This window comes from Schistocerca americana, chromosome 10 (assembly GCF_021461395.2).
Source record: "Schistocerca americana isolate TAMUIC-IGC-003095 chromosome 10, iqSchAmer2.1, whole genome shotgun sequence".
NCBI classification, from domain to species: Eukaryota; Metazoa; Arthropoda; class Insecta; order Orthoptera; family Acrididae; genus Schistocerca; species Schistocerca americana.
Window position 1 is genome coordinate 175,687,415 of NC_060128.1, and position 139,913 is coordinate 175,827,327.

General features: G+C 40.6%; 1 protein-coding gene across 1 annotated transcript; it reads left to right on the forward strand.

Moving 5' to 3' along the window:
• The first annotated feature begins 60,016 nt into the window (after positions 1-60,016).
• LOC124552358 (cytoplasmic polyadenylation element-binding protein 1) lies at positions 60,017-114,572 on the forward strand. The gene is made up of 12 exons (XM_047126625.1): positions 60,017-60,068; positions 61,131-61,264; positions 61,464-61,555; positions 64,688-64,823; positions 67,378-67,482; positions 77,963-78,287; positions 80,872-80,948; positions 84,155-84,310; positions 89,212-89,304; positions 94,386-94,551; positions 95,902-96,029; positions 114,297-114,572. Exons 1-12 carry the CDS (start codon positions 60,017-60,019, stop codon positions 114,570-114,572), a joined length of 1,740 nt encoding a protein of 579 aa, XP_046982581.1.
• Positions 114,573-139,913: the final 25,341 nt, after the last annotated feature.

A 139,913-nucleotide genomic window follows, 5' to 3' on the forward strand; every position in this document is an offset into this window, starting at 1 on the left:
TTTTGGTCTTGCATAGATTTTTGGTCTTGCATAGATTTTTGGTCTTGCATAGATTTTTGGTCTTGCATAGATTTTTGGTCTTGCATAGATTTTTGGTCTTGCATAGATTTTTGGTCTTGCATAGATTTTTGGTCTTGCATAGATTTTTGGTCTTGCATAGATTTTTGGTCTTGCATAGATTTTTGGTCTTGCATAGATTTTTGGTCTTGCATAGATTTTTGGTCTTGCATAGATTTTTGGTCTTGCATAGATTTTTGGTCTTGCATAGATTTTTGGTCTTGCATAGATTTTTGGTCTTGCATAGATTTTTGGTCTTGCATAGATTTTTGGTCTTGCATAGATTTTTGGTCTTGCATAGATTTTTGGTCTTGCATAGATTTTTGGTCTTGCATAGATTTTTGGTCTTGCATAGATTTTTGGTCTTGCATAGATTTTTGGTCTTGCATAGATTTTTGGTCTTGCATAGATTTTTGGTCTTGCATAGATTTTTGGTCTTGCATAGATTTTTGGTCTTGCATAGATTTTTGGTCTTGCATAGATTTTTGGTCTTGCATAGATTTTTGGTCTTGCATAGATTTTTGGTCTTGCATAGATTTTTGGTCTTGCATAGATTTTTGGTCTTGCATAGATTTTTGGTCTTGCATAGATTTTTGGTCTTGCATAGATTTTTGGTCTTGCATAGATTTTTGGTCTTGCATAGATTTTTGGTCTTGCATAGATTTTTGGTCTTGCATAGATTTTTGGTCTTGCATAGATTTTTGGTCTTGCATAGATTTTTGGTCTTGCATAGATTTTTGGTCTTGCATAGATTTTTGGTCTTGCATAGATTTTTGGTCTTGCATAGATTTTTGGTCTTGCATAGATTTTTGGTCTTGCATAGATTTTTGGTCTTGCATAGATTTTTGGTCTTGCATAGATTTTTGGTCTTGCATAGATTTTTGGTCTTGCATAGATTTTTGGTCTTGCATAGATTTTTGGTCTTGCATAGATTTTTGGTCTTGCATAGATTTTTGGTCTTGCATAGATTTTTGGTCTTGCATAGATTTTTGGTCTTGCATAGATTTTTGGTCTTGCATAGATTTTTGGTCTTGCATAGATTTTTGGTCTTGCATAGATTTTTGGTCTTGCATAGATTTTTGGTCTTGCATAGATTTTTGGTCTTGCATAGATTTTTGGTCTTGCATAGATTTTTGGTCTTGCATAGATTTTTGGTCTTGCATAGATTTTTGGTCTTGCATAGATTTTTGGTCTTGCATAGATTTTTGGTCTTGCATAGATTTTTGGTCTTGCATAGATTTTTGGTCTTGCATAGATTTTTGGTCTTGCATAGATTTTTGGTCTTGCATAGATTTTTGGTCTTGCATAGATTTTTGGTCTTGCATAGATTTTTGGTCTTGCATAGATTTTTGGTCTTGCATAGATTTTTGGTCTTGCATAGATTTTTGGTCTTGCATAGATTTTTGGTCTCCAGAAATGTCTTAATACATGAACATAGAACATGTTCCAAAATTTTGCATCAGACGGACGTCAGATGCACTGATAAACCAATACATAATGACCACTGCCCTCCGCGACGTTGGATGCCGCCTGGTGGCGTTGTGGGCACGTGGGACGGTAGCAAAAGTATGTAAGCGGAACTGACGCGGACAGGAGATCACCCTAGCGAAGATATAGACGGGAAATGGGGAGATCCATTCGTATAAGGGATTTTGACAAAGGGCATGTAGTTATTATGCAGAGCTTGTGAACGAGTGTTTCGAAAACGCCAAAGCTGGTAGACATTCCACGTGCCACTGTCGTTAGTATCCACGGAAAGAGATAAGACAGTGATACTACCACTAGGCGCTAAATGGTTGGACGTCCACGACTGTTATCTGTGGCATTTCTGCGGAAAGAGCAGAGTGCTGGTGCACACACAAGTGTTTCGCACAGTTCATTGTTGAACATGGAGCCCCGCAGTAAGTGTTCGCATGTCGACGCAACCAAATCAATTAACACAGCAGTGGGCACGGGGCCATCGGGGTAAGATTGTCGATCAATGGTAACGTTTTGGCTTCGGCTGAACCCCATTTTTGCTTCACTAGGTCGATGGTCGTCTCCACAAACGCCGTCATAGAGGTGAACGGCGGCTCGAAACGTGCAGCGCGCTGTACGAGGTGCATTCAAGTTCTAAGGCCCCCGATTTTTTTTTTTTTTTTTTTTTTTTTTTTTTTTTTTTTTTTTTTTTAATAATTAGCTGCTCACCTGAAATCGATGAAACTGGCGTTACCTCTCGACGTAATCGCCCTGCAGACGTACACATTCTTCACAACGCTGACGCCATGATTCCATGGCAGCGGCGTCTGTTTTGACCACTGGAAAATCGCTGAGGCAATAGCAGCACGGCTGGTGAATGTACGGCCACGGAGAGTGTCTTTCATTGTTGGAAAAGGCCAAAAGTCACTAGGAGCCAGGTCAGGTGAGTAGGGAGCAGGAGGAATCATTTCGAAGTTATCACGAAGAAACTGTTGCGTAACGTTAGCTCGATGTGCGGGTGCATTGTCTTGGTGAAACAGCACACGCGCAGCCCTTCCCGGACGTTTTCGATGCAGTGCAGGAAGGAATTTGTTCTTCAAAACATTTTCGTAGGATGCACCTGTTACTGTAGTGCCCTTTGGAACGAAATGGGTAAGGATTACGCCCTTGCTGTCCCAGAACATGGACACCATCATTTTTTTAGCACTGGCGGTCACCTTAAATTTTTTTGGTGGCGGTGAATCTGTGTGCTTCCATTGAGCTGACTGGCGCCTTGTTTGTGGATTGAAAAATGGCATCCACATCTCATCCATTGTCACAACCGACGAAAAGAAAGTCCCATTTATGCAGCCATTGCGCGTCAACATTGCTTGGCAACATGCCACACGGGCAGCCATGTGGTCGTCCGTCAGCATTCGTGGCACACACCTGGATGACACTTTTCGCATTTTCAGGTCGTCATGCAGGATTGTGTGCACAGAACCCACAGAAATGCCAACTCCGGAGGCGATCTGTTCAACAGTCATTCGGCGATCCCCCAAAACAATTCTCTCCACCTTCTCGATCATGTCATCAGACCAGCTTGTGCGAGACCGAGTTTGTTTCGGTTTGTTGTCACACGATGTTCTGCCTTCATTAAACTGTCGCACCCACGAACGCACTTTCGACACATCCATAACTCCATAACCACATGTCTCCTTCAACTGTAGATGAATTTCAATTCGTTTCACACCACGCAGATTCAGAAAACGAATGATTGCACGCTGTTCAAGTAAGGAAAACGTCGCCATTTTAAGTATTTAAAACAGTTCTCATTCTCGCCGCTGGCGGTAAAATTCCATCTGCCGTATGGTGCTGCCATCTCTGGCACGTATTGACAATGAACGCGGCCTCATTTTAAAACAATGCGCATGTTTCTATCTCCTTTCAGCCCGGAGAAAAAAAATCGGAGGCCTTAGAACTTGAATGCACCTCGTAGTGACACAATCCGACGCAGAGAGAGATACAATACTTTAAAGTCCACGCCAAAGATAAAATTGAGAGGAATGTAGAACATAATCTCTGCGATGTTCATATTGGATTCTCTTTTGTTTCATACTCCAAGGAGGAGTTAAGATACACTTCAGATTGTTACCTTGTATGGGATGGACTTAATTTTTGGTATGTGCTGAAAGGCAGCCATCTTGAAACTTCCTCGCAGATTAAAATTGTGTGTGAGACCGAGATTCGAACTCGGGACCTTTGCCTTTCGTGGGCAAGTGATCTACCGACTGAGCTACCCAAGCACGACTCACGCCCCGTCCTCACAGCTTTACTTCTGCCAGTACCTCGTCGCTTGCCTCCCAAACTTTACAGAAGCTCTCCTGCGAACCATGCAGGACTAGCACTCCTGGAAGAAAGGATATTGCGGAGACATAGCTTAGCCATAAATTCATGTTCCAGAAATTGCCTGTATTTCTGTTCTATGACAGATTCCTCAGCAAAAATAGCTTCTGTAACGGACTGCACACTGAATGCCCGCCAATGGCGTTTTGTTCAAGAAGTGAAGCACTACCTTAAACATGTGGATTCACAGTACCTCTGTTCCAGTGTTGTTCTCGCTATCGTCTTCAGTCCGAAGACGGCTCAGCTGTAGCTCTCCATGCTACTCTATCGTGTGCGATCCTCTTCAGTCTTCGAATACTTCTGCAACTTGTATCTTTCTGAATCTGCTTATTGTATTCACCTCTTGGACTTCGAGTGCTATTACAACAGACTCTTCCCTCCAGTACTAAACTTGTGATCCCTTAATGACTCAGAATGTCGTATCAACCGATCACTTCTTTTGATCAAGTTGTGTTAGTGCTTCCGTTATGAAATGAAGAGTCGGTGAGTCTTAAAGTTTTCAGAGGCACAATACAATATCATCACAAGGAAAATCGTCCACAGTAGAAAAATACTTTCTAGCAAGTATTTTGCGCCACATACTACAATGGAGAGGTTCACTGCACAACACTCTTTCGTTGTGAAGACTTTCTTTAAAAATTTATTTTATTTCATTAACAGTACGGAGAAACCCACCGCCTTGAAATGTAAGGTGGGTCGTATGCTTCTGAATCTAATAGCAAAGACTTCTCATTGTTACAATCTTATTGGTATACAGTTTTTAATGCTTTTTCAATAATACAAAGAACATAATATATAAAGATTTCTCTGAGGTTACAGCGAATTGAATGTTTAATAATTGTTAAAATGGTTCCATAGAATTTGTTACTACCTAGTTGATGAGAATGTTATATAACACAAATGTCAAAGGAAAATAAAAAAGAAAATGTAACTCAATGATCATGGTGAAAATAATTTGTAGTATGTAGAGGGAATTGATATGCTGTATTTGGCTGTGTAATAGTCTAAGTAGCATGTTGGTTAATACTGGCCTATTTCAGATAAGGTCTCAGTACAACCTCTAGGTATTTATTACACAGATTGAGAACTTCATACATGGAATACATGAATTTTAGCTTTACATGAGAAATATGTACGTTTGTAACTTGTTCGTAAAAATAGAATATAGTTCATTGCTACTTGAATGCATTATTCCTTAAATGACTTAATACATTTCTGATACAGAAAATTCATTGATTGTAGCTTTGAACAGAGAAGAAAATATACTTCTGTGTGCACACAGTAAGATGTATTGTCTAATTTTAGAATTGGCTTCCTCTGTAGTGTCTCTCTGAGCGGTAAATACACGGTTTTGTTGGGAGCTGTTTTTAATTTATTTTCTTTGCACCAACTGTTAATTCTCTGAAGCAGTTTCGTGCCTCTTGTCTCCAGTGTTGCTTTCGAATTGGCTGACACCACTACGAGCAGGTAATCTCCGTAAGCCACCACACCTCTTACCCTCTCGTCACCATCCAGGGCGTTCAGCAAGGGCTAGATTGCGATATCACAGAATATTGGTCCGCAGATAGAGCCCTGTGGACATCCCTTTGTTCTCTTGACAGCCTTCCGTGTTCTAGCCCTCCACTCCGCCACTCTGCCTCTGCAGTAGTCGTGGAGGCTGTTGTAGAGGGAAGCTATGTCGATTAGAATGGCGGCCGCGTATTTGTCGCTGATGCTATTTGTAACTGTCAGTGCTTGGTTGACGGCGTCTTCTATTGATCTGCCTTCTCTGAAGCCGAATTGATAGGGCGTTAGGCCGACGAAGCGTCGGTGCGTTTGTAAACGGTCACACAGGAGCCGTTCCTGTACCTTGCGGAGAGTGTTTAAGGGGAGCCGGAGGTGGTCAAATCCAAAAAATTAAGATTTTTTTTTTGCTAGCGAAAATTAATTGGAACATTCCTCTTTAATGTAAACTTTGAATTATTGCTCTACTCGGCCTAGAAGTGGAGTTATTACCATTTTCCCCCATGCCTGCAGAGGAAATGGGCGGCCGCTGAATGCATCTAACACCCTCTCCTCTCGTGACTTCCTGGCGAACTGCTTGGGATTTTCTCGGCCTGTTACGCATACAGCGCCTTACGTTACGCATACAGCGAGTGTGCAAGGGTTGGCTACATTGTTTTCTGTGACAAATGAAGCGCTAAGAGCGCGGAACATCGTCTCTTTGCTGTTTACCGTTTCGAATTAGTTCAGTGTTGCGCCTGTTGTTGGTAGTATTATACTTCTTGTGTAAAGCGTTGTTCTGGTTACGATGCCACGTTCAAGTAACCGTGTATATAAGAAGAGGAAGAACGTAGGGAAAAGAAAATTAACGCTAATACCAAGTTGCGATACTACAATTACTGAAACAGTGCGTTCTTCTGCTAAGCAACACATGGCCGGCCATAGCCCTGTGACATCTTCTAGCAAGAAGCTGACTGGTGGAAGTGACAGATTACGTGAATATGTTAGTGACAGTGATGATATTAACGAAGTACTGAATATTGGATTATTATCTTCTGTGCTGAAAGAAAGTGTTCTGTGCAAAATGTGTTCAAGTGTAGGAGTGAGACTAGAGATAACAAAGCACTTTGGTTTAGCTTGTGAGATAAAGATAATCTGTGCATGTTGCAAGTATCAAGTGACTTTCTACAATTCACATGCCAGTCTCTTTGGTGAAAATGGACGATCTAGAGTGTTTGATCTGAATGTTCGACTTGTGGATGGTCTTCGATCCATTGGAAAAGGGTCTGCTGCTGGTAAACTGTTTTGTGGTATTATGAACTTGCCATCGCCTCCAAGCAAATTTGGGTACTACTGTGAACTGGTAGGATCATCTGTTGAAGATGTGGCTTTGAAAACCATGAAGGAAGCAGTGGAGGAATCTGTAGAAATGAACAGTGGTTCTAGGGATTTGGTAGTGGCATTAGATGGTTCCTGGCAAAAGAGGGGTCATCAATCCCTGAATGGGGTTGTAACTGCTACTTGTGGTGATAGTGCAAAAGTGATAGATGTTGCAATATTATCAAAACATTGTAGCAGCAAAAATAAAATCAAAGGAGAGCACAGTGGAACCTGTGAGGCAAATTTTAGTGGATCAAGTGGAGCAATGGAAGTGGATGGAGTGAAACAAATTTTTTAATGTTCAGTTTCCAGATACAACGTTAGGTACAAATACTACCTTGGGGATGGTGACTCCAAAGGTTTCAAGACAATAGAGGAACTGAAACCATATGGAAATGAATTTGTAGTTGAAAAGTTGGACTGCATTGGGCATGTGCAAAAGCGTATGGGTGCACGGCTTCGAAGGCTCAAACTAACTTTGGGTTCAAGTAAGCTCAGTGATGGAAAGACAATAGGAGGGAGAGGCAGGCTTACTGATGAGGTGATTGAACGTCTACAGAGATACTATGGGTATGCTATAAGGCAAAATACTAGTAATGTTAGTGACATGCGAAAAGCAGTGTGGGCATTGTTCCTTCATACTGCCTCTTCCAATGAATACCTTCAACGCAGCCTGTGCCCAAAATATTCCTGGTGCACATATAATGCAAAAAAGGACTATGATCACAGACATGGTTTGCCAGCAGCTGTGATAAATGCAATAAAACCAATTTTTCATGACAGCACAGCCAGAATTGTTACACAAATGTCTACACTGAAAGACGCAGAATCCTAATGAGAGCGTAAACAATTTGATTTGGAAAGTGATTCCTAAAAGGGTGTTTGTAAGCATAAAAACACTCCACTTTGGCATTTATGATGCAATAGCAACCTATAACCAAGGGAACAGTGTGAAGTGTGAAGTTCTGAAGGCATTAGGATTTACAGCTGGGGTGAACACTGTACGAGCACCAAGAAATATTGACAGAGAAAGGATAAGAGGAGCAGAAAGAGGAGAAAGGCATATTAAGTATGATGGAACAACAGGCCAGAAAAGAGGACAGTAGAGGAAGCTTTTGGAGGATGAAGACCCATATAATCCATCCTATAGTGCAGGAATGTATTGAGAAACTTTGATAGCCATTTCCCGTAAATTAGAATTTTTCGAATATAAGGAACATTTTCTCAAAATCCACTCACGCTAGAGAGATGAAATTTTTATACGGCACTCCTAGTGGTCAAACTTACATTGTAACACAGCCATTTGGCAATATGTTCAGTAGTTTCATTTCAGTTTAATTATAAAGCAATTATTTGTAAAAAAAAAAATTGGGTCATTAATAAAAAAATAATTGGATGGAAACTAGAAAAGATATTCCAAAATCCTTCTGTTATAACTGCAATACCAAACCAATCTATATGTAAAAAAATTCAAATTTTTCTATTTAGTAGTTCATTCATAAATGTTCCTCAAACTTAGTGATTTTAACATGGGCAGCATAGGCACCTCCGGCTCCCCTTAAGAGACAGATCGTTCTGTACGTTTTGGGGTCTGTTGGCTCTTTGTTTTGTGATTTCCTGATTTATTTATACAGGTCCAGAACATAACATATTAAATACGAGTATAAGTTGTTATACGTGGTGTATCATACATATATATTACAAGTATTACCGAGAATATGTGCATATTATATATATTCCATGTGCTGCCCAAAATTTCGCTGCACAGACTGCCTTATCATTGGCGATCATCAGGTCGTCCATGGACACAGGTTCTGACAATTTCCTGCAGTTGAGTAGGTGCTGTTGGTCTTGAGGTTCACCATACATAGTTCGTCCCCTGAGATGTATCCCCATTCCTTCATGTTCTCCTTACGCAGAGATACTCCAGTTCTTAGTCTATTGCGTACCTTCCGTGTCTTGTAGGGGAGATGATGACCTGTAGCAAGTCCTTCCTCGGGGTTGTCCCAACATTTCTCTGATCAGCTTCGCCAGAGTTGTATCCTATGGTCTGCAGGTGATGCCTGGATTGGTTGCGTTGTCGAGAGAGAACCTTTTGTCGACTTGAGTCTCGGTGTGTAATGTTCGCTTCCAAACAGGTGGTGTCTCTGATCTGTCTCCCGCTTCTTTCTTTCCACTTCATCTGTTGTTCTCCTTCAGATGTCTGGAGGTGCTACACCCATGAGATAGTAGATTTTGTCAACAGGGGTTGCCCGCAAGCAGCTGGTTACTGTTAGTCCTGTTTCATTTTGAGCAATATTTACCTGTTTGGCATGGCTGGAGTTCTGCCATACAGGTGCTGCATATTAAGCAGCGGAGAAGCACAAAGCGAGGGCAGCTGTGCGGAGGCCCTGTGGGCGTGCTCCCCAGTTCGGCCACTTTCCTAATAATGTTGTTCCTCGCACTGATTTTCATTTTTGTATCAATACAGTGCGTTTCGGTTTTTAAGCCTGCTGATTGCGGTCGCGACCTCTTGCGCGAATTGCATGGTTACACCGTCACTGATGTACGGCTGCCTCGTGCTCTTAGGTCGGCGTGGTGTCGTTCGTCTTGTGTGGGGTCGTCATCTGGGAGGAGCCTGTTCAGAAGATATTCTGCTGTGCTTCTCCATCCTCTGGTCATTGTGCCGTCAGCTTGTTTTAATGTTGACAGGACTGTCGTCGTCTTAACTCGTTTCTATCTTGAATGGTTGTCCCCATATGTCGTTCTGTAGCTGGGTTTGTACAAAATTGGTCCAGTAGTCTTGCCTTGTTGTCTTTAGTTGTTTCTGGTATTTGTGTTCAGCGTTACGATACAGATCAAGTCTTACCTCTCTTTCAGGGGCTGTCTTTGCTTGTTGGTTTTTGTCCCGTGAATCCTTCCTTAGTCTTGCCAGTTCTGTCGACCACGGTTGTTTGTGTCCCCACCCAGAATCCCTCCACATGCAGAATCTTTGACCGCCACTCAGAGGAATTTCCGTCTCTAGCTCAACTTTTTCGCGTAATGTTGGTGCTCCAACAACCTGCAAAGCCATTACGCTATACGCTAAGAACTTCCGTGAGACAGATTCTACATTCAGGAAAAAACCTGGCCGCGTCACCTGAAAACGTTGAAGTTGTACGTCATGCAATTCGACATACCCCAACCTATCTGCGAGACGACACGCACAGTCTGTCCGATTATCATATTCGTCTCTTCGACGCACTTTTGCACCGTCTGAAATTTCATCCCTAGAAAATTGCGATTGTCCGGAAGTTGAAACTTAGATTTTGTGAGGAGGAAGCGTTTTGCTTAACTAATAAGAGATGTTTGAACAAGAACCAGGAATTGTGATTATAATGACGGATGAGGCTCATTTTCACCCAAACGGCAGTGTTAAGAAACAAAACTGTCCTTATTGGTCTTCAAAGAACCTTCAGCTACTGCCTTGTGACAGGGTCACAGTGCTGGCTGGATTATGGAAATTTGGTGTCGTAGGGCCTTATTTCTAGCCAACGGCCTTGCCGCAGTGGTAACACCGGTTCCCGTCAGATCATCGCATTTAAGCGCTGCCGGGCTGGCTAGCGGTTGGATGGGTGACCATCCGGCCTGCCGAGCGCTGTTGGCAAGCGGGGTGCACTCAGCCCTTGTGAGGCAAACTGAGGAGCTACTTGATAGAGAAGTAGCGGCTCCGGTCTCGGGAACTGACATACGGCCGGGAGAGCGGTGTGCTGACCAATGCCCCTCCATATCCGCATCCGGTGACGCCTGTGGTCTGAGAATGACAGGGCGGCCGGTCCATACCGTTGGACCTCCACGACCTGTCCGGGCAGAGTTTAGTTTTTAGGGCCTTAATTTTTTCAAAGGAAATGGGAGAGCCGTCACCGTAAACTCGGAGCGTTATTTGACCGCGTTGCGTGAATTTCTCGTCCCGAAACTTCGCCGCCGCGGAATAAATAGACGTAATGTTTACTTTCAGCAAGACGGCGTCACAGCTCGCACTTACGCTTTATGTACGTCTGAAGTAAGGAGAAACTGTTTCCAGGGAACTTCATACCAAGAAGAGGTTGACTGACCATCCTGCTCTCCAGATCTGACTCTCTGTGTGACTTTTGTGGGTCTTCCACAAGAACGAAGTGTAAATCAGTAAGCCGCGTAATGTGCTTCAATTAAAGAATGCCATTGAGCGAGAGATTTGTGGTGTACCACGTGTTGGAGAGAGTGACGACAAACTTCACGCAGAGGATCGACGAGTGTGCCGAAAGAGAGGGACAGTACTGAAAGAACATTCCTTCGCAAATATTTTGTCAAAATTAACATATAAGCTGTAAACGGTTGTTGATTGTGTATCTTTTGAAATAAATCTCTGCATCTTAAAATTTCACTGCGTACTATAAATTCAAATACCATTGGACAACACTCTCACTGTATTACGACCAGTGGCTGTGTCCTATCTTTTAAGTCTCGGTGACGCTGTCTTTTAACAAGATAACACAAGACCGCATATTATCCTTGCCGTCTTGACCTACCTTCTGATACAGAGGGTCTTTGATGTCTGCACTGGCTAGAAAGACCTTCGGATCGGTCCAACTGAAAACATCTGTTCATGCGTTGTCGAGAGACTGGTATGCGAACACTTGGTAGCCATTAAGACTCCTTCGCTCTTGCATATGGGTGAAGCAGCATGGAATGGCGTACCCGTATCTGTCATCGAAGATAAGTTATACTTGGTGGCTAGCTGGGTTGGAGCTGATGTTGCTGCCAGAGATGGCGCCGCCGAGTGCAAAATTTCTAACCCTATCTATACCTTCGTGCAACCTGTACATTTAAGCACGTTCCTACTATTCCGTATATTCGTCGCAGTGGTGCTTTAGTGCAATGGTCCCCAACCTGGGGCTAATAACCCCACTGGGAGGGGGTAAAGTGAAATATCATGAGGGATAAAAATAAAATTTTTCATCGACTTTTGGTCACGAAAGTGAGTTATTTTTAAAAGATCGTTACTATTTGTCAGTATTTCAGGAGGATGTAATATACGTAAGTTACGAATAGTTATTTCTTTTTAAAAAATACTAAGATTAACACGTGAGATGATATAGAGGTTACAGCTTGTGAAAGAAATGTTTGATCATCTTTCTCACAGTCGAGCCACTACAGACATACTTTGTACCATGCATCTACCTCAGCGAAATTCAGGCGTCTACGAGAGTTATTTAAGCACTTGAAAATGCCTCCTGTGAGTTACAGGCAGTTCCTGCAGTGGACCAAACATTACTTCTTTACTCTCTTCAGGAAGGGTAAGCGAACTAACTAACAGTACAGCACAGCACAACAGTAACTATGTCTTGCCGAAGTCTTCAGATTCGTGTCAGTTCAGAAATGAGTCTAGCAATCGAATGATTTACAAACCAGAACTATAGTGCCAATATTTTAACATGGTTGATACTAAATGGCGTTGCTGCATATGGCAGAAGCAAGTGTCGATAGAGAGAGGAGTGATGCATAGGAAGTAGTGAAAGACGTGTCTACTCTGAATGTGGAGGTTACCTTCCTTTCCTGAGAGGCAGACGTAGTATTCCTTTTTTATTCTGTGAAACAAGCGTTTTAGAGATGAGCAGTACCCATTGTGTCATTAATTCGTGGTTTAATAAAACGTCTGCAAGGGGAAAATATCATCTTTCGTTTCCAGAATAAGATTTTCACTCTGCAGCGGAGTGTGCGCGGATATGAAACTTCCTGGCAGATTAAAACAGTGTGCCGGACCGAGACTCGAACTCGGGACCTTTGCCTTTCGCGGGCAAGTGCTCTACCAACTGAGCTACCCAAGCACGACGAGGTACTGGCGGAAGTAAAACTGTGAGGACGGGGCGTGAGTCGTGCTTGGGTAGCTCAGATGGTAGAGCACTTGCCCGCGAGAGGCAAATGTCCCGAGTTCGAGTCTCGGTCAGGCACAGTTTCAATCTAGCAGGAAGTTTCCTCACCTTTTTTGTTTTAAAAAAGGTTGCTAAAGTAAAATTGTATTCATACTGAAGATTAGTTAGGAGCTAAGAATGACGATCGCAAAGGGATTGGTGGAGGGGGTGTACTGGATATTATCTGATTCCATTTGGGAGGTAATAGTCTTGGAAAGGTTAGAAACTACTCGTCTGTTGGATAGAGCACAATATTCTGACCCTGTGGCCCTTGATGTCCTGTGTTCACTTCTGAATGGTGGCGGGGACTTTCCCTCGCTCCAGTCCCTCCAGGAAGGCCCCAGGTCCTCTCAGCCTGCTATGAAATTGGTTCCGGAGATCTTTCCAGGGGTGGAACGCGACCGGCCGCCTCGTCACCCACCACCCCCCTCCCCCCTCCCCCCTCCCCTTAGCTGTCCTACCCCCTCCCGTTACTGCCACGGCGAAGACAGGAAGATAGGCTATATTCCACCTACACTCGGGCCAACAGCTCGTTCACGAGATTAACAAGCTTTGTCATTTATGCTCTGTATAGTGGAAAACCTGTCCTAAGCAAAGAAGGAAAAGTAGAAAGGTGGAAGGAATATTTAAATTGTCTATACAAGGGAGATGTACTTCAAGGTAATATTATGGAAATGAAATAGGACGTAGGTGAAAAGGAGATGTGAGAGAAAATACTGCGTGAAGTATTCGACAGGGCTCTGAAAGACCTAAGTCGAAACAAGCGCCTGGGAGTAGACGACATTCCGTCATAACTATTCATAGCCTTGGGAAAGCTAGTCATGACAAAACTCTTTAACCTGGTCTGTAAGATATGAGACAGGCGAAATACCCTCAGACTGTAATTCCAATTCCAAAGAAAGCGGGTGCTGACTGGTGTGATACTTACCACTGATAGTTTGGTAAGTACTAATACAAATTGTTTACAGAAAAATGGAAAAACTGGTAGAAGCCGACCTCGGTGAAGATAAGTTAGGATTCGTGAGAAATTAGAAAAACGTCAGGCAATACTGGCCCTACGACTTACCATAGAAGAGAGGTTAAGCAGAGGCAAATGATACGTGTATAGTATTTTTGAACGTAGAGAAAGCGTTTGACAATGTTGACTGGGATATTCTTTGAAATTCTGAAAGTAGCTGGGGTAAAATACATGGACGAAAAGACTATTTACAACTTATACATAAATGGCAGTTAAGAGTCAAAGGGCATGAAGGGAACCAGTGGTTGAGAAGCGAGTAACGCAGGATTGTAGTCTATCACATGTTTCAATCTGTATACTGAACAAGCAGTAAATTAAACCAAGAAAAAATTGGAGAAGGAATTAAAGATTAAGGAGAAGAAGAATTTTAGGCTTGACGTGACATTGTAGTTCTGTCACAACAAAAGAATTGCAGGAGTAGTTCATTGGAATGGTCGATGCCTTGAAAGGATGCAAGAACAACATGAACAAAAATAAAATGATGAGGGAATGTAGTCGAATTAAATCAGGTGATTCTAAGCTAATTAGGTTTGGAAACGAGACCTTAAAGCAGTAGACGTGTTTTGCTATTCGAGCAGCAAAATAACTGATGATGGCCAAAGTAGAGAGGATATAAAATGTAGACTGGCAGTGGCAAGAAAAGCATTTCTGAAGAAGACATTTGTGAACGTCGAATATAGATCTAAGTGTTAGGAAGTGTTTCATAAGATACTTGCCTGGAGTATGTAACGGAACATGGTCATCTAACATTACTTTTCCTCAACAGTTGTTGTCGATAACAGTATCTTAAAATTTTGGACAGGTCAGTATTATCTCAGCTGCTTTTCTGGAAACTTTCATATAATTTTGTACACAATACATTTCAATGTAATATTTATGGAAAGGAATTACTTTCTTTTCTATGTTACAATCAATTAGTACTAGCTCTGAATGTAAAGTTCCAATTATTTTTTTAGAAACATATCAAATTACGAATAATTTGGCAGATTTAAAATTTCTATTATTAATTACGCAGTCTAGTACTGTTTATTTTGTTTATTTCTGGATATATTTATGAGATAATAATCGAACTTAATAGAAATTGATTTTTCAAGAATGATTGTAAACACTTCGGAGTACTATCATTACAGCAAAGTGGAGGGAGTAGTAAGCATGCCTCTAATGTGATCGGAAGTACTTTTGTATCTTGTGCGAAGTGTAATTTCGGCTTCGTTAATGCGAAAATTCAAAAGACCGTATGATATAATAAAATGTGACATAATATATTAACGTAGGAACAAAAATTCTGCAACAAGAAGTCCATGAGTACCTAAAATGTGCGAATTTCAGCTTCAGGAATCACACCCCTAGACAAGAAAAACAGGAGCCAACTGTACACGAAATGCTAAGTAAATTAGAAAGTTCATTGTAATCTCCACTCCTCTCAAATTTTTCATACAATACTTCGCTTATTGTGAACAATAACTGGAATTAGGAAGGAGGGAGATTGAAAGTGGAGCCATATATGGAAGCGAAACGTGGGCGATAAACAGTTACGAAGAAATGAACCGCTTTCGAAACGTGGTACTACAGAAGAATGCTGAAGATTAGATGGGTAGATCACGTAGCAAATGAGGAGACACGAATAGAAATGGGGATCAGAGAAATTTGTGGTACAACCTGACAAGAAGGGATAGTGTCGGAAGTTCGATGCGGCTTTTCGCGGATGATGCTGTAGTATACAGACTTGTTGCGGTATTAAAAAATTGCAGCGAAATGCTGGAAAGTCTGCAGCGGATAGGCACTTGGTGCAGGTAGTGGCAACTGACCGTTAACATAGACAAATGGAATGTATTGCGAATACATAGAAAGAAGGATCCTTTATTGTATGTTTTTCTGATAGCGGATCAAACACTGGTAGCAGTTACTTCCGTAAAATATCTGGGAGTATGTGTACGGAACGATTTGAAGTGGAATGATCATATAAAATTGATTGTTGGTAAGGCGGGTGCCAGGTTGAGACTCATTGGGAGAGTCCTTAGAAAATGTAGTCCATCAACAAAGGAGGTGGCTTAAACACTCGTTCTACCTACACTTGAGTATTGCTCATCAGTGTGGGATCCGTACCAGGTCGGGTTGACGGAGGAGATAGAGAAGATCCAAAGAAGAGCGGCGCGTTTCGTCACAGGGTTATTTGGTAAGCTTGATAGCGTTACGGAGATGTTTAGCAAACTCAAGTGGCAGATTCTACAAGAGAGGCGCTCTGCATCGCGGTGTAGCTTGCTGTGCAGGTTTCGAGAGGGTGCGTTTCTGGATGATGTATCGAATATATTGCTTCCCCCTGCTTATACCTCCCGAGGAGATCACGAATGTAAAATCAGAGAGATTAGACAGCGCACGGAGGCTTTCCGGCAGTTGTTCTTCCCGCGAACCATAGGCGACTGGAACAGGAAAGGGAGGTAATGACAATGGCACGTAAGGTGCCCTCCGCCACACACCGTTGGGTGGCTTCCGGAGTATAAAAGTAGATGTAGGTTGATATGACGCAGTCTGAGACATGAAGGGATCACAAATTTAGTAGTAGAGGTAAGTGTGGGGGTAAAAATAGTAGAGGAAGACCAAAAGTTAAATACAGTAAACAAATTCAGAAGGATGTGGGTTGCAGTAGTTATTCGAAGACGCACAGGTTGATACAGGATAGAGTAACATAGAGAGCTGGATCGAACCAGTTTTCGGACTGAAGATCACAACAAGATGTCTTTTTTTTTCAAAGCTGTTTCACAGAGGAAGACTGCACTGTAGTTCCTTCTCTAGATTGTCGCACAGATAACAAAATGGTAGATATCGAAATACACGACAGAGGGATAGAAAAACAATTAAAATTCCTCAAAACAGGAAAGGCCGCTGGACCTGATGGATACCAGTTCGATTTTATACAGAGTACGCGAACGAACTTGCCCCCGTAGGTCCCTAGAAGAGCGTAGCTTTCCAAAGGATTGGAAAAGGGCACAGGTCATCCCCGTTTTCAAGAAGGGACGTCAAACAGAACTGCAGAACTAGAGACCTATATCTCTAACGTCGATCAGTTGTAGAATTTTGGAACACGTATTGTGTTCGAGTATAATGACTTTTCTGGAGACTAGAAATATACTCTGTAGGAGTCGGCATGGGTTTCGAAAAAGACGATCGTGTGAAACCCAGCTCGCGCTATTCGTCCACGAGACTCGGAGAGCCATAGACAAGGGTTCCCAGGTAGATGGCGTGTTTCTTGACTTCCGCAAGGCGTTCGATACAGTTCCCCACAGTCGTTTAATGAACAAAGTAAGAGCATATGGACTAACAGACCAATTGTGATTGGATTGAAGAGTTCCTAGATAACAGAACGCAGCATGTCATTCTCAGTGGAGAGAAGTCGTCCGAAGTAAGAGTGATTTCAGGTGTGCCACAGGGGAGTGTCGTAGGACCGTTGCTATTCACAATATACATAAATGACCTTGTGGATGACATCGGAAGTTCACTGAGGCTTTTTGCGGACGATGGGAAAATTGTACTGAAATCCAGGAGGATCTGCAACGAATTGACGCATGGTGCAGGGAATGGCAAATGAATCTCAATGTAGAGAAGTGTAATGTGCTGCGAATAAATAGAAAGAAAGATACTTTATCATTTAGCTACAATATAGCAGGTCAGAAACTGGAAGCAGTTAAATCCATAAACTACCTGGGAGTAGGCATTAGGAGTGATTTAAAATGGAATGACCATATAAAATTATTCGTCGGTAAAGCAGATGCCAGACTGAGATTCATTGGAAGAATCCTAAGGAAATGCAATCCGAAAACAAAGGAAGTAGGTTACAGTACGCTTGTTCGCCCACTGCTTGAATACTGCTCCGCAGTGTGGGATCCGTACCAGATAGGGTTGATGGAAGAGATGGAGAAGATCCAACGGAGAGCAGCGCGCTCCGTTACAGGAGCATGTGGTAATCGCGAACGCGCTACAGAGATGACAGATGAACTCGAGTGGAAGACTCTGCAGGAGAGACGCTCAGTAGCTCGGTACGGGCTTTTGTTGAAGTTTCGAGAACATACCTTCACCGAAGAGTCAAGCAGTATATTGCTCCCCCTACGTATATCTCGCGACGAGACCGTGAGGACTAAATCAGAATGATTAGAGCCCACACAGAGGCATACCGACAAGCATTCTTTCGACGAACAATAAGAGACTGGAATAGAAGGTAGAACCGATAGCGGTACTCTAGGTACCCTCCGCCACACACCGTCAGGTGGCTTTGCTTGTTTTCCTGTCGCAGTTTGAATAGGTCGGGTGTATGGGTTGCAGTAGTAATGCGGATATAAAGAGGCAGGCGCAAGACACTGGCAGAAAGAGCTACAGGACAAGTATTTGGCCTGAAGACTGCTCCAAACAGCCGAGTCTCTCTCCGGATGTGTCTGCAACATGTCGGTCTTGTAGGGAGAGCTGATTTTTCCACCCTGGTTTGCCGAAGGCGTCCGCTGCGGCGCTCAACGCAGCTGGGTGGCCTCTGCAGTAGTTTTGCCGCTGTGACGCCCGGCTGGCGCGAGCGCGTGTGTGATGAATAGGGGAACCCCCTGACTGGTAGGAGCGGCCTGCCCCCACCACCGCGCCGCGCCGTTGGCCGGCGGCCACGCGCCAAGGCAGTGTGGCTCCGAGCGCGTCTGCGGATCCCCTCGCAGTGTTGGAGGCGTAGGCGGAGGGCCCCACGCCAGCGCAGGCGACGCGGCCGTAGACTGCCCGTCCGTCAGCAGCAGGTAGGCCGCGCCGCACCAGGTGCGCCAACCCTACCCTACCCTACCCTACCCTACCCTATCATACCCTGACCCACCCCACTCAGATCCCTCATTCCCACCCCATTCCAAATCTGCCCTCCCTCCTAATTAACAAATCGTCGTAACTTTCCCACACTTTCAAAGAAGCTGGATATTGGGGGACTGAAGCTGTAGTCCGTTCTGGCGTGCACACAGGCGGCTTTCTCACTAATTTTCCACTTGGCTGTGTTTGTTTACTTTATTTGCAATCAATTTCGAAGGCTTTTACGGCTTTTACGGCTTTTACTACTATCCTACATCTTGAGATCGCTCTCCAACCTTCTGGTGGACATCCCTTTCACGCTTCGATTATTTCGCCTTTTCTCACCGTGTACCTTTTAGTCGGAATAGGGACTGCTTACTGTAAAGATGGGATGCCGATTGCACTATTTGACCTTCACTAAATCCACAGTAAAGTCGCCTCTACCATGTCCACGCAACCATTCTATACAGCCAGTTATTCTCAATGAGTTCGTAAATTAAATGAGCCAAACTTCGAAATGCATTTGGAAGTAATTTTTAACTTCTGGACGCCAGTGATACTTATCTAGATTGCAAGATAGAAAATTGTGGCGATACGTGTTTAAAACCGCAAACGGGTGTGTGGTGCTGATGGAACGGAGAACAAACAGGTAAAGATCGAAGTAAAAAATGCCATATAGCTATGATTTATACTTTCATGATGGGGGGGGGAGAAACTAATTCAAACGGAGAAAACCACGAACTATTGTCAGAACAAGACTACGTAACAATATGTTGCAGATTCCTGGTCTGCGAATTAAAGCTGATTCCTAGGGTAACAGCAGAGACAGTGAAAAATTGTGCGGTACACGTTTTACTCATTACGTTATAGAGGAGATTTATATTAAAAATGAAGAAATTCCTCCAGCTGTATTTAAGGTGTTGATTTTATTTTGGCAAAATGAAATATACACCTTAAATACAGCTGGAGGAATTCCTTCATTTTTAATATAAATTTATAGCAGCTGACGTCCCACTGTCCTACACCTCAGCTATGGATGTACGAAGATTATAGAGAAGATTCTGTGGTGGTCGAAGAATAAAATCGATGAAAAAACTACTCTCGAAAGAAAGTTTCCTACATCGTATTCTTGTTCCTGAACTGAAAGTTTTTATACACTCACTAATATTCACAGCAACTTCCAAATCTCGCGATGAATCCACAGATAATCTTTTCTCAATGGGCGGAATAGGACATACTGTTTTTCACATCGCTACAACAAAGTTTTTGTTCAAATCGCCAGCTCTTCTGTTTCAGATGGTTCAAATGGCTATGAGCACTATGGGACCTAACTTCTGAGGTCATCAGTCCCCTAGAACTGAGAACTACTTAAACCTGACTAACCTAAGGACATCACACACATCCATGTCCGAGGCAGGATTCGAACCTGCGACATTAGCGGTCACGCGGTTCCAGACTGAAGCGCCTAGAACCGCACGGCCACACTAGCCGGCTCTAGTCAAAAATAACAAGTTGTAAAGAAGTTGTTATACAAAGATACAATTTGGCTCAACAATAACTTAATATATGTAGGTAATATAATTATTAGAGTCCATTCTTATATGGAAGTTGTTTTGATCTTCTGTCTGCCCAATATTTCTTCATTCTTTCAGATATTTCCTTTCTTTCTTCATCTGAGACCACTCTTCCTGTACTCCTTTTATTGATTTTCATTTGTGGTCTGGTTTGTGGGTCTCGCAGTTTCTGGTTTTCTCTGTCTAGTTTTTTAGGTCATCTACTGTAATTTGGAGTTCTTTTATATCTTCCTTAATTTCTGTAATCCATTTAATGTCGCTCTTGCTATTCCACAATTTTTGTATTTTTTTTTTACTAATGCTGTTTTGTGGGGGTTCTCATCTGGTGTCAGAGAGAGATGCGTTCTTCCTGATCGTGCTCATGACTGGTTCTATTTTCTTATATACTGTTTAATTTGATGCTATTCTCCAATGTCCATTAATTTTATCTTGTTTATTTATACATGTCCTAATTGTTATTCTTTCTACTTTTAGTATTCTGTCAATTTTTTCTGTATTTATCGACATTTCTTATTCATTGCGGTGATTCCGGTGCAGTACAGTACGGTTATAATTGACAGTGTTTCGTAATTAATTCGCACAGTATGGAGCCTCTACCACGTCCACCCAACCGTTCTGATCAGCCGGTTATTCTCAACGACATCTTAGAATAAATGAGCCAAACTCCGAAATGCATTTGGAAGTGATGTTTAAGTTTTGGACGTCAGTGATATTTATCCACATTACAAGATAGAAAATTCTGTTCAAAAATATTCCGATGTGAGGACAACACACACACACACACACACACACACACACACACACACACACACACACACACACAGGACTCGAACCTCCGCCGGGATCAGCCGCACAGTCCATGGCTGCAGCGCCTTAGACCGTTCGGCTAGAAAATTATGCACATACGTGTTTAAAACAGCAAATGGGCGAGTGTGTGGTGGTGATGGAACAGAGGATATACAAACAGGTCAAGATCTGAGTAAAAATGCCATATCGCTGTGATTTATACTTTCATGATGGGGTAATCTAATTCAAATGGAGAAAAGCACAACCACGACCTCTTGTCAGAACAAGACGACGTAACAATGTGTTGCAGATTCCTGGTCTGCGATTTAAAGCTGATCCCTAGGGTAATAGTAAAGATAGTGAAGAATTATGGCGTACACCTGTTACTGATAACATCATACAGGAGATTCTGTGGTGGTCGAAGAATGAAATCGGTAAAAAAAAAAAAACACACGTTTCCTACATTCTATTGATGTTCCTGAACTGAAAGTTTTTGTAGACTTACTAATATTCACAGCAATTTCCAAATCTGGCAATGAATCTATAGATAATCTTTCCTCAATGGGTGAAACAGGACATATTGTTTTTCACATAGGTACAACAAAGTTTTTGTTCAAATCGCCAGCTCTTATGTTTCAGATGCCAGATGACAGGGCAGAAACGAAAATAGAAGGTGCTCCAACACACTATCAAACATTAACAGATTTATTGTGAGCTGTTAATAGGGTTGTATTCATGGAGTCCAGACTAAAATTTTCGCTCTGCAGCGGAGAGTGCGCTATGAAACTTCCTGGCAGACTAAAACTGTGTGCCGGGCTGAGACTCGAACACGAGACCTTTGCCTTTCGCTGGCAAGTGCTCTACCGTCTGATCTACCGAAGCACTACTCACGCCACGTCCTGACAGCTTTAATTCCGCAAGTAGCTCGTCTCCACCTACTAACGCTTCTGTAACGTTTGGCAGGTAGGAGATGAGATACTGGAGGAATCAAAGCTGTGAGGATGGGTCGTGAGTCGTGCTTGGGTAGTTATATGGTACAGCACCTGCCCGCGAGAGACAAGGGTCCCGAGTTCGAGTCTTGGTCCGGCACGCAGTTTTAATCTGACAGGTACTAACGAAATGCTTGCGCCTTTCCACGTTCGAGACAGATTTCGGATGTATCTGCCTAGAAAACTGACAAAATATTTGTTAGAGATTGTAAGTGTGTGTGTGTGTGTGTGTGTGTGTGTGTGTGTGTGTCTCACTAGAATCCAGTACTTACATATGCCTCCACGGTGGCTTCAAAGTTTGAAACTTAGCACCAAAATATGCATTTGAGAAACGTATGCGATTACACTTTTTCGGAGCAGCACTTACATAGTTTCTGTATTTTCTTCTTGATTATTAATAATCTTTGTCATATTTCGCTTGCATGTGTTGGAAAACACATGTTGAGGTCAATAAACGATAAGTTTAAAGAATACTGTATAAAGCTGGCATTCATATGCTGTATGACATAATTCCAACAATAGTACCCCATAAAATACTTTTGCTTGCACAAGCCTGCACATTGCTGGTGCGCACACGCAAACATGTATCCGTTCGTATGCTTCAATAACCTTGCATGACTGAAAATCAATAAAAGAAGGGCGGAATAAAAATCAGCAAGAAGAAAACAAACTTAATGACATTAGGAGATAAAAGTATAAAAAAAATGCTGAAATGAGAAATATTTGTAACATATGCAAAACTTTAGATACCTAGGAAGCGGGCTACAAATTGACTAGAAGAGCAGCACAATTAAATCCAGGGTAGCGAGAGTAAATTTCTGGAGTCTGACAGACACCATGATACCAGTTACGTAAGAAAATAGTGTGATACCAGTTGAGGGTTAAGACTCTGTGGCACAGGTATGGAAGCATTGTACACCTGCAAGTGTATATAATACACATTGTGTGTTCACCATCAGTTTCTTCTTGTATTAGATTATTGTCTTAATTTTCATCAGTCAGCTGCTTTGTTCTTAATACTGCTTTATGTGCTGCGCTCCATCTCATCATCCAGGAAGTGAATCTTCCTCCTTCGCCTTCGCCTCCGCTTTCCTTCGAAGGCAGTTTCTTAAAGCCCCTCCGGCTTTCTTAATATATTTCCTAGCCAGTGTCGTTCCCTTATTTTTATTACATCCTGTAATTGTCTTTGCTGTCCCGATGTTCTCAGTAAGTCTCCATTTTCCACTCTCTCCATCCAGCTTAGTCATCACATCCTCCGCCTTATCCGTATTTCAAAAGCCTCCGGCCCTGCCCTAGCTTTATTTCTTACCGTCCACGTTTCACCACCATACATGACACCATTCCACACCCAACTTTTTTAGTATTTTCCTCAAAACTTTGTCCATTTTGCTGCAGAAAGCACTCCTCTTTTAAAGTGGCTCTGTCACCATTGTGTAACGTATCTTTCCTTGCTAGCAGATAAGAGAGAGAATTACTTAATAAGAATATGCTGTGCATGAGTAAGAGTTCGCCTCGCGAAAGACAGATTACAAATGCGATGGCACGATGTGGTTAGAAATTTTACACGTCTCCTTATACAATTACTCCTTTCAGAATATTGACACATAATTACTTTTAAACCTTTATCCCATTGATGTTACACTCTTTCGATGTACCAGGCCCTAGTGGTTCATGAGCGTCATTACTGTTTGAAGGCTCACTGACCGTAAAAATAATGTTGTGACTTGAACGTAAAAGGTGGTAATAAATATTCGATTGTGCTTCGTATCTGCAGGTTCGACTTTTGGAGAACAGAGTATTTAAAAGGTACAACGCGATAAGCAGTCTGGTCGGGTCGCTTTGCCTTCAGACGTTGTGAAGTTTCCTGATCCATCTGAAAAATATAAAACCATTAAGAGTTAAATCTGGTGATATTAAAAGGTTTACTACAGCAACTGCAGACACCTGTACCTATAATGATGATGATGATGATGATGATATGATGATGATGATGATGATATGATGATGATGATGATGATGATATGATGATGATGATGATGATGATGATGATAATAATAATATTGTTATTGTTATTATTTCTTTCCTTTCTCAGACGCTATGTCTGGTTAAAAATGAAAAGTGACGCGGACCTTGATCAAGCGTGACTTCCTTTTAACTGTACGGTATATGTTACATTGCATTTAGGAACTTTCGGGTAATTGAGCATGTATCAATAATTACAGATTTCTGTAGCTGTATTGCGTTGACGTACTGGTGGATATTGTGTGGTATGACTCCTGTAGTTGATAGTGTAATTGGTATAATGTCAACTTTATCCTGATGCCACATGTCCTTGACTTCCTTAGCCAGTTGGATGTATTTTTCAATTTTTTCTCCTGTTTTCTTTTGTATATTTGTTGTATTGGGTATGGATATTTCGATTAGTTGTGTTAATTTCTTCTTTCTATTGGTGAGTATGATGTCAGGTTTGTTATGTGGTGTTGTTTTATCTGTTATAATGGTTCTGTTCCAGTATAATTTGTATTCATCATTCTCCAGTACATTTTGTGGTGCATACTTGTATGTGGGAACGTGTTGTTTTATTAGTTTATGTTGTATGGCAAGTTGTTGATGTATTATTTTTGCTACATTGACATGCCTTCTGGTGTATTCTGTATTTGCTAGTATTGTATATCCGCTTGTGATGTGATCTACTGTTTCTATTTGTTGTTTGCAAAGTCTGCATTTATCTGTTGTGCTATTTGGATCTTTAATAATATGCTTGCTTGCTGTAATATCTGGTGTTTATTGTTTGATCCTGTATTGCAATCACGAATCCTTCCGTCTCACTGTATATATTGCCTTGTCTTAGCCATGTGTTGGATGCGTCTTGATCGATGTGTGGCTGTGTTCTAATACGGGTGCTTGCCATATGGTGTTTTCTTTTTCCAATTTACTTTCTTCGTATCTGTTCATGTTATGTGATCTAGGGTTGTAGAAATGGTTATGAAATTGCAATGGTGTAGCCGATGTATTTGAGAGATTGCTTTGTGTATTTTGCTAGTTTCTGCTCGTTCTAGAAAGAATTTTCTTAAATTGTCTACCTGTCCATAATGTAGGTTTTTTATGTCGATAAATCCCCTTCCTCCTTCCTTTCTGCTTAATGTGAATCTTTGTTGCTGAATGTATGTGATGTATTTTTATTATTATAAATATACAACATAGGAATCTTGATAATACACCTCTTACACATTCAATGCTAAAGAGAAAAGAAACATTAGAAGAAGAAGTCTCTTCACATATCACTTGTTTCGTTCGGAAAATGTAGCTGTGTTTCTTACAGAAGTTTTCTTTTTTGCTTTTCATTTATGCAGTCTATGAATTCTCCGAAACATTTCTTAGTCAAGCACTAATACTTTATACATTACTCGTGACAAGTTTTTTTACAAGTTCAAAAATTTCTTCCTAAAAATGAAAGTGCAACATTCTTTTCTAAGATAAAGTTTAATGGTTCGCCTGGATAAAATTAATGTGCTGCTGTTAACACTCAATTTCTAGCCCGCTCCCTAGCTATTTAAAGCTTTGCATATGTTATAATACCTCTCATTTCAGCATTATGTTTCTCCTTTCCTCTCCTCCTAGTGTAATTACTTTTGTTTCCTTTGTATTGATTTTCATTCCATCAATTTTTCCTTTAGCCTCGACGGTACTCTCGCTACCTTAACAGTACTCGCTATATTATAAATTTCCTCTGTTGCTGGAAGAACCATGTCTGGAAACCTCAAACACCATATCATTTTTCCTCCAGTTTTTGTCGCCTAAAGACAGTGATCAATGTGTTGTTTGAAAATACCGATTGAAAAAGATTAGTGACAGCAGCATTGTATATCTCATTTTCCTAGTTCCGTCCAATTGATACTTTTTCATATTGCTTCCACTGACGCTTTTTGATTGAAATATAACCAGTTTATAAGCGTTCTGGTTTGCCACCCTACTCCTTTCCTTCTAGGTGCAAGTTTATCTTGAACATTATAAATAAAACCTCGTGTTCTATTACATTTCGAGGATTGTCTGAACATGAAGCCATGTCAGGCTGCGGCATCTGTTGCAAATAAACGACAAACACAGTAGTATGAAAAATTAGTATGAAAAATTAGTATGAAAAATTAGTATGAAAAATTAGTATGAAAAATTAGTATGAAAAATTAGTATGAAAAATTAGTATGAAAAATTAGTATGAAAAATTAGTATGAAAAATTAGTATGAAAAATTAGTATGAAAATAGTTTCTCTACTCTAAAACTTAAGTTCCAAGCTGCCTCTCCCGCGTCTGTTCCCGTACAGAGGTGGCTGTAATAAGGGAGGGCCTCAGCGATCTGTGGAATGAGCAGTAAACGGCAAATTGGCGTTGTCGGGCAAGCTTGCAGATACACCTTACTCATGTAAAGCGGTCCGTAGACGGCAAGTATTACTGTCCGATAGTAGTATGCAATTGTGTGTTACTCATGAACATCTCCCTCAGGTGCCTGCTAAAAACATGCAACAATATTGTGCAGTATTTTTTAGTGAAATGTTGGACGACCAGGACGCTGCGATGTGGCAATTGCTCCGGTTGCTTCCGGGCGAAAAAAAATCAGATGGAGCAAAAATTGATCATAAAATTCTATAATGCTCCGTTCCTTGTCTGCACCTAGTGGGTAGTGTCACTGCCTCTAGACTGCGGATCCCGGGTTCGATTCCCCGTCGGGTCTTAGGTTTTCTTCGCTCGCGGACCGTGTCTTTGTGCTGTCGCTATCGTCTCGTCTCATCCACACCACAAAGACGTGGAAGTCGCCGAAGTGGTGGCCATTACAGAGACTTGCTGCACCAGGAACCCCCAAACGGTTTCTTACGTCCAATGAAGCTTTACGGGTGTCGTGTTGTCCTCATAAACATTTCATCCACATCACCGGCACGCAAGTCGCCCATAGTGGCATCGACTGAAATAAGGCTAGTAGCACTCGGCGACCGAACCTCCCCGAATGGAGCCTTCCGGCCAACGATGCCACACGCTCATTTCATTTCATCTTTTGTCTCCAGCTGTGGTATCGACATTTTGAAAAATCGATACGATGATACAGGTTTAGGTGCAAGGAATTGCACTTTGCAGCCAATCACCCTGGTCCACCCTTGTTTGCCTATAACCAACGAAAAAAAAAATTCCGGAATTTCACGTGCTGCAGCATAGCTTGAAAAATTGTAGTTATTTAGTAGTGGTTTAAGCGCCCAACTGACATCCAAACGGTTGTCTGTTCGAATCTCGTCAGCTAGGTTGAATTTTTTTATTTTTAAATCTTTATCGAAATGACTCTGATCATTACTTCTATTCAGGTAATTGGTTTACACGCAATTTATTTTATTTGCATTTATTTGTTACATTTTAATCAAAGTTTTAACTACTTCTAACGAAATACAAGACAAGTCACCCTATCGCACATAAACCTCGTCATTATAAAGATTAATTGCCGGAGCATTTACTACAGAATCGGAAAAATGTCTAATTTTAATAAATAATCTGTGGGAGAAGAGGTGCATTACACAAATTATACCCATATTTCGTGGGTCATGTACCTCTGCTGTATGCCTAGGTTTGCCAATGACCCACTTCTCTCATAGACGGCAAAACACTTGAAATAGTAGTACAGTATTGTACTGTATGAACCTCGTGACCTAGAAACGATGGAGAGGCTTCGTCCCCGCCGCAGCCCTCAGTGGTTCAGAACGCCCCACAAGAAGCTGCAGCAGCCCCCCCCCCCCAGCCGCCCCCCCCCCTCCCACCACACACAGAACCCAGGGTTATTGTGCGGTTCAGCACCCAGTGGTCCCCCCCCCCCCCCCCCCCCCCCCCTCCCCGGGAACGTCACACACCAGACGAGTGTAACCCCAAAATGTTTGCGTGGTAATTATGGTGTACGCGTAACTGAGGCGGAATTAAGGGGAACCAGCCCGCATTCGCCGAAGCAGATGAAAAACCACCTTAAAAACCATGCACGGAGTGGCCGGCCCACCGGACCTCGACACCAATCCGCCGGGAAGCAGTGCGTTAGACCGAACGGCTAACCGGTACCGGTAGTAGAGCTTATGATCATCATCAAAAAAAAGTAAAAATGTAGTCGAATTAAATCAGGCGAGCCGAGGGAATTAGATCAGGAAGCGAGAAATTGAAAGTAACAGACAAATATTGCTATTTAGTTAGAAAAGGTATAAAATGCAATCAAAGTTGAACAATCGAATAAACTTTTCATATTAATTCCTCGGCTAGTCAGTTCACTTTAAATAAAAAAAATCTGTAGTTATTAGTTACAATTGTCGCCCACACACGCACGAGAATATTTTTTCTTACCTCCGTTAGCCATCGTATAGTAGTCGGAGTCCTGGCTCTGGCTCTCGGCTATAGTACTGAAAATAACCTTAAAGTTACGTATTTTCTGCAACGTCGGGCGGCTATGGAGAAAAATGTATATTTTGTTAATAGCGGCCGAGTTTTTCGCTTCCGCTAATTTTTATAAGTTAAAATCGCCACGTAATGGCGTCGTTGGTTGCATCGGCCGCAGCGATTGTTGCAGTGTAAATCACTCGAATGCAGGTTAAGTCAAGGAAGGCAGCCATGAAATCGGGATCACCTCTTACAAATTAAAAGTGAACGATATTAAATCAATATATTATCTGCTTAATTGGTACATGTATGCTTACATTTGCCAGTACTCGCAAGAAGTCCGTCTACAAGCAACAAAGACGATGCCCTCTAAATTTACACACAGAAATTACAGGGTGGCGCAGGGAACGGGAAATTGTGAACGTTACGGTTGGCAGCACTGTAGCGCCGGCAGATGTTTGAAACTTTGCACAATTGATGTGAACACATTGTCATTTAGTAATCGTGGAGAACTGGACTGGTGCGGAACGTGCAGTAGCTGTGAGAGCGTTTTACAAAAATGGTGACAGTGCGACTGCCGCGCAGAGAACATTTCGACAGAATTACCAGCTTGGACGTCATGGACGTGTCCCATCTGCGCATGCGATTACAACGTGGGTGCGTAATTTTGAAGAAACAGGATCTGCCTTGAAAAAGAAACCTCCAGGTGGCATTCCATCGGTACGTACCCCAGAGAACATTGCAGCTGCTAGAGCTGCAATCGAGAGAAGTCCTCGTCGCTCCGTTCGACAGCATGCATCTTCGCTAGGCATTAAGCGACGAAGCTTACAAAGAATACTGCACGAATTAGACTTCCATCCCTATAAGTTGCAGATTGTGCAACACTTACATGAACGAGACCCAGCGTCACGTATGGAGTTTAGTAGCCAGATATTGGCTAAAATCAACGAGGACGCGAATTTCCTTGGTAACTTATGGATATCAGACGAAGCCCATTTTCACCTGAACGGATTCGTGAACAAACAGAATTTTCGTTATTGGGCACAGGACAATCCTTGAGTTGCACCAGCGACCACTACATAGCGCCAAGGTCACAATATGGTGTGCTGTATCACGTCATGGTGTTATCGGCCCTTATTCTTTTGAACGTGTGGATGGTAGTGCAGTGACAGTAACATCCGCTCGATATGTTGAAATGCTTCAAACATTCTTTACATCGAGACTGTACGAGCTTAATCTTAACGTCGAAAACATGTGGTTTCAGCAGGACGGAGCCACGTCACACACTACTCGACAATCGATGGCAGCAGTTCAGTTGTTTGGAAGACGCATTATTTCACGTAACGGTGGCATTGCATGGCATGGGAGATCCCCTGATCTTAGTGTATGCGACTACTTCCTCTGGGGATTATCTTAAAGGCAAGGTGTACCGTACACGTCCTGCAACAATCCATGAACTGAAGGAGAACATTGAAAACGAAATCACTGCCATTCCCCAAGATTTGCTACACCGCGCATTCCAGAGTTTTCATAACAGGCTGTTACAGTGTGAACGCCGAATGGGAGCAAATCTTTCCGATGTCATCTTTAAAAAGTAAAGACACTTTTGGACATTTTGATTGTAAAGACATACTGAATAATGGCATACTGAATACATTCACTTTCGTTAATAAGTTACTAGTTCTATGAATTTATTCATGTAAATGACGTTATTTCGAAATTTCCCGTTTCCCTGCGCGACCCTGTATTAGAATACGGATGGATGAGAAAAATGTATATTCGCCTGAGCGGCTGGTGTCCACTTACTATTCAGTTTTTAAATGTCTCTTTGTAAAGACTGCTTTTTCAAGTCTTTCCTTATTATTTCACTGGGGACGCTATACCGTTCTTCCTCAGTTTACGAAACCAGAGAACGTAGTGCTAGAGTATGCAGCGGAGTCGACGTCCTAACTCAACGCAAAGGTAATCCACTGCGTTCACGTCGGGACTTTGGACAGGCCAGTACATTTCAGCAACTTTATTGTCGACGGACCGTTGGCTCATAGATGCTGCTGTGTCACGGGACGTTGTCACGCTGATACACTCGTAGACTCTGAACGTTTTCTCAACTGTGCGCGGTACACAGTGCGGGAAAATACATTCGTATCCTTCCGCACTTATCGGTTTTCTGAAGTGCAAAAAGGGTAGCACATCCTATCAACGAAAATCAGCCGCATACCGTAACACCAGCTCGTGCGTACTTCTGTTGATACTGATACGCCCGCTAAACCCGCTGGGCAGAACAGGTAATAGGATTGTGGAAATGGCCAAGGGTTGAGGTCAGTTTGCGCTTCTAATTGTCATTTATTGTAATTTAATAACCTTCACAACCAAAACGGCACATAGCCGAATCTTTACGGAATGCAACTCTTTCACGGCTGAAGCCTCCAACAAGAAATCTTAACACGATAAAAATAAAATTAAGATAACTATAAAATAATTCAAAAAACATACGCAAAGTGCAATATAAATGGCTGAGGCCCATAATTCCAAAATTTTAGAATATATTACTACAGACCTTTAAAGGCAGAAGGGCAATAAGAAATCTTTAAAAAATTCAAAATTCAATTAAGCAATAAAATAAAATATAAAACCCAAAAAAGAAACATATGCAAGATGCAGCAGAAATGGCTGATGGCCGCAATTAAATTTCGAAACTTTAGAATATATTACCATAGACCCTTAAAGGCACAAGGCCAGCATGTTTAACAAGAAATCTTAAAAATCAACAAGATAAAAATCCAATTACGATAGAAATACAATAATTTAAAGAAGCAACATATACAATGTGCAATACCAATGGCTGAGGGCCACAATTAAACTTCAAAATTTTTAAAATGTATTACCATCATCTTTAAAGGCAGAAGGCTGCCGTGTAAAAGCTTCAAAGATAGATTTAGAAATTAATTTTACAAAATTTTAAGAAAACAAACAAATAACCATAAGCCTAAAATTTAAAATAGCTGACAACAGATAATTAAACACCGGTGGCACTCAGAAGGCCTCCAGGGAGGTCGGTCTGCCCTCGTTCACTTAGGTGGGACGGGTGGTCAGCCCAACTACACTTGATCCGTCAGAACCCAACCAAGGGACAGCCACGGACCGACTGACACAACGATTTGCTTCCCGTCAATCAGTACATGAGAACTCAAACCGGCAATGTTACAAACGTGATAATCCACAATGGAGCACGTATGAGCTGTCAAAATTACACACCATGTTGGACAGTGACAACAGGTGAGGAAAGGACGCTGCCTGAAATGACGTCAGTGCCCAGGGCAGGTAACCAGAACACTAACGGCCACAAGACAGAAAAGTCCGCTGGTCCACCCAAATCGTAGTGGACCATAATAGTAAATTACCCCGCATGGCGGCTAAATTTCAGCAATAGAAACACTCGGTGTTGCCCACAGGAAAACCTCCCCAACAGTGAACCACCGAAACGAACTACCACAACATGAATGGACGTGGCTTGGGTACTTAAGACACCACTCGACTTTTACGTCCTGGGTCGGTGAGCCACGAAGCTCGTAGCGATCGGACAGCTCAACACACGCTCCGACACTGCGCAGGGACCGCCAGCGGACCCAGCCGACTGCACCGCGCGGAGATATCCTCCCTGGTCCGCAACAATCGACCGACCGACTCCAACCCCCTTGCCGGAAACTATATGCACCAAACCAAAGATGGTACACGGCACAAATATGGATACAAATCACTGCTGCCACACGTCGCGGTTAGCTCGGGGTTCTTCTTCCTTCTACAAGGGAGGGAAACCAAACACAGACAGACCGCGAAGTTCACGAAAACGCATAGTTGGGAGTGACCACGGCTCAGGTACTACACGTGATAGCTGCTAACATTCTTCAGGCAGTCGCCAAACGCAAAGCCTTCGGTCGGACTACCACAGCGTACAGCGTGATTCATCAGTGCAGCTCACTGGTTCCGTCATGCACTGCCCAATGGCGCCAGTCTTTGAAGCACCTCGGGCGCCTCTTTGCACTGGCTGAAGTAATGTGTGGGTTCTGAGGAGCTCCTCGACCACCCTACCGCATTCTCTTTAGATCACTACAGATTACTGAACATTAGATCGGTCGCACTGGATAAAATGATTCAGCCTTACGTTACTGGCCTCAAAGGTCACTGGACATGACAGTATCTGATTATTTCTTGTGGCTGTTTATAAAAGACTGTTTATATGCATTTGGGAACTGAGACATCGCATAATAGCTGTGGAACCTGTAACTCAAGACATGCTCCCTGCAGTTTGGGAACAATTTGAATACCGCATTGACATACGCCGCACATCTAAACGGGGGGCATATTGAACACCTATTAAAAGGGATGAAAAAAATTGTTTCCATTCATCAAAAACAAAAATTCGTTGCATATGTTAATTTGAGAAATATAAACATACCAAATCGGATCATTGTTTTTGACACACCTGTTTTCCTTAAAACCAATAAATAGGTTGTACCACACAGCTTGAAAAGTAGCCTATTTTCTGCATCAAGGTAAAAGCTTTCTCAAACCAAATTACAAGTATAATATTAGTTGAGAAGTCTGGATTGGGATGGATTAAACACGTTCAGGATTGTATAGGCATTGTATTCTAGCTGTTACCCACTTCTCTGGCCACATATTAATAAAATTCAATGAAACATGCATATGGCTTTATTGGCTGGGAGACCCCGGTTGGGATGTCCGGGAGCTGGGTGCAGTTCTTTTTATTTCAGGCCATTTCCCTGACTTGCACGTCGATGACGAAGACAACTCGCACATCCAGATGTAAGCAGAAAAAAAAAAGATTGACACGGTCGGGAATTGAACCTAAGAATCTGTGGTTGTTACATATTAACGTTAACGGCATGTCCACAAACTGCTCACGCAAATTCCTGTCCAACAAAGAAGTTAGCCCAGTATAAAAACTACTCCATCGCTATACACTCTCGTAGATGTTGATGTGAACTGACAGACACCAACTATAATAGTGACATAGCTAGTCACTGAGACTGAGCCATCCAGTCAGCGGCGGCGATCTAAATACTTGCGGTCGAGAGGGCGTTGGCGGCGTGTTGCTAGCGAGTGACTGCTCGGCCTCTCTCCTGACAGGCACGCTTTCTCCAGCACCTACTATCGATCTTCTTGCTACATCTTTGCCGACTAGTGCGCTGCCGACAGTTCACACCAGAACAATATCCGTTACTGTTACTTTACGCTATAGACATTAAATCTTGGATGGAATTTTCTCATTTTGAGAGAAGTGAAGGGTGATCTGTTTCACTGATGGGAACCATTCGACACCCAAGATCGTACAAAATATTGTTTTCTATTTTAGACAACCGGTTTCAGCAGACTGTGCTTCCATCTCCAAGTCTCAGTCTTTTGTTGTAAAGCATGTTCATCTTACATGAACCTCACGCACTTGCCTCCTGTGCACGAGGTCGGTGTAAAATGAACATGTTTTACGACAAAAGACTGAGACTTAAAGATAACAGCACAGTTTGCTCAAACCGGTTGTCTGAAATAAAAACAATATTTTATGCGATTTTAGGTAGTGAATTGTTTTTAACAGTTAAATCATTAGAAACGACGACAACTTGAAAATTCCTATGAGTAACTATCCCAGGCTGTCTAAACTGGAGTGACCATCACAACTAATTGCATGAAAAGTGGATCCCAGTCAGAGATCGAGTGGAAGAAGCTCAAGAAAATGTTATTTATCCACGAAACATGCGACCTCCAGACCGCTGTTCTACCGATTATTAATCTTTTCTCGTGAGGCTACAACCATTACCATGTAAGGTAGAAAAGATGCAGAGGAGAGCAGCTTGTGGTTAGTTTCCTAGATGCAGATTCATCAGAGATGCCAGACGAACTCCAGTGACACACACTACAACAGAGGCGTAATGCACTACGGGGGTGTTAACTGTTCTCGGGAGGGAATAGAAAAAAGTACGTATATCACTAAAAGTTTTTTTTTCCAATGTAGTCTCCTTGTAGATTAATACATCTTGTCCAGCCATGTTCCAGTGCCTTGATTCTATCTCGAAAAATGAGTCTCCTCCAGGTCGCAAAATAGTTGTCAACTCCGGCTATCAATTCTTCATTTGAAGTGAATCATCCACCAAGAAAAGTTCTCAGTTTTGGGAAGAGATGGAAATCTGACGGCGCCATATCACGTGTACATGGCGGGTGTGGCAACAACTCGTATCTTTGTTCGTGTAATTTTGCCATGGCGACGGCTCATATGTGCGGGCGCACATCAAGAATAGCGGCACCTATCTTGCAGGTGATTTTTTTTTTTTTTTTTTTTTCATTTCTAATTCTTCAGTTAAAATGTGATGCACCGTTTGAGATTACATCTGGCAAGCGTGAGCAATTTCACGCTCTTTCAATCGGCGATCCTCCATGACCATTTTGTGCACTTTTGCAATCATTTCTGGAGTAGTGACAATTCTTGGCCGACCACTGCGCGGATCATCATCTAAGCTCTCCCGACCAAATTTATGTGCTTGGCAGCAGTTGAATATGAAGGAGCAGAGGCCTCCATTGTATTCTGGAAATCGGCGTGAATGACCGTATTTTTCATACCTATCTTTACGAAGTAGTTAATCACTGCTCGAATCTCGATTTTGTCCATCAACAACAACCGCGTCACCTCCACAGCTGTCTTCAAAGAGCACTGACGTGACACTTGTCCAATGAATATCACGTGACAACTCATTGCGCTAGGGCTGACCTCTCATGCTGAATCCGAGAACTTTCGAACCACCCTCGTACTTCGAAAAAGCCTTTCACCCCCTATTTCGACCCCGCCCCCCCCCCTCTTCAGGAGTGGAATTTCTGACAAGCACTTTCTAAACGATGCCCACCGTAGAAAGTCCGCACCCTATCCAAACTTCATATTTCTATCCTTAGGGGTTTGGCCTGAGTGAGTGAGTCAGAACATTAACTTTTATATATATATATATATATATATATATATATATATATATATCCCCATGAACCATGGACCTTGCCGTTGGTGGGGAGGCTTGCGTGCCTCAGCGATACAGATAGCCGTACCGTAGGTGCAACCACAACGGAGGGGTATCTGTTGAGAGGCCAGACAAACGTGTGGTTCCTGAAGAGGGGCAGCAGCCTTTTCAGTAGTTGCAGGGGCAACAGTCTGGATGATTGACTGATCTGGCCTTGTAACAATAACCAAAACGGCCTTGCTGTGCTGGTACTGCGAACGGCTGAAAGCAAGGGGAAACTACAGCCGTAATTTTTCCCGAGGGCATGCAGCTTTACTGTATGATTACATGATGATGGCGTCCTCTTGGGTAAAATATTCCGGAGGTAAAATAGTCCCCCATTCGGATCTCCGGGCGGGGACTACTCAAGAGGATGTCGTTATCAGGAGAAAGAAAACAGGCGTTCTGCGGATCGGAGCGTGGAATGTCAGATCCCTTAATCGGGCAGGTAGGTTAGAAAATTTAAAAAGGGAAATGGATAGGTTGAAGTTAGATATAGTGGGAATTAGTGAAGTTCGGTGGCAGGAGGAACAAGACTTCTGGTCAGGTGACTACAGGGTTATAAACACAAAATCAAATAGGGGTAATGCAGGAGTAGGTTTAATAATGAATAGGAAAATAGGAATGCGGGTAAGCTACTACAAACAGCATAGTGAACGCATTATTGTGGCCAAGATAGATACGAAGCCCACACCTACTACAGTAGTACAAGTTTATATGCCAACTAGCTCTGCAGATGACGAAGAAATTGAAGAAATGTATGATGAAATAAAAGAAATTATTCAGATTGTGAAGGGAGACGAAAATTTAATAGTCATGGGTGACTGGAATTCGAGTGTAGGAAAAGGGAGAGAAGGAAACATAGTAGGTGAATATGGATTGGGGGACAGAAATGAAAGAGGAAGCCGCCTGGTAGAATTTTGCACAGAGCACAACATAATCATAACTAACACTTGGTTTAAGAATCATGAAAGAAGGTTGTATACATGGAAGAACCCTGGAGATACTAAAAGGTATCAGATAGATTATATAATGGTAAGACAGAGATTTAGGAACCAGGTTTTAAATTGTAAGACATTTCCAGGGGCAGATGTGGACTCTGACCACAATCTATTGGTTATGACCTGTAGACTAAAACTGAAGAAACTGCAAAAAGGTGGGAATTTAAGGAGATGGGACCTGGATAAACTAAAAGAACCAGAGGTTGTACAGAGATTCAGGGAGAGCATAAGGGAGCAATTGACAGGAATGGGGGAAATAAATACAGTAGAAGAAGAATGGGTAGCTTTGAGGGATGAAGTAGTGAAGGCAGCAGAGGATCAAGTAGGTAAAAGGACGAGGGCTAGTAGAAATCCTTGGGTAACAGAAGAAATATTGAATTTAATTGATGAAAGGAGAAAATATAAAAATGCAGTAAGTGAAACAGGCAAAAAGGAATACAAACGTCTCAAAAATGATATCGACAGGAAGTGCAAAATGGCTAAGCAGGGATGGCTAGAGGACAAATGTAAGGATGTAGAGGCTTATCTCACTAGGGGTAAGATAGATACCGCCTACAGGAAAATTAAAGAGACCTTTGGAGATAAGAGAACGACTTGTATGAATATCAAGAGCTCAGATGGAAACCCAGTTCTAAGCAAAGAAGGGAAAGCAGAAAGGTGGAAGGAGTATATAGAGGGTCTATACAAGGGCGATGTACTTGAGGACAATATTATGGAAATGGAAGAGGATGTAGATGAAGATGAAATGGGAGATACGATACTGCGTGAAGAGTTTGACAGAGCACTGAAAGACCTGAGTCGAAACAAGGCCCCCGGAGTAGACAATATTCCATTGGAACTACTGACGGCCGTGGGAGAGCCAGTCCTGACAAAACTCTACCATCTGGTGAGCAAGATGTATGAAACAGGCGAAATACCCTCAGACTTCAAGAAGAATATAATAATTCCAATCCCAAAGAAAGCAGGTGTTGACAGATGTGAAAATTACCGAACTATCAGCTTAATAAGTCACAGCTGCAAAATACTAACACGAATTCTTTACAGACGAATGGAAAAACTAGTAGAAGCCAACCTCGGGGAAGATCAGTTTGGATTCCGTAGAAACACTGGAACACGTGAGGCAATACTGACCTTACGACTTATCTTAGAAGAAAGATTAAGGAAAGGCAAACCTACGTTTCTAGCATTTGTTGACTTAGAGAAAGCTTTTGACAATGTTGACTGGAATACTCTCTTTCAAATTCTAAAGGTGGCAGGGGTAAAATACAGGGAGCGAAAGGCTATTTCCAATTTGTACAGAAACCAGATGGCAGTTGTAAGAGTCGAGGGACATGAAAGGGAAGCAGTGGTTGGGAAGGGAGTAAGACAGGGTTGTAGCCTGTCCCCGATGTTGTTCAATCTGTATATTGAGCAAGCAGTAAAGGAAACAAAAGAAAAATTCGGAGTAGGTATTAAAATTCATGGAGAAGAAATAAAAACTTTGAGGTTCGCGGATGACATTGTAATTCTGTCAGAGACAGCAAACGACTTGGAAGAGCAGTTGAATGGAATGGACAGTGTCTTGAAAGGAGGATATAAGATGAACATCAACAAAAGCAAAACAAGGTTAATGGAATGTAGTCTAATTAAGTCGGGTGATGCTGAGGGAATTAGATTAGGAAATGAGGCACTTAAGGTAGTAAAGGAGTTTTGCTATTTGGGGAGCAAAATAACTGATGATGGTCGAAGTAGAGAGGATATAAAATGTAGGCTGGCAATGGCAAGGAAAGCGTTTCTGAAGAAGAGAAATTTGTTAACATCCAGTATTGATTTAAGTGTCAGGAAGTCATTTCTGAAAGTATTCGTATGGAGTGTAGCCATGTATGGAAGTGAAACATGGACGATAAATAGTTTGGACAAGAAGAGAATAGAAGCTTTCGAAATGTGGTGCTACAGAAGAATGCTGAAGATTAGATGGGTAGATCACATAACTAATGAGGAAGTATTGAATAGGATTGGGGAGAAGAGAAGTTTGTGGCACAACTTGACCAGAAGAAGGGATCGGTTGGTAGGACATGTTCTGAGGCATCAAGGGATCACCAATTTAGTATTGGAGGGCAGCGTGGAGGGTAAAAATCGTAGGGGGAGACCAAGAGATGAATACACTAAGCAGATTCAGAAGGATGTAGGTTGCAGTAGGTACTGGGAGATGAAAAAGCTTGCACAGGATAGAGTAGCGTGGAGAGCTGCATCAAACCAGTCTCAGGACTGAAGACCACAACAACAACAACAACAACAACAACAACAAATATATATATATATATATATATATATATATATATATATATATATAGGCAGAAAGACAGCCCTAGCACAGAGGTTGAAAGCGATGAGGTAGCCGGCATGAGAAAAAAAAATCGTCAAGGAGTTTGGATAACATACTTAACGTGCGCGCCGCTATCCAAAATAAATGTACCGGGTGGTTATAATTTAAAGGGCAGCTAGCCACGTAGGTCCACTGTGGCCGTAGCTATCGTAGGGCAGCGAAACCTGGTAGATATGCTGCTGCGTGGCTCCTCTCAATTTGCACGGTCATTGCCGCTACCATCATTTAAAAAATTTTATTAAAATTTTTAAATTTTAACTGCCGCTTTCACCATATGACGGTATATTGGACGTGAATGGTGGGGAGTGGCTACAGGGCGGTGTTCAACGTTACTACGTTATAAACAGCGCATATTGCCTGAGGATGCACCGATAAGTGGTGAGAAACCTGTCACAGATTTAATAAAAATCATTCATACAGCCAGTGCGGAATTTTCTTTGAAATAATGTCAAGTTTGGCTGTGGTTGCCCGCCGTACAAAACAATATGTTAATACGTTAATGCGAAACACTGGAAAACTAATTCCATTTTTGACCACCAGGTGCAAATCGGGCGCTGTACAGCATGTCGTCGATGTCCCCAGTGCTCATACTGAACAAGTTGTGTAGCGGCGGTTAATAATAAAACGAACGTTATGTCTTTCTCACTTGTTTGGCCTTTCCTGCACACCCCCCTATTCCTAATCCATTACATACGGAAACTTTTCTAGAAGTTTTTCTTGCATTCACAGCGCCAGTTTGCGCCTGGTGGCCAAAATGGCCACTACTTTCTTTCCAGCGTAAATCGGTTCCGTATTAACGCCTTAGAATATCTAGCAGTTCCGCTGCCGTACGATAATCACAGCCCACACTAGGCCTCTTTGAGTAATTCCTTTCAGTTACAATCGCCCGGCGCATTAAATGTATCTGGGAAACAATTCGGAATAGCGCGTATATCTATGTGCAGTTTTTTCCCCCTTCAAATGAGCCATCCTGTCATACAGCTGAATACTGACCATTCCTCCAGGAACAGTGTGTATAAAGGCCTTATACATTTTTCGGTTGACCAACTTTGATTGACTTTTTTATTACGCTCTGGGTGAGTGATTAGAAACTAATAAAACCAACAGAACTACAGTTTTTGCGTAAATGTTTTAAATGATTAAACGGGTCAGTAGCTATACCTTCAGAGGTGCACGGAAACGGGCTCTCGATATTGACAAGCTGAAGACTAATAATCTGAGTTATCTACCAGATAATAAAATCGGCGTCTCTGCCAGAGGTTACCTTGATGTCTGTGAAGAAGTTCCCCGACTTCGTCACTTCTCAGTAATTCTGGCAGCTACATGCGGATAGTGCCTCACGGCCGAAGGACAACTGACGATGACGACAGAGGGAGACATGGAAAGCTTTAGATTGCATGCAAATCGGACACAGCAAGAAATCCGTAAAACATTTATCCAATCTGCGCGCTTCCCAGCGGAGAAAATTTGTGATCAATGAAGTGAAGGGAACTTGAGTCCTGGGTGGAAATCTTCGGAGCTGATTTGATGCCGCCCGCTGTGTTTGCCAAGATTCTCAGTCCTAGTTACTCAGTGCGTAAATTTCCGAAATGCGATCGTTCCTTGTATTCCCTTCGGGACACCGTTCCAGTAAAAAATGCGAAATACGATAGAATGGACAAGAGCTACCTGCTAAAGGAGCAATAGGCGGCCATTTATAACAGAAAGCGCCAAAAAAATGTCGGCAGACGCATTCCTCAAGAGTTCGACTTGTGAAAATGAAACGACTTTCTGGAACTGAGTCAAGTTTTTGTTGAAAGTTGAAATCCTGCCGAGAAAGATATTTGTGACTGATGATCGCGGCCTTTCCTTCAAAGGATTGTATACTTAACGTCGTGAGTTATCGCAAGATGTCGCCGGACTTCTCTCGCAAGTTTGCTGGCAGAGATTTTTTTCTAGCAGTTCTATTAAGGGGGCGATCAGAAAGATGCCGTTACAAGACTGTACAGTCCAGAATCTGTGTCCCAATCAGGCAAAATCGCCGTGAGCACTGAAGCAATCATTCCACCAAAGCACCGCGTCGAAGATACCCGTCTGGTAAACGACCATGTCACGCTGCGTGAAAAAGTCCGTAATTGCCTGCTACACATCCCCATCCGACAGGAATCGTCCACCCTTCCCGGCTCTTTTACAGGGACCGAAGGAGTGAGAACCGCATGAAGAGATCAGGACTACAGGGCGGGTGGCATAACTTCTGCGTTACGTCGTTTACGATATGGGGACGTGCGTTATAATCATGACTTTCGTACACCATTCCACAACGGCGGTTTTGGAGAGACATGCTACCCCCATACATATTCATCATTCTCAGACGAGTTTCTACTGATGTTTGCTCTTCGGCAGTCAAGAAAAGAAGAACGGCGCATTGGTGCTGTTTCTATGCATTTGTTTTCTTCTTCTGCTGTTGTCTTGATTAGCCATGAGAAATCTTTGATAGACACGGAAGAACCAAAGAAACTTCTGCATTTGTCTCCCTACCTAATACCACGTGAGGCCTCCGCCAGCACGCAGAAGTGCCGCAACACGACGTGGCATGGATTGTACTAATGTCTGAAGAAGTGCTGCAGGGAATTGGCACCATGAATCCTGCATGACTATCCATAAATGCGTAAGAGTACTAGGGGGTTGAGATCTCTTCTGAACATGTCTCGGGAGTTCGGTGGCCAGCAGAAGTGATTAAACTCGAGAGCCACTCAGTAGCAATTCTGTACGTGTGGGATGTCGCATTGTCCTGTTGGAATTGACCAAGTCCGTCGGAATGTACAATGGACATGAATGGATGCAGGTGACCAGACAAGATGCATACGTACGTTGTATCTAGACGTATCAGCGGTCCCATATCTCTCCAGTTGCACACGCTCCACACCATTACAGAACCTCCACCAACTTCAACAGTACCCTGCTCATGTGCAGGGTCCATGGATTCCTAAGGTTGTCTCCAAACCCGTACACATCCATCCGCTCGATGGAAACGAAACTCGTTCGATCAGGCAGCATACTTTGCCGTTAACACTCCAATGTCGGTGTTGACGGGCAGGCGAGGCGTAAAGCTTTGTGTCGTGCAGTCATAAAGGGTACACGAGTGTTGGGTTGAAGGGTTCGCACGCTGACACTTGCTGATGGCCCAGCATTGAAACCTGCAGCAATTTGTGGAAGGGCTGCACTTCTACCACACTGAACGATTACGATTCTCATCAGTCGTCGTTGGCCCCGTTCTTGCAAGATCTTTTTCCGGCCGCAGCGATGTCTGAGATTTGATGTTTTACCTTATTCCTGATATTCACGGTACACTCGTGAAATGGTCGTACGGCAAAATCCGCACTTCATCGTCACCTCGGAGATGCTGTGTCCCATCGCTCATGCGCCGACTATAACACCACCTTCAAACTCACTTAAATCCAACAACTGGGCCAGACATTTGTCGTTTTATATAGACGATGCCGACCGCAGCGCCGTATTCTGCCTGTTTACATCTATCTGCCTGTACGAGTTTCTTTGGCGCTTCAGTGTAAAAGGCAATGTCATCATCCACACACGGAACTTGAAATAAGGTGGTGGTGTGTACCTTATACAATACGCAACATTTAGGAAGAGATGACCGAAATTCCACTCCCAACGGTGTCAAATGAGGGATAAAAGGCTTTTTGAAACTATGTCGCTATGAAGGCAAATTTGAAGCTAGAACTACGAAAATCGGAATTTATTTTCTGTCACAAAATAAAAAAACTTGTTTCAGCATTTTTGGAAATTTAACCACTAAGAGTAAAATGGCGGTGAAAGTTTTTAAAATAATTACTAACGAAATATTAAAGGATTTTTAAGCCTACATCTATGGCGACTGGTATTAGACTTCTCGGTTCGAAATAAAAAATGTCAGTGCTACTGGAAATTCAACCCCTAAGGGGGTGCAGTAGGGGAGGAAAATTTTTAAGAAAGAATTTAGTTACATTTAAAGTCTTTGAATTTATGAAAACTAGTATTTCATTCTCGTTTAGATGTAAAGAAACTATTGTTAGCGGATGAAAGTTGCTATGGACATCCATTCCCAAGAACGCAAAAGGCATCAAGAACAAAAACGTAAGAGTCCAGCTACCAGAAACGCATTTTGGTCAGAAGTACATTCGGAAAAGGCCATGCTTGTACGGCCTTAATTGGCGTGAAAAGCTCAGGAGTTGCATTTTGTTAAAAACGTAAAAACTGATTAAATAAAAAATTGCGCAGGCCATACAATCTAGACGACGGAAGCAGCGGGCACTGCGCTATTCCGTAATATGTATAGATTCTCTTATCCCAACACTTTCTGCAGTATCTGCAGCACTTCCGGAACTCTTTAGCTTTCGAATAGGTTCAAGATTACACAGCGACACGCTTTTAATCTCATCTATGCTAGTAGAACGACGGTCCTTTGTTCTTGAGAACAAATTCACAGGCAGCACTGTGGTGAGTGTGAAGTTCTGCCCAAAAACGTTACTGTAATGATGCCCCAGTCTCCACAATCAGCGGAGTGTGAGCAAGTGTTACGGTGCTGTAAAAACTGAGGATTGTTTTGCCATAAATCTAGGCTTTTTTCGGATTACTTCACCCATAAAGCGTCGAACTTGCAAGTACACTACTCGCCATTAAAATTGCTACACTACGAAGTTGACGTGCTACAAACGCGCAATTTAACCGACAGGAAGAAGATGCTGTCATACGCAAATGATTAGCTTTTCAGAGCATTCACACAAGGTTGGCGCCGGTGGCGACACCTAGAACGTGCTGACATGAGGAAAGTTTCCAACCGATTTCTCATACACAAACAGCAGTTGACCGGCGTTGCCTGGTGAAACGTTGTTGTGGTGCCTCGTATAACGAGGAGAAATGCGTACCATCACGTTTCCGACTTTGATAAAGGTCGGATTTAGCCTATCGCGATTGCGGTTTATCGTATCGCGACACTGCTGCTCGCGCTGGTCGAGATCCAATGACTGTTAGCAGAATATGGAATCGGTGGGTTCAGGAGGGTAATACGGAACGCCGTGCTGGATCCCAACGGCCTCGTATCACTAGCAGTCGAGATGACAGGCATCTTATCCGCATGGCTGTAACGGATCGTGCAGCCACGTCTCGATCAACAGACGGAGACGTCTGCAAGACAACCGTCTGCACGAACAGACGAACGACGTTTGCAGCAGCATGAACTATCAGCTCGGAGACCATGGTTGCGGTTACTCTTGACGCTGCATCACAGACAGGAGCGCCTGCGATGGTATACTCAACGACGAACCTGGGTGCAAGAATGGCAAAACCTCATTTTTTCGGATGAATCCAGGTTACGTTTACAGCATCATGATGGTCGCATCAGTGTTTGGTGACATAGCGGTGAACGAACATTGGAAGATGTATTTGTCATCGCCACACTGGCGTATCACCCGGTGTGACGGTATGGGGTGCCATTGGTTATTCATCACTGAGGAATAAAGTATTTATTGCACAAAAGCGTGTAATCAGAATAATAGCTGGGGTCCACCCAAGATCATCTTGCAGACATTTATTTAAGGATCTACGGACATTCACAGTAGCTTCTCAGTATATATACTCCCATATGAAATTTGTTATTAACAACCAAACCAAATTCAAAAGTAATAGCAGTGTGCATAACTACAATACTAGGAGCAAGGATGACCTTCACTACTGAAGATTAAATCTAACTTTGAAACAGAGAGGGGTGAATTATACTGCCACTAAAGTCTTTGGTCACTTACCAAATAGTATCAAAAGTCTGACAGATAACCAACAAGTATTTAAGAAGAAATTAAAAGAATTTCTGAATGACAACTCCTTCTACTCCATAGAGGAATTTGTAGATATAAATAACTGAAGTGGGCACACACTACTGCTACCACTTAGCGGGAACCATGTAAAACTGTAGAGATCACTCTTTCCAACAGTTTGTTGTTCATGCGCATATCTAAAATAACATAATTATGATTTTTTAAAATCGGATGATTATTTTTTGATACACAAAGTATTTCTCTCTCAATTTCAACCATTCCCTAGATCACCATTCAGTTTCTTTTTTCTTCTTCATACATAGGGCTAAAGGCAATACAAGAAATGGTTTGTCTGCATTTTTAGTCGTTTCGATTAATATCAAAATGATTCGTGACATATTATTCACGGCTTCACAATTGTTTGAAACGTGAGATTATTGTTGTGGTCCTCACTCTGAGGACGCTTGCTACGTCTTTCCATACTATCTTAAACTACTGCTGTGTAGATCCATTTGAACGTGCTTACTGTAGTCAAGATTGGTCTCCTATAATTTTTAGCCCTCGCACTAGTTGGTAGAAAGTGGGAGAACGGGTGCACACCAAGTCACCGACGACGTCATGAATGACCTCCTTTGCAACCATTCTCCCGCTATCTACCTATTCACACTTCCCTCCATCATTGAAGATTCCCTCATGTCTCAGAATGTCCTATCAACCAATTCTTTCTTTCACCCAAGTCGTGCCACAAATTTGTCCTCCCATTTCTATTCAGTGTCTCCTCATATTTAAGGAAGAGTTCTGAAGAGTAGAGGGGCAAATTATGTAACAACACATTTCAAAGCCCCTACTCTATCCTGTTCTTGTCTCAAATTGTCCTGCTGCACCAGAAATGCTTTCCTTGTCATTGGGCATTTATATTTCATGTCCCCTGTACATCGGCCATGAACAGTCCTGTCAGGACACATTCCACGCCGTTGAACTGCTGTTGACAGTCGTTTGCTGTCACTGACAGAATGACAGTGTCATCGGCAAACCTCAAAGTTTGTTTCGTCCTTCTGAACTTCAGTTCTGTCTCAAAATTTTTCTTTGGTTTCCTTTGCTACTAACTCACTGTACGGATTGAGTAACATCGGGGATAGGCTGCAATCCTGTCCCGTCCTTCTACCCGTTAATTTTTCCCGTCCTTCTACCCGTTAATTTTTCCCGTCCTTCTACCCGTTAATTTTTCCCGTCCTTCTACCCGTTAATTTTTCCCGTCCTTCTACCCGTTAATTTTTTCCGCCCTTCTACCCGTTAATTTTTTCCGCCCTTCTACCCGTTAATTTTTTCCGCCCTTCTACCCGTTAATTTTTTCCGCCCTTCTACCCGTTAATTTTTTCCGCCCTTCTACCCATTAATTTTTTCCGCCCTTCTACCCATTAATTTTTTCTGCCCTTCTACCCATGTCTTATTACACTCAATTTTTTTTGTCTTAATCACGAAGTTTTGTGAGTAGAATTACAGGCTTTAGCTGTGCAATAGCCATCTTCAGAATCTCATTTGTCTGCACTGCAACAAGTCATAACATGTAACTCACGTTATTTTCACGTGTTATGACGTGAAGTGCATCAGAATGAGGTAATTCTGTTACAAAAATTTGTGATCAAAACAAAGAAATAAAAATTGTGTGTAATGATCGTTCTGCAGATCGTCATTTTATGCTAAATTCTGGTGGTTACGTAATATTCACGCCAGTCAGCGCCTCCTTTTTTCGAAATAGGAATCATTACATGCTTCTTGAAGTCTGAGGATGTTTGTCAAACACGATTTGCACTTTTGCTTGCTTGTTTGACAAACCCGCGGGTATCAAACAGTAAATTCGACAAATAAGCTTGACCGTTGTATGGGGGCCCTCAGTATGCGGAGTGGCAAACTGCAGTTAAATACATTGAGTCACGGCCTCAGCTCCGTAAACCAAACCTCACCAGCGAAAGCTAGTTAGGCCGGTATTACACTAACAAATTTCTTTGTCCAATATCTTTGTCAAAGATATTTGATGGTGTAGTAGGGAACTTTGTCAAATGTCGTCCAATATTTGATCAAATCTAGGGCCTCGCAGTAGTTCTGATCAAAGTAGCTTGTCTTCTGTTCACTGCACTGTGACATGTTACCACATGGAGCGCTAGCATCGATGCATTCTGTCGTCTGTAGTATTTATAAAAACATTGGCGGTAAATACAATTGGTGTACGCAGACTACTACAAAATTAACAGAGATGTATGAAGCTGATGAGGCGCTTTACAACGTGAGGCACGCTGAATACAAAATTAGATTACGAAGATTGGACACTTCACCTAACCTAACCCTCTCCTGTAGTAAGGAATCTTAGTGTTACAGTGAGCCTGTCTTCTGCAGATGTAGCAGTTCTTAAGTGAATATTGTGCTTTGTAATATGGGGATACACTTTATTCAGCACATACAGAAATGTATGCTCATCCATTCTTAAGTAATTGGTGTACGACTTGACGTACTCCACTACAAGCTCACGTAACAAATCTTGTAGAGTGCTTTTATCGTGTCGTCGTAAAACCCACGGCTTCACCCAGGTATGTTTCCTTTCTTTCCCCCCGCTTCTCTTCCGCATATGCACACAGTGCAATTGTGGTACATGCAACTGCTGCGGTTAAAAACAACTTCTTGTCAGCCATCTTGAACTTTGACGAAAAATACGATGACAGTGTAATGCCCCTTCTAGCGCTACGTCAAAGATCTTTGTCAAATATATTTGACTGAATATTTGATCACATCTTTGATCAAATCTTTGCCAAAGAAATTTGATAGTGCGATACCGGCCTTAGCTGCTGCGTGGAGGCGGCTCCAGAAAGTGCTCGTTGGCTGCCGCGAGGCGCGCTGTCAGACAGATGCGCTTAGCGGGCGCCACTCCAGGTCACGCGCGCCGCCAACAGGTGGTCGCTTACCTCCTCACCACCTAGTCTCGCAGGCGCCTGTGGGGGCCACCTGTTCCGCCAGGCTGCCGGCCCTGTAGTACTTTTTACGTTAACCCTTAGCTACCCTGGTCATTCTTTTCGTGTTTTATCCCAAATGCGCTCCGACACACCCCTATGTTTAAAATAGCCATGAAAGTTCCACCAGCAGTTTCAATGAAACAGTTCACTTTGGCAAGTTTACATTACTACCACACAAAAATATATTCAAATAATTGTGTATTTTTACGAAAAAACTCATTTACACAAAAACGGCACAAAACGAACATACGAGTCAAATGAAAACCTTAAATTTGTAATAAATCGAAATTTCGCGTCGTTATCCTGGAAGTTGGTAAGCGTGCTACAGTGTGCAGAATGGCCTGTAGGTGGCAGCACAGTGCAGATGCACACATACCGTCGCAGTGTCAGCATAAAGATGGCCGCCCCACTTTCGACTTGCACTAGGGAAGAACAGCATTTGTTGTTCGGTTTTTGCGTAGTGAAGGTGTGAAACCTCTTAAAATTCATCGACGAATGAAGATTCAGTACGGTGATGCATGTTTGTCACAGCAGCAAGTCTACGAATGGAGTAGGAAGTTCGCGAATGGTGTGACTGAAGTGCAAGATGCTCCTCGTCCAGGTCAGGCACAACGACATTTGACTCCAAAGAACATTGCAGCAGTTGAAGCCATAGTGAAGGAAAACCGCCGAGTGACACTGAATGACATTGCAGCATGTTTACAGATTAGTCACAGGTCAGCACACCACATTGTGCATGATGTACTCCACTTTCACAAAGTGTGTGCAAGATGGGTGCCACGGCAGCTGACTCCTGAAATGAGAGAACGACGTGTTGATGCTTGTGAAGAACTTCTTCGGCGCTTTGAACGAGAAGGTGATGGCTTCCTTGCAAGAATCTTTACTGGGGACGAAACCTGGGTTCACTTCCACCAACCGGAAAGGAAGAGAGCGAGCAAGGAATGGCGCCATTCCTCATCACCGAAACCAAAGAAGTTTCGAACAGAACCATCAGCAGGGAAGGCATGCTGACTCTCTTTTTGGGACGAAAAAGGCGTCATTTTGGAGCATTAAGTGCCTAGAGCGACCACTGTCACCAGTGCATCATACACAGATCTCCTGAAAAATCATCTGCGGCCTGCAATCAAATCAAAGCGACGTGGATTGCTGTCAGCAGGTGTCCTTTTGCAACATGACAATGCAAGGCCCCACACTGCCCGTACAACAGTTGCAACAATCACAGACCTGCATTTTGAGTGTCTCCCTCATCCACCATACTCAATAGTCCTTGCCCCCAAGTGATTTCCATATGTTTGGACCACTCAAAGACGCAGTGGGAGGAAAGAAGTTCCGCTCTGATGAAGAGGTACGCCACGCGGTGCACGAGTGATTACGCGGACTACAAAAAGAATTTTTTTTCTAACGGAATTTATGCACTTTGTAAGCGGTGGAGGACTTGCATTGAGCGTGGGGAAGATTATGTTGAAAAGTGATATAGCTTTGTATCACTTCTGCACAATAAATAATAATTAAAAAAATATGTAAGGTTTTCATTTGACTCACCATCGTCTTCGGCTGATACTCTTATCAAAGTTTTCATTTCTCTCCTGAGATTTTCTTTGTCACGGTTCACGCGTGGAAGTGTTGATGGCTTAGCAATCCAGTACTAGCTTGGAACAGGCGGCCACAGACGTTACAGCTGATGGAAGGTGGAGGACGTGGCTCAGCCTGGAGGAGTTTACGTCTCCGACGTTTGTCATTCTCATTCTTCGACGTTTCAGCTCAAAGTTTTGAAGAGCAATTGAGGTAACTGAGCGCCAGCGACTTCGATCTTCTGCTATTGTGGACCAGTTACTCGGATCAATGTTAAAGTTTTTCAGATTTTTCTTGTGCGGGTCCTTACAACGTTTGAGAGAGGCACCTCGTTGCCTTTTACCTGTGCTCACTTTGCTGTACAGCATTTGGCGTGTAAGTCTGTCATTTTTCATCCGCTGGACATGTCCGACCCATCTGTGTTGATGTGCAATGGTAAGAGCTTCCATGTTATACATTTTTGCTTTTTCAAGAACAGCCGTGTTGGATATGAAGTCATCCCATTTCAGGTTCATGATATATCTTAGCTTCTGTTGGTTGAAGCGTTCTAGTTTCTTCAGATCACAGCAATATAACGTCCAGGTTTCGCAACCATATAGCAGGGTGGAAATGACTACAGCTTTGTACACCATCAGTTGGGTGTACAGTGTTAGGTCTTTATTCAGAAAGACACGCTTTGTAAGACGTCCAAATGCTACACGCGCAGCACGTAGTCTATACTCCATATCTTTTCCAGATGAGCAGTTAGATGACAGTATGCTTTCCTAGGTAGGAGAAATGGTCCACTTGTTCCAAGGGTGTATCATAAATGGATATGCTGAAATCAGGAACGGAGGAGCCAGGAGTTGGCTGCGCCATCACCTTTGTCTTTGGAATATTCATGGAGAGACCAAATCATTCGTACGCCCTGCTGAACGAATCATCTGACAGCTGCAACTCTGCAGGTGAATGAGCTGGAGAGGCATTGTCATCAGCATACTGCAGCTCTGTCACACGAGTGGAACTGGTGAACCTTTTTGAATGGAGTCTGAACTGGTTGAATGATCCTCCATCGAACCTGTACTTTAGTTCTATTCCTGCATTGTTTAGAGATGTCTCGTAAAGCATAGCTGCCAGATACAATGCAAATAATGTTGGTGCAAGAACGCATCCTTGTTTAAGCCCACGTGTTATTGGGAATTCACCAGTTGTTTCATTCAGGCAGAGGACCCGTCCAGTCATATCATCATGGAGAGCTGCACCCTCGTATTACATCGAAGAGTCAAAGAAACTGCTACACCTGCCTAATATCGTGTAAGCCCCCCCCCCCCCCCCCCTCCCGAGAGCACGACAGAAATATCGATGTTTCATCAACACTGATAATGGATAATTTTACTAAGATTGGCGCAATGTGGTGTGTCGCAGGAAAGTTCCCTATTTCTATACGGCAATTTATGTAACAAAAACCCATCCTAGTGTAGTTTATTTACAAGTTTGCATGGTATTAGCCACTGAGTAGGTTGGCAGACGTCGATTTTCGGAAGCTGAAATCGATCAGACACGCACAGTTTTAATTGCAAGATTTCCATACAGCCGAGATATGATCGGAATAAACATCTCACCGAGTTTGTACACTCAGTTGAAGAAGTAATTAATGAAAGAGCACTGTCAGATTGTTCGTGAATAACAATCCACCTTTAACCTCGGTTGCTTTTTCGTGGACGGCCATCCTGATGTAGGTTTTCCGTGATTCCCCTAAATCGCTCCATGTAAATGCCGGGATGGTTCCTTTCAAAGGGCACGGCCGACTTCCTTCCCCGTCCTTCCCTAATCCGATGAGACCGATGACCTCGCGGTCTGGTCTCCTTCCCCAAAACAAACAAACAACCAACCAACCCACCAACCAACTTTTTCGTGGAACATGTATAAATAGCACCGGCCGCTGTGACCGAGCGGTTCTAGGCGCTTCAGCCCGGAACCGCGGTGTTGCTACGGTCGCAGGTTCGAATCCTGCCTGGGGCATGGATGTGTGTGATGTCCTTAGGTTAGTTAGGTTTAAGAAGTTCTAAGTTCTAGGGGACTGATGACCTCAGATGTTATGTCCCATAGTGCTCAGAGCCATTTGAACCGACTTGAGCTCCTTGAGCCAAGGCTATTTCTTTCTGCAACAATTTAAGTAAGTTTTCCCACATGGAAGTCTTATTCCATCAACCAGAAAGTGGCTTCTCATTAATGTAAATAAAAGTGGGACCCCAGAAAACACCCAAATTCGGTTATCTTCGTACGGCGGATTTTAGAAAGTAGGGATTTCTCACCATTCCACACAGATTTTTTGCCGAGGTCTTACGCTACCGCAGCAATATTGTACCCATCATGTTAAATGGAGCAGACAACTGATTAGCTGTTATCAGTGTGTCAAAATCGCAGTGCAGTAGCTGGTTCCATCCACAACAGACCACATAACAAATAACTGCGCTAGCTTGCGGCCGCACTACACGGTCTTCAACAGAATCATGTGTAACACTCCTGTCTACCTTCATTTCACCGAATGAGAACACGTACAAATGGTAAAATTTTGACAATATTGATGACTGAGCTTTCGTTGTTGTTGTTGTTGTGGTGGTGGTGGTGGTGGTGGTGGTGGTGGTGGTGGTGGTGGTCTTCAGTCCTGAGACTGGTTTGATGCAGCTCTCCATGCTACTCTGTCCTGTGCAAGCTTCTTCATCTCCCAGTACCTACTGCAGCCTACATCCTTCTGAATCTGCTTATTGTATTCATCTCTTGGTCTCCCTCTACGATTTTTACCCTCCACGCTGCCCTCCAATACTAAATTGGTGATCCCTTGATGCCTCAGAACATGTCCTACCAACCGATCCCTTCTTCTAGTCAAGTTGTGCCACACACTTCTCTTCTCCCCAATCCTATTCAATACCTCCTCATTAGTTACGTGATCTACCCACCTTATCTTCAGCATTCTTCTGTAGCACCACATTTCGAAAGCTTCTATTCTCTTGTGCAAACTAGTTATCGTCCTTGTCTCACTTCCATACATGGCTACACTCCATACAAATACTTTCACAAACGACTTCCTGACACTTAAATCTATACTCGATGTTAACAAATTTCTCTTCTTCAGAAACGATTTCCTTGCCATTGCCAGTCTACATTTTATATCCTCTCTACTTCGACCATCATCAGTTATTTTGCTCCCCAAATAGCAAAACTCCTTTACTACTTTAAGCGTCTCATTTCCTAATCTAATTCCCCCAGCATCACCCGATTTAATTTGACTACATTCCATTATCCTTGTTTTGCTTTTGTTGATGTTCATCTTATATCCTCCTTTCAAGACACTATCCATTCCGTTCAACTGCTCTTCCGAGTCCTTTGCTGTCTCTGACAGAATTACAATGTCATCGGCGAACCTCAAAGTTTTTATTTCTTCTCCATGAATTTTAATTCCTACTCCGAATTTTTCTTTTGTTTACTTTACTGCTTGCTCAATATACAGATTGAACAACATCGGGGAGAGGCTACAACCCTGTCTCACTCCCTTCCCAACCACTGCTTCCCTTTCCTGTCCCTCGACTCTTATAACTGCCATCTGGTTTCTGTACAAATTGTAAATAGCCTTTCGCTCCCTGTATTTTATCCCTGTCACCTTCAGAATTTGAAAGAGAGTACTCCAGTTAACATTGTCAAAAGCTTTCTCTAAGTCTACAAATGCTAGAAACTACTGAGCTTTCATTAACTACAAAACACTTTCACGAAAGCAGAACCGACTTAGCTGTCATAGGGATCGTTCGTCCCTTTCCTTATTGTGAGAGTCGTATTGAAAACCCTTTAGGCACCAGGATTAGTATCTTTATTTGAAAATAAGAAAAAAAATCAGCAATCCACAGCACAAAGCAAAGAGGAGTACACACAGCATTTGTTAGTAGCTACATCGCAATTGTTTGCTACGGTTGGCAGTGGTAGGTGGCCCGACCTCTACCGGTATGTTACGAAACTACAGTTCAAAACACTCCCCACCCAAAACTGCCACGATAGTGTCCTCGCAAATAACACTTCCTAGCTACAGCATGCAGATTAACTGAATTGCCAGTTTGGTTGTTTCTTTCCACTCATCAAGCAGTTTATCTGCATTCTTGAAAACAGTGTGCGTAAAATTTCAGTCGCCTTCTCGTGCACTCGCTTCTTTTGATACGTTTGCTGACGTTTTCTTTTCTCATCACAAACTGCCTCGTTTCGTTTCAGGCACTTCTCACTGTACTTCAGTCTTGGACGTGTAGCTGTGAGTCTGTGGTTCCTGTATTCTAGAGATGGACAAACTGAAACAAGTAACTGTTTCGAAACAAATGAAACAGTACAATGTAATGTTTCGATACGCTGTTTCGAAACAGTGAAACAGTTTGTGTCTTGTAATCTAATAAACCTACACATTTTATCATCTTGAATGTCTACTGTACAAGTATGTCCACATAAACACAAATGAGTTGCGAGAGCGCTAATCATATCCCAGAAAGTATGAAATTATCACTTAATGTCTTGGCAGTTTCGTATTTCTGCAGAAAATGCGCTGCTTCGTGTCATGTGGCTTTCATACTTTTCAATTGGCTGAGGACAGCCATAGCTGAAGACAGAAAGGCCACCACGAACGGAACTGGAGGTGGGAGCAAACTGCACAAACAACGGATATGCTACTGGAATTCCTACATTCCGTTAGTATAGGTAATATACCCATCCTGCTAATTGCCATGCACACAAAGGGAATCATAGGAATTGAGGATAATAGGCACAGTGACTATAACTCACAAATAACGCCAAATAATTCGAATAAATAACAAAATATAACAGAAAAAAATTTTGTCTTTCAAGGTGTTTCGAACCGTTACTATAAATTCACCATGCTTCCTAGTCCTTCCCGTTCACCATTACACTATCAGTGATATGTCAAACAGATTGCTTGCAATTATACCTACATCAGATTTATGTATATGTCTATTAAACTGTCACTCTACGCATTTTTTTTTATTCAAAATGTTGTAGGCTTGCTTACGTTTCTTAATATGATTACTGTACATGAACAGAGAAGCGTATGTTATCAAAAAGTGTAATTTAACTGAATGATTTTCACATATTTATTATTTTGAATGTGAATAGTATGCGTTGGTTTATTGCTTGGTTAGTGTTTACAAAGCAGGTATTACGCCATTTCGGAATATGACAGTCAGCTAGAAACAAAGCTTTATTTTCGGATATCTTAAGCTTCATGCTATTGTTTGTCACAAAGATTTTGACACTCTTGAAAGTGTTTCATGAAGTGGTATGTTAAATGTGTTTCAGTACCTGTGCCGAGCCCGAATCTCGTCCGACACAGAGGGGAATGAATGAAACATCACTGTTTCGATACAATTAGTCCGTTCCAAGCACTGGTGGACTGAAACAGCCTTATTTTGAAACAACGATACAGTTTCTGTGTCTGGCTCGAGACCGAATGTGGCCCAGTTATCCGAGACAGGGGTGGAATGAAACACCACTGTTTCGAAACAGTGAACCGTAGCCGTTCCGAAACACTGAAACAGTTCCACGTATCGATACACTGTATCGAAACATAGAAACAGTGGCCAAGTCTACTGTGTTTTAATTCTTCTATGCGCTTACAAAGTTCATTACTTCATTGGTTTGTTTGTAAGGGGGGGGGGAGGGGGAGGGGGAGGCGGAGGGGGGAGAGAGGAGGGAGGAGGTCGAAAAGTTTCTAGCATAACAAATTAACTTCATAATACCAACTTGTCTTTCAGTATAACACCCGTGTGCACGAACACACTTGCAGGCACTCTCAGGTAACTTCTGCAAACCATACAAATAAAAGGTCTTAGTCTAACCAAGCGTTCAATGCATCATCATTGTCAAATCGTCGTTCTTTGAGGTCTCTTTTAGGATTGGGAAAAGAAAAGGTTCTGATGGAGCCAAAACTGGAAAACACGGTGGATGACGTAACAACTCGATCCGCCGTCACGCGGAGTTTCCTGTGTTGCGAGGGCTTTGTCCGCCGGTGCGTTGTCCTGATGCAAAAGAACTCCGCGCACCAATTTTCCGCGCCTTGTTTCGTTTATCTTTCTCTCAAACGGCGCAGGAGGGTGCGATGGTATGATGCGTTGATAGTTACGACCATTTGCAAGTAATCCACCATAATCACCCTTTCTGCATCCGTGGCTGATTTCTGCACACGGAATTTTTTTTGAGATAGGAGATAAAGGATGTTTCCATTGTTGTGAGTGGTGTTCTCTCTCAGCATCAAAATTTGGCGAACCCACTTTTCGTCCATTGTCACATACTTCCAAGAAAGCAGTCTTCATCCCCTTCAAATTGGCGGACGATTTCTTCACAACACTGCACACACTCCCGTCTCTGATCTGCATTCAAGTCTTTCGGGACCTACCGAGATCAAATTTTCCGTATTCCCAATAGCCACAATAATGTCATCAGCACGCCCATGGGAGATTCCAAATGTGGTGTCAATGTGCTGCAACGTTGCTAGACGATCATGCAAAGTCGTATCATGAATTAGAGCTACTGTTTCGCTCCTTGGCGCGTCTCCCACACTCGTTCTTCCACGTTAAAAGTCGGACGCACAGAGTTTCTCACAGTTGCATTAGACGGAGCGCTGTCCCTAAGTCTATTCCACATTGGTCGCCATTCCCTTCAAATAAAGATATTAAATCACAGCACGGTACTTGATTCTCTCCATATTCGCCATTTTGCTTACACGACGGTATACAACGCATCCTAGAGACAAAACTAACTACGCTGCAGCCGCGAAATTCGACTTCCATACTCACAAAAGGTCACCATAAAATTGGTGGTGTTTGTACGAGACATTACGGTAATTATCTCGGGCTAGAAACTTTTCGACCGTCCCTCATATATGCAACGTAGCGCAATTCCGATGCGGGTATATAAACACGGACATGGAGGCAAGGGATTTGCGTGGTATTAGTGTCCTTGCGGTGTGCATACAGTAAATGTGGCAATGTGAAATACGGCAGCGTTATTGTCAAATACATCCAAGCAGGACCAGCGCGCTATTGTTCTTTCCTTCGCTGCCGAAGGACAAACTCCGGTCGACATCCATCGGAGAATGAAGAAAGTGTATGGGGCAGCATATCCGTCGAAAATCACCATTGTGGAATCGCGCACCCATATCGCTGATGTCGCAATGCAGCAGTTACGCCAGTTCAAGTGGGAGACAACTCGAGCACCTGCGCTGTAGTCCCTGATCTCTTCCCCCATGCGATTATCACGCATTCGGTCCTTTAGAAAAAGGCGTCGAAGGGTCGAAGATTACTGTCTTACGAGCATTTTCAGCAGACAGTTAGGGGACTTCTTTCACGAAGGAGGTCACGGTGTTTTAGCCTGATCAGCATACTGGTTCTGGACTGCGCTACCTTTAGACGAAAACTTTCCTTTTTGTGCCCCACTTGTGGATTTGGAGACCAGCGTGTTCGGACAGACGTGGTGCCTTTCGATGAAAGTTTAAATAACGATAGATTTTATTTCAGTCATCTGATTTTGATGTAATAAAGTCTGTACGTCGCCTCAGGCTAACTCAAGTTAACTCTGAAAATCCCATGAAAATTCGTCTTGTAGTTTTGGGGTTTCAAGCGTTGCCTCCCTCCCTCCCCCCTCCTGCTCCTTGCGTTTTTCAGACATAGCCAGCCTTTTTCACGAGGTCATTTATCCATGACGACGACGCCTTATTTTCACACATCACACTGACTCATACATCTTTCTGACATGTATACGCCTGTAAGATCAGAACCAGGTATGGACATCAGTCGGTGAAACAGAAGCGAAACTGTTTTTCTCAGCGATACTACTATAGACCATCGTATGCTGACAGTTACCTTTTACTTATATGTTACGTGTGTGTGTTGAAAAGTACTGACTCTGAATTTATGTGAAAACTATTTAAGCTTTTTAAAGTAAGTTTTTATTAACATTGTTCATCTTTATTCTTCATGCCTATAAATTTTTCTCAACGTAGTCACACCTAGCGAGAGACCATTTTGTTGATACCGTCACTAGAAGGCGTTACTTGGTTGACACAGCCACAGTCTACCTCTACCTCTGCATGCATTGCTTCATCACCATCAAACTGAATTCCTCGAAGATGTTGTTTAAGCTTTGGAATCTGATGAAAATCGCATGGGGCAGGTCGGGACTCGTGGAGGGTGATCGATGACAGTGAACACAAGGCGTCGAATTGTTGTAGATGTCGCGGGGCTCGTGTGTGGTCTGGCATTGTTATGCTGAAGGAGAGGTGTTCCGTGTGTGGAGGAATTCTTACAATTTGTGAAACTAGATTGCAGTACGCTGCTTTTCCCGCACTAATATATTTACGTTAGACGCCGTCCTGATACAAAGTTGAAAGTACCATTTGGAGCCCTCTAGCGGCAGGTGATTGAAACTTGCGTATGCGAAGCGAGAAAATCGACTTAGGAATGTGCATTACGTGTAATACCAAACCGATATTGAGAACAGAATAAAAAAAAAAAGACGCATTGCCTTTCATAATGCTTTCGTATAAAGCTTTTAGCTTCTGTTGGCTGACGGGGAACATTTAAAAGTGCTCTGTGGGCACAGCGAAGTAGTTCATTTGGCGACGCTGCCACTAGTAAGTCTTGCTGTTTTGAAAGACGAACCCAAGGTGACGAAATTCAGCGCTTCATTTGCCATCTCTTCCACAATTACGTAAATAATTTCTGGTGAAGCACTAGATTTTATGAGTGATGTGTCCTATTCTCACACTACTCCACTCATATAAAAAGTTTCATTGCCTTGTCTAATTCATCCTTTTGGAACGATATTAAATTTTTTGACGCCCCCCCCCCCCCCCCACCTGATCCGTTCGTGACTCTATAGCTATATAGGCAGCTGAGTATATAGAGTTCGTGGTTGGGTGCATCGGTGATACTCAGCTAAAAGCAATTCCCGTTTAAATTTTATATTCGGGACACACACAGTATTTCGACAAGTAGTCTGAATAACATTCTCAATGTGATTACTCCCCTCTTCTGTGTTTTGTGAATGCCTGAAAAAGCTGAAACTTCCTGTAATTTATCACCACCAGGCCAGAAAAGTGAAAATCACAAATCATGTCGAAGTCAATTTATGTTTTAGAACCATTTGAGTATAAATGACTAAATGATATACTACGTCTGTCCAGTTTCTGAAGAGAGTTAAGTATTAATACGGAACGAACGAAAGTTGGCGACACTGTAATAAGGAACAGTATTAGCGCTTGTTGCGCATAACGCGCGAAATAACTGGCTGCGGTGACGAATCGTAGCCCGAAGCCTACGTTAGGCTGCTATCTGTCGGTCTGCCCCTTAACTCGGACCAATCACATTTAAATAAGGTCGTATCAAAAATTGTATTGAGTATTTTCAGAACGCTCCGGTTTACCAGGTGATATTTAGGTAGGAACTTTCGAATACAGCTTAAATTTTTACGAAACATTTCATTTTATAGAACAGCTTTCTGTAAAGCCATGTTTTATTACGCTCGCGCGTATTCTAATACACTCGACGTCGTCTCGACTTTCGATAAGTTATTTTATCATTGGTTTTTCCACTTCATTTAATTACTCCTGTTGCACACGCCTATCCCGTATCGTTTTTAAAATAATTTTCGGAATTCAAAATTTATGTTGGTAGACGTACATCTTAGGTACATTTCAGTACCCTTCATATGATTCTAGTGTAACATGGTCTCTTGCAGTTGGCCTCTGACATATTCTTAAGCTGTTGCCTACGAAGAATGGATATACGCTAAAGTCGGACGACGCAAGCATGACGGGTGTCATGTTATGAACAATAACAACTTAAGATTGGAAAAATTCTGGAGAAAATCCGTACCGAATTTGCCCTTTCTACTGAAAACTTATTCCTTGTGTATATGTACAGGTACGTGTTCATTCTGTTACTGGTAATCCCTCATGTAGTCATTTAATAAAAGAAAAACACTGGCAATAACGGCAAAAAAATCCAGTCTGCACTCTGTGTGCATCCCGGGAGCAGTCATGCCAGATGTGGAATGGGTGCTTCTGGATGGCATGAAGGACATAGAGAGCAGCCAACTGCAGACAGTGGCTCATGTTGGTACTAATGATATGCATCGCTCTGAAAGTCAAGCAGCCACATCCTCGTGCTCTTAAATTCAACGTCTGTTTTATCCTACAACCATTAAAACTCTTTAAAGACGTCTTACACCTTATTTCTTAAATGTTTCCAAAAATATTGCCTACATCATTACTGGTAACTTAAGGTACTATCTCTGCGTACAACAATCGGCAAAAGATGAGCAACTGCCTGTCAGTTTTTTCATAGGCTCTATCTTATGATAGTCTTCCATAAACTGCAGGACCTATATATGAATACACCGTCCGCAATATTGTAGAGGTTGCTCAGCCCCAGAATATTTTGAATCCATACAGACGCAGGTTGTGAATTTTCATTAATCGAATTCTTACCTTTTATTTAGATGTGCCAAAAGTAATAGACCAAAGAAGACACTCAAAAACAAAATGCATCGGACAGTGCAACAGCGACTTGACATCATAATAATTTATCTTCCTTTTCTCCAGGGGTAATTAACAAAATCTTTGCTCTTACGGAATGAAATCGCTCGCAAGAGGCAGCTCCGATTATAATTAAATCGCAAAAATTGTTACAAAATCAAAATTCGTTCTCTATGATGCACAGGTGGTTTGTAATAAATGGATAGATAACATCCTTATTTATGTTCGCCAAGTTTCCAACGGTATTGTAAAGAGGATTAAATACTAACTTGGCCTACAAAAATTGTTTAATCTAAAACACGCGGGTTGATGTAATCGGAGATAAAAATGCTAGACCTATAGTATAAATTCTGTGACATGATTCTGCTTATGACGCCGGTCTAAATAGTTGAAATTTCGGATGTTTAGAACAACAAGCGAAGATCATGAGTAGCAGCTCTCTGCACATACCTAAATACACTTCGCACTTTGGGTGTGGTAAGACAAATGTTCCTGTGATATGATCATGGATATGTCATACACGAGAGCAACGTAAGATGTTGTATCTCAGGTTTACGATTGCTTTGACAGCTCCGAGAATGTAGGTTCGCGTAGTGGGAAAGAGTTAAATGCGGCCACCAGTTGCGAGGCTAACGTGAAGTCACTCAGTTGGCCTGTGACCACTAGCGGCAAAAGGCGGCGAGTTGGAATTAAAAAAACTACCACTCAGGTATGTAGCAAAAAATGTGTTGGTTTGCAGGACCGAAGAATCATGACGAGAAGCTACGTTAACGTTTGCATGAGGCTCATTCCCTTCCGAAAGTAATGTGAAATGTGATTTAAATTTAAAGTTCTCAATGAGAGAGAATCTGGAAGTTACCATTTAAGCAGCCGTTTTAGAGGACAGAAAAACTCAGCTGGATCTAGTCGTAAATTAGTGCTGGGATTACTTGACATTGTACTCTAAGAATTCAGCAAGCGGCAGTGATTATTGATAAATGTAAAACCTGTTATCTCCTGTATCACAGGTTTTCCAGTCGGCGTCAGCGATTATTTCTGAGAACCTTCAGTGTCAACTGACTGGGTGCTAACTTTTACTCAGAGATGCCTTCGCTATTAAATATTACATTAACTATGAGCTGTAATTGTAGACGAAAGCCTTTCGTTGCATTGCGTCTAGAGAACGAAACTAAAGTGTCTTATTTCACCGGAGAAATACTACATACCAGAGTAATGATTGACTAACTGGGTAACTCTTCAGCCAACGTTGTCTTATTATACAGCAACATGTATTAATACCGCGGTTAATAATGTTTTTTTTTCTTGGTGCAGACGTAACAAATTCTTAAGCTACGTAGTGAAAAGTATTCCTCGATTATTTTTGAATCTGTGCCGTTCCTCATAACAATACGTAATGGTAGATTTTAATCCAATTGCCATATTTGTTAGAGAACAATTTCCATTGTAGTAGCTAAGCGATTGTTGGTCGATGCAAAATAAATAAGCCAACGCATTGTGAACTCGACGTGTATATTTAATACTGTTAAATTTATTTTGCAGGTGAAACCTCAATGTCAATTACAGACTTACTGGGTCTTAATGTGCCAAGAGGAACGCTCTTGGGAAGTAATAGCAGCCTGAATTCCCCATCTCCTCAGTTGTACGACCCATCACAGAATTCGAGGTTCTTCCAGGTAAAGACCGACGTCATGCATAATTTACGTCTGATTGCGCAGTGTATCATGACAGTATCTTTGTTTTTACCTACACCAGACAAGTTTTATCAGGGAATAGCATTAACTAAGTTGCCATAAGTTCTGTGTCGGGTACTGTTGTTAAACGTTATTTCTAATCGCTTCTTCACAAAGTTGAACATCTTCCACGCCCTTGCAGGAAGAACCACATTATCTGGACATGATGGATGCATCCGGATTCCACACACCACTTCACAACCCGTGTGCCTTCAGAAGTTCCCCAGCGTACAGGTAAAAACACTATGATGTTGATAGAAACCCTGGACAAAAAGTTACTGTAATGTACTACACTTAACATCAGTAGTTACTGTACAAGTCAGTAGGGTTTTTACATGTTTTAAAGTCGTGAAGTTTTTTTCTATGAGGTAGATGGTATGCACATAGCTTGATTTTCTTGTCAGAATATTTGAAATGCATGTGAATGTAGTTCACTAGTGAACTGCAAATGTACAGAAAATAAATTGTGTGAAGGCTGAGATTTTACTGCATAAATAAAAATGGCTTTTCAATACACTGAAATAAATTAAGCAGTTCGTGAAAATGTAAATATATCGTGTATGTGTTGTGGAAGCCCTTTGATGTGACACTGTTATATAACTTCTAGTCTTTGCATCAATTGGATGATGGACATAGACTCTTGTCATGTTGCATAGAGTTTAATGCTGTAGTAGGTATTGCAGGCATCTGTCAATCAAATCTGTAGAATCTGCCTTATTGAAGGTGGAAACACTCTTCTCATTATAACGTGAAGTAGGCCAGAACTGAAACAACATAACTGTTCCTTGCAGACAGCATTTAAAATGTCTATTCATTGTGTTCATTTGACTATGATTAAATTCCGTTAGTTTGCCAGTGTGGCCCTTGAAGCATTTTTTGTTAATCTGATAGGATCACCAATGTTCAGCTGCAGTAGCACAAAACTTTTAATATTACCTTTACTAACTTCTGCCTTACAACTGGTAGAACGTACACACAATGATAAATAACATGTATTTTAATTTTTGTCCGGATTGTTTATGCTAAAGAATTATTTGAATATGTATTCTACAAAACCATATAATTATTTTATGCTTAGAAGCATCAGAGTCTTTGAAGTATTATTTCACAATCAGCTAAAGATCGCAGCTGTAAGAAAAACTTCAAAACTTCAGTCAATTTTGTTGATTGAAAGACTGGCACTATGAATAGACTAAAAACATTAATGTAGTAACACCCCTGTAATGATTATATGATTATATAACAGTTACTGTGCACTTAACACACATTATTGACCATGGAGATCGTTCTCAACTAAAAAGCAGTGAAACACATGGCACAAAACAAAAAGCCTCCAACTTCATTGCATAGATGGACCACAGTTCTGAAAATACAATAAATATTCTTTATCGGAAATAGCTTTAACATCTACATCCTTGCTCTGCAAACAACTGTGAAGTGTATGGCAGAGGTTACTTCCAATTTTGTATTAAGGCTTCTTGCTATTCCATTTCCATTCTCATACAAAATGTGGGAAGGATGCCTGGTTAAATATCTCTGTGCACTATATCTACACTAATCCTGCCTTTGCAGTAGGCCTACCTCATTTGGTGTAGTGTTTTTCCAGATTCCTCGCTTACTACTATATCTTGAACTTTGTAGGTAGAATTTTGAGTTGTCATTAGTGTCTGTTGAAGCAGCTGCCACATAAGTTTACCATCATTGTGGTGGTGGTGGTGGTGGTGGTGGTGGTGGTGGTGGTGGTGGTGGTGGTGGTGACGACGACTGGTTTGTGGGGTGCTCAACTGTGCGGCCATCAGTGCCCATACGTAGTCACAATTTTTACACAGTCCAGTTTTTTACACAGTGCAATCTGGCCACTGTCATGATGACGACGACACCCAGTCTATAGGCATAGAAAATCCCCAACGTGGCCGGGAATCAAACCTGGGACCCTATGATCCAGAGGCAGCAACACTAGCCAGCATTTTTATGACGGGCTTCCAAGAGTCACTTACAACTCTTCATGTTGCATTTCTTTGTACACTTTGTAGTGTATGGGTTCAACACACGTCAGGAATGTTGTATGGTGGGCTGCATTATTAATTTGTAACGAGTTTCCGTTGTCGACAAGTTCATTGGTAGGATACTATAAATCACGGCACAGCTGCAGCTCATAGTTAAAGGATCTGAAGAGCAGCTTCAACAAAGTATACATTAAAATGCATTTCTCAGTAATGAATTACATAATTTAAATTACCAGGATGCATTTCAAATATTTCCCACACACATTTAAGTATTGACAGTTTCTGGAACTGTTGATAACGACTGACATTTGTCAAACAGGTAGTTCTCGCAGCCCTCCTGAAGGCTCTCTTCAGCCTTGCTGTCATAAGTCACACATACGTCACAAGCAGAACTTGGGGAAGGCCATGTTGGATTTTGCTGTAATCAGTTTGAGTATATAGGGCTACTCAGAAGGAACAGATTTCAAACACTCTTTGTTCCAAATTACATAAGATAGCAACACAATTCCAATGTTCCTGGAAAGAGAAAAGTTCAAATTTTTATGCATTGTGTGTGAGCACCATGCGTTACACGACAGACATCAAAACAGCGGCTCATTCCCTGCCATACAAGAAGCAGCTGGTCTCTTGTTATCGAACTCAGAGATTCAACAATAGCCTTTAAACAGTGTCAGTCAGGGGGAGATAAAAACGCAGTCTTTCACATAACCCCACAGATAAGTCACAAGGTATGATATCTGGAGACCTGGGAGCTCATCGGTGATGTTCATTTTCTGCTGCTGCTGCTCCTCCTCCTCCTCCTCCTCCTCCTCCTCCTCCTCCTCTTCCAATCCAACATCCTATAATCGTGTCATTCAGGAAACATCAGACATGCTTAGAAACATTCATCTGCTGCACCTCTTCCAATCCATCATTTTGGAGAAGGGTCATTTAGGTAATGTGAGATATGCTTAGAGAAATTCTTTCTGTGTAGATTTTCAATGCCCTTACAAAAATACATTTTACATGGAAATCAATGTACTGTGTTGTAGTAAAATGTGGAGAAATGGAAAATATAGCATTTTTCCCTTCTCAATTGCATATTAAATGTTAACACTTTGCTTCTGTCTCTGACCTAAAACAAGTAAAGTGATCCTTGATATATTTTTTCATGTGAACTGACATCTGAAATATATAAAAAAATTGAACAAGAATTTTTAACTGTTGGTTTTCTGCACTCTAAACATTTGACTAAATCCTGCAGGCAAGTAACTACTTCATGGAGATTTTACTTTTTGTGTGGGGTCACAGGCGTGTAGATGTAATTGTTCATAAATAATCCTTGCTTTATAAATATCACCAAATGCATTATTTTTTCCAGTGACTGTGGGAGCCCAACAGGAGTGGATCAGTCTCTGTTACCAGCCTCCAACAACAGTGGCTCTACCTCAAACTCCCCTGTTGATTCCGATCTGAACCCCAACAGTGTTGATGCCGGAAGCTTAGCTAATCTCATAGTAAGTACTCAGAGTAGAAAATCAATAAAGGCACACACATGTTCTAAAAACAGTAAAACTAAGTGTGTAGACATTATTAAAGATGATCTCAATTATTACTGTGAATAAAATATGAAGCAGTTTATTTTCTGTTATGGAAAAAACATATTTGAAAAACAGGAACTGAAAGGTAACAATCATACGTACCTGCTAAATTTTGATCTTATCATAAAGATTACTGTGAAGTATCCTCTTGGCTATTTCCTCTCCTTTAAACTTTAAATAGAACATTTTGCTCTTTTCTGAGTACCATTTTTTCGTACTTTTAACTTGTCTTTTTGATAACTCCAGTATGCAAAGTATGTTCAAAAGTAATGTGAATTTTGTAATTTGTTGTGTTATATTACACTCATGTAACTTTTCCCCCTATTATGTTGACAATGTATGCAAAATAGATGTACAATATTAGCCATATCAAGTATATAATCCGTTCACTGATTTCTGGAAGAAAGATTATCACCACAGAGGCTGTTCTGTTGCTTGATAACTCGTGTTCACATCTTGATAGTATTCTTGTATCAGATGGTGGTCTCATTGTAACTAAGTTCTTACTTCCTTATGTGACTGGCATTATACAACCGAAGAAATAATTGTTTCAATAAAATGGTGCTACTGGGCTGGTCTACTGAGAATACTAGTTGATGAGGATGATTCGGTAGCGTTCCGGAAGTAGTTGGCAATTCTAAATGCCGTACACGGGATTTCTAATGCCTGGCTGAGAGTTGAGCCACATACACTTGTTTGTCCTGTAGGTCATATGGATCAGATGGAGTTTGTCCAGTGGCATTAATGCTGTAAGAAAAATGCGAAATTCTGTATGAAAAAAATGTCAAGTCCTCTGCAGTACCTACACACAGAACTTGGATAAACTTTTGAACAAAGAATACGTCTTCGAAAATATCTCGATTATGTTTGTTTTTTGGTTATTTGTGTGTCTTCTCCCCCATGTTAGCCAAAATAATCGGGAGTGCCATATTTCCTCGAATCTAAGCCGCACCTGAAAAATGACTCGAAATCAACGAAAAAAAATTTTCCCGAATCTAAGCCGCACCTGAAATTTGAGACTCGAAATTCAAAGGGGGAGAAAAGTTTTAGGCCGCACCTCCAAATCGAAACAAAGTTGGTCCATTGTAATATGAGACACAATGTAGGTTGAATGAATGACGATACAGCTACAGTAGTCATAAGCTTAGCAGTTCAGCTTTACCAGGTAGCCATTGCTATGCGTCAGGTGCTCCGTCCGTATTTATACGGGTACCCTTCCTTTTTCACGCGCTTCGTCTGGTTTGAATTGATTGCTTATTTTCTTTGATCTGATAAGTGGCATTCTTTGTTATAGGTGTTTACGTCACTCTAAGCTGAAAATGCATTACTGTACTGTGTCGTGCATTGTTTGTCACATTCTGATAACGAGTGTTTATGGCCTATCGCCGCTCGCGGCAAGACTTGCTTTTGTGCGTGCTGCCACCGCTTATAATAAAAAAAATAGAGCTCTGAACGAGAGTTTAGTGAAAATGTTTCTCCGTTTGAAAATCTTTGCAGACGCCTCTTTAGTACATTACATTCTGCTCAGAAATTAGTCATCTTAGATTTAAAAATCTAGTGAATTACTGTGCTCAATTTCTGACTGTATCACTATTAGGCATAAGAATAACATGAATATAAACATGACATGATACGTATATTCTTCAGAGTTCGCTGTTGTCTCACTCTAGTTTTGTAGGATTTAAATAAGATAGCAGCAAACACGAAAGAATACATGGCAAAATGTTTATATTCATATTATTCTTATGCTGAAGAGAATACTGCATGTGATTCACAATTCATAAAAGTTCCTATTAGCACCTATCTCTTCTCACAGGTAGGAAAAAAATTCAGTTGGCCATACTGACAAACATCCCAGTCAGTCTTGCCAGTTGGACTTTCGTAGTACAGTAAAATGCTGCTATATTCTAAGATGAAAAATACGGAATTTGTATTTACATAGTTGGATAATGTATGAACATGCAGTGCTCGAAACTCGGGGTGGAGAAAAAAGCTAGTCTTCCACTTTTTTTAAATTTATTTACTGACTCAGAGGTTTTGGCGCCAGTATTTATCTTTGTGCCTACAAAGCATGCCTGTGTAGTGCTACATATATTAGATGGCAGAAGTTAGTTGTGGCGGCACCTACCAACATTTTTGAGAACTTCCGCTTACTTTGCACTTGATTATAAGCTGCAGGCGGTTTTTTGGATTGCAAAAACTGGAAAAAAAGTGCGGCTTAGATTAGAGTAAATACGGTATACTGTGTATGAGCTTTCAGAAAAGCTTACAGGGAAAACTCAAAATATTATTCTGTAAAGAGCATTTCCCTCAGGTACACTCTTTGTACACAGATATTGTCTTGATATCTTCATGGGGACACTACAGTTATCTCCTAGCACTTGCTAAGTTAGTGTTATATTCTCTTTGATTACCAAAATCTGTTGAAGCAGCATTTTGAAAAAAGATATCTCCCTTGTTATGTTTCCAGAACTATCTATCCCTCTACAGAGGAAATGAGCAACAGCAAGAACAGCAGCAACAGGATCAAATGACATCACTAAGATTTTTACAGCAGCAACAACATAATCTGCAAGTAAGTTGAAGAGTCACGCCTCCAATAAACATACATTAAGTTGTCCCAGCTGTTGGGTGTAGCTTATGGCAAAACCTGTATTCATTTACTTGTTACTTTCTCATAAAAATTTGCATAAGTTGTGTGTAAACCTTGCTGCTGGGTTACCTGTAACCAGTGGTATGATCAGCATGTCTTAGGTCAATAATGCATTACCAGTAAAGTTGTCGTCACTTTCCTCATTCTTCAATGTGTCTTCAAAGTTGTCTGTAATTGCATCATGGATGATTTTTTTGAAGGTGCATGGTTTGTTGTGTATGCATTTTATCCCTTTAGCAAGCTGTATCTAGTGAACAGTGTGAAAACAAAACAATTATCTCAACAGTCTTGAAATTAATATGTGAATACATTTCCAAATTCAAAGGAATGACAGATATTTTCACATATTTTGTTAAATTGCGTTCTTGCCCGTCTGTCAGTTTAAACTAAATAGCAAAATTTGCACTGAACTACTTAGCTATGAAAAGAAGTGTATGATGTGTGGAATGTACTTTGTGCACTGGTGCCATTCTCCCTTTTCCTTCTGTCATGAATGTTTCGCAGAATGAAAGATCACTGGTAAGCGTCCATGTGAACTTGAATCTATCTAGTTTTTGTGTTGATCATCCTTTCCTGGAGATGTACATAGAAGTTAGTTAGGTTAAGGGAAACTGAAATAAATCTGAAATTTACCATGTCTGTTGTAACCTCATCAAAATGTTTGAAATTGATCGGGGGAATATACAGGGTGTTTACAGAAAGGTATGGCCAAACTTTCAGGAAACATTCCTCACACACAAATAAAGAAAATATGTTACGTGTACATGTGTCCGGAAACGCTTAATTTCCATGTTAAAGCTCATTTTAGTTTCGTCAGTATGTACTGTACTTTGTCGATTCACCACCAGTTGGCCCAATTGAAGGAAGGTAATGTTGAATTCGGTGGTTGTGTTGACATGAGACTCATTGCTCTACAGTACTAGCATCAAGCACATCAGTATGTAGCATCAACAGGTTAGTGTTGATCACGAACGTGGTTTTGCAGTCGGCGCAATGTTTACAAATGCGGAGTTGGCAGATGCCCATTTGATGTATAGATTAGCACGGGACAATAGCCATGGTGCGGTAAGTTTGTATCGAGACAGATTTCCAGAACGAAGGTGTCCCGACAGGAAGACGTTAGAAGCAATTGATCGGTGTCTTAGGGATTACGGAACATTCCAGCCTACGACTCGCGACTGGGGAAGAACTAGAACGACGAGGACACCTGCAATGGACGAGGCAATTCTTCGTGCAGTTCACGATAACCCTAATGTCAGCATCAGAGAAGTTGCTGCTGTACAAGGTAACATTGACCACATCACTGTATGGAGAGTGCTACGGGAGAACCAGTTGCTTCCGTACCATGTACAGTGTGTGCAGGCGCTATCGGCAGCTGATTGTCCTCCATGGGTACACTTCTGCGAACGGATCATCCAACAATGTGTCAATCCTCATTTCAGTGCAAATGTTCTCTTTACGGATGAGGTTTCATTCCAGCGTGATCAAATTGTAAATTTTCACGATCAACATGTGTGGGCTGATGAGAATCCGCACGCAATTGTGCAATAATGTCAACAACACAGATTTTCTGTGAACATTAGGGCAGGCATTGTTGGTGATGTCTTCATTGGGCCCCATGTTGTTCCACCTACGCTCAATTTAGCATGTTATCATGATTTCATACGGGATACTCTACCTGTGCTGCTAGAACATGTGCCTTTACAAGTATGACACAACATGTGGTTCATGCCCGATGGAGCTCCTGCACATTTCAGTCAAAGTGTTCGTACGCTTCTCAACAACAGATTCGGTGACTGATAGATTGGTAGAGGCGGACCAATTCCATGGCATCCACGCTCTCCTGACCTCAGCCCTCTTGACTTTCATTTATGGGGGCATTTGAAAGCTCTCGTTTACACAACCCCGGTACCAAATGTAGAGACTCTTCGTGCTCGTATTGTGGACGGATGTGATACAATACGCCATTCTCCAGGGCTGAATCAGCCCGTCAGGGATTCCGTGCGATGGAGGGTGGATGCATGTATCACCGCTAACGGAGGACATTTTGAACATTTCCTGTAACAAAGTGTTTGGGTCACGCTGGTACGTTGTGCTGGCAGGTCGATAGACACACAAACATACACATGAAATTAAAGCTTTCGCAACAGACTGTTGCCTTCTCAGGAAAGAGGGAAGGAGAGGGAAAGACGAAAGGATGTGGGTTTTAAGGGAGAGGGTAAGGAGTCATTCCAATCCCGGGAGCGGAAAGACTTACCTTAGGGGGAAAAAAAGGACAGGTATACGCTCGCTCTCGCGCGCGTGCGCGCTCGCGCGCGTTCGCGCGCACACGCACGCATATCCATCCGCACATACACATGCACTTACATAGACACAAGCAGACATTTGTAAAGGCAAAGAGTTTGGGCAGAGATGTCAGTCGAGGTGGAAGTACAGAGGCAAAGATGTTGTTGAAAGACAGGTGAGGTATGAGCGGCGGCAAATTGAAATCAGCGGAGATTGAGGCCTGGCAGATGAGAAGAGAGGATATACTGTAGAGCAAGTTCCCATCTCCGGAGTTCAGATAGGTTGGTGTTAGTGGGAAGTATCCAGATAACCCGGACGGTGTAACACTGTGCCAAGATGTGCTGGCCGTGCACCAAGGCATGTTTAGCCACAGGGTGATCCTCATTACCAACAAACACTGTCTGCCTGTGTCCATTCATGCGAATGGACAGTTTGTTGCTGGTCATTCCCACATAGAAAGCTTCACAGTGTAGGTAGGTCAGTTGGTAAATCACGTGGGTGCTTTCACACGTGGCTCTGCCTTTGATCGTGTACACCTTCCGGGTTACAGGACTGGAGTAGATGGTGGTGGGAGGGTGCATGGGACAGGTTTTACACTGAGGGCGGTTACAAGGGTAGGGAAGGTGGTTTGGGGATTTCATAGGGATGAACTAAGAGGTTACGAAGGTTAGGTGGACGGCGGAAAGACACTCTTGGTGGAGTGGGGAGGTTTTCATGAAGGATGGATCTCATTTCAGGGCAGAATTTGAGGAAGTCGTATCCCTGCTGGAGAGCCACATTCAGAGTCTGATCCAGTCCCGGAAAGTATCCTGTCACAAGTGGGGCACTTTTGGGGTTCTTCTGTGGGAGGTTCTGGGTTTGAGGAGATGAGAAAGTGGAGCGAGCGACAGTGTATACCTGTCCTTTTTTCCCCCCTAAGGTAAGTCTGTCCGCGCCCGGGATTGGAATGACTCCTTAACCTCTCCCTTAAAACGCACATCGTTTCGTCTTTCCCTCTCCTTCCCTCTTTCCTGATGAAGCAACTATTCGTTGCGAAAGCTTGAATTTTGTGTGTATGTTTGTGTGTCTATCGACCTGCCAGCACTTTCGTTTGGTAAGTCACATCATCTTAGTGGTGCATATGAAGAAACAAGTCCTGGTGAATTTTATCAGACTCTTTCAAGCGTCTGACCTTGTGCTCTATCAGTTGTCATAGTGGAAGCTATTTTCATTGGGAATTGTTCCTTATCATTTGGAAAGGTGCGATTGGATCAGAAGGTGAGAGTTTAATGCACGGGATGAGCAAAATTTCATCCAAGTCAATGAATTTAGCAGTGATATACTTGCCAAAACAGTTACCTCTAGTTTTTCACCATTAATTAATCCCTTCGTAGTGGTTAGATTTCTAATTGACATAATAATAGCAATTTTTAGGGTAATGAGGAGGTAAATGGCACAAATTAAGAGTTCAAAAATTTTACAGGGCACAGTTGACCATTCTTTATTTCTTCATGTGGAATAGAATCAGAACTGGGGTAGAAAAGTCATTTTTTTGACATGGAATCACCATTGAGTAGGATTGCAAAATACTTTGTTAGTTGATTTCTGTGGCATATAATATGGTGGTAATAAGAGTATCATAATTGATGAGACAATGTTTAGGAATTTTGATTGCTTCATTGAATTAGTGTTTGATTTTCTAAGTCACCATTAGCGAATATATGTAACCATTCAGTGAAAACAGGATCATTTACCCCTCATGTTTTGGGTCAACTTACGAATTTTAACATGAAACCATAGTAGTTTTGACAGTGGCTAACAATGGGTAATACTTCATGGAAATCTCCACCAAACAGAATTGTTTTGCCTTCATAAGAGAGAGACTATTATTCATAGTGTCCCTCAAAAGTTGAATGACACTTATTAATGCATCTTGGGAGCCATTGGAATCTTGTCCCAAATGATTTCGGCATTTTGTCATGTCCTATTTACATTTATTTGTACAAATATTTAACAGGTTTGATTGAATACCAATTATAAGAGATTGAAATAACAGTATTATCCACTGATAAATCTGCAGTATGGTACAAACCACAGATTATCAGTGATAAGAAATTCATTTGGAATTTCTTCACAAATTAGTCTACATATTCAACTGAAGTTAATTGATCTTCAATTGATATCCTGAAAAAGAATGTGTGCATGGAGGACATGTCTCTTGAAATTCAGTAACACAAACAACCACTGACTGCATAGTGCATAGCACATGTAATAAGGCTTCCAGTTTTAAATGGAAAACCATAGAACCTGAGTCAGGGGAGGGGCGGGGTAACAATGGCCATTGTCTGTTCATTGTTAAGCATATTGCAAGACCTGTCAAGTTGAAGGAAGAATAACAGTAATTCCCCAAACTGTTCCATCTTTTTTAAGCATCTATATTAAGAGCTAATAGTTACAAACATGTGATGGATTTTCTGAAGTTGTTTTTGGAGGAGCTCAAACGAATACCAACCTGAAACCTTCTGCTTTGACATAACTCGGAACAATATATTGTTGAAATAATTTATCTGAAGCACGAAGTATACTAAAATCATCTCAAATTGGAAAATGATGACAGTGATACTGTAGTATGTTACCAACACAATAGTGTGAGCATGACCATGACCATATGGCTTTCCTACAGTCAATCTAGATTCAACACATGGGAAAAACAGTGGGTAGTACATTGAATCACAACGTGGGTTTGAATAAGATATTGTAGGAAGTGCACCAATTCTTTTATAATAGATGACAAAAACTTAATTGCCCGTTGATGCCCCGTCGGCAATGATAAAAAAAGAGTAGCCACCTCACTGACTGTAGGTGCTACATTGGATGTTCCAGGGTGAAATGAATTACCAGTAGTGAATCTAGTATGGTGTCCCACATAAAACCAGTACACCTCACATCCGATATTCCAAGTAACAGTGAACTAACTAAAAAGAATGGATAATAGTAATGTTAAAAAGCATGTTGTTACCTGCTTATAACAGATGCTGAAAACTGTGGCCATGGACATCCAGGAATTGCCAACTTGGTGTGAGGACTTCACCAGCAACATGCTGTATTGCTGCAGGTGTGATGCTGTTAATTTCTCTAGTAATGTTCTGTTTAAGACTGTCTGTCTGTGTGAGGATTGTCAGCACACACACATTGCTTTTTAGTGTTCCGTAAATAAAAATAACACAATGTCAAGTTGGGGGACTTTGGGGACCAGAGGTCTCGACATGCAAATGTGTCGTCAGGGATTTGTTGGATGTGCTAGTGTTTGGAATACTGCGCACTGTTTCTCTGGATCTGTTAATTGTGCATAGCTAAAGCCATTTATCTCTCTAGATATCTGGCACTGTTTAAGGTGTAATTGGAAAAAAAATATGGGGCAATGGTGCAGATGCCTGACACTGCACATCGAACACCTATCTTCTCTGAATGGAAAAGTTCATGGTGCAGAATATGTGGGTTGTTCTGCGGCTTACATATGCAATTTTGAAATTTTGCATAACCTGACAAATGAAACCAGTCCTCATTTGACATGAATTAAAGCAAGGGGTCCAAGCAACCATTACCAAATGATGATAAAGGCCAGTTAATAAACACTGTTTTGACTCCTCATAATGACCGTGTGAATTCTGTGCGTAGGTTCAGAGGTTCTCGTTGCGTATTTGAATTTAAGCAAGTGCTAGAGCATTGTTAAATTCTCTAATATTTTCTTGCTGTCGTTATTCTGCTCTGAGGGGTTCCAGATCTTCACAAACCTTAGTGGGTTCTAAGTTAACATTTCCCTTGTGGCAATATGTGGTAGCTGATTTGTCACAGAACTTCCCTGCAAATGACCTTCCAGAACAGTGTACCCAGGTTTGATCCAGTTACCAACACTGTGTTCGCGCTTTTCACTTTCGGGAAAAGAAGTGTAGGTAAAGTTTTTGAAGTTCATGTGTTGTATTCTTGGACTGAGATTTTGATGGAAGTGAAGTAGGTAAGTTGTAACATGGACATTTGTCGATTCGCCTTTGTTTGTCACGTATCTAGCATTTCTTCTTCTGTGGTCTGTGACATGATCCAGTAGTGTGGAATGCCAATTGGTAGGTGGTCTCCCTCTGGATGTTGTGCCTTGTCCTTGTAGTGTCGTGAAAATAAGAAATACAGAAGGAAAAAAGTTAGCAGACATTTGACAGTTTTTTTGTGTAGTCATTGATTTGTTAGGAAAAATTCATAAGAAATCAATATTCCTGGCAGTACAGATTGATGGTATTTAGGTTAGGAGAAGTGTAACATAACTGACAAATTAAAAGATAACATAAATTAAATTATAAAAGTAGACTGTGTTTATCGGTGATGATGAACATTGATGTAATTGAGTTTATTCTCACAGTACAAAAAGCTTTCTTATAGAAACAAAACCCCTTTAACTATTATTGTGCTTAAAACCAAAAGTAGATTGTCAGTAAACAACTTATTCATTCTACATTGTTTTTATAAAAATGTTTTCAGAATAAGGTTTTTAGCAAAGAATGATGACTCTAAACTATGTGTGTAATTTTTTTTGTCCTTAATGGTGAAAAATCTTGCAAGTGTTATCTCAGTCATTAATTTTGCTTAAGTAATATGGGAGATATGGTGCACCAACAACAAACAGTTGGGAAATAATACATGTGATAGCTACTCACCAGTTCGAAGGATTGTTGAGTAACAGGTACGCACATTTAGAAGTAGATTATTCAATACTATCAGAACGACTGCCAGTAGTTTTAAGTGCTCGTTCTACTTTAAATAGTTATTACACTTATTTTTAGATCTTTTGTGGGGGGTAACAGCTTCCAGTGATCACTCTGAAAATGCTTAATCGTAATGTAACAGGTGTTTCCAACTATATATGTGTGCAGTACATCAATTGAGGATCAACTGTGCAAAGTATCAATCCTCTGACCTTTCACATACAGTTCTATAGCATCGTAACTTCTCTGTATACAATTGCAAAATCAATGAATGGCCATGTAGAGCTGCCAACATTGTCCACTAGGACATTTATAAAACCATTACTGTTCACTATGTGTATAAACACTCCATGTTACTTTCATTTCTGACAGTTTCTCCCTGTTAAGAACAAGAAATTGTATTCTGTTTGCTAGGAATTTTTCGATCCAGTCCGAAATCTTCTGTGGTATTAGGTATATGTGTGTTTTGTTTATTAGGTGACAGTGCGGAATTGTATTCAATGCTTTCTGAAACCCAAACAGAGCATCAACCTGGGCTTTGGTATTCTAGTTCTCATGAGTGTGTTTTGTAGAATCCATGTTGATTCCTACAGAGATTTCTGGTCTCCAAAAAATATAAAATGTTCCAAAATTTTAGAACAGGCTGATGTCATCAATTTAGGCCTATACTTAGTGCTAGTTAGACATCCCTTCTTGAAGACTGGAATAACCTGCACATTTTTCCATTTCAGCAAATTGGGGTGCCCTGCTAAAAGAACAGAAGCAAGTTCTTTTACATCGATAGAATTTTATAAGAATTATGTTAGGTCCAGTTGCCATTTAGGTGGTGTTGCTTGTTTTCCTATCCCACAGTTACTCATTCACTTGTGTGAACAAGTGTTTCACACTTGTGCAACAATTGTAATTGGGAATTGCTGCAATTCCTCGGTAAAATCATTTTCATAAATGGAGCAGTGTATTTCGACCTCGACACCTTTGTGGGGGCTATCAAGTGAATTAAAATACAAACTCATAATTATGGAAGGCTAACATATGTTATTAGTTTCAGTTTTCTGATATGATTTTATTACCATGTTTTTTGCAGACAATTGCCTTGCAGAACAAAGAAGTTATTTTCCTCAGTTTGCTAAGAAAATGTGGCTTTTATCAATCTTTTCTCCAGAGGCAGTCAATTTATTAGAATCGAAGTCTCTCATTCCGCACTAGTTTCAACTGCTCACTAAATTTCAAGTGCACATTTTCATCTTCTGGCACGTGTGGCATTATGCCGTAATAAAGAACCAAGCGTGAGATGATACAGTACTGATGCTCCAAGAAAATCTGCATCCTGAAAACTGCTCTGAAATCTTAATATCAGGTTGGTGCCTACTTAATTGTGAATCTGGACATATGAATGTGCACTTTAAACAGGATTATGCATTTTAGTATGGTGTATGAAATTCTGATATTCTTGGAGTATCCTATGTCTTCTATGACATCATGTAAGGTCCCTTAATACTTCATTTGTATGAACATTTGGGCTTCCTACGTCGTCATAGCTGCCCACGCAGAGTAACACCTATTTCCTGGTGCGCTATGGCAACTGCCGCAGTGAAGCTATTTCTAACAGGTCGCGGGAAAATATCGCGAATGGTGCTTTGAAAAGCATTAGCTTCAAAGTGATGTATCTTAAAGTGTAACATGCTCAAAAAAGACCAATAATATATGTGAAAGCTTAGCTTTTATTGTAGCTTGTTAATGTTAGACAAATGTTATATGTGAAAGCTTAGCTTCTCTTTTAGCTACACTATGTACGTAAAGTTAAATAGTCAACTTTTCCGATCTGTGTGTTCACACTACCTAACAATGATGTCGCTGTTGGCTGGCTGACTCAGATGTCCTATGCTTTCAATATCTGCCTTCGTTGGCTGGCGAGATCGCGTGACGTGAGCTATGACTGGCTCACAAAAGCGCATTTCAGTCTCGATTTCTACGGTTCAGAAACTTAACGTGCTGTTTCGAATCTATACTTTCGTAGTACGAATACAAAAATATGCAGCGTATCGTATTAGGAAAATACGCAGCATAAATGTTGCTGCACATTACAGATCTTCCCCACAGAGTTTTTTCATTCTCTAAAATTACACTCTGGTGTATAAAACCTTCACAATTTAAAGAATTGATATTTTTAAAGCTAAAAGTGAGAGAATATTGGCACTTACCATGGAAAAAGTGTATTTTCAACTTGGAAGAAGTGTGTGTTCACATTGAGAAAAGTGCGTTTTTAACTGGGAAATTCAGGATTTTTTTTTTCTTGTCTGCATATACGCCTTTTAGTTAAAAAAGTGAGACATGTCCTGGATCCTTCACATTGACTACATCCGCATATAGGTTGGACCTTTTTGTCCTTCATATAGAACCCCATGTCTGTGGCTGTAGAGTGATATGCCATTTCATAGAAATATTGGTTGTCATATTGATCTTTCCATGCTGCTGTGTGTATCATGATTAGCAGACAAATGAAAGCATATAAGAATGTTTTTTGTTATTACTTAATAAGCCCATTGTGGCAAAATTAATTGAAAATGATTTTTTTTTTTGTTTTAAAAAAACAATAGCCTCTTTCAGGAAAAAACTATCAGTATGTAAGTGTATACCCCAGCCAAAATGCATTTTATAATTTAATTTCATACAGTTCATATAATGTAGTTCTAGTTTCACACATTGCTAACGTTAAATGAGCAGGGTGGAATTTCTGATACTTACTTTCACTTATCACCAATGCTGAAGACTCTTCGCTTTGTTGGCTGTCTCATCTCGGAAATTATTTTCATTAGGAACTAACAGTAAATGACCTTCCCTCTGGTGTAAACAGTAGGTGAGCATGAGTGAACAGTGTATGTTGATGTTCAGTTTGTATTCACAGGCACTCATTTGTGGTAGAGATGACTATCTTATCTCTCAGCAGACCATCAAAGTAGTTCACTCACCTCTGTGCTTTGGCCCTCACTTCACTTGAAAGAAATGTTCTCAATGGTATGTATGTTACCTTGTTCTTTTCCATTCCCTCCAGTGGAAATACTTGTTCGCAGGTATAAGTGAATGGTAGTGAACACAAGCAAATTATTCTGTCAGTTCACTTGTGTTCTCGTCGATTCATTCTCTTATAAATGGTTAGGTTTACTGAATTGTTTTTGTGGTTATTCTGTAGGTTATGAGGCTAGTAGTTCTGACTGGTTCTTTCTGCCATGTGCATTAAATAATTACCTAGTTTCGCAGGTGTCACACAAAAAAACACATGCGCTTAGTCCATAGTTATTAAGACTACAGTGGGGACGTGGGTAGTGTCAACATTACCTTTGTGGTATATGGCGAGTTTGACATGTCAGTGTAATGTGTTCCAGGCGAGTTTCCTGTCGCAGTTCCTGCAGTCGCCACAGTCTCCAGACGGTCAGGCTGCCACCTGCTTCCCACTGTCGGCGCCCTTGGGTCTTTCCCTCTCTTCACCTTGCCAGCAGCGCAGCCCTCCCCAGTCGCAACAGCAGTCGCGGCGCGTGAGAGTTCCGTCGCCGTTGCACCCGCTGACGCCACCGGAGCTCGGGTCGCCACTGCAGTGGCGGCAGTCGCCTTCGCTGACTTCGCCGCAGTCGCGGAACTCTGGGGCGGGCAACCCCGGGGGTGGTCAGGTGTGCCTTGAGCGTGCGGCCCGCTTCCACAAGAATGCTGCCTGTAAGTTTGATCTGACAGAATAAAATTCTACTGTACACTTTAGGGGAGAAATTTGTACTTGTCAGTCTGTGGCAAAAAAGGGGGAATAAACCCACAGGAGGAGAGGAAAAAACAAAACTAAACATCACAGATTTACAGGGTATGTGATGTTACCTCAGTGATTGCAGTATTGAGTCAAATTTACAAATAAGTTTTCCATATGAACCCAGTTGTCAGTATGATGATGCACTGCTGTGGCCTCGATTTGTACACCGATTCAATTTTGGATGGTGCCACAAAGCCATTGTAGCCCATCTGGAGGCGAGAGGATGTGATATTGGAGCTGGTCCCACATGTGTTCTATCGGGGACAGATCTGGTTATCTTTCTGGCCAGTGGAGTAACTAGTCTACACTGGCATGTGTGCATATAAACTGCCTGCATGATGACAAGTTTTTTTTATGTTGAAAAATGTCACATGGAGGGTAACACATTACAACTTCATTTTTCAAGCTCCCCTTCCCCCAAATCTCAGACAGACCTGAAGTACGGAGGTTTAGGTTCGCACTTTTGTATTTGGTGACCCATCTGGAAGCAGTAGGTACAAAAGGCTGCTTTTAAATTCATTCTCTCTCTCTCTCTCTCTCTCTCTCTCTCTCTCTCTCTCTCTCTCTCTCTCTCTCTCTCTCTCTCCTTTTTTATTTAAATAACCTTTAGGTCAATGTTCAGTTTAAATTTTGTATCTCAAATTTGTGGTTGTGGATATTTAGTCACTTCACAATCCGTGCAACTGAAATCATTAATGTGCTTCCCATAAAAAGCAGTAGCTGTCAATAGTGATGGTGACTTCATCTTTCTTAAAACAAATGTAGTAATGGACGGGGGGAGGGAGATGAGAGAGTTGGTATTAAAGGATTTGCAGTCTTCGGTCCATAGACTTGTTTGACCAGGCTCTCCTGGTTTATCCTGTGCAGATCTCTTCGTAACTACTGCAGTCCTTTACTTTTACATGTTCCTGTTGACATGATTATAAATTTTTCTTCCACATAGTAACATTTTTCTTCCTGGTAGTAGGAATTCGCCAGAAATTCTGTATGAAAATTTGTTTCGTCAGGTTAATTTTCCTTAGATTTACTTCTGCCATCGACAGTTGTTTCTTACCAAATAGATAATTAAATCTACTATTTTTTGTGTGCACACTGGTAAACATTGTCCATTCTGTTCAACTTATCTTCCAAGTCCTTAAATGCCTGTGACGAAATGACAATGTCATGGTAAACCTTATAAAGTTTATTTTTATTTTCACTGAACTTCAAGTTCCCGTCCAAAATTACTCCTAGGTCTCCTGTACTACTTGCTCATTGTACAGATTATATACGATCAGAGACGGACTGCAACTGTGTCTCACTACCTTCTTGTAGACTGCTTCTCATTCATACTCTTCTGCTTGTAGAACAGCAATCAGGTTTCTGTAAACGTTCTCAGTAGTCCTGTGTTCATTGCATTTTATCCCTGGTAGCTCCCAAAGAATGTTCAGTATACAAAAAGAGAATGGTTTTTGGTTCTAATAGAACGCCATTCTGCTGCTCTGAAACAGTTTTCCCAAAATTTTCTTAGAGCTGTGGTGCCTGTCAATTCATGTACATAATATTTTGACAGAAATTGACCATGTTGAAACATTTGACTGTAATATTTGTTTATTTGTCAAAGAATCAAAGAATCATTTTAGTACATTGTTAGTACATATGATATAGAACAGTGTTAAACCTAGTTAATTTACAATACTGTAGTCATTTCGACTACATTGTTGATGTGATCAAAATGCATAATAATATTGGTTAGTGTACTACATTGCTTCTGTATGTGGTAACGGCAGTTAAGTGAGATGACATAAGCATGACGTAAACTATATTATGAAATGACAATTACTAAAATTTGGTGAATGAGGTATACTTATTGCAATGTTCGATATGTTCAGAAAGAACAGAAGCAGTGGAACTGTGAGGTTTATAACTGACACGGCAGCCACCCACAAGTATGATTATTTGGATCAAACTGTGACTGGTTTGATATTTTTACAAACCCATCTTCAGATGATTGTTAATCACGTTGTTGTTGTTGTTGTTGTTGTTGTTGATGATGATGATGATGATGATGATGATGATGATGATGATGATGATGATGATGTTGTTTTTTTTTACCTCATTTTGTATCTGTTTTTGGTTTATTGCACTAGGCTACATGACACATATTTTGTTAACTATTTCGTTAAGTTTATTCTTCCAGTACCTTACAGCTGCCTGTGTGGAAAAATGTCCTCATCGTTCAACGAATTTATGGTTGTGAAGCAGATGCTCTTTGTGTACGTTTCTTTGATTGAGAAAAGAGATCTAAATATGGTCCGGTATTTTGTGGAACTACATCAGAAACATTAAGATTTAATCCCTTTGTGCCCCCCTCCCTGTTTTCAATAAATTTTAAGTCTGTCCAAAGAGTGAAAGAAAATATAATCTGGGCTCTGCTTCAGACCATAGAAAATGACCTGATGGTTTTGTGGTAGTACAGTTAATGAGAATTTCACCAATGTCTTTGTTTCTGTTTCGTAGCTCTGGTTGATGCCACCTGCACATGGAGTGGAACATTACCACCACGATCTGTCAAGTCTGGTGCCTATTCGTGTAAGGTAAAAGAAAGCATTATAATTATACAACTGTAAATATGGTTACTGATGTATATGCAACATTCCTGTCATATATTTAATAGTTGTAATTGTGTAAAGATAATTAACAACTTATTCTGCTCTCATTCTTCCTCTGTCCCTGAAATTAATTTAAAGGTATGTTCCCAGTCATTGTCTGCTAAGGAGTACAAGGACAAGGAGGACAAAAAGAAGGAAACTTGCGCCTCCACCTCCACACTCTGCATGTACTACTCCTGTGCCAAAGTTGGAGATCCCTGTGGCCCCCTGAGACACCTTATCTCCCCAGACAATGTGACACAGAATCATGTGTCAGTGGATCTCCATTGTCCATTTCTCAGACTAAGACTAATGTGAAGCTGTATATAATACTTGCCACAATCGAAACAACTGCTATATTTGCTAGTGGTATTTTCGTGTTTTGTGTAAAACTTTAGAAATATGACCCTTCCAGGATTCGAATAAGTGATCTCTCTCTGCATTCGGATGCATTATCTGTGCCGAGTGTCTTCTACAGAGGAAACCGGTACTAAGTTTTGCCAAGAATAGTTTTATTGTGTTTTGGGTCTTAGCTCAACTGACAGTCAACAATCTGGTTATAATATAGGGACCCATTTGCAAAAATTCTAAAATTCTTAAGCTCTGATTGAGTTTAATGATGTTGCAAGGAGCAGGGAAAAGAATGTTAGTCATTGCAAGTATCACTGTTCTAAATAGGTGTAGCACAAACTCGACAAATTTTGCAAGGCTTCCAGTATTGGCGTTCACAAAATTCCTTTCTATTACTACTTAAAAGTTGTAATTGTGTTCTCAATCACCAGATAGCTAAGCTGCTTGCTGAAATACTTTGGCTAATGCACCTGTATCACAAACATAGCCTCATCTTAAATGTTATAATCATTCAGAGTAACAATAATTTAAACCATGTTTTTAACACAGGGAAAACTCCACATTGTAGAAATGTGGAGCGGCAGAATATTTTTGAAAGTGGAAATCACTATTATCAGTTTAAACTTGACATTGGTCTTGATTGGAGCATGTTGAGAGCAATGAGACCATTGAGCTCTCTCAATGGAGGAAAATGGTCCATACGCTGTCCTGTTGGACAGAACATGTTAACTTTCTGGGAATCCTGGATGTGTTAAGAGTTGCATGGGGATTCTCAGCAGCATTCGCAACTGATAAGCAGCAGGTGAATTCTAACACAGGAAGTTTTTTTTCTGCCTGGTTTACCACCATTTCAGCAACTAAGGACAGTGGTGCCCCTGTGGCATTTTCCAAACTTGCCAGCACCATATTAAATAACATCCCTGGTAGTTGGTCTTTCACATGCTGTATCATGTGTTATGTTCAGCCATTTACTTCCACTGAATTTTTAAAATGTTTCATGGACTTTACAATTACCCTGTATCACTTCTAGTTTCTTACCATTTTCAGTGTATTTGGTTGTTGACCCAGTTACTATATACAATTATTTTTGCACATTATCTCCTAAGATTGCCTGTTCCTGCTTTTGCAGGGATGAAGGAACTTCATTGAACACTGTTTAAAATCTTTCAAGTTTTTATATTTTCATAACTTTCAGAAATATTTACATAATTGTGAAGTGCTCCACATTGTACAGAGGCATTAAGACTTCAGAGTTGGTTGTATGAAGAGACCTGAAAGTATCCTGTTTTGTGCATTTCACACCAGCAGACCTCTGCTTCCCATAAGGGAATCATCCACGGTACATTAATTAGCATTTGATTTATAGTGTTGCCTTGGTTGAAATGGAAGTCCTTGGCCACTATAGGCAAATTCATAAATTGTGAAATGGTGTGGTCCGTGCAGGTAGAGGTAGTGACAGAGGCTGCTTTGTTGCAAGTTCAAAGTGACAATCGTGGTAAGTACTTTATGCTTGCAGAAAACTTGTGTTCTACACATTCTGTTTCTGTGTAAGATTTGTCACTTATCGCTATCATCGGTCATGACAACTTGCAACGAAAGGAATAAAAATTCAGTAAATAGGTTGCTACTATGACAATGATTAGTGGTAGCTCTGGCTTCAGTGTTCAGAGCAGAGCACTCAGAACGCTAATTAATACTCATTGGCTGTTGGAGTATGTATGCATCAGGTGTGCAGAAAGAATCTGAACTCTTATCACTATTGTTCATGACTCCAACTGTAAAATTGTGGAGAAACTTGGTTACGCAGAGGTTGTAGTTGTGATACTTTTTCCTCAGGTATAGGTAGATCATACATTGCCAGACTACACTAAACTCTTTTGTGCAGTAATAAAAATCCCACGAAGAGAACAGTAGTACTCAATGTAAACACTTCTGTGAAGCCTGTTGCTATTAACAGGTCTCATTGCCCAGCTGTAGTCACGGAGTTCTTGATGTCACTCTTGGGAGATGATATCTTATTTTCAGTAAACAGATTCTCTCTCTCTCTCTCTCTCTCTCTCTCTCTCTCTCTCTCTCTCTCTCTTCCCCCCCCCCCCCCCCCCCCCCCCCAGCCCCCCCAAACAATAAGCCTTAAAACTTGGGGGTGGGGAGTTGTCATTGCTGTGGAAAGCAAAGATGCCTCAGTTCCTTCAGAGAACATGTGGAAAAACCTTTGCTTGTGTTGGGATATATAATAATCTTTTAACAGTTTTTAATGTTGTTGTAAGGATATGACATTCCAGATCTAACACCCTATATGGTAGTCTCTTAATGTGCAGAAGTGTTACGTAAGTAGTGACTGTGGCAGGAGTTACTCAGTAGACAAAATGGACGTAGGTTATTAACTGACACAGCTAAAGTATTCCTGCATTATAATGAACGATACTGTTAGTAGTCACTGTTGTAAAAGAGAATTAAAGTTGGTAGTGCCTGAGGATGTTAATAATCTTGTAAATACCACCCTTGTTTCAGAAATGTGTTTGAACGATTTGATGTGTTTGAACGATTTGATGTGTTTGAACGATTTGATGTGTTTGAACGATTTGATGTGTTTGAACGATTTGATGTGTTTGAACGATTTGATGTGTTTGAACGATTTGATGTGTTTGAACGATTTGATGTGTTTGAACGATTTGATGTGTTTGAACGATTTGATGTGTTTGAACGATTTGATGTGTTTGAACGATTTGATGTGTTTGAACGATTTGATGTGTTTGAACGATTTGATGTGTGACAGTGTAACCGGTTAAATGTGCCTGCAGGTATTCCTTGGAGGAGTTCCTTGGGACATGGGCGAGGCAGCCCTGGTGAATGAACTTCACCAGTTTGGCCAGATACGCATAGAGTGGCCAGGCAAAGAACAGTCGGCATCACAGCCGAAAGGCTACGTTTATGCCATTCTCGAGTCTGAAAGGAAGGTGAGCTGAAACTGTTGCTGTATTGTTCATTCTGGAATTTTGAGAACTTCTGAACTTTCAGTTGTTAATGGGTTAGTTGGCAAATTACTAGGATAAGTAATAATAGGGAGAACTGGAGTGGTTCGTACAAGATATTTGAAATATTAAAACCATACTATACTTCTCTTCAACCCTGGGAGTTAGTTCGCTGTGAAGTTAGACTTGCAGACATTTCTTAAGACATGTCAGTAAATCTTCGCCACAAGGTTTGTCCCAAGACCACAATAGGAAGAAGCTGTGTGGGGAGGGGTGGGATTGGATCAGATAGGATGTGGTGGGATGGGGTTGGATGGGATAGGATGAGATGAGATGATAGGTGTAAAAGATAGTCCTGGGGAAGCTGTAAGAGGAACTGTGAGTAAAATTGGTGGATAAGTATTACACACCAAACTTTAGATGTAGAAGTATACTGTACTAATTAAGATGCTTGTGTTCCATGTTCAGTCAAGACATGCAGCTTGTAATAAATTGCTTCTAGGATCTTCCAAGGATATTTACGCTGATATCATATTAAAGGGAAAATTCACTTGTGGTAAATGTAAAATCTAACAGCTTCAAGAGCAAAGATTGTTTTTCCAGCTTTGTGTATCTGTAGTTTCTAGGGTCTGGTCTCATGCAGGTATTTGCACTTGATACTTCAGCCATTATTTAAAATGCTCTGAAGTGGATGTATCTATCCTAATTCTCTATAGATAGTTTCGCAATGTCAACACACGCATGTGCTCTCTTCACAGCTATTGGAAGGTAACTTTTTAGTTTAGTTTAACCTGTGATATGTTGCTAATTGTATAAATACAGAGAAATGTCTTTTTAATGATATCAATATAATGGAAGGAAACATCCCACGTGGGAAAAATTATATATAAAAACAAAGATGAGGTGACTTACCGAACAAAAGCGCTGGCAGGTCGATAGACACACAAACAAACACAAACATACACACAGACATAATGTCTGCTTGTGTCTGTATGTGTGGATGGATATGTGCGTGTGTGCGAGTGTATACCTGTCCTTTTTTCCCCCTAAGGTAAGTCTTTCCGCTCCCGGGATTGGAATGACTCCTTACCCTCTCCCTTAAAACCCACTTCCTTTCGTCTTACCCTCTCCTTCCCTCTTCCCTGATGAGGCAACAGTTTGTTGCGAAAGCTTGAATTTTGTGTGTATGTTTGTGTTTGTTTGTTTGTCTATCGACCTGCCAGCGCTTTTGTTCGGTAAGTCACCTCATCTTTGTTTTTATATATGAAATGTCTTTTTATTTATTTATTCCACGTGATCTGATGGTACACAGTGTGTTACAGATGTCAGAAAATATCAGTTAACATTTTCAACTTATAGCATCCTAATGTATTATATTGCAAAGATTGGTTAAGTTTACTTCACTCCATTGCTCAATGTTTTCAGTTTAACATAAATAGCAAGATTACTGTTCTGAGTATTCATTTATAGAGTAAAAACAGTGACACAACAAATGACTTTTGCTAAATTTTATGTTGTCTTCGATGGACATATTACTAGTGGGAAGATTGTTGAACAGTTGGAGGCCCATGTGGAAAGCTCCCTTTTTACACAGTTGAATGTTTGTACGTAAAACATGCGGATTTGAGTTTTTCCTGGTGTTGTGTTTATTTATTTCATAATTTTTTACGACTCAGAAAAATTTGTCTCAAGAATGTATAGGCAAGGCAGTGTAAGGACTTCCAACTTTCTGAAGATGGGTTTGCAAGAGTGTATGGGTTTGCTCCCAGTAATAATCCTCATTGCTCTCTTCTGGATTTTGAATGTGCTCAGGGTAGTTACAAAATTTCCCCAGAATATCACACCCTATTTTAGGTGGGCTTGTATATAAGCATAGTACGCGCTGGTTAATGGTTTCAGGCTAGCACATGATTTTAGTACACTCAATGCATAACAGCCACTACTAAGTCTGACATTTACCTATCTTGTATGTGTTTGTATGTATTTCAGGTTATTTTGAACCCACAGACTCAAGAATTTGAGAACAGTGTCAGTATCTATTGGCTGGTTATTTAGTGACAAGTGGCTGAGAGGAATTTGCATTTTGTGTTGCGTGAAGGTTCGTGGAAGTTGTCTTTATGGTGTTGATAGTTAATCTGTTGATTTTAGCCCAGTTGCTGAGTTGTCCAGTGACCAAGTTCACAGCTTTTTGCACAGCCTCTGTATTCTCCCCTTTGAGGAGTAAAGTTGTGTCATCAGCAGATATTATTGCTTTGTGTGCATCTACATTCACACTCAAGTCATTAATATACAGGAGGAAAAGTAGAGCTTCCAACACTGAGCCCTGTGGTACACCTTGCTTTGCAGTTTTATTACTTGATAGGATTTCGGTTATTAAGTTGGTTTGTCTATTAGTGTATTTCATGCTGACTCTCTGCATCTAATTGGTTAGGAATGAAGCAATCCAATTGTTTGCAGTTCCTCTGATACCATAGTGTTCTATTTTTTCCAGCAATATTTTGTGGTCAACAGCGGCAAAAAGCTTTGACAGATCCAGAAATATGCCTGTTAGGAGTTGTTTTTTTATCTAACAGATCTAATAGCGTATTTATGCAATCATATACTGTTGTTGCAGGAGATTTGTTGCTTCTGAACCCAAATTGAGCTATACTTAGTAAATCTCTCTCTCTCTCTCTCTCTCTCTCTCTCTCTCTCTCTCTCTCTCTGTCTCTCTCCTTTTCTTTTTTTCCCCAATGAAGTCCATCAGTTTTTTGTACATTATTTTTTCCAAAAACTTCAGAAAAGTGGGATGAGATTGATATAGGCCTGTAGTTATTCATATCTTTATCACCACCTTTTCTGAAGACAGGAATTACTTTAGAAAGTTTCAGAGCTTCAGGGAAAGTACCTGCATGGAAAGAACAGTCACTGAGGTGAGTTAATGGTTCAGCAGTTGTGTGTACACAATTTTTGACGACAGCTGCTGGGATACCAACAATTCCAGCTGAATATGAATTTCTTAACTCTGAGGCCTTTTGCAACATCATTTTCAGTGACTTTGGTAATGAAAATTGACTCAGCACATGTGATATTTTGGGTTTGCTGGTTGGTAGTTTGTGTTAGGATTATTTTTGACCAATTTTTCAGCTATGCTCGTAAAGAATTTGTTGAAAGAGTTCACCACAACTTTGGGATTAGATATAGATTCATTGTTGAGTTTGATTTCTATGTTCGTGTGTGTAGCTTTGATTTCCCATCTTTCCCTTTTTATAATATTCCACATTGCTTTTACTTTATTGCTGGATTTGTCAATACACTCATCATTTTGCATCCTTTTTGCCTGTCTTACCACTCTTCTTAGGATACATGTGTAGTTTTTATAGTATTCTGTTAGTTGGGGGAGTCACTACTTTGTTTCCATAACATGTGGAGTATGCTTTTATGTTTGCAAGAGATTTTTATAGCTGGTGTAATCAAAGTCTTGTTTGTTGTATTATTATTTATTCTTACTGGCTTTTGTGGAAAAACGTCTTCAAAGTGGTGGATCATTGTGTCAAGAAATATGTTGAATTTCATGTTCACATCATTGGCTGCGTACATCTCTGTCCACGTTTCTTTAGTAAGGAGGACATTTAGCTTGTTAAAGTTTCTTTGAGTGAAAAACCTTCGTAAAGTTTTAGATGGGACTGAGTTTGAGGTATCTTTGCTAACATCGACCTTTAGAATGACAGCATGGTGGTCGCTGAATGCTGCATTGTATACTTCTAGTGATGGGTTAAGTTTATTTCTATTTGCAAAAATTTGATCTAGAGCTGGGTGTTATTCTAGTGGGCTCATTTACAAGGCCATGCAGATTATAAGTTTTTGCAATGTTAATCAGTGTCTCCCTGTTTCTGATGTGGGTGTGAGCGTCTATATTAAAGTCACCACATACAATTACATCCTGTTTCCACTGACTTATTTTGGATAGAAATAAGTCTGTCTGTAACAGAAAATCATTAATACTACTGGAGGGGGGGGGGGGGGTGCGGACGGTAAATTGTAGCTACAATTAGATTTAGATCTGTAAGCTTTATGGCTGCACATTCAAAGGTCTTGTCTGTTCCTATTTCCATTAGGGTAGGAAGTGGGCTGTATTCAATGTGTTGTTTTATGGAGATGGCAACCCCACCATGACCATTTGATCTGGTGTAGTGTTTACACAATTTGAAATTTTGTAGTGAGATTAACTTAACTACACCAGTGTGTGTGTGTGTGTGTGTGTGTGTGTGTGTGTGTGTGTGTGTGTGTGTGTGGACACACACACACACACACACACACACACACACACACACACACACACACACACTTAAAAGTTTTCATATAAAAAGATATGTTTTAAGAAATCAAAAATTCTTCATGTTTATGCCTGCCAATAATGGGGGTTTGAGGTGGGAAGGAAGGGCTCAGACATAAAGGAATTGTGGCCAAAACAGATACTGGGGAGAAGATAACGAGCACTTTATAATATTTGTAGAGTAATGAGTTAAAAGAGAAGTTAACAGTTCAAAATAAAAAACGTGAAAATTAGAAGATGCAACTTGTTGTGGGGAGCACAATTTTACTGGATGATGGCAGAAACAAAGGGGGGAGGAACTGTGAATGAAGAACGTAACAAGAGATGATTAACTAAACAAGGAGCACGAAATGGAAGAGTTTTTTACTAACTAATAGATCGTAAAAAGTGAGCTACAAATGGTGAAATTCAGTCAGTATAATTCCGTGGTCTTGTTAGCATATGGTATGCAAATTTTTCCCATCTTTCTTTTCTTTTAAGTTCTTAATTAGTAAAGTGATCAGAGTGTGAGTATAGGAAAGAAACGTTAGAATTGATCGGTAAAACTTCCTTTGTCTTCTTCTCTTCCCAGGTTAGAGAGCTCCTGAATGCATGCACTCAAGAGTTGACGAGTGGTGGCAGCTGGTATTTCAAGATATCCTCAAAGAAGATGAAAGCCAAGGAAGTAAGTCGACCAATACTTTTTTAAAAAAGCTGGCTTTAATGAGGTTAGTTCCAAAAAATTGTGTGCGCGCGCAGATGTGCCTCTTATTATGCTACTTATCATGAGCCACTGGCCTCGCCACATTGCAAGCACTGGTTCTCACCTGATCACTAAAATTAAGCAATATTGGGCCCAGTCAGTACTTGGATTGGCATTATGGTTTGGGGAGAGCAAATTACCGAAATCGAGTGAAATTGAAAGACATGCTCTAGGCCATTTCACTATATGGCATCGTTGTTGTTGTTGTTGTTGTTGTTGTTGTTGTTGTTGTTACTTCCATCAACATCACTTTAGTTTGAAACTAAAGGGATAAAATTGAAGACCTTGGCTGTAAACAATGGTAAGAGCAGTCCGTGAGAAACAAGAGTGGTACTGCATGTAGAACATTGCAAGTGTGATATTCTTTCTTCATGCTAGCTGAATGTTCCATGGTGAACTGAGAAATGGCAGCTGTGCCGCTAATTTCAAATTTTCACTAACAGCAGCTCTGTCAGGATGTGAGCATGTAAACAGGGGCTAGTGCCAAAACTACGGTTGCCAGTAGCAGTAATGTGTGTAGTGTTCATGCCACAGGAATGCTTTTCAGGTATGATTTATACAAATCTGAAGATAACTTGGATAATTAAAACTCGGATAAAGATCCTGGAAATGTTCTTTAGAATGCAAATGTGCTTTCAAAAGTGATAAAGGTGAGTAACTCTTTAAGGAAGTAAATAATGTTGTGTCCCTTACCATTGTTTACTAGATTTACCTGATAGTGCGATGTCAGAAATGTTAAATGACAACCTATTTGAGGTTGTTAATGCGATTATTTTCTAACTTGTTAATGCAAATCTTAATATCGTAGATTGAAAAAATTCAGACCATTTAAATTTGTATTTTTTAAAGTATTAATGGTAATGTTTTGTTACCTCACCCTGCAAAGAAACTGTGGTAGGTAAATGGTAACTCATTTTAAGCGCAGTTTCTCAAAACAACCACCTTGTCGCTTACCATTGTTCACAGCCGAGGTCTTCAATTTTATAATACTATTCATGAAATAAGCACCTTTGTGAATCCTAACATTATCATTTGGCCATAGAAACTTTGCTGCACTTTCCATTACTTCTAAGCCTTCTTTCTTTCATTGCTGCTAAGTGGAGGCAATAATAGTGTTGGGGGAATATTCTATAATCAATTTTGGAACCCTGCAAGGCATGGAAAGCATATTACTTAATGTGCTTCACATTGGGAAACTTACTGTATTTGCAATGGAATTAGACACTTTTAATCCTAACCTTTCAAGTACGCACAGTCCTCTTCAGTTTAATTTTTTAAGTGAAATGGCAGGATGGCTTCTCAAAACAGAGCCACTGCCTGCTCAGGATTTTCAGGTCTAAGAAATACTTAACACTTAGGCTCTTTACATGTAACAAGGAAACCTATACCGAAAAACATGGATGTTTTTACATTTTCAGCTATTACAACTCCTACAAAGTTAACAGTAATGAATTCAGAGTTTCATATTTATTGAGGCATGTAATACCATGTTCTTAACTCTACATCGCTCGCGCGGATGACACTCACCATCCACATGACTTTCCCGCTAAATTTTGTCTGACAGGGCAGGATTGAGATCACGCCATTTTCAGTGCCTTTCTGTTAACTCTCCAGCAGTTGGCTCCAATCATTGTTAACTTTCAATTACGAAAGATACATTGTTTATCAAACATTATTATAGTTTGGATGACACAAGTTATCCGCGCAAGCTCTGCTGCCGCAATCTGAAACAAAATATGTCTGTATTACTTTCTAGGTTCAATCGATCATTCATGTGCATAAATTTGGATTTCTTGAAACTGACTGCAGTTACCTTCCATGTTACCTTGTATTCTCTTTATCTTTAGATTGTGGAAGAAATGTCAAAAGCAAAAATACCTCAGACAGAGTTTAGTAGAGATACAAATGTATGGTTGGAATGGTTCATTGAGCTGAGTGATGAAGATGCTCACAGTGATAGCGCTGACTCAGACTGGTGACTGTGCTCATGAAAGCGGTCATGATTCAGGAACAGAAAAAGTGCCAGAGAATGGTGAATATGAGTCACAGGAAGAAGTAACTCAAGAGGATGCATTTGTTTTGGGGAAAGATGGAGTAACTAAATAGAGGAAAAATAAAAATCCTACCATTGTTAGCAGATCTTGTAATATGACGCATTTGCCTGGACCAAAAAATCAAGCTCATATAAAAAAAGACAGAAATAGAAATTCTGAATTTTTTGTTGGATGAAAACATAATAAACATTATCGCATCATGCACTAATATATCCATCACTGAAGTTCATGGTAACTTCTCTAGGGAAAGGGATGCTAAAGAAACAGATGTGATAGAGATCAGAGCTTTCATTGGTTTGTTACATCTGTGTGGATCTTAGAGATGTTCTAGGAAGAGTATATCGAAATTGTGGGATAACTGAAAGGGGTAACGGACTTGAATTATGTTGTTTATGCATAAGTGAAAACCAATTCAGGTTTCTGTTGATATGTCTTAGGTTTGATAATATCCATGATAGAGGTGTTTGCAGATAGACTGACAAGTTGGCTCCTATCAGAGAGGTGCTTGAACTATTCACAAACAATTGCCAAAAATGTTTTTCACCTATTGAATATCTTACTGTTGACGAACAGCTTTTGGCATGTAGAGGAAACTGCCCATTCCATTCAGGCAATATATCCCTAGCAAACCAGCAAAGTATGGGTTGAAAGTGGTTTGCTTTGGTTGATGTAAAAACAGCTTACACTTTGAATTTAGAACCGTAAATCGATAAGCAACTAGAGGGACCATCTAATGCCAGTAATTCAGCTGAAGATATTGTTCTTTAAATGGCCGAACTGTTTCAAATGTTAGAATATATTATACTGTGTGCAAATATTAAATGTATTAGAGTTAGATTTAATAAAAAATCATAAAACCAGCCATAAAGACCATTCAAAGTATACAAATAGACTGCTTGCTTTGTGGATGACAACTGTCATCCGCACAAGTGACCATGTCATGAATTTTTGTGCGAGTAATAGAGGGTTAAATTAAAACACACTTCCATAAAGCCATTTGTATGACATTCTTTTTCAAAACAGGAAAAGTTGGGCTGGGATGTGTACAGAATCTTTCAAAAACCTGCAGGATTCTTTTACACTAAATGTTAGGTACATGTTTGAGAACCTTTATACAACAATTTCCTGTAATTTATGCAGTATGACTTTGCTCTCACTTCACTAGTAGCTCGTCTTGCTGCACCACACTTCTCCAGTCAGATTTCTGCCCCTCTTATGCTACTCGTATTGTGAAGTTAACTCCCGTACGCTATGGTGATGTACAAGTAGGAGAAAGAGAACCCATGCTTTGTAACTTCCTTACTCTGTTGGAAATATAGATTAGTTTGATCGTTTATGTTCACAGAATTAGTTAAAAAAGAAACCTGTGAAGGTGTATTGTCCTTATAAAAACTAGATGTATTGCCCAGATTATCGTGAAAAGAGCATTAACTGACAGGCAATTGGCGGTCATCTACCTGTTCTTGTAATGTGACATTTCTTCAATCTTCGCAATGCTAAAGCTGATGTCCAGGGTATTAATGCCACTGTTTTCCCTTGAGGTGACTTGATGTCCACCCTACTCTTGAGTTTCTGCTGTAAAACTGTGACGTTGCATTTAGGTGCAGTGTTCTCAACTGACATTTCAATGAAAGTGCAAAGTATTCTGTTTCAACACATTCAGCCTGAACTGTTGAACATACACATTGTACAGAGGGGTCAGAATTCTTCAGAAAGTTTTACTACCTTCAACAGTCGAACTGCACGTTGCCATGTTGAGGCAGCCAGGCATGTGCTCAGCAGGAACATCTCCGAGTAGAGAAACATGCAAAGAAGTAACCGTACCATTTCAGCATGGTCACACTGCATAGCACAATTTTCTTTGCTGTGGACGTGACTGATAACACAATGTTTTATAATGGTAGATACATCCACTGCAAAAAGTTTCCTGAAGACTGAAATGTTTTGTGTGCTGTCATATCTGTGTAGAAAGTAAAAGATAGCAATTAGTGAACTATATGAAATAAAATCGTGATAACTTCCGAATGATTTGTGCTAAGACATTCAAATTGACTGGTTGGCTGTGGGGGCATGATGGGAATTAGTATTTGCTGTATGGTTTGGTTTAGTGGCAAAGGCCACTTACATTTGGATGGGTTCATCAGTGCGCAAAATTGGCACATTTGGGGGGATTCAGAATCGGCATTTTGCAAACGAGACCTCCTTTCACTCTCAACGGGTGACGGTGTGGTGTACAGTGCCCATCACAGAATAATCGGTGCGATATTCCTTGATGACATGGTGATTACCGAATGGTACATGAAGGTTTTGAAAGTGATTTCATCCCCATTATCCAAAGTGACCCTGATTTCGACAATGTGTGGTTCGTGCAAGATGGAAATCAACCCCATTGAAGCAGGAGAGTGCTAGATTTCCTGGAGGAGCATTTCGGGGACTGCATTCTGGCCCTGGGATACCCAGAGGCTACTGGTGTGGGCTTAGATTGGCCGTCACATTCTCCAGATCTGAATATGTGCAATTCTTTTTTGTGGGGCCATAATAAAGACAAGGTGCCCAGCAGTAACCCCAAAACCGTTGCTGAGCTGAAAACACCCATTCAGGAGGTCATCGACAGCATCAATGTTCAGATATTACAGTGGGTCGTGGAGAACATAGCTATTCGTCTGTGCCACATCATCGCAAGTGATAACAGACACGTTGAACATGTCATAACCTAAATCCAAATATCTGTAGTGACATTTATATGTTGAATAAAGTGTGCCCACACCATAGTTCGTACTTCCCCCTCCCCGGTTAGCTCCATAATTGTCACCCTGTAGACTCACATTGAAGCTGTGCACTTAACTATGCTGCAACCACTATAGTAAATGCTTTAACTTACTTACATGTGAATATTTAATGTTTACTTCCTCTTTGTCCTTTAGACTCATTATTGCAAATGTGTTGCAGGTCCAGGTAATCCCATGGCTGTTAAGTGATAGTAACTACATAAAGTACACTTCACAGAAGCTGGACCCACAGAAAACTGTATTTGTTGGTGCTCTTCATGGAATGCTAAATGCTGAGGGTTTGGCGAAAATAATGAATGACCTTTTTGGAGGTGTGATATATGTAGGTGAGTTCTTGCACAAATGAGGTCATATTATCTACCAAAGGCTAAAGTTTTTAAATTCATGCTTGTGACCATTTCCACTCCTTTGCATTGTAACATAGTTCTTGCCAAATTTTGAGGTAATACTGTTATTACTAATGTAGTTTGTATTTTTGGTGGCGTTCCTATTCCACAATTACATTGTCATCACATTATTTCATTTCCATGCGTATTACTACTTTTTATAATTTGTTAGCTCAGTGATTGGTACCTAATCAGTATTTATGTGTAAGTCAGATACTTGGCACCACAGTTTGTCTTGGAGGAAAATGAACATGTTATAATGAACTACCTTTCCTTTTATCATGAATTTAAAATCTGTAAGACTTTCAACAATTAAAAAAGAAAAAGGAGTGTAACTGCTGAAAATATTTGAACTTTGAGCTGTCACAAGTGAATATTAAGCTAGTTTGCTTTTTCTCCATTTGCAGATGTATTTGGGTTTTTGATATATTTTCCAAAACTGAGTGGGTCGTACAAATTGAATAACATCGAGGATATGCTTTAACTCTGCCTTAGTCTCAGAACTAGTCTTCCGTTTTTTTTGCTTAGTACTTGCTTGTCACCTAAGTTCTCAATCCTGATGCATTGTTTTCTTCTATTGAGGATTTATTTAGTTTCCTGTGTAGGTGGAATCTTTATTTCTCCTACGTATGTGTGCGCTTCTACAGATTTTCATTTATCCATTAACCAATCCTACTTTGCTCTTTTGCACTTTTTCTCTAATTTTTGAGCCGTGTCCACTTCATTTGTTGCATATATATATATTTTCTCCTTTCGTCTTTTAAATTCAAAATCTCCTGTCATCCAAGGGTTTCTACTGGGCCTCATATTTTTACTTGCGTGGTTCTATGCTGCTTGCTTAGTTAAATGAACAGTTAAAAATCAATCCTAAGACTTCACCAGCACCATTTTTCAGAGATTGTACTGTGCTCCTATGGAGTTTTGCTACCTGTTTGATGAGACATCGAACTAAAATAAGAGTAAATAGTTACATACATAGTATGCACCATTTCGTGATGAGGTTTGGAGTTTTGCTATGTGGGTTAATAATCTGTGTTGCACCGAGGGAGCAAATTTCAGTTTTATTCCAGAACGACATGGTGGTAGCGTCTTACACTGACCTTACTCATTCTCGTTGCTGGTGCTAATAAAACTGATGCAGCCACACTTGATGGCACAGAGAACACTTGATGACACAGAGATTTAAAAAAACTTTAATTTTGTGTGTTAGGTACTTAGGGCTTTGAGCAACCAAATTTTTATCTTTCTGTTTTTAAAGTGGAATAATTTATTTTACTTGGTAATTTTCAGGCATTGACACAGACAAATACAAGTATCCAATAGGCTCTGGCCGTGTGACCTTCAACAATCCTCGTTCATATATGAGGGCAGTAGTCGCAGCATTCATAGAAATAAAAACTCCTCGTTTCACTAAGAAGGTAAGCTATTTATTTTCTGATGTTTTCCGTAGCTATTTTATTTTTATACATATTCAAAAATATAGTGGGCCTGTGCCATTGGGCTCACATTCTGTTGGTGGTGGATTTTCAAATTCTGGTCTAGGAATCTCAACTTAGAATTCTGCAATGTTTTTAAAGTACCCCAGCCAGATTCCAGGGTGAAGAATGTCTTGTAATAAAAGGAGGATCTGAGATTGCAAGATACAGGTTGTTTCAAAAGATTCATCGGATTTCACAAGACTGCATCTACTACACAAATAAAGATAGAAACTCGACATCTGTTTTAACTTGTGCATGGACCTAAAAAGTACTTATTTTCAATAGGACTGTCAAACTTTAAAAGCCTATGTCTTTATCAGGCGTGCCGTCAGGGTGCTTTTTACAATTATTTTTAGAAACAGAGTTGCAGTTTACTGTCAACAAATGTTCAGTGTGTACTATACCCATCAGACACATTACAAATTGCCAGACAATGTTCAGCTTTCACAATTTGTGAGCGCATCTAAAGTTACGGTGTTCCCTGCTAATACTGTGTAGCATCATTGTTTAGTCAAAAAACTACTACTACTACTACTCCTTCTTCTACTACTACTACTACTACTACTACTACTACTACTACTAGTAGTGCATGTGTGGTGGCTACTGTCTCTGGGCACTATGGCAGTGACTGCTAGCACCCATGAGCGTTCGTACTGTCCGTAACCCTATGCCTCCTTCATGTGGTGAATAGCAATCTATCCTTCCCCTGTTGTTATTCCATCCTGGGCTTCCACTAGTATATGTGTATTACCAGGGTAGGTAGCTTGTGTACTTAATTACTAAATTATTGCCACAAATAAATACCATAACTGGTACTTAAACAGATGCTGTTGTTTCCATCTGAAACTTAATGTTATCCACCATTCTCAACATCGTAGTGGAAATATTCTCCCCTCGCAATACATTGCCTTATCATGTAGTTCATATCATTAGGGCAGGCTGTGCTACAGTGTCTCCCCAGTTCCATTGAGAGGATGGGTTTCAGGAAGACAAATAGGGTCCCCGTGTGGTGGTATTGGACAGTAGGGCAGAAAGCTGGGACCTGTTTTTTGAGTTGTTAAAAATTGAAAAAAATGTAAATTTATAAAATTAACAGTTTGACAGTACATAGCAAATCACAGTAATGTGAACAGATTGTTTATTAGAGCGTCTGTGCAACATAAACTTGTCTCAGAATTTAACTTGAGCCCAACCATAGCCTGCGTCAAGTAGGATGGCGCTTCTGCGTACAGAGGTGGTGCTGTAGGAAAGCATTGAGGGAATGATATGTGCACATGTGTGGCAGCAGAGAGCAGGCAAACAGTCCATGTTGCTGAACTGTGTTGCTGAAGACAATGATCGGATTCATTTGCCTATCGTACATCGTTTTATAACATTCAGATGTATGACCCGAATAATTCATTTTAGAACTGACTGCAGTCAATAGTCTTCAGAGAAATCTTACCTCACGTCTTGACTATGACGTGTCCAGTGCTCCACAGCTTTAGTCCGCTTGATGTTGGAAGGCGAGAACACCTGACACAGCTTTGTGAAGACGTCATATAAAATATTTCTCAAAATTGCAACTGTTTAGTGACAAGGTCATTGAAGCTGCTTGCAATAATAGTCATTTATTTCAGTTTGGACTGCATTACAAGTAAAAATGTAATACACAACAAAACAAACCCAAAGTGCAATCCCCTCTGCTTCTACTCTATAAGGCATAATTGTGACGAAGCACTACCTTTGAAGCCAATATTCTCATGCATAATTGTCACAAGTTTTCGTTATGCCAGGTATTTACCATTTACACGGGACACTTCAATAAAACATTATTGTCAAAACCCCATTTGTGATCCCGGTTTCCTTTGATTTCTACGCTTTTCAGGCTACACAAAACAAACTTCGTAAGGTTTCTACTGCTCTGACACTTTGTTTAGAGTTTTCTCTACAGTGATCTTGTTAACACCACATGCTTCTGCAGTCCGTTCTTATATCTTAAAATGTCAGCAGTAAGAGTCCTGCTTTCAAGTTTACGTTTGATGAAGTTACAAATGCAGTAAATAATCCCACTTGTCTGCTGGTGAAGCACTTCATGCTTATTGCTGTCACCTGACTTTTCCATTAATTGAACTAAAACATTTACAGATACACATTCATAGCATATTGTTAAGAGGAGGGAGGGGGAGAGGGAGATATGTAACTTGCTGGTAACCATTTGGAAATAGAATGAATCTTACGGGCTGCCAGCCGTTAACGGACAGGGATGTGCAGAAGGGCTTAAAATTGGGCTGTCTTCCTACATGATCGCGGATTATAGCAGTTTAAACACTTGCAGTGATGTTACGAAGTATATTGTAAATGGGAACAAGATCAAAAGCATCAAGAACTGTAAAAACAAGGTTCACACACAATTTTAATTTAATATTTTAAGAATTGAGAAGCACCCTAACAACTGTTAAAACGCCATACTTGAAACTAGAGTTTAATGGTAGTGAAACCAGTGATTAAAACAAAACATCAGAACGCTTGCAGAAGCGGACATTTATATAACGCAATCTTAAAATATTTGTTTAAGAAAGATCGCTACGCTTTGATCAATAACTTCTGTGGTTCCAGGCTTGGATCCTAGACAATAATGCTCAGACCTAGCTGTGTTACAGATGTGAACTGGTTAAATCACAGTTCTAGCTGAATGACCTGTCACCATCTTTCCATATAGTTTACATCAAAATTAACCAATACTTAAAAGATTTACCTGCACTTGCAGCTGAAATAGGTCAGGAGCCTCTTCCAAAGCAGAAAATTTTAAAACAGCACATAATTTCAAATTAGTACCCACTGGCTACTGTGAACATATTCATAACAGGTAAGTAAATCTAAACCATAACTGATCCGGAATAGTTTCACCCATTAATATGTGTTGAAGTTCATTCACTGTGGCATGTAACCTGATTATATTAACAGCTTGTTCATGTAACAAACATGTTACAAATGTTTCTAGTGAACATAACAGCTCATTCAGTCTAGCCAAGTGAGGACACAATCAGCAAAATCAGCTCTCAGAGCCTCATCAAAACACACATCTAAATATATTTACTTCTGGGTTACACAGTGACACATGTCTCTACAGTGTCAGAAATCTTAGCTAAGACTGTGGACTGGTGAGTCAACAGCCCCAAACTGGGCTCACAGCAAACTTCTGGTAAAGGGCTTGGAGCTGTGTTGTATTACAGATCGTTAGAGGTAGCATACACCATCTCTGCCCAGCAACGCAGTTTTCAGTGGTCCCAGCATTGGTACATAAACTAAATATTGCCACTCTTGGCACATTTGCAGAATTTAAATGCAACTTTTGTTCAGCGTCTTTGTCACCAAATTGGTATCCAAAATTGTTTGAGAGAAACAGTGAGCACATTTTTCCAAGCCAACAGTATTTGTATGTTTCCTAATAACATAAGTAGCTTAAAAATATATGCCTAAGTAGTCGCAGTGACAGTGTGACATGTTCTCACAACTAATCAGGTCTTGAGCATCAACATAAGCTTATTTCAAATTGTGTTTACTTGGTTCCCCCTGCTTCCTTCTTGTGCCATAATCTCCAGTTTTACAACTTAAGAGTTGCTAGTGAAAGTGATAATTCATTGCAGATTTTGAGTTAGTTGACTTCCCTGTTCTTGATATGTAGTGCTTTGGTATATCCAAATTTGCTTTTTCTAGTGTACTGTTAACCGAACTCTTCCTTGACAAAACTTATTAAGAAATACTGTATTTATCGTACTATAAGATGAGGATAATTCCCAATCATCATTCGAAAAATACAGGGCTGTATTAAATTTGCAGATTAAATTATTGAATTGTATTACATTAAGTTAATACTGGTTCTGTAGGTTGTGCTCACCGAGCGGCAACAGAACTTTCATAAAGGAAGTTATAATTAGGCAAGCTTTTGGAGCCAGTGGCTCCTTCAGGCAGACGTGCTGAAGGGGAAGGAAGAGGGGTGAAGGAAAAGGGCTGGAGAGGTCTAGGTAGAGGGGTAGATTTTGGAAAAGTCACCCAGAAACGCTTGTCAGTTGAGATCTACTGGACAGGATGAGAAGCAAAGACTTATTGTTGGGGACTGCACAGGAAGAGATTTGAAAACCTGAGAGCCTAAAGACAGGATAATATGGTAGACAGAGATTCTCATAAAACATTGTGCATGATTTAATAAGAGTGAAAGGTAAGTGTGTTACATGTAACAGAGATGGGAAGGTGACAGTGAAAAATAGACAAATCAGAAAATGGCAGCTGAAAAAAAAACTTAAAATGGAGTGAAGAAAGGAGTAGTTACTGTGAAGAAATGCTGAGACAGAAGAAATTAATGTAAATTAAGGCCAGGTGGGTGGTGAGAACAAAGAACATGTTGTCCTAGTTCCACCTGCAGAGTTCAGAGAAGCAGGTGTTGGGGGAAGAATCCAGATGGTGTGTGTGTGTGTGTGTGTGTGTGTGTGTGTTCAAACAGGTGCTGAGGCTGAGACTCACGTTGTAGAGCATCTGGAGTCTTTCCCCAGATGCCAGTTTCTCAGAGTTCTGCTGGTGAAAACTAGGGCTACATGTCCTTGGTTCCAATCACCCACCTGGCCTTAAATTGTTAATTTCTCCTGTCTCAGAATTTCTTTGCAGTAACTACTGCTTTCTTAACTCTGTTTTAGTTTTCTACTGCTTTCATTTTCTGACCCATCCGTTTTTTGCCGTCGCCCTCCCATCTCTGTTGCATGCAATACACTCTAACTTGTGCATGATGTATTATCAGAATCTCTGTCTTGCATATAACCCTGCCTTACACCTTTAAGCTTTCAGGTTTCCAAATCTCGTCTGGTGCGGTCCCCAACTATCAGTGTTTCCTTCTCATCCTGTCTGGTAAGTCTCCCCTGACCCACAGTTCTGGTTGGCTTTACTGAAATCTACCCCTTTTGCTAGACTTCTCAGGTCACTTTCCTTCACCCCTCTTCCTCACCTTCAAATGTTCTGCCTGCAACAGCCACTGTCTCCAAGAGCTTGTCTAATTATAACCTTCTTTTATGTGTTTTTTGCCACTGCTTGGTGGGTAGATTTTTTATATATCCAATTAAAATATTTTTATGTTGTTGAATAGAGTATGTAGGGTTTATCTTAAATTTGGAGGTCAAGCTTTGGCTATTGGGGTCATGTGCAGATTTATTTTGAGGACTTTGGAAGGGCAGGGGTTTGCAAATGACATTCGCATTTAAACAGTATCAAGATTACCCGATACTTCAAAGTGCTTGTTACAGTATTGACTTTTGCTTGAGTAATCACGTGACATTTGACTTGTGTGGCACTAATGCAAGGAATATGTGAGAAACGACGAACCAGCCACTACAACAAGAGTATTCCTCTGCTCACAGTTCGACAGTTCTGTGAAAAACAGGAGGAAATGGAACTTAGTGCTATCATCTCACAAATTATCTTTGTATTTGAACAGTTTTGCAACAAAAGTTCTCATACGTGTACAGTTACTGTATACAAACTTCAATTATGGTTACGTACGGGTAACACTTGAATTGAAAATATTCTTCAAAAAATGTCACTTGACTCTACACCCAGATCACTATTTCCTTTGATTATAAGAGTGTGTGATGATTTACTAAGTGGATTGCAAATGAGAAATTTAGCCCCTGTTCCAGTATTAGAAGACTGGGTGAAAATGTTGAAGGAGGAAAGTTAATCCTTCATGAAATGTATAACAGATTAAGTAAATCGTACTAACTGTAATCGTTATTGCGAGAATAAATTAGTGGCAAGGCTTGTCACAGAGATAGTATTAACAGATGTCAGTAAATTACAGGACGAGCAATAGACAGTGAGTGGGTAGCAGACAGACGATATGTTTGGAAGCAAGACACATTATTCACACATCAGTATACAATTGAAATCAGATTCGGAAAAAGCTGCTGTGTTTTAAGTTCCCATTGTAACCACAATCTCAGGAATCACAACACTTTTGCAAGAAACAGCCAAATATCTGTGGTGATGAACGTATAAATTTTACACCTGTGGTGGTGGTCATTACAAGTAGTGATACAGTCCTGACAGGATTAGTAAGCAAAAAGGTAAATCTACAGAAATTTACACGTTAGTGCCTACCAGAGGGTTCATTGAACCACTTTCACATTTATGTTTCCACCATTCCTCTCTCTAGCAGCACATGGGAAAAATAAGTTAAAAACTTTCCGTCTGAACTCTGATTCATCTTATCGCATTACAATGATCATTTCTCACAGTGTAGGTGTGTATTAACAAAATATTTTTGCATTTGGAGGAGAACACTGTACGTGGAAATTTCATGAAAACACCTTTATTTTAATGATTGCCATCCCAACTTGCATATCATATCCATAAACTGTGTTTATCTCATTTGATCGTTGGATGTTTAAAGTCTGCTCCAGTGATAAGAGTGTGATTTGGGAACATGTGTGTTAGTGACTCAAGAGTTTCTCTTAAAACTTTGTCATCTGTAAGGGTGAGTCAGACGATAGAACGATAGAAAGATAGAATTAATTCATGCCACACTGGTTAAGGATTCTCGCCTACTCCACCTCACACGCTGCTTCAATTTCTGTCATGGTGGATTTGAGTTTCTTGTTTACTGCGACAAATATTAGCCTTTCCTTCAGATATAAACATGTCTTGGCATTCTTGGTTTCACTTTTTAGCCTGATTATTTATTATGCCCCCCCATGAACCATGGACCTTGCCGTTGGTGGGGAGGCTTGCGTGCCTCAGCGATACAGATGGCCGTACCGTAGGTGCAACCACAACGGAGGGGTATCTGTTGAGAGGCCAGACAAACATGTGGTTCCTGAAGAGGGGCAGCAGCCTTTTCAGTAGCTGCAGGGGCAACAGTCTGGATGATTGACCGATCTGGCCTTGTAACATTAACCAAAACGGCCTTGCTGTGCTGGTACTGCGAACGGCTGAAAGCAAGGGGAAACTACAGCCGTAATTTTTCCCGAGGACATGCAGCTTTACTGTATGATTAAATGATGATGGCGTCCTCTTGGGTAAAATATTCCGGAGGTAAAATAGTCCCCCATTCGGATCTCCGGGCGGGGACTACTCAAGAGAACGTCATTATCAGGAGAAAGAAAACTGGCATTCTACGGATCGGAGCGTGGAATGTCAGATCCCTTAATCGGGCAGGCAGGTTAGAAAATTTAAAAAGGGAAATGGATAGGTTAAAGTTAGATATAGTGGGAATTAGTGAAGTTCGGTGGCAGGAAGAACAAGACTTTTGGTCAGGTGATTACAGGGTTATAAATACAAAATCAAATAGGGGTAATGCAGGAGTAGGTTTAATAATGAATAAAAAAATAAGAGTGCGGGTTAGCTACTACAAACAGCATAATGAACGCATTATTGTGGCCAAGATATGCACAAAGCCTATGCCTACTACAGTAGTACAAGTTTATATGCCAACTAGCTCTGCAGATGATGAAGAAATAGATGAAATGTATGACGAGATAAAAGAAATTATTCAGGTAGTGAAGGGAGACGAAAATTTAATAGTCATGGGTGACTGGAATTTGTCAGTAGGAAAAGGGAGAGAAGGAAACATAGTAGGTGAATATGGATTGGGGGGAAGGAATGAGAGAGGAAGCCGCCTTGTAGAATTTTGCACAGAGCATAACTTAATCATAGCTAACACTTGGTTCAAGAATCATAAAAGAAGGTTGTATATGTGGAAGAAGCCTGAAGATACTAAAAGGTATCAGATACATTATATAATGGTAAGACAGAGATTTAGGAACCAGGTTTTAAAATGTAAGACATTTCCTGGGGCAGATGTGGATTCTGACCACAATCTATTGGTTATGAACTGCAGATTGAAACTGAAGAAACTGCAAAAAGGTGGGCATTTAAGGAGATGGGACCTGGATAAACTGAAAGAACCAGAGGTTGTAGAGAGTTTCAGGGAGAGCATAAGGGAACAATCGACAGGAATGGGGGAAAGAAATACAGTAGAAGAAGAATGGGAAGCTCTGAGTGATGAAGTAGTGAAGACAGCAGACGATCAAGTAGGTAAAAAGACGAGGGCTAATAGAAATCCTTGGGTAACAGAAGAAATATCGAATTTAATTGATGAAAGGAGAAAATATAAAAATGCAGTAAGTGAAACAGGCAAAAAGGAATACAAACGTCTCAAAAATGAGATCGACAGGAAGTGCAAAATGGCTAAGCAGGGATGGCTAGAGGACAAATGTAAGGATGTAGAGGCTTGTCTCACTAGGGGTAAGATAGATACTGCCTACAGGAAAATTAAAGAGACCTTTGGAGAGAAGAGAACCACTTGTATGAATATCAAGAGCTCCGATGGCAACCCAGTTCTAAGCAAAGAAGGGAAGGCAGAAAGGTGGGAGGAGTATATAGAGGGTTTATACAAGGGCGATGTACTTGAGGACAATATTATGGAAATGGAAGAGGATGTAGATGAAGACGAAATGGGAGATAAGGTACTGCGTGAAGAGTTTGACAGAGCACTGAAAGACCTGAGTCGAAACAAGGCCCCGGGAGTAGACAACATTCCATTAGAACTACTGATGGCCTCGGGAGAGCCAGTCATGACAAAACTCTACCATCTGGTGAGCACGATGTATGAGACAGGCGAAATACCCTCAGACTTCAAGAAGAATATAATAATTCCAATCCCAAAGAAAGCAGGTGTTGACAGATGTGAAAATTACCGAACTATCAGTTTAATAAGTCATAGCTGCAAAATACAAACGCGAATTCTTTACAGACGAATGGAAAAACTGGTAGAAGCCGACCTCGGGGGAAGATCAGTTTGGATTCCGTAGAAATGTTGGAACACGTGAGGCAATACTGACCTTACGACTTATCTTAGAAGAAAGATTAAGAAAAGGCAAACCTACGTTTCTAGCATTTGTAGACTTAGAGAAAGCTTTTGACAATGTTAACTGGAATACTCTTTTTTTTGAAATTCTGAAGGTGGCAGGGGTAAAATACAGGGAGCGAAAGGCTATTTACAATTTGTACAGAAACCAGATGGCAGTTACGAGAGTCGGGGGGCATGAAAGGGAAGCAGTGGTTGGGAAAGGAGTGAGACAGGGTTGTAGCCTTTCCCCGATGTTATTCAATCTGTATATTGAGCAAGCAGTAAAGGAAACAAAAGAAAAATTCGGAGTAGGTATTAAAATTCATGGAGAAGAAGTAAAAACTTTGAGGTTCGCCGATGACATTGTAATTCTGTCAGATTCAGCAAAGGACTTGGAAGAGCAGTTGAATGGAATGGACAGTGTCTTGAAAGGAGGATATAAGATGAACATCAACAAAAGCAAAACGAGGATAATGGAATGTAGTCAAATTAAATCGGGTGATGCTGAGGGAATTAGATTAGGAAATGACACACTTAAAGTAGTAAAGGAGTTTTGATATTTAGGGAGTAAAATAACCGATGATGGTCGAGTATAGATTTAAGTGTCAGGAAGTCGTTTCTGAAAGCATTTGTATGGAGTGTAGCCATGTATGGAAGTGAAACATGGACGATAACTAGTTTGGACAAGAAGGAAATAGAAGCTTTCGAAATGTGGTGCTACAGAAGAATGCTGAAGATAAGGTGGGTAGATCACGTAACTAATGAGGAGGTATTGAATAGGGTGGGGGAGAAGAGAAGTTTGTGGCACAACTTGACTAGAAGAAGGGATCGGTTGGTAGTACGTGTTTTGAGGCATCGAGGGATCACAAATTTAGCATTGCAGGGCACCGTGGAGGGTAAAAATCGTAGAGGGAGACCAAGAGATGAATACAGTAAGCAGATTCAGAAGGATGTAGGTTGCAGTAGGTACTGGGAGATGAAGAAGCTTGCACAGGATAGAGTAGCATGGAGAGCTGCATCAAACCAGTCTCAGGACTGAAGACCACAACAACAACATATTTATTATGAACTCAGTTGCATTTTCAGACTGATAAAAATTATGGACTTTGCAAATGCTTCTGCAGTTGATGATTCTGACTGTAATAGTCTCACATTTGAGGGGCCATTTCTTTGGGTCTTAACACTGATACTTTTGGACTTCTCCTTCAGGTATGTATGGAAGTTGCCTAAGCTACAAAAGGGAAAAAAAAAATCTTGCACATTCCACACACAGCTAGCCACATGAGTAGTGCAACTGTCTTCACCCAGTTACCTGAGAGGTTTCCAGGACATACACAAGATGATCATTCCTATCCTATTCAGCCCTTTCCCTAAGGGATTTCAATAAAGGGTATCATTATTGGCTGTATGCTCTAACTATCTTCCCTTATCCTTTTATGTTCGCCTCCTCCAGACACAGGACACATCACGTTTCTCAACAGGTGGAGTGTCCCACTGGATCAGTTTGTTCCATTTATTGTCTGGATGGTTGTTATACCCAGAGTTTGTCTAGTTTGCTGCCTTCCCTCTCCAGGTCCTTAAGGTGTACTGTAGACGCACCAGTCAAGTAGATGAGTGGAGATCTTGTACTTTCTGCAGAAGACCTCCTTTGGAGAAGATACCACTGTAAGCACCTGTGGTATGTCTGGTACACAATTTGACATTTCACCAAATGCATATATTTAAAGCAGCTTCTACTCACTTAAGTGGTCAGAGCAACTTCTAGCTTCTTGTAAACAGCAACTAACTCATTCTCTCAATCTGTGCTTGTGAACAGCATTCACAGTGGTCTACATTGTAGCTGCTAGTGTTTAGCTGAGCACTAAATCAGTAACTGTAAATTAGCCCTGCTGAATGTTGTTTTAATGTCTGGAACAGTTACACTGAAAGGATTGCAAGGTCTGTTTAAGAACTGAAGCTACAACACCAAAGAAAGTGTTTTGTTAAGTTGGTTGATATAAACAACCAGGAGCGTGCGTGTGCGTGTGTTTTTCCAAGATGGCACATGAAGCTTTCTTCATTTGGTTGGATTACTAATTTTGTTTAACAATCTAGCCATCTTCAGACATAATATACAAAACAGACTTTTTCTCATTTTAGCAACGTACAATTGCTTACAGAACTGCACATAATATTGTAGTGGGGTTGAAGAATATGAGTTGAAGCATACTTGATTAGTGTTGGTGCCATTACAGCTTCACACATTGATAAAATTTTTCTTAAAATAACATCATCCATACATGACATAGTTAAAGAGCTTTCCATAGTTTGTGGCCATTGTAATTGAAGGATTGTGATTCAGCAAAAATATACATTAATGTAGAGAAGTGGCAGTGAAAATAAAAGGTCCAAGAAACTATCCACTGAGAGGACTAAATGTAAAAGGTATCTTCTAACCTAATGCATTATGCCATTTAAACTTGGTAACCGACACCCAGTATTTATATAATTTTGTAACAGATCACGTTGCTGTAATGTGGTACATGTTGACAGGACAGCTAATGTTCATTAGGATGTTTAAGAATAGCAACATTGAGCATATACATAGTGTACACATGTGGATATGCAGTGCTGTAGCAAAATAGGGACTGATGAGTGAGGCGAAGGCTGCTAGCTGGTGGTAGCCAGCTGCCTGTATAACTTGACACAAAAGTTACATGTTCAAATAACCTTTCAAGGAGCAGGCTGTAACTGCAATAAAATTAAAATAGTTGATGTCAACACAGAGTGTCTTGGACTCCAGCAATAACTAGCATGATAGCAATATGCTGATTTTTACGTAATAGCAACATATATGATGATCTCTTTTATGAAATGATGTAAATACTAATTGTCAGTTACTAAGTTTTAATGGCATAAAACCTTCGGCAAGATGATACCTTTTACATTTAATTATTGTAGTGGCTAGCTCCTTAAGCAAATATTGCTTTTATTTTCACTACCCCTCCCCCCCCCCCCCTCTCTGTTAATGTATATTTTCAGCTTTATGACCATCATTTGATTACACTGGCCTTCATGAAAAGCTGTTTTTAACTGTCATGTCTGGATGTTATTTTAAGAAAGATTTTAATGGTATGTGAAGCTGTAATGGCACATACATAAATAAAATTTGTTTTATGCTTTGTGTTCTGCAATTCATGTCTATATATTTGAGTATATATGCACTTACGCTGCCACCACCAGTCAGCCTGTACTCTATTGTGTACTTTCCTATGTAGACGCACGTCCGCGTCATTGTATTGTATATGTTTCTGTCTGGCACATCAATAGCTAACACACACATAAAAGAAAAGTTGCGGCCATTCTAGTGATTTTGATATCTTATTCTCTCTGGGATTTGTTTGAGAAAAGTTGCGATTATTCTACTGTTTTCTTGTACAGAGAACCTTCGATATGTTGCATTGCAAATACAGACGATTTACCGAATATGAAGCTAGTTCACATTCAGAAGCAGAAATATTAAGGCCAAAGAATGAATAAGTCAAGAGTCCTAGTTGTATGAAGTGCAAGTGGGAAGATTAGTCAAGAGTGAGAGTGATCAGTTGATTGTGAAGTGTTAATAATAGTAATTCATAGCAACTTCTCAGTAAAAGTATTAAGAGACAAAATTTTTACTAATAACTTAACAATAGTATCTCATACCTAACTCGTATTAAGAGTTAGGTATGGGAAACTATTGACAAGTATATCTCTGGTAATAGTGACTTTCGAGAAGATTACTAAAAACACATTGTTACTACGAGAATGGTTTGAAAAGTTCTCGGAACAGAATAGAAAAAAGTACTTACATCACTGAAACTTTTGTTTTTCAATGAAGTCTCCTTGTAGATTAATGCACTTGGTCCAACAATGTTCCAGTGCCTTGATCTCATCTCGAAAAGGAGTTTCCTCCTGGTCACAAAATAGTTGTTAACTCCGGCTATCAGTTCTTCATTTCAAGTGAATCTTCGCCCACCAAGAAAAATTTTAAGTTTTGGGAAGAGATGGAAGTCTGACGGAGCCATGTCAGGTGAATAAGACAGGTGTGGCAACAATTCATACTTTAGTTTGTGTAATTTTACCATGGCGACGGCACGTGTGCGGGCGCACAGTGTCCATTGTCAACAGTTGCAGCACCCATCTTGCAGATAATTTTTTTTCATTTCTAATTCTTCAGTTAAAATGTGATACACCGTTTGAGGTTACATACGGCAAGTGTGAGCAGTTTTACGCACTTTAAATCGGCGATCCTCCATGACCATTTTGTGCACTTTTGCAATGATTTCAGGTGTAGTGACACATGTTGGCCGACCACTGCGCAGATCATTGTCTAAGCTCTCCCAACCAAATTCAAATTCATTTGTCCACTTAGCAGCAGTTGAATGTGAAGGAGCAGAGTACCCCAGTGTATTCTGGAAATCGGCATGTATGTCCTTTGCTTTCATACGTTTCTTTATGAAGTACTTAATCACTGCTCAAATGTAGATTCCTCCTCCTCTCCCCTCCCACCCCCATCTTTGCAAAATCACTACGCGGAAAAACAGAGCCACGTCACTGCCGCATCTCTCTTCCAAAAGCACTGATGTGGCACATTTTTACAGGCGACAGTACAATGAATACCACGTGAGCAACTCGTTGCACTTGTGCTGAACTCTTGTGATGATTCAGAGAACTTTCCAAACCACACTCGTATATAGGCCCTCTATTAAATTCATTAGAAAGGAATAGAAGCAACAATAAAAGTTCCACACACACACACACACACACAAATTGCCATATGTCATTATTGGAAACTTGCCCGTCTATTATCCATCATAAGTTTGCTTGTCGCTTTCACAGTAGGTATTTGTTCACACCCCATAAATGTCTGGAAGCAAAAATTATGGCAGTGAATGTTCTCGAAACAACAGAGCCGCATATATAAGGGAAGCAGTCGCTGCCATGAAGTCAGTTTGGAAGCTACACTCGTCACGATAACTTGGAAGTGATAAAAAGTGAACAACTTCAATTATTGGCTATTACCACAAACTTCAGTCAGTGTATTGCTTAGCGATATTAGAAATGCGTGGAGTGTGACCATGTGTGTTTTAGTGCTAAATGTACTAGCGTTGAATTTTTCAGTGCGAATAAAGTGCTTATTCGAGAATAATTGGCATCTAATTTACCTATTATGCAACCGTATAATAAAATGGATCATTCTGTAATAAGAAAAAGAAAAGCAGAAACATCTGAAGATTCTGGCCATCATTCAGCCACGCACACACACCACCAGATGTACAGGCAGAGCACAGCACTTCGTCGAAACTTCCTCAACAAAGTTCGACTGATTCCTTTAATCCCACCGATATTGGCAATTATTTTGATATTAGTGACGATATAAAACCCAAGCTTCTCGCAGCTCCAAGGAAACCTGAAAAAGGATATATCTTTCCTACTTCCAAGCACAACGAGAGGGGATGGGTTGAACGCAGACAAGTGCACAATAATCACTTTGAACGGTATCCATTTCTGGTGTTCTCATAAGTTTGCATCAAATGTTCAATTTTTGTGAATAATAAAATGGTTGGAGGAAAGAAATCCATTATAGCCAAGAAACTTGTGATTGAACCACTAACAAAATTTGCTAAACTTACTGGTAAAGATGGTGGCCTTGAGACCCTCTCTCAGCTCAAGACCCCATTGAAACATCAACAGATGCAACATTTTTGGCGACACAAGACATACGCGAACTTGAGGTCATACGTCAATTGTGAAGACAGAGAATGGAAAGCATTAGAGAAAACAGAGATTGTCTTATACCTATAATAAAATCAGTCTTATTTCATGGAATGCAAAACATTCCTCTGTTGGGGCATAGAGATGATGGGAGTCTATTAGAGAACATAAAAGATTGTGAAAGTGTAGTGAGTAATGAGGGAAACTTGAGAGCTCTTCTACGATTTAAAATTGGCGCTGGAGACTTGCAACTAAAACATCACTTTGAGACCAGTAAATCAAATGTGTAATGAACTTATTTCACGCTGTGAAAGAGTGATGTTATCGAGAATACTGGAGGAAATCAAATATTCTCATTATTACAGCATAATCTTCAGTGAGTCTATGGACATACCACACATCGCCCAACTGAGTTCAGCTGCAAGATATGCTGATGGTGATGGCAAATTACACAAAAGATTTTTGGGGGTTTTGTTGTCATCCATCGAGACAATGATTGTAGTGGAAACATTGACGATGAACCTAAAGAGAGTCAAGATTAAGAGCATAGTATTACTGGTGAAATATCTCTCTCTCTCTCTCTCTCTCTCTCTCTCTCTCTCTCTATCTTACCTCTCTCTCTCTCTCTCTCTCTCTCTCTCTCTCTCTCTCTCTCTCTCTCTCTCTCTAGAACTGTGTGGGTATAGGCTGTGATGGTTGCTCAGTTAATATGTCAAAATTTGAAGGTGCTGTGGCTACAATAAAAAAAAGAAAGAAAGCTGTCAACACGCAAGTAGCACTATGTGAAGTCATCAGCTCAACCTCACTGTCTCTCGCAATTGCAAAGTTAAAAGTGTGAGAAACTCAAATGGTACTATTGAAAAAGTAGTACCATTTTTTACAGCATCTAGCAAGCGGTTTGCAACATTGAAGAGCCACGTAAAGCACTCGCTGCAGTCACATTATCGAATGAGATGGGTTGAGCGACATGATGCTGTTGTTCAATTCGCAGCTGGTCTTGGAGCAGTTTGCAAATTTCTGAAAAAAATACAGTGTTACCGGGATAGAACGACACCTGCCAAAGCCAGTATCCTCCTTAGAGCTCTCTCTAATTTAGTTTATCATCCGTCTGTTTACAGTGAGTGACATTATGAGCATAACATATCCAGTCAGCAAAATCTTAAAAGACCCTAGCTTGGACGTCGCAATGGCAAAAGCAAAATTAGATTAGACACTCAAGGTGTATGACGGCATGATAGCTAATGCTGATAGCCAATTTGCTTGTATTGTTGAAGAGGCAAAGGCAGTTATAGAAGAGTTAGATATGGAGATGAGTGTACCTCGTCTTACAGCAGACAGAGACACAGGGAAAATTGCAATCATAATGATGATGCTATGACATGTGGGAAAAGAACTCTTTTTATTCCCACATTGGACCATGTTGTGACTGACATGAGGGAACGTTTTGCTGAAGGAAAATATTTATCGTTTAAAATTCAACATACTTCTGCCTTCACAACTACTAAAACATAACAGTAATGATCTGGCATGTAAATTGAATCAGTGCTTAACTGAACTACTGTTCTTTGAAGAAGAATCACACTCTTCGTGATTAAACAGACTAATGGGAGAGGTTCTTCAGTACAAGCAAACGAGCATGAACACACTTAATGATCGTTATTCTGTTATGCAAGCGTTGTCTGTTTGTCCTAGATCTGACTATTCTACTTTGCACATGCTGTAGAAAATATTTGCTTGTCTACCTGCATCTATTGCTACAGCAGAAAGTAGTTTTTCAACAATACAGCGTACAGATACATGGCTGAGGTTGACATTGGAGGAGGATCGACTTTATGGATTAGCTGTGTTGAACACTCGCCCTGACATTGATTGTCCTATTGACGATGTAATTAACCAATTTTCCAGGAATAGGTGTATAGAATTCATGATTTAAGGAAGAGAACCTCAATTGTAACTCTTTGGTATCATAAAATTGCATTGTCTTGTATATGTGTATAATCAGTTTTATGTGAACTTGCTTAAACTGTGCATGTGACTTGATTATCTTTTATTACGGTAAAAGTAAATGTAACACAAGATATCTTCAGTGCCCCATCCTTGAGGAGGTTTTTCTGTCTCCGCCACTGGTAGTCGTTAGCGCAGTTTCTGTTACCTGTACAGTCATGTTTGTTCGAAACTGCATAATAGGAATTTGTGCTAAGCCATTAAATGTTGTAATACAGCACGATTTCAGATTTGTTTTACTTCTTCATTGTGTGTGTGTGAGACGGCTTACGTGATTAAATAGTGTAGTATTAAATGTGATGCACATTCAACCATCTTCAACATTTATTCTTGTACTGTCTACCATATACTGTAAAGCCGTTTGTGGAATATGTATGTAGATGTACAGGGTTATTCATAAGTACCTCTAAAACAGAAGACAACTGCACAAAAGCCGTAAGACGTCAGTGGATAGAGCGTATCTCGTCTTTAAAACCGTAAGACGTTAGTGGATAGAGCGTATCTCATCTTTAAAACTTGGATAACAAGTACTCGATATACACGCAGTTTGTGATACAGCAAATGTCAGTATGATAGTCAAACATATGCCATACGTGTCATAGCAGTGTCAGTGAATCAGTTAATTATCCGTCCTCGAAACACTTAATTGGCAGTTGGGGCAGGTACATACATTATTCAATGTAACACCATAGATGATGAAATGATGTGGAGTTTAGTCGGGTCACTACAGAGGCCACTGAAGAGGAGGAGAGTCAAGGTGGAAACACATCCAATCGATGCTGAAGCAATGTGACAAAGAGGTGATCGCCAACATCGGAAGGTAAGTGTGGTGAAGCACTGTATTCTTGCAGAAAGAAGCATCCAATATTTTGCTTCATTGTAGCATAATCCATTGCTACAATGTGATAAAACCAGTCAGTTTTCTCCACAACGAAAAATAATCCGTAAACATTTGATAAAGCCATGGCACAAAAGGTGGTGAATTGTGTTGTTTCGTCCCCTGAAGAAAGAGAGAGGGGGGGGGTGGGGGGGTTGTCAGACTTAACGGACAATTGACTGTGGGATCTGCAGTTCTTGGATCTCGGGTACAGTCTATTTCTTTGGGCTCCTGACTAAATGATTTCTGCAAATCCTCCACCTTCTGTGCACTCACATCCAGCCTGTTTTCGCTGTGCTACATAAGCAGTCAGTTGTGTAGAATGTGTTGTACTAATTGTCTGTTGGTGCTTCTACCCGATACTTAGTATGAAATCATTACTTAACTTCTCCAATTGAATCTCATTTAGCGAATTTGGGTGACACACACACACACACACACACACACACACACACACACACACACACTGTTATATGCTGCATTCTGATGCATCTGCCCTCCAGTGATCCATTCACTAAACGATGGCATGTATTACAGATAGAAACTTTGAGAGGTTCTCTATCCACTGATATGTCATTCCTCTGTACATATTGTAGTTTCTGCATAGTTGTTTTCTGAAACCTTGAGTTACTTAAGAATATATCTGTAAAAAAAAACTCACCGAAAGTGCCGGTTACAGTACGAAATGTCCTCTGACGACAGTGTGCCCGATGCGCAGGTGCAGGTAGACCCGTACCTGGAAGACTCCCTCTGTTCATCGTGCGGCCTGCAGCAGGGGCCTTACTTCTGTCGAGACATGGTGTGCTTCCGCTACTTCTGCCGGACCTGTTGGCACCGACACCACGACGGGCGCGAGCAGCTGCAGACGCACAAGACGCTGATGCGCAACTCCAAAGGGAGCCGTGCCGCCCCCATCTCCGTGCCGGGCTTCTCGGCTCCTTCACTGTCATCCCCGTCCTTCTCGTCGATGAGTCCTCCCACTCTCATCAACTGAGATGTCCGTCGGAGCACGTCGTGGGGAGGGAGTTTGAAGTTACGTGGTGCTGGAGGCTGTACACGAGTGCTGCACCTCTGTGGCAGGTATCGAGGCAGCTTGACGCGACACTGTACTCCCGGTATGTGTGGATTACTTCTGTCGGTATCACTGTGTACGTGTGTGGGGGCATGTGGAAATGTGTCGGTGCATTAGAAGTTGCCGATCTGCCACACTGAGTAGCTGCCTGTGTGTTCAGTTTCCTAATTTTAAAATTTTTTCCATTGATCAGTATTAATGCTGCTAGTTTAATAGGATAAGCGAGGTACTGATGAAAAATGTTCCTTTTTGAAGAGAGATTACTTTATTTATATTAAATAGTTATATTATTTGCCCGAAATGGCATCCTTATAGTTTTTAATTATTTTGCTGCAGTTGGCATTACTTACCCTAATTTTACAATGAGAGAAATTGTGTTTTGTTTTTATGATGCTATATTTAAGAAGGGAGTTAATTCTTTATAGTGACACTAAATCGTGATTTATTTTGAGGTGCAGAAAACTTGCTCATTTGCTAACCCACTTACATAACTGGATGGAAGCTTATGACGAACTGGATTGGAAATGGTCTGTTCTTTGGATTCTTTTGGCTATTTCATTATCGATACTGCAATGGTGTAAACCCGACTGTGTAAATATGTTTATTTTGGAAGAATTTGTATATGAGAGTGTATGATTAGAATCATTGCAGTACAAAAACAACCAGGAGGGTTTTAATTTACAGAAATGTTATACACAGTGTTCTTGATTTTTTTTATTTAGTTTTTATCATTTCTTCTTATATCAATATAAAAAGACTGTTCTCTCTATATAATATTGCCAGCAGAGTGAATAAATTTCTGAGAAGAAATTGTACTCAAATCTTATGTCATTTTAAAACAGAAAGAATATAACTACTCAGTCATTATTGCAAAATAAAAACTCCCTTGTGTGGTTTGAAGATCTCTTGGCAGTTGAATCGTATCTGACAGTACCACATAGATAGAACTTTAGTAACTTTTGTAATTTAGTTTTTATGCCTTCCCCAAATAGTAACAGTAGCAGAATTTAATCACTTGTTTATTTTTTGTGTCATTTTACTGTTCCACAATCAATCAGCCGTAGTGCCTTGTTTCTGCCGCTGCTAACAGAAATTGCATAATCTTATGAATGTTTCTAATTCAAGTAGTCCTTTTGTAATTTGTCTTATACTGTGTACCAAGTTTTACAGAAGATTTTGGTTCCCCTTCTGTTAACAGCAGCAAAAACGTGGCACCGTGGTACTTAACTAGTTCATGGAGTAGTACAAAGTAACTAAAACAGTAGTCTTTGTTTAATTCTGCTGTGGTTATGACTTTGGAAAGACATAAAAACTAATTTTAGGAGCTATAAAATATTTATCTGTGCAGCACTGTCAGATTTGTTTCAATTAAGATCTTTGTACTAAAATCTTGCATAAAACTTGGCACACACATTATTATTTTAGAATTTTTAAAATGTGCAGTTAAACAGTTTTGCTATTCAGTAATTGTTCCTAATTTTATAATACAATTTGGAGGTGTTTCATTATAAGACATGTTATGACTAAATTGAAGCTAGTCTTATTATGTACAAAGGAAGATGTTACTGTTGCTTCCTGTGAGTTACCATGTTCGGTGGAATGTAGGCACCAGCCAGCGATAAAGATAATGAGAGGTGGTTGCCATTACTATAGTAAAATGTATTAAGGTACTGAATAAACCTCTTATTTTTATATGCAAGTAGACCATTGGGCTATTGCTTGTATTTCATTCTTTCATCTCCTTACTGCATCAAGAGTGTCTGAATATTGCTTATTCAGGATTTCTGTTACTTGGTTTGATACTTACTACTGAACTTGCGCTTTGTAGTGCCGTAAATAATAGTTACTCAAAGTTAAGAAAAATTGTAATAAATGGTTGCCACTACAATGGTGCATTTGAATGTTTTGACAGAGGTGTAAAATGAGCCATGTCTATAGTTCTTAACCCGTATTTACTGGAAGAATTTACTTGGAGGGGTGGGAGGTTGCGTTTATATTGCTAAGCAAAATTTTAAGTCTGCTACTTTGTTGAAATGATCTTTCAAATAAACTAGTTAACATTATTCACATAATACAGAACTAACTTCTCTGTGTATATACTTTTGATGTAAACCAAATATCCAAAGAAGAGTTGTTGAATAGGTGTGCAAATAACAAATCATTTGTTCCCAGACCTCAAAAATATATTGGGTACGAAACCATGTAAATAGTTGCTGTTCAGTGCAGTATCTAGTAGATAAATTGGAATAAGAAGTCATTCATTCCATGCAGAATGATATAAGTAAGCCATAGACAGTTGCTCAGTTCCTCCCCCCTCCCCTCCAAATACTTTCACTTCACTTAGTGATGTGATTCCTCAGCTACTGTTTCTGTAATGATTTTCTTTGTTTTTAATCTGTGTATGAAGTTTAGTTATAATAAGGCATGGCCTGCTCAGGCATGTCTTGGGTGTGGTTAATCTTTTTTAGTTTGCCAAGAATGTGCAGCCATTTAATTTTTGAAATATTTCTCCTACTTCTAAGCAACTTTGATCCATTTTAAAATTTTATTCAACATTGATGGCAGTCAGGATTTCTTAAACAAAATAGAGCTTTATTCTAATCTTATTTATTGCAGTGGAGAGGTAGTTACAGTGTTGTATATTATCAGAGAGATGGACAAGTGAAATGCGAGATTATTTCTTTGAAATTGTTTATTTTGTGCTTGATCTGAAAAGGACAAAAAGAAGCTGTTGATATTGCTTGCATTACTTACAGACGAATATTTGGGACTGAATTGATTTCTACAACTCGCCACTCAATAAAGGTAATTTCTAAAACTGAAATAGATAAATAGGACTTAGTCAAAAATGCAAGAAGTTATGCAATTTGGACAAAACTGTCGTGTTTAGAGTTCCTGGGTGTGATAAAACAGCTTTTTGTTGTTAATGAGTATTGAGAACGTTATTTTACAGATTTTGATCTTCAGTAAAATGGCCAGTGGTGAGTTGTTAGGGACTTAAGTTTACCTGAATTTTCTGCTGTTTGAGGCACAGGAGAGGGAAACTTATTTCCATTTGTGGGTACACAGTCTTCATAATATCAACAGCTCTTAGCTAATAGGAAATCAGACGATGAATTGATGATGATCTGCACTTGTAAAGATATACAAGATGACTGTGTCTTCAGTTTACGAACCAATAGACTTCTCTGAGGGTAAAATGCAGCTGCCATTTGTTAATATTCTATAGTTGTATGTGCCACTCTTTGCAATTTGAAACCTTGACACTCGAGCAAGATTAGATATTGTATATGGTGGTCAGTTTTTCACTTGAAATGGTACCTTTCAGGTCAGTGTTATAGTCTGACTTCCATGTTATACTGTTCAAGAAAAACAATGCAGTTTATTCAGTTAGCCTGTGACGAGTGAAGACGAAATGTTTGTAGGAGGAGCTGATTTCATCCACTCTGCAACTTTGTTCCTTTCATTGTGCTTGGTTGTTAGACATCGTGAAATAATAAAGGTTCAAACTGATAAGCACTTATTTTCAGTTAATAAGATTTTAGTGGCAAAATTGTACTACTCATGGCACTTATAGTTCCAATTGGAAAACATTTTATTAATGCTCCAATCAGACTGTGTTTAAAGATTAAGAAACGGGTTTTCATTGAGTTACTGTGACAAAAGTTTGTTCATGCAGTAGTTTGATTTTAGATGTGAAAATATACAAAATTTTGAAAAAAAAAAAAAAAGATACTGTGTACTACCTAAAATTTCTCCTCAGTGCTCAACCTACAGGGTACGAAAAGAGCAGTGAAGAATGTGCCGTACCAGATTATACAGTATTAAACTAAAAATTGTTTGCTAGTTTGGGTGATGTTTACACCCTTGGATTATTTCATTAAAAACTCTTAACTCGTAGACTGATGGTATATTTTTCTCATATATTCAGTGACTTTACTATGAGGAAAACCTCTTAAAAGTATGCAACTGTCCTATGACTGGTTAAGGTCTGAAAATTTCATGCACTGAAAGAAAATTATATACTCAGTTTAACCAACTGTTTCTTCTAGATGGATGTGTGGAGATACGGTACATTGTGGCATATCCTTTCATTCGAGGCAGTTGTTGGGCAGTTGTTGGGCAACTATGAACTGAACACTTTTGACACCGTGTGAACAATAACAGATACGACAGTCATTGAACAACTTGTAAGTTAAGAATAATGCATAAATACTGGTATTTCATGACAACTGTTACAGACTGAAAAATACTTGTATTGATGAGGGATGGATGGGAATTATTATATTGTGAACTGAACTAGATATGTCAGTATTTGGTTTATTAAAAAGTTACAGTCACTGGCCCTATCATTATCGTAAACATAAAAGCAGCCGGTGCACACCAAAGAAAGTGAATTATTTCATGAAGTACCTGTATTTCCCTCACTTTGCCATGCCGTACAGTACTGTTTTTGCCAGTGTTGGTGTTAGTAGGACCTGCGTGTATATCCGCTTGACCATCTTGATGGACTGTCATTCAGGTGTAGTGGCTGCAAATAACAAAAATTTTAGTAGGTATTGTTTTTACAGCATTTCTTTATACTTTGCCCCATGAATCATTGTAGTTTGTCGTTAATTTTTGTAAATGTTTAACACATTTAGAGTAGAATATTACAGTAAGCCCAGTTCTTGTCTTGTGCATCGCCTGCACGGTTCGTGCAGTTTCACAGGTTGCAGAAGAGTACGCAGATAGTGACCCTCCAGTATGTGCCATATTTAATGTGTGGCGTGAACAGAAACGGCACGCACTCTCCTCGACGAATTGTTTTTCTGATTTAAAAATCTAAAATTGTAAGAGTTCCCAGTTTTGAAAAACCATCTGCAAAACGTGGCATGCGCATGCACGCACACAATTATTGTAGAATTTTTAAAATTTTCAAATTTTTTGCTGTCCACTAATTGTTCATAATTCTGCCATATAGTTGGATACATATTTAATTATAATACTAAATTGAAGCTAGACTTACGGAGCACCCTGTTCATTCAGTCCCAAGAGAGAGTCTTAAAAATGATGTAACTTAAGCTACTCCTGCTTTCGTGACACACACACACGCACACACACACACACACACACACACACACACATACACACACATAACTAAAGAACTGCATTATAAATCTCAAAAGGCACTCACTGTGTTGTGAATAATATCTCATTGTTTGTGCTAAATTTTTATAGATTGCATCACCCAGTGTACCAATTGGTCACAATTTTCTCTACTGGTTATACCGACATAGCCTCTTCCCATGGAATAGCGAACTAGACTTGTAATGCTTCAAAGACCACATGTGAAATACATTGAACATACTTAATTGTTGCAAAGTGAGAGTTCATCTCTCTTTAAGATAGGTGGCTTTTATATTTAAAATATGTTTAAAGTTTGTGCAACCCCACCTAATCTATGTGTTTGACTGCTGTGTGAATGATGTGAACATAGCCTAATAAAAAGACAATAACTAAGTAGATACCCCAGGGTTTTCAAGAATGAAGTCATTTAACTTTAGAATTCTATCCAAACCCCAGCTTTTTGTACGGATGATGAATTTCTGGTTTAAATGAGAGGTAACACCGCAAGCAATATGAGAATTGCCCCCCCCCCCCCCAATCCAAATAGGGCCCCCCTGCTCATGTGGATGTAAAAGTGTGAGGTACTTAATTCTGTTTAAACACCTTAATGAATTTTTTTCATAACTTCCATATTATTCTGTTTCCCACCAGAGAATTTTTTCCAAATTGTATGCTTTGGTTTTAGATTTTGAGTTCTGTGCAGTTGCACCTCAGATATTTCTGTTCATTGTTGTTAGCAACCACCCATTAAGTTTGAGATACCCCAAACAATAGGTACGTCGCCAGACACAACCCACTAATATGTCCCGTGTACCGGGGACAAGCCAAAGAATGTGAACATTTGTACTTACTTCAGAATGGTTTGTTAATACAGGTTTGGACCCCCATTTGTCCTTGATACAGCTGCAATTCTTCTTTGAATACTGAATACTGGCATGTAATGACTGTACAGTCTCCAGTTGAATTTTAAGCTACTCTTCGATCAGAACCTCTTCTAACTTCTACAGTGACGAGGAAGGCAGAAATCTGCTCCGAAGTCTGCGCTCCAATACCGCTCACAGGGATTGTGCTGGCCAGGGAAGACGCTGCAGTTCAGGTGTGTGCTCCTTGTAACACGGTTCTACTGTCCTGGTTGTGCGGATGGTTGCATTATGTTGGAGTGTCGATAGATACGGGGTCTCGAAGATGGCCATTGAGCTTGGCAGTTAGTTTAGCTGCCATAGTTTTGAGTTGTTTTGACACAGTTTGTGTTACTATACAACGACCTGTCATTTAGTTTTGATTGGCACCCACCGTTACGTTTACATGATGTCTTTCCATGTTTTGTGTGGACTGTCATGACTATTGAAACAGTTGCTCTTGAAATATTCAATAACTGTTTACTGATGCTCCTGTTAATCGGGCCCCCACAATCTTCAGTCTTTGGAACTCTATTAGGTATTTCATTGCACATCGACCTCGGTCTCTGAATGCAAATATGAAGTGTGTACTACTTATGAACAACCTGCACTGTTGCCTAAGTCCGTACTAAACAGTCCAGCACAACACGTGTCTTACCTGCATTATTGACCGTTAAACATAACCATATCATTACTACCACTGTTCACATTATTTTGCCTATCCCCTACATATTGCACTAGGAAAGCAAAAAATACTGCAGTAGATTCTGAGTTTGTTTCATTGAAATAGTTGGTGCTGTATTGGTGTAATGCATCAATCATTCAATACCTCTCCTTTGGAAAAGGAGCTCTAAAGTGACTCACATTTCTATATTAGTTGGACTTAAAATTAAGTAATCCAATAATTTAACTTATTCAGTAAAAATTGTCAGAGTTTAACATAATTTTGAATTCTAGCCAATATGGAAATGTGTGTAAAAAGTTCATAATCAAAAACAAAATTTAAAATAAATTACACAATGGCCATATGAACTTTTGTTATAATCTGAAGAAGTCTGAAATGTCTCTGCTAGATTTTGCTTTTAGTCTGGTATGTTGATTGGTTCTTCAGCTTCTTTTTGGTAGAACAGTTTCGTAACTCTAAATGGAAAAGTGCAAAACTGTGAATATTCTGCAGTATAAACTTGTATTGTTAAGTTTTACGGCTGACAAAGCAATCATGATAATGAACAGACTATAGTCATCAAAGAAGACAGTACTGGTGAATGACTTTGCAAAAGGTTTTGCACATGGAGTTGAGGTGCAAACACAGAATGTCATTGGAAGAGGGGACAGACAGACAGCAACCCAAAGCCAGTCTGTGATCATCCATCCATCTCTCTCTCTCTCTCTCTCTCTCTCTCTCTCTCTCTCTCTCTCTCTCTCTCTCTCACACACAAACACACACAACACACACACACACACACACACACTCTATTATTTTTTTATGTTCCTTCTTTAATGGTTTATTTCCCACGACAATCAAATTTGTAGGTATTGACGTGTATAATCTCGACATTTTGTATACATCACACAGCACATACAGGTGTGGTGTGTAAGTCACCACATCACCCTTCTTCCTTCCCCTTCAATCCTTCTACTACTGTTTGGTGAACAGATTTATTTTCAGAAATTATTTTTGTGGTTATGTTCATGCTGTAATTTATACAAAATGTTCTTAATTAGAGACATCATTATGTATGTGTGTGTTTGTTTGTTTGTCTTCCGTATCAGATGCCACTGTTCGTCTATATGCCTGAGTATTGGTCATGCAATTCTACATCTTTAAATGTAGGTAATGGTGCATAGCAAGATGTCTATTAACAAGCTGCAGAGCAACCAGCATACAAGATCTTCACTTACACGATTTAGCTGTTAACATTTTCAGTTACATTACTATTGCACTGTGAAAGACCACAGCTCTTGGTTTTGCACCACTCTCTCCATGTTCACCAGTTATTCACCAGTAACGATGATAGTTATAGTCAGATGATAGCCTTGTAAGCCAAAAACTGGTTAATGAAATAAATTAATGCTGTGGAAAATAAAAAAAATTCTGCACTTGTAACTTACAATGTAGTAGAGTAGTTTTCTGATTATAGTGCTTATCGTGCACCTTGTAAAATTAAGTGGAGTAAATTTTTTATGTTAACTGTAACATGAAACATGCTTTAAGCCAAAATCAGGTAATGCCAAAGTCCATTTGAAAAAACCAAGTACCGATGGGATTTTTGGCACTGAGGGTTACTAGAACAATTCGTAAATGAAGTAAACCCTGTTTCACACCAGCCTTTATCTTAATTCCCAAAATATCTTATACTGTATCACAGTGTTGTTTACTTGGCTGAGCGAATCATTTTGTATTGACGCTGTCCATTGCGCCTAGATGTAAAACTTTGTGTTATTCTTCCAATATGTTCCAAATATGATTTGGCCCAATTCTTCATATTGGGAAAGTATTTCTGTCTTCCTGTGCTGTTAATTGCCATTTATACTGATCAGAATTTTTGGATATTTGTTAATTGGTGAAATGTAATTTGCGTCTGCCATAGTGTTTCTTCTCACAACAAAACTCAGTTTGCAAGTGTTAAATAATGAGTTTGCAATCTCTCTCATTTCACAGACATCACTTTTTAATAAGAGGTTTTGTATAGGTCAGATGACCTTTGCTTGAAATTCCGTATTGGGATATAAATGTAGCATGCACCTTCTTAACTAAGTTTCGATGCATTTTTGCATATTAGCAAGTCTCAAATATTTTTTGTAAAAACTTTACTCTTCTGGTGTTGAAAGTGAACTTGGCAATAATTAATGCTGTGTGTTTGGGGCAAGAGGGGTACGGCTCCCTATATGCACCTTATTTCGTAATTAACCTGCAGTTCTGGTGGTAGTGTTAGGTGATTTGTTTGTTCTCAGATATCCAACCCATCAACTTTAGAAAATGTCAGTAAAATGTTGCTTGCCACTCTGTACTTATAATATTCCGAAGCATGCTGGATTCATGGCACACAATCACGAAAATATAAACAAAGCATTGGAACACTTATTAGCAAACAAGTTTCATTACCTGAAACTGTAATTACCTGGGAACTAATCTCTCTATATCTAGAGTATATTAGAGGACATAGTTTGTTAATGCCACTGGGTTCATTCTCTCCCACCCCTTTCCCTTATGCGGTACATTAACCACCCAAAGACAGAAATCAAAGACTTAACTGATAGATACTGCATTGTGATATGAGTAGAGATAAATTTAAAATAATCCAAAAGTACCATTACAGGTACTGTTGGTAAATAAGTTAAATACAGTTAGAAGTGATTTTGTGAAATTTTTCTAATGTTGAACAGTTAGTGCTCTAGGATTGTAACTCTGTATACCTGACCACGATATTATTGAACTTAGCCTATTGTTGCTACTGTTGGAAACACACAGTAACATTCCAGTAAAACAAAAGTAAGCTGACTGAAGTGTCCTCACTAACAAGTGCAGTAATATTGTGGTTGACTAGTTAATCACAGACTGGTGCCCTTTTCGTTTGATAATGCTTGTTGACAACAGATGTTCAGATGACAGGTTCATACTTTCAAGACATGGTGCTCTGCATTTTTCGAAAAGAAATTAATTATAAAATAGATCGAAATAATGCTTCTTTATGAAAGAAGACAGTGTAGAAAGTGTCATGAAATGTGTGTAAACCAACATAGAATACATTTAGGTTTTTTCTATAAGCACATTGTCAGATGATGGTGTGTTTAAAATAGTGTCATAAAGAGATCCTGCTGTGTGGGTATCATATTTCCTTTTATAATCTTCAGTCTGTTCAGACTTAACATTCGACATGATTCTTTTGAAAAATTGGTGTTTTGACTTTTGTGTAACTTGTGTCTTTAATCTTGCCTAACACATCATTACATGTTGTTGTTGTCATCATATTAAAGTGCAATACTAATTTACTTGAAGACTGACTGTACTTGCCCTGTACTTCCTGTTTTCCACTGACTATGTAGAAATGAAATTTTAAACACAAGGTTTTTTAAAGTTAACAAAAGTAGAAATACATTTATCTGCAGGACTTGTGACTCCATATGAACAGAACTTGGTTCCTACTGATTGTATTATAATTGTGATAAACACTGTTTTGCACCCATGATCTACAAAGTTACTTTTGTTGCATGTAATTGAAATATTTATAGATATTTTCAAGTGCTCTTGTACTGTTAGCATATCTTGATGTAGTAATGTGGTATTTTGGTTGAAAATGCACCTGTAAAAAAATACAAAGGCACTGAAAAGACAAGTCGATCTGATATCAAGATTATAAGAAATAGGATACTCGATTTATATCGAGCCTTGTTAATGTGTATACTGAGACTGTATCTTTCATATTTGTCAAAACAAAAAAGGTGCTATGTAATTTACATTGTATTTGTGTGAAATTGGTTGTAATGATGTGTAGCTGTTTTCCTTTGGCTTTTCATTCAGAATGGCACATACAAGACAAACTGCCAATATCATCAGTAGTATCGAAGAGATGTTCGGTGGCGTCACAGAATTAGTCATATTTTTTGCAGGTTACTGGCTAAGAAATGAAGTTTTATTACTGGCAATACACACTATTATATAGAGCCAAATGTTTTTAATGTTTTTATATATGACTCAGTATATTTTAAGCAGAGTTTTAAATGTAAGTCATTAGTTAATTTTAAAATGAGAGCTGACTACGCTTTTATGGGGAAAAAAGTTATATTCTGAAAGTTAGTAGTATAGTTGTGAAAAGTAGTAAAGTGCCTTTGCCATAACAAGTGTCATGTGAGAACTCCTGTTGTTTTACCAAAAAACTTATCTAATTCTTTGCTTTGTGTTTCTTTAAGTCACCTAAATTATTAATTAGCTACAGTCTAAACAGTGTGTCTTTGTTTCCCGCCACAGTTTATTGTAAAGTGAGCTGTTTACCAGCCAATTCTTGTGTTGTAATTTACTCGTCGAATCAGTGTGTTCCTCTTCCCCAGAATTTTCTTCAAATTTTGACTTGATATATTCTTCCTTATCAGTGTGATGGTTTCCCCTGTCAAAAAAAGTGCCAGTGTTAGGAGTTGTAATGGGAGCTCATTTGCAGCCTGAAATACTCTTTGATGCCTACTATTACTCGAACGTTAATTATGCTTCTATATTATTGTAAAATACCAATCTTGACAATATTGCTTTTGTGTACGTACCTTACCAGTATTCATAGTTCCAAAAGATACTACCCATTCTAAGTTCTCTCTAAATGTTCTCACTATTGTACGCTTAAAATACTCAATAGATGTTAAAATTTAATTTGTTCTGAAACTTATGGTACACTGTGTAACCAAAGAAACTTGTCTAGGAGAAAATTACTTGGACCAATGATGTTTGCATGTTTTATAAGCATACTGGTTATATAATATATATACATATATATAGCTTTTTTAAGATATAAGCATTACAATAAAAATGTAATTATCTAATCACATTTTACTGGAGGCATATAAATAATGTTGAAAAACTTTTTTAGTGCAAAAACAAAACCACCAACCAAATGTGTGGGTACACACACACACACACACACACACACACACACACACACACACACACACACACACACACGATGGTTATTTTTAGCTTGTGGTTGTAAAATTGCAGTTATTAAACATTTAAAGAAAGGTTTTAATATTCATCAAACATTCCAGTTAATTGGATTGTATGAGCACAACCAAGTGATTTTATGAAGTGATACAGACTGAGTGGAGGGAAGATTGTTGTAATGTTGCTGTGAAAAGGAATTAAAGGGGAAAAGTGTTACAGATTGTCTTTTTGTTAATGATAATGTATCTTCACGCTAAGATGAAACTACTATTGTACAAGATGTGAACAATAAAACAGTTACCATGCTATTAAAGTGAAAATCAAGATTACAACCTGTGTTGTAATTTCAGCCATTGCCACTCTTCCATTTCCTACTATAACCTGCAAAAATAAATGCCCATTCCTTATGTGAAAGATTAATATTACTTTGTTTATATTTTTGGTTTACTTGGATTGTATCTACTCAAAGCTTTTTAAATGCAAAGAGATTAGAGAACCCAAAAATTTCAATTGAAAGTGTTCTTTGAATTAAATTTGAATGGTTTTAGATAACATATGCAATACACATGCCTAGGAGGACCATACCCATAATATGTGCTTCAGGAGGCTGTGACCTACACAGACGACAGCCGTGGATGGATGGATGGATGGATGGATGGATGAAGTCCTTGCTCATGATTGATTTTATATCATTATTATTTCAGGAAACTGCAAGCTTTCCTGCAACAGCATTGAGAGGTGCTGAAGTTCATGTTCCTTTTGGTATTGGCATGAATTATGGCACACTGCTGCTAATGACGTGGGCATTACCTGGCCACAATTTTAATTTTTTTCTCTCCCCATCTTAAAAATTTACAAATAGCTTTGTGTCAGCAACTACTCATGTTTGTCCATAATTGGTGCTGACACAGGTTAAAAATATAATAGCAGAGTGACAATTCCTCTGGAATACCTGGAATTCTAAGGGAATTAAATTTTATCAGGAAAAATTGGGGATATCTGGGAGAGTACTGTGTTTTTAACCTAACATTGATATTTAATTTTATTGAGTGTTAATTATACAAATTATATACAGGGTGAGTCACCTAACATTACCGCTGGATATATTTCGTAAACCACATCAAATACTGACAAATAGATTCCACAGACTGAACGTGAGGAGAGGGGCTAGTGCAATTGGTTAATACAAACCATAAAAAAATGCACGGAAGTATGTTTTTTAACACACACCTACGTTTTTTTAAATGGAACCCCATTAGTTTTGTTAGTACATCTGAACATATAAACAAATATGTAACCAGTGCTGTTTGTTGCATTGTAAAATGTTAACTACATCCGGAGATATTGTAACCTAAAGTTGACGCTTGAGTACCACTCCTCCGCTGTTCGATCGTGTGTATCGAAGAGCACCTAATTACGTAGGGATCCAAAGGGAACGGTGATGGACCTTAGGTACAGAAGAGACTGGAACAGCACATTACGTCCATATGCTAAAACCTTTTTACTGGTTTTTTTTCACTGACGCACATGTACATTACCATGAGGGGTGAGGTACACGTACACACGTGGTTTCAGTTTTCAATTACGGAGTGGAATAGTGTGTGTCCCGACATGTCAGGCCAATAGGTGTTCAATGTGGTGGTCATCATTGGCTGCACACAATTGCAATCTCTGGTGTAATGAATGTCTTACATGCCGCAGTACATCTGGTGTAATGTCGCCGCAGGCTGCCACAATACATTGTTTCATATCCTCTGGGGTTGTAGGCACATCACGGTACACATTCTCCTTTAACGTACCCCACAGAAAGAAGTCCACAGGTGTAAGGAGAACGGGCTGGCCAATTTATGCGTCCTCCACGCCCTATGAAACGCCCGTCGAACATCCTGTCAAGGGTCAGCCTAGTGTTAATTGCGGAATGTGCAAGTGCACCATCGTGCTGATACCACATACGTCGACGCGTTTCCAGTGGGACATTCTCGAGCAACGTTGGCAGATCATTCTGTAGAAATGCGATGTATATTGCAGCTGTTTGGGCCCCTGCAATGAAGTGAGGACCAATGAGGTGGTCGCCAATAATTCCGCACCATACATTTACAGCCCACGGTCGCTGTCGCTCTACCTGTCTGAGCCAGCGAGGATTGTCCACGGACCAGTAATGCATGTTCCGTAGATTCACTGCCCCGTGGTTTGTGAAACCCGCTTCATTGGTAAACAGGTAGAACTGCAACGCATTCTCTGTTAATGCCCACTGACAGAATTGCACTCGATGATTAAAGTCATCACCATGTAATTGCTGATGTAGCGACACATGAAATGGGTGAAAGCAGTGATGATGCAGTATGCGCATGACACTACTTTGACTCAATCCACCAGCTCTCACAATGTCCCGTGTACTCATGTGTGGGTTCATGGCAACAGCAGCTAACACACCAACTGCACCCGCTTCTCCTGTGACGGGCCTGTTATGGACCCGTTTGCGTGCTACAACCATACCTGTTGCATACAGTTGGCGGTAGATGTTTTGTAATGTGTGGCACGTTGGATGCTCTGTCCGGGTACCGTTCTGCATACACCCTGCAGGCTTCAGCTGTATTTCGCCGACACTCGCCATAGATGAGTATCATCTCCGCCTTTTCAGAGTTCGAATACACCATGGTCACAGTTCCTACAACACTATACTATCACAGACGTCTGGTAACACGGTGTGCTACAGTTGGTCTGCATGCGGAGACGAATGCAGAATAACAATAGCAGCAAGCACTACATGCGGACACTGCGACAGCTAGACCAAACCACAACAGTGCACTACAGCCACGCTCGTAAATACGGTCGTCATCGTAAACATGTCCCTGCAGATGCTGCTCGCCGACCGTGGCCCGTGTTTGTTACAATACGCAACTGAACGTCGGAGGTTTCAAGCGTCAACTTTAGGTTACAATATCTCCGGATGTAATTAACATTTTACAATGCAACAAATGGCACTGATTACATATTTGTTTATATGTTCAGATGTGCTAACAAAACTAACGTGGTTCCATTTAAAAAACCGTAGGTTTGTGTTAAAAAACATACTTCTGTGCATTTTTGTATGGTTTGCATTAAACAATTACACTAGCCCCTCTCCTCACGTTCGGTCTGTGGAATCGGTTCGTCAGTATTTGATGTGGTTTACGAAATATATCCAGCGGTAACGTTAGGTGACTGACCCTGTATTTGCCAGCACATCTCGGCCAAGAGGAAACAAAGGTAATCATTGTGGGCTGCCACCCCCTCATTAATTTATCGCAGAGTTCTTGTGACACCATATTGCTCCCCCTACCTGGAATTCTGGGAGAATTTTTTTTTCTCTTCCAAGTTTTTGTAGCCAATATGGATAGTGTCTGCTGTTGGTATTAATATTTTCAAACAACGTATATCTGACGAACAATGAAGACTAGTATTAGCTGGCAAACCGTGCTTAACTGTGGGACGTGTTTAAAAGATCTAATGGAGACAACACTGACTCTTTACCAACCAAACCATGAGAAACTGACATGAATGATTTAATATTTGGGGAGAGAATATTACTACAAACAAAGCAGTGGAATGTGATACATACACTTTTTAGATTTATGTAGAAAACACAAGTCAGTATACAGTCATAATATCTGCTCTGATTATTTACTTATTGCATTAGTAATATCGGTTTACATGAACAAAACAGTACAAAACCAAATTATACATACAAAAATACAATAATGTTCTTTAATGTCAACAGGGCGTGTACACACTTAGGATGAAATGAGCAAGACAGCAGTAAGACAGCAATGTCTCCTGTAGGCAGAGGTATTGATCTGCCACAAGCAGTGTGTTTTCTGTGCCACAGGAGAGGTACACACACATCCCGACAAGACACCAGTGCACAAATTCAACTCTGGTGACTTTAAGTCCTATTAGGCGGGAAAGTAATAGGTAACCTTCCCCCATGTATCCAACTCTCCTCTCTTTGAAAGGAGCTAATGGTTCCGAATAGCAAGGGTAGTGTTGCGTGTCACACTTTCGTGTGTTTTTATTGTCCGTGCTTACATGACAGTGGTTCAGTAACTTAGCACTGACAACAGACGAAACACGGTCAAATAGGGGCAAAAATTTTGTAGTAAGAACTTTTTGTACAGTGGTAGGAGGGAGTGTCATGAACAATATACTAAGGGTCCCCACCAGTTGGGGTTGAGTGTGGGTGTTTAAAAGTCACCTTTTGTTTTTGTTGATTAACTCGAAAACCACAACTTCTAGTGAAAATGTTTCCATTACAATATTAAAAGGGTGAGTGAAATGTAAAAGAGATTCTTCATGTGAGTTTAAGAAAAATTCATACACAAGAACTTACTTTCCTATACAGCCTCCTGAACAGGATCCACATTTTTTCCAGCAGGAAGGTAATTTATTGATCCCATTTTCATAAAATGAATACGTGACAGTGACAATAGTCAGTTGCACACGAGTGCTTAGACAGCGCCCTTGTGGTCAAATGTGTCCTCGGATTGCTTCCTTAAGTGGTACAAACAAATGAAAATTGATGGGTGATAAGTTCGGACTTAAGGAAGGATATTCTAGTATGGTTCAGAACAATTTCTGAATTTTTAGTTGAGTCACTGCACGTGACAAACCAACTACCTGGCAGACACTTTCTGAAATCCAAGGTTGGCAGTAATGATCACCTGAGCACTACCGTAATTTACACCATCCTCAGTAGCAATTTCGGCCTAGCAATTTGAATATTCTCCTCTGTCGTGCTAGTCCTCAGGTGGCATTTATGAGTGGCATTATCAACTGTTTCTTCTCTTAAAACTGTATGTGCCATGGGTACACTTGAGTCTCTCTCAGGGTGTTTTCATCAAACTGTGCCACAAATCTTATAAAAATTTAAGGTGGTTTTACGCCCTCTGTTGTGAGAAACCTAATTATATGCGTTGCACAATGTATGAAACAAAAATTCTGGTTTCTTTTTGATTCACCATAGTAAATTAAATTTATACAAAGGTTGGTCTCTCTCTCTCTCTCTCTCTCTCTCTCTCTCTCTCTCTCTCTCTCTCTCCCCCCCCCCCCCCCCCCAACGGTACTAGTATTTTCCACATTGCAGGGGATAAAAAATTTGCAGGCTATTCAAGAGTGTTTTAATGGTATAAAGTTACTGTTTATTGTTAAATGAAGTAGGTTAACAAATACTGAATGAGTGTACCACATCTGAATGTGGTAGACATGTATTGAGGGATAAATTGTATTCTAGGGGTGTAACAGGGTCGAAGGTTGGAAGTTCGAGGGAAGCAGTTAATTGGATTGTGAAGAACACTTACGTCCCTCATAACTCGGCAAACTGAAGAATGAAAACGTGATTGTCACTCTCAGTATGTCACAAGAAGCAACAATATGTTTCACAAAATTATCCCGACCCTCCAGGCATACCCGTAGATGTTTTATTTTCCTCAAAGTGCTGTAACATTTCATGGAATGCAGATATGAGCTACTTATAACAATAGCACAAGAAACAAGTATGGAAAGAATCTATGTAAAGTTTTGCACATTGTTCTAAACTGATACTTAGTCATCCACTACAGCAGTTGTAGTTTCATGGGAAATGCAACTTCCCACCGGAAGCAATGCTCAATTTTCAGTTTACCTATAAACTATTCCTCCCCAGCATTTCCTGTCCAGTTCTCTGTGTGAGCAGATAAAATAACTACACTGAGCTCATGTTCATACAGTGGAGTTATTTTATTTATTTGTCATATAGTGATAGCAGCAAATGTTATGAAACATACCTGCATAGTTTGAAATTACACGAGGTTTGTTCATGTATTTAACAACTATTTCTTACGTGTAGGAGAAAAAATTGGTGAGAACAGCTCAAAAGAAAAAGCCAGGCAGTACATGGAAGAGTCTGTTTTGAAAAAAATTTAGTCAGATTAAGTTTCACCTAATAACCTCTTGTGAAATAAGTAAAATTATTAAATCTTTGAAAAAGAAATGTTCTGTTGCAGTAGATGACATATCTAATAAGATATTTAAAGAATGAGATTTTCACTCTGCAGCGGAGTGTGCGCTGATATGAAACTTCCTGGCAGATTAAAACTGTGTGCCCGACCGAGACTCGAACTCGGGACCTTTGCCTTTCGCGGGCAAGTGCTCTACCATCTGAGCTACCGAAGCACGACTCATGCCCGGTCCTCACAGCTTTACTTCTGCCAGTATCTCGTCTCCGCAGTAACCTTTCTTTCAGGAGCGCTAGTTCTGCAAGGTTCGCAGGAGAGCTTCTGTAAAGTTTGGAAGGTAGGAGACGAGATACTGGCAGAGGTAATGCTGTGAGTACCGGGCATGAGTCGTGCTTCGATAGCTCAGATGGTAGAGCACTTGCCCACAAGAGGCAAAGGTCCCGAGTTCGAGTCTCGGTCGGGCACACAGTTTTAATCTGCCAGGAAGTTTCAAGATATTGAAACAATGTGGAGCAATTACAGCTGATGTTCTGAGTCACATATGTAATGCATCACTAACTCAAGGTATTTTCCCAGACAGGTTAAAATATGCCATTTCAGGCCTCTCAGCAAAAAAGGGGGACACCACAGATGTTAATAATTATCAGCCAGTATCCTCGCTTACAGCATTTTCAAAAATCTTCGAGAAAGTAATGTACTCGAGAGAGGTTAGCCATCTCAACAGTAATGGGATACTTAGTAAATCAGTTCTGTTTTCAAAAATGCTGTTCCACTGTGACAGCAATATACAATTTCACTGTCCACACAAGTCTTTAAATAGTAAAATGTCACCAATAGGAATTTTCTGTGACTTGTCCAAAGCATTTGATTGTGTGAACCATGACATTGTTACAGAAATTACAATTCTATGGTATAAATGGAATAACATTTGGTGGTGATTTAAGTCATACCTAAAGAACACGAAGGCAAAAAGTTTCCTTATATGGGTCAAGTGATTTAAATAAGTTTGCCGCTTCATCTGACTGGTGTGAAATTACATTAGTGTTCCTCAGGGTTCAATCATGGGTCCCCTTCTGTTCTTGAAATATGTGAACGACCTCCCCGCCTATCTGAAACAGGAAGCTGAACTGACACTGTTTGCTGATGATACAAGCATCATTATTAATCCAGTAAAAGAAACTCCAATTGAAAATGATACAAAGAAGGTCTTTGGAAAAGTCATTAATTGGTTTTCTGCAAATGGGCTTGCTCTAAACTTTGAAAAAACGCAATACAGCCAATTTTCTGTTGCAAAAAGTACAGTTCCTTCAATAAATATAACACACAAACAGAAGTCAGTAGACAGGGTAGGGCATAGTAAGTTTTTGGGTGTACATATAGATAAGAATCTTAATTGGAAAATTCATATTTTGGATCTTCTAAAGCAACTAGGTTCAGCAACTTTGCAATCAGAATAATTGCCAATTTTGAGGATATAGAAATTAGTAAGCTAACATACTTTGCATACTTTCACTCTCTGATGTCATATGGAATAATATCTTGGGGTAACTCAACATCTATTCACTGCTCAAAAGAAAGTCGTTAGAATAATGTGTGGGGTTCATAGTCGCACATCTTGTAGGCATCTTTTTAAAAGATTGGGAATTCTTACAACAGCCTCACAGTACATTTACTCACTAATGAAATTTGTTCTCAACAGCATGGACCAGTTTAAAAACAGACACTATCCTTTACTCAAACTATCTTTGGCACATAAAGGGGTCAAATATGCTGCTATAAAAATTTTCAACAAAGTACCAGATGAAATAAAATGTCTGACAGACAGCAGTAATAGCTTCAAAAATAAATTGAAATCATATCTCCATGGCAACTCCTTCTATACCACAGATAAATTCTTGAATATGAATAAATAAATCTATAAATATAGTATATGCATTTTAAGGGAATGGGGTAAATAATAGCAATATTAATCTTCAACTCTGTATTGTAAAAAAAATCTTGTATTATATGTGCATTTCTTGTGCACTTGACACGTTCCACATCATAACAGCTATCGTACCGTGCGATTGATCAATGGAACACACAACCAACTAACTTCACAACGATAAATCCATTTATTATTCCTAAAGGTGTTGATGCAATTGACAGCCCTGTGAAATTCTGCCCTCATTTACAGAATGACATTTTGCTTTTTAAGACTACTTCTAAGTCTCGTGCACAGTTGCATGTCGTCTCACTTCTCCATGGCTATCCTGTTCGTGTCGGGCCCATAGAACTTTGAATTATTCCTATGCTGTTATTTACACTAGGCTGCTCGAAGAACTTTGAATTATTCCTATGCTGTTATTTACACTAGGCTGCTCGAAAACTAAGTCATACCTCTCTGATCAGGATGTCATTGCTATCCATCGAGTGATGATAAAGGTAGATTCCTCCAGTGATCACACAGCTCTTTTTCTCACCTTTGATGGAGTGTGCTTCCATTGAAGATCAAAGCAGGCTATGAAATTATCACAATCTGACCATACATTCTGAACCCGATTCCCCTCTAGAACGTCTTGTTGACACCCAGCCAAATGTGTAACCTCTGGTAGGGATGCACCTCCCCACCCCCAACTGTATCAACTGCAATGGCGGCCATGCAGTAGCCTCTCGAGGTTGTGCCGTGTGTCTTGATGAGCGTGCTGTCCAGGAGATCCGGGTAAAGGAAAAAGTGCCTTATCCAGCCACTTGCAAGTTGCTGGCTAGTCGCAAATCTTGTGTTCTACTGCCTGTTACTTATAGTTCTGTTCTTGCTACATCTCCCTCCGTGAAAGACACACAGACATGTGACCTCAAATTCAGCTCTGAGGTTGTGAAATTGTCCAGTGTCGAGGTAGCATCGCTGTCCCCTCGTCCAGCTGAGCAACGAGCCATCAAACTCTCGCCCCGAGGGGCGAAGCCACCGGCTACACAACCAGCAGGCTGGAAAGGACAAGAGTATTCTCGGGAAGATTTCCTGTGTTCCTCCAGCCATCCAACACCTGAGTCTTCCTCTGCTAACCGGAAAGCGTTGAAGTATAACAAAGGCTAACGGTCTCCTCCATCACCAACTCGAAGGTCCTCTTTGACGGTGTTGCCACGTGATTCCTTCACCCGGGCGGTGCCTGTGTCACCGGTGCACACCACCGACTGTTTTTCTGCGTTGGACTCCACAGACCGACAGCACAACAAAGCCGATGCTTCTGTGGACCTCATGGAGCAGGATCCTCCTGCCTTTGTGCCCTGTAGTAGTGAGTCTTTGCATGCTGACACTCAGTAGGCACTGAGGTGACACCTCTTCATTTTTTTCCTCATCATGGGTACGTTTGCGGCCTTTGACCTCACAAAGAGGATTTACGGCTGCTTCTAGAATCACAGTGTCTCCTTGCACTCTGCCTTCAGGAAACAAAATTGCATCCTCACGACTGCTTTAAGCTTTCACACTTTTTCCCGGTCCGTTTTGACCTTCCCCCTGAGGTCGGCATTCCATCTCGTGTGGGACTCGTGCTCTTCATATGGGATGAGATTCATAATTGACCCATCTCCGTGACTTACCTACCTTCAAGCGTTGCAGTTCACCTTTTCCTTCCTCACTTGACCTTTTCCCTTTGTACCATTTATATATCCCTGCGTCATTTAATGTCACCAGGGCAGACTTCCTCCATTTTATTGGGCAGCTACCTCACCCATTTCTTCTACTCAGTGATTTTAATGCACATTATCCCCTTTGGGGTTCTCCCAGAAACTGTCAGAGAGGTACCCTCTTGGCTGACCACCTTAATCAACTTAACCTCTTCTGCTGGACACAGGAGCACCCCAAATTCCTTTCCGACTCCTCGCACACCTATTCCATTGGGATCTATCCTCCTACACTGCCCAGCTTGCCCATCGTCTCGAGTGGTCTGTCCTTTCTCACACCTACTCGAGCAACCATTTCCCGTGTGTTATCCATTTGCTATCTGCTACCCCATCAGCATGCACACCCAAATGGCAGCTTACTAAGGCTGACTGGCAGCTTTACTCCTCCCTGGCAACTTTCAAAGAACAAGATTTCTCCAGTTGTGATGACCAGGTGGAATATCTTACAAACGTTATTCTTACCGCAGCAGAATGTCCCATTCCTCGCACTTCCTCTTTACCACGCCACGTTCCAGTCCCTCTGTGGACTGAGGCATACCTTGATGCAAATCGTGTGCGGAGACGTGCTCTCTGCGTTTTTAACCATCATCGTACGATGGCAATCTGCATTCTTTATAAACAGATGCACACAGTGTTGTCGCGTTCCTCAGGATGACAAAAAAGTTAGCTGGATTTCATTCACTAGTTTTTTTTAACTGTTCCACCCCTTCCTCTGTCGTGTGGGGGGGGTGGGGGGGGGGGGCAACCTCCGACGGCTCTCTGGGACCGAGATCCGTTCCCCAATTTATGACCTGACAGTGGCAGAGGATGTCATCGTGTACCCTATTGCTTTCTCCAACATTTTGGGCCACCATTTTGCAGAAATTTAGAGCTCTTCCCACTGTCACTCTGCCTTCCTCCGTCGGAAACGAGCAGAGGTGGCTCAGGAGATACCCTTCTCTTCTCAGAATCGTGAATGCTACAATGCAACCTTTACTATGAGGGAGCTCGATCGTGCTCTCAGCTCATACCGATCTTCCGCCACAGGGCCAGACACTATTCATTCACATTCTGATTTTGCAGTACCTTTCTGTAGCACACAAGCACTTTCTGCTTAATACATACAACCACATCTGGGCAGAGGGCAAGCTTCTTTGATGCTGGCGTGAAGCCACATCATCCCCATACCTAAGCCCAGTAAGGAAAAACACCTTTCGTCTAGCTACCACCCCATCTCTCTCACCAGCTGTTTTTGCAAAGTGATGGAATGTACGATTCATGCCCAGCTGGTACGGTGGCTCGAGTGTCACAGATTACTAACCACTGCAGTGTGTGGATTTTGAGCACGCCGTTCTGCAGTTGACCATCTCGTCACTTTGTTCACCCATGTGATGAAAGGTTTTCTGAAGAAATCCCAGACTGTGGCCGTTTTTTCGATTTGGAGAACCCACGACACCTGCTGGAGAACTGGTTTCCTCCGTATTCTCTACATGTGGGGCTACCGTGGCCATTTCCTTGAGGAATTTTTAAAAGACCAAGTTTCCGAGGTGCGTGTGGGTTCTGGCTTGTCCGACACCTTTGTCCAGGAAAACAGTGTGCCTCAGGGTTCTGTCCTGAGCATCGTCCTCTTTGCTGTTGCCATTAACTTTAAAATGGCCTGTCTTCTGCCGGGCATCTCCAGCCGCTTTTGCCATCTGTTGCAATTCTCCAAGGACCTGTCTCATTGAGTGGCATTGTCAGTGATGTCTCAATCGTCTTTACTCGTGGAGCATCGAAAACATCTTTTGTTTTTCACTGACAGAACCGTTTGTACGAATTTCTGGCAGCACAATTGGTTTATCTCACCATCTTTCAATCTTGGGCCTGATGCTCTTCTGTTTGTTGAAACTATGAAATTTCTGTGGCTCGTGGTCAATAGGAAACTTTCTTAGTCCTTCCGTGCGTCTTACCTGGCAGCCCGCTGTACGAGGTCCCTCATTGTCCTGTGTGTCCTCAATGGTACTTCCTGGGGTGCAGATCGAACCACCCTCCCCCGTTTGTAGCGGTCCCTTGTCTGCTCGAAACTCGACTATAGGTGCTTTGTTTATGCGTCTACATGTCCATCCCTCTTACACCCTCTCAACACTATCCATCATCGTGTCATCTGTTTGGCCACTGGCGCCTTTTACATTAGACCGGTTGAGAGTCTGTATGCCAAAGCTGCTGAACTACCTCTGTCCTATTGTCGTGACTTTCTCCTGAGCAGGTATGCGTGCCGTTTGTCTGCCATGCGTGGCCACCCATCCTATGCTGCTCCTTTGATGACTTATTTGATGGCCAGTAGGAGGTGTGTCCCTCTTCTCCATTACCTCCTGGAGTCTGCTTTTAGCACTTTCTCCAGTGGCTTAACTTTACCCTACCTGCAACTTTCCTGGTGGGTGTGAACCCTTCACCACCTTGGCTTTGTGCAGCGGCCCGTGTTCACCTCGGCCTTCATTCGCTTCCTAAGTACACTACTCCAGCCTTGCTCTATCGCCTTCAGTTTCACGACCTTCGCAATAGTACCTTTGTGTTCACTGATGGCTCTTGAACTGACCGTGGTGTCGGGTGCACCTTCATCATTGGCACCGAAGTTTTTCAGTATTGGCTTCCGGCACATTGCTCAATATTTACAACCGAGCTCTTTGCCCTGTAGCAGGCCACTGAGTACATCTGGTGACACAGGCTTTCAATAGCGTCCTCTGCTCAGACTCTCTCAGTGCCCTTCAAAGTCTCTGTGCGCTGTATACCACACATCCCTTAGTGCAACGGGTCCAGGAAAACTTGTCACTTGCTCACTCTTAATGGAGTAACTGTGATGTTTATGTGGGTTCCTGGTTATGTTGGCCTGCCAGGAAATGAGGCTGATGACACTGCTGCTCATACCTCAGCCCACTAGTTCCTGTATTCCCTCCGACGGTCTCTGGCTTGCTGGGTGTCAGCAGGCAGTGTCACTTTGGCATCACCACTGGTTCTCCCTTCATGGGAACAAACTCTGGGCTGTTAAGCCTCTTCCAACGGCCTGGACGACCTCCCATCAGGCCTCTTGCCGGGAAGAAGTCATTTTAACCAGGTTGCATATAGGACACTGCCCTTTTAGCCATCACAATTTGTTAAGTGGCGCCCCCCACCACTTTGTGCACAAGTTTTAACTGTCGACAATTTCCTGACGAAATGACCGTTTTTTAACTGTTTACATTTCCACTTGGGTTTGCCATCTGAGTAATCGGCCGTTTTAGCGAACACCATGTGGGCTGTCGAATGTGTTTTACTTTTTTCCATCGTGGCAATGAGGCGAAGGCCATTTCATTGTTAGCTCTGGACCTCCATTTCTCTATGGTGTATTCTGTAGCCCATTCTCCACGTCCTTGTTTTTCAGCTGTCTTCTCTTATGTCGACTGGGATTGACATTTAGTCGTTTTTTAACTCCTCTCTGTCTTCATGTTCAATAGTTTTGACTTGGGCGCGTGTTACCCCAGTTGTTTTTGCACCCTAAAACAAAACAACACACAGGCCGAGGAGTGTGTAATGCCCTCCTAACATGTGAAGGGTCCCAGAGGCTTATATAGTTTCCCTTTGCAACAGAAGTAGGTCATCTAGATGTTATGGAACTTAAGATATTTCAGCGTAAGTCGAGCAGTGCTCTAAACCGGGTTACTAAACTTGAACACGATCAGTTCCCTTCCATCAGACTTTGCAAGATATACTGTGGCTGTGGTAAGGGGCTCCATTCTACAAGTGCCGGCAGTTCCTCAGTGGAAGAAATTTATGCAGCCTGTAAGTAAATCAGTTAATGGTGAGAGAAGTGCAGGAACTTTCTGTCCATTAATTCACCACCAAGTGACTATAACACAGTTCCGCGGCTTTACATCATCACACTGTCACCTGACAGCAGCAAGGATGCCACATTTACCAATCCGATCCCTTTGTCACCAACATTAAAAATGTTACTGACATCACACTTACGTAAAAGGTCACT

Excerpts from the sequence above, each read along its gene's own strand:
- LOC124552358 (XM_047126625.1), top strand. The coding sequence starts at position 60,017 with ATGAGTAGCAGCTCTCTGCACATACCTAAATACACTTCGCACTTTGGG. Across the intron at positions 61,265-61,463 it reads AGAATTCGAGGTTCTTCCAG|GAAGAACCACATTATCTGGA; the intron begins GTAAAGACCGAC and ends ACGCCCTTGCAG. Across the intron at positions 96,030-114,296 it reads CTCCTCGTTTCACTAAGAAG|GTGCAGGTAGACCCGTACCT; the intron begins GTAAGCTATTTA and ends CCCGATGCGCAG.